The sequence below is a fragment of the Strix uralensis genome, chromosome 3 (assembly GCF_047716275.1).
Source record: "Strix uralensis isolate ZFMK-TIS-50842 chromosome 3, bStrUra1, whole genome shotgun sequence".
NCBI lineage: Eukaryota > Metazoa > Chordata > Aves > Strigiformes > Strigidae > Strix > Strix uralensis.
The window spans coordinates 10,747,881-10,892,059 of NC_133974.1; the positions used below are offsets into that span (position 1 = coordinate 10,747,881).

The 144,179-nt window shown below is 44.1% G+C and overlaps 1 protein-coding gene, 1 long non-coding RNA gene and 1 other non-coding gene across 3 annotated transcripts; all 3 read left to right on the forward strand.

Moving 5' to 3' along the window:
• The first annotated feature begins 6,357 nt into the window (after window positions 1–6,357).
• On the forward strand, window positions 6,358–63,923 carry HS1BP3 (HCLS1 binding protein 3). The gene is given in 8 exon segments (XM_074861491.1): window positions 6,358–8,614; window positions 8,616–8,698; window positions 13,699–13,864; window positions 22,955–23,162; window positions 26,085–26,307; window positions 51,264–51,415; window positions 51,916–52,051; window positions 62,176–63,923. Coding segments are annotated over 8 exon segments (1,602 nt in total). The 5' UTR covers window positions 6,358–8,209; the 3' UTR covers window positions 62,405–63,923.
• TRNAS-AGA (transfer RNA serine (anticodon AGA)) lies at window positions 8,363–8,444 on the forward strand. The gene has a single exon. It is a non-coding gene; the product is annotated as a tRNA-Ser (tRNA).
• A 10,527-nt stretch (window positions 63,924–74,450) lies between the features above and the next one.
• LOC141941714 (uncharacterized) lies at window positions 74,451–98,817 on the forward strand. The gene is made up of 3 exons (XR_012628394.1): window positions 74,451–74,554; window positions 83,320–83,394; window positions 96,726–98,817. It is a non-coding gene; the product is annotated as an uncharacterized LOC141941714 (long non-coding RNA).
• Window positions 98,818–144,179: the final 45,362 nt, after the last annotated feature.

The window sequence follows — 144,179 nt, forward strand, 5'->3', positions numbered from 1 at the left end:
TCCTTTTAACAATGTCACAGTGCTGCCATTGCTCTCTGGCATTGTTTAATTTACTTGTGTAAATGGGGCCCCGGGGACCCTGGAGACCAGGGCAGGGTAGATGATGGGCTTGTGTGTTGGAAACCTAGCTCATTCTCAAGACTATCCATAGCCTCGCCTTCATTACTTCAAAAGCTTATTCCAGCAAGGTTGGGGTGAACCTGAGCTATCCAACAAACAGTGTTTTTTCTTTTGAGGAAAGGTAGGTCCAGACCTTTGTTATTTGTTGCGGAGCTGAGAAGTTGGCAGCAAGAGCGATGAAGAGCACTCCTCTGGAGATGGAATGGACCTAAGCTAGCACTGACCGGGGCGCTGGGACAGCCCCACTCCCTCCCATCTTAGTTTTTCCTTCTTTGTAGTAATGGCTTCTGCCTACTCTTACAGGCAGCTTGGGCAAAGGATTAAGGAAATAGTATAGGTGAATTTCCAAACTTGCACAGGGTCAGTATGGGCATTCCTGATGGAGTCTTGGGAAAGAAGAGCACCTTCCATGCAATCAGCTTTCCACAATTCCTAGGTCTCCTTTTCTGCTCCCCAGCTCAGCACAGCCCAGACCAATTTATTTGACTATGTAATGCCTGGGTAGCATTTATCATTCTGCTTTTGTAATTGTAGCTTTGAACACCTGAGTGACTGATTTCCGCAGAGGCTCCAGTCATATGAAGGAGGAATGAATACAGCTGGTTGTAGGACCAACTAGAACAATGTGGTCTCTCAAGGAGACTTCATCTCCATTCTCCTCAATCTGATTGTTTCTCTCACCATATGGCAGTTGCTTCTCCTTGCATTATGGAAAGCTGAAAACTTGACTCATGAGAAAAATATCCAAAGTGTGTGCTATGGCTACATCTATCTCTAGAGCTGTGTTTTCCTCTGTCTTCCTGAAGGACAATTATCCATTTCTACAAAATCTCTGACACCCATACAAGTATCATTTTAGTAGTTACTGTTTTGGAGGAGTGTGATAAGGAAGCATTTAGGGTGAATTCATTTCACTTCATCTACAATGTAAATGTGAGATTTGCTAGACACGCAACAGCTGTATCACTCTTTTAGCTCCGGAGACAGTTCTGATTTGATTTTCAATTACTGTAATAAGTGCATAAATATTTAATGCACATGAGGGCTCCAACATGGTGACACCTACTTCTAATCATGAATTTCAGCCATCTAGGGTTCATTTCATTGCCTACACATAGACACTGTAAATTGAGATGTACCAGAAGTCCAAGACATCTGCCTGGAGATGCAGACATAGCACAACACCAAGTTATCTTGGCTTGTAAACAGAGCAGCAGAACTAATGTAACTCAGGTTACAAAAACTCTGTATTGTACTTGCGTTATACTTCCCTCCCACATTGGAGGTAGACAAGTGACTGGCCTACTGGCTAGCCAAATCAAACAGGTATCTGCTGAGTTTATGCTTCAGTCTTTCCCTTAGAGGGACGCAAATGCCGGCCTCTCACCTATCGAGCTGCCAGGTCTGTACAATAGTTGGAGGAGCTGAAAGTTGTCCAGCCATCTCCTCTTCTGTGTTTTGATTAAAACTGGCCATTGGGTTATTACAAGGTTATTAGGTGGGGAGCAGACATTTAGACTGGCAGACACATGGAGCAACAGACAGACAGAGCAATAGAATACACCTTTTTTTTAGGAAGAGATGCTGGAGAATAACATACTAACACCCTCTCACCTCCCACCCCTTCTCTTTTTCTTACTAATTCAGAACGTTGAAATTTTTCCATTTGGGATAATTTCAGTCAGGTCTAGAATCACTCATAAAATGGAGTAATTGTTCCAACAATGTCCCTGAAAAGTTTTCTAATTTTAAAAAGAAGTCTAGGAACAGAATCTGGCCAGCTCTAACCTGACTGGCTCGAACTGTGCTGTGATGGGTAGTTCAGCAGAGGAGTCTGGGTCTGCACGAACCTCAGAACCCCCTCAAGAACCCCTTTTCTTATTCCTGCAGGCAGGATCTTCATAAAGGGAATTATCTCCACATTTCACACAGGTAATGAACAATCAGGAATCAGCACCAAAGCCAAGCAGACCACCTTTAATGTGGAAAATGCACATCTTGTTCATCTCTAACCATATAAATTAGCATGGACATAAACACCTCCAGAGCTTATTTGGTGGGAGAGAGGTAAACCAAGGTACAGTCCTTGGGCAACAGCTTAGGTCAGGTGCGTGGTGAAGAAGTACTTGAAAAACTTGCCAACATATTTGGGAGTCTACCTGGAAACTTGTGCAATTACTGACTGTTCCTTCACTTTTCCTTGATCTGGGGAAATACAGTTTTCATTGCACCTATGTAAAAAATCAACTACACAAAAACTATCTTTTCTTTGACAAAAAAAAAAAGTCTACTGTATTTATCTACTGTAGATGTGATTTTTGAATAATATAGATGATTTTCTGTATTTTAAGGCTTGGTTTTACTAAACTGGGGCAAACCAGGAAATCTCATCTTTTCTCCCTCACTGGCTACCATGAAATTTATCCATGATTTACCTAGGACCCCCAAACTTAAGAGAGGTGGAATTTTAATTCCAGGGCTGCAGCAGGTCAAGAGCCAGGTTTATCTTTCCACAGGGATTACCTATGGTTTCTACTAGATTATTCCTGACATGTGGCTCATCATATTACAGGTTAACTGTTTAAAGGCGGCGGGGGGAAGCATGAGGCATAATGAAGAACAGCTATGTAACTCTCTTCCCTTCTCTCCAGAATAAATTTATCCTGAGTTTAGGAGGTGTGTAGATTAAAAGACTGCCTTGACAGGCTATCAACAACCTTACCACATCATATGGACAAGAATGAACTTTAAATCTACCATTTTGGCTACCTTTGAAACTCACAGAGAAGCCCAGTCATAATATAAAATCTCCTAGTGGTTCACATCTGGGTTTTGTAATTGTTATCTGAAAACAAATAGTGGTAGGATTGATAAAGTGACTGGTCATCTAACTGGAATCCTGTTATTCTAGTGCAGACTTTTTCAGTAATTAAATAATATTGTATTTCTCCCAAGATGAATGAAAGCTGAAAAAAAGTTTCATGTTCAGCTTTTAAACTGTGTTTTCATAGCAAATTTATTTTGTTTTTAAATATGTTCCCCTGCCCTTGCTTTTTTTTCTCCCCATTTTATTTACTATACCCTAAGCAGGGCTCTGATTTCTCCTAATCCTGCCATGATTACAGGCAGAGTCCTCTTCCAGGGATTCAAAAATTGGTGGATAATTCCCCCTGGGCTTATAAGCTCACTGTTGTTCGCCTGCTGTCTTGGGGGAGATGAAAAGCAAATCCACGAGCTGCCAAGAATCACACCCAGGCAGGGATGCAGTGCTGCGGGAGCTGGTCCCTGCTCAGAGCACGGGAGACAGACGTGACCCTGGGACAAGTTCATGGGGTCACACCTTGGCCCTGATGGAGACCCCCATCCCCCCGTGCCCTCATGGGGAACAGAGAGGAATTAAACTGTAGGACTGTAGTCCGTTTGCATTGAACTGAATGAACAGACCCCAGCCACAAATTGCTTTATTTTAACAGGCTTTGGGAGGTTTTTCTTCCTTGCTTTAACGCTTTGTGGGAACTCAGGACCTGCAGAGAAGATGGCTGGTGGGCAGGCCTCCAGCACATGAGGCTAAAGGTTACCTGGTGCAAACCTGCTTTTTCCGTGTCCCTTTAGCCAGAGCTGAAGGGATAGGAAGGACCATCCCCTTCACCCCTTAAGTCTGGGATCTCAGCTACAGCTGCCCTCCAATGCACTCATTGCCACTCGTGCTCTCCATTGCCTGCTCACCAAATGGGTCCCCAATTTGGCACCAAGCCATTTCCCAAGGAGGCCAGGCCCTGGTTGTCCGTTATCTCACAGGCACGGGACCATAAGCTCTGCAGAGGACCTGGCTATCTCACAGGTGTCAGATCATAAGCTCTGCAGCCACCTGCTAGCCCTCAAGCCATCTGTGTTGGCCCAAGTCCTTGCAAACTTCTTTCACACATTTTTTAGGTTGCCACAAGGAGGGCCAAGGGGAGAGCTTTTGAGTCACAGTCTGGCAAAGGGGAGCAAATGTGTTTGTGCCCCTTTCTGAGCACTAGGGAGGGGGATGGTTGCTGCATCTCCATCATTTCTCCCTGTATTTCCTTGCCTGTCCTGCTCCAGGCTGGTGGATGGAGAATGATCTATTCTCTGGAAGAAAAGCCCTGTGCTAATGCAGAGAACAAGAGCTGTAGGCCGCTGATTTCTAATCTTTAGCATTTCTTTCTTCTCCGCCTTTTTTATCCTACTCCCACTTGGTCCCCTACAACCCTCTTCATGCTGAGGAAGGTGGCTGCAAAAGCTCCTCTGGGCTATGTCTCAGTGAAAGGCTCTTAGTTTAGCTACTGGGAGTAAAACTGTGTACAAAAAGTAAATACAAACATCAGCCCTAATTTCAGATGCGGTCATATCACTGAGTGGCTTCAGCTCTGTAGAAAATCCCAGCGTAACTGGTTCCAGAGTCAGGTTTTGAGCACGAGCTGAGGGTTAGACTGGAGTCAGTGGGATTGCCTGTGCGAGTGAACGGTGCCAGACAGGAGCTGGGCAGTTGACTCCCAAAGGGTGAGACACAGCTGGGGACTGCAGTTAGCACGAGCAGCCCATCCCTGGTCTATAGGCTGTATTTGAGTGCTCTCTAGCGGACAGAAAAATTAGTCCAGAGGCAAACAGCTGATGCTCACTCCCTGAGCCAAAGTCACCCTCACCTGGGTCTGTAATATCTACACACCATGGGCCTGTGCTGAGTGTCTGGGAGCAGGGTTTTGGAAGGCAGTTCAAAGCAGGGTCTTCTTGATCTGTGACCCTGCAGGGCTGAGGTTTGATGCGGGAGCGATGCAGCGTCACGGGGGATGCAACACCTCATCGGATGCCTCTGATAAGAGCTCAGGCACAGAGCGCAGGGAAACATCCCAACCCCTTCCCCATGACACGGCCTCTCGCTTCCTTATGTTGAAGAAAACACCTGCAGGACCTGCTCCTGCATGTGCGGTCAGCAGGTGGAAGAGCAGCAGATAGGTACTGTGGAAGGACAGTAAGAAACCTTTTTTGGTCCCTAAGAGGTATTTAGTGAAAAGGAGGGGAAAAATTATGTCAACTCACCAGCCACTCCAGACACCCTCTGCTCTGAGAGAGCTCTGCCAGTGCCAGACACTGTTGCTCTGAGGCAAGATAGTGCTTGTTTCATAGCACAAAGTGATAACCCACTAGATACAGTGGAAACTTAAACTACTTCAGAGTGACAAGAAGGGGTTTATGCCATGGAAGTCAGCTCAGGGTGCAGGCCATCAGGTGATGACACAGTGAGTGCTCCCAAACCAGCAGAAGTGTATTACTGAACCCAAATCTTCAAAAGGTGTCCCAAAATGAGATTTATAAGGATACTGTATTGCAGTTGGATTTTACCCACATTACGTGTTTGAGTTTTGAGTCCTAAGAATAACTTACCACATTTTCCTTTTATTTCAGTGAAATAATAACAGCTAAAAGATTTTTGATGATGGTGAAAACTGAAACAGCCACTTGACTCATGAAACAGCTACACCAGTTATAGATGTTTTATGTATCCCTCCTTAAATTCTTTGCTTAAAACCTGTCTTCTCCATTACCCCCGTGTTCTGGGGGCTACTATTTTAGGTTTTAAGGACGATACCATCTGTCAGCAAGAGCTCCTCTTACATGGACACTGCCCAATGCTCAGGCATCTTGAACACAAATTAAGATCCTTCAACCACCTACTGAGCTTAATTACTTGTTTACTCCTGTTCATTCTTCTCCTTCACTTTCTAGAGGCCTTTGAAATCAGACTGGCCTCCTTTTCTTTGAGTATCTTCTTCACTTGGAGCAGTCATCTTTGACCTTGCCTCATCTAGTCAGAAACCACCGAGACTCTAACACAGTACCACACATAACTGCTGTAAAAAAATATGGAATTGTATATGGGCAGTTATTATACAAAAATTCATTAATAGTTTTGTTACAGAGATGCTGCAGCTATGCATAATTTAGGCTACTGAATACTGACTGCATGAAGATGTTGAGTCAGTTTGTTGAGGGTTCAGGAAGAAAGGAAAAAAAGAAAAAAAAATTGATAAAAATAAATCAGGCAATCTACCAAACCAGTCAGCACTGGAGAGTTAAGAGGCAGGAAAAAAGCCAGCAGTCCCAAAGAAAAGAGCCCTGAAACTTCAGAGAGTTTCTTCATCTTTCTTTTGCTCATACACAACTGAACTGAGGCAAGTGAGACCATGAAGGTGAGAGGAGCCGCTGAGGGTAACCCATATATCAGTAGGAAATCATAACTTTAATAGTGATGACTGTTTCTGGTATTGGTTCTCAGATTCACTGCCCATTCTCCCATAGGCCTTCCCCTGCAGGCTTCCAGTTGACAATCAGCAACACTAACGAGTCCCTGTGCCTCTGTGACTGATGACCTGCGTGCAAGGTCTGGCCAACCCTCATTGATGTGCTCTTTTCTGCTAGAAAAAAAGAAAAAAAATTAGTCCAATGGAAGAAATTTTTTATGTGGCATCCAAAGCAACATGGGAATCAAGCTCCAAATATTCTGAGGGGTCACTTCTGAAAAAGGCAAGATTGTTGCTCAGCTCCAGCAGACAGCTCTATTAGCAATCACAGTTTTCTTCAGTCAGGTTTGATTTTTGTGCACCTTTTATGCCGAGATTCACTCTTTGCAGCCACCACCTGATGAAAGACCCTACCCTAACCTCATGGGTAAGTCAGCTGATTCTTTCCACAACTTCAGAGGTTAGCAACACTGAAACACTTGTTCTATTTTCCAACTACATGATGCTTTTGATGATATGGGCTGTGAAGTTATAAAAATGCCACATATAACAAGACTTGCTAAGAAATCTGATACACAGGCAGCGCTTGGATTTCTTCATGAGCATATCAACATGTGCACAGAACCTCTCCAGGTCAAAGACAGAACCCAGCAGCATACTGGGGCTGAGCAGACACTTTTGTTTGGGGAGAAAAGCCTCAGTTTTGAAGCATCTTCACAGGCACTCGGTGATGTTTGGATGGACACAGCTCAGCGAGTGAGACAAGCACTGCCTCAGCAGGGGCTCATAGCCCAGATCCTGCTCTATTTTTGCTGTCTCAGGCGGCAAACTGCCAGCTGCTTACTCCTTGTTACTATCTGCATAAGTTGGATTATCCAGGAAGCCAACTGGGGATAAAAATGCCATTAGAGAAGTAATTCATTTAGACATACAGCTATTTAGGATATGCTTTCAGGAACCCCAGCCCAGAGCTTTTTAACCCTTCAGAGGCCACATGAGAACGATTCACATCTCAAAAGCATTTTCCAGTGGCTTGCAGCACTTCTGGCAACTGCGACTCCTGTGCCAGGCCACTTATGAAGTCTCCCTTTTTTTATTTTTTGTTTTGACTCATGAGTTTCATGCTCCAGCCTTCTCGTTTCACCAGGAAGCAGCAAAAGATCAATCTGCATCTGCCACCTTTGGATCTCTCTTGATTTTTACAGACTTCCATCACATCCCCAACTCCTCCAGCTGTTTCTTTTCGGGATGAAAAGCCCTAATCCACTCACGAGGTACCCTTTTAGGGGCCACTCCTTTCTGGGGGCACTCCTGGACCCTGCTGCGTGCCCACTTGGGGTGCAGAGCATGTTCAGCGGGCAGCTACACTGATGCAGCTGCAGAGTCTGGTTTCTACTGCTTTTCTAATGTTCCCCAGCATCTCCTTAGGTTTCTGCTGTGATTATTGAGACGTGAATAGCAGACAGCAGAAAGCTGTGCCCGGTGCAAAGGTGTTCTTTCTTTTTTTTTTTCTCGGTGCTTCCCTGCAGAAGCTCTGCACACCTGTGTAGAGAAGCACTAAGCAAAAAAAACCACCCAGGTGCACACAGACGCGTGAAAACGAAGCGGGGCTCCCCAGGCCAGCTATGGGTGCCGGCGAGGGGCAGCGGCTGCTTGCTGCTTTCTTTCCAAAATCCAGGCTGGAGCCAGCAGCACCTCCGAGCACCCCCGTGGCCAGGGCACCCCGCGCCCCGCTGGGCCCTTGGCCGCGGCGGAGGCACCGGGCTGCCTTTTATTGAAGCTCACCCCCTCGAGCACAATCCTGCTGGCTGTTTTCAGGCAGATCGATGCGTGCGAGCTGTTCCTACTTCGCAGGAGAGCACACGGGTGCCACCGACCCTTGGGGGAAACGTTCCGGTCCCGCAGAGAACGGAACGGGAACGGGACGAGCGCGGGGGGCGGTTAGTGGAGGGCTCGCGCCCAAACAGCCGCCCGTCGGTGTAGTCGTGGCCGAGTGGTTAAGGCGATGGACTAGAAATCCATTGGGGTCTCCCCGCGCAGGTTCGAATCCTGCCGACTACGGCCTGAAGCGTCCTTTTTCTCCCCCGGCCCAGCCGTTCTCCTCCACCCGCTCTTCCCCCGCGATCGTTTTGCACCAAAGCCGACCTCTGGCCAACATCCGGCAGGGCGGCCGCCGCCCGCCCGAGGGAAGGGAGGCGGGACCCCGTGACAGCCGGACGCGGCCTCTCCTTCCCGGGCCGGCGCCGATCCGGAGCGACGCCGCTTCCCCGCGCCATGCAGCACAGCCCGGCGCCCGCCGTGCTGGTCACCACCAGGTACCGGGGCGGGGAGAAGGAGGCCGAGAGCAGCGACCCCGCCGCCCGCCTCAACTTCGCCAGCCGTTACGGGCGGAGCCGCCCGCCGCGGCCTTCCCTCGGCGGGGCAGGGCCCGCGCAGCCCGCCGCGCTGCGCTGCTGGCGGGCGCCGCCCGGGGCAGGGGACGGGGCGAGCGGCGCCTCACGGGGACCCCGAGGCGGGCGCTGAGGGGAGGCTGAGGCGAGGCCGAGGTGGGCGGCGGGTGCTGGTGCGTGGATTTGCCCCCCGGGGCACCGGATTTATGCGGTTCCTGGAGGTTTTTGGCATTTCAGAGCCGGGAGAGTTCACTGTTGTCTGGCCTGTCCTGTGTAACACCAGCCGTTCGGTCCTTTCCTCCTGCGGTAACTTAGGGTCGTTTCCCTTCCCCATTGACACTGCTGGGGACACAACGTGTGCTCCCACCCTCCGGAAACATCTTTTCCTTGTCAGTAGTTCGAAGTGGGGTCAGAAGGAATTAAAATTTGTCCTGAAGCGTACACTGGTGTCTTTGAGGCGTGGTGTTGTCCGTGCTTTTGGCTCTGCCAGGCCGCAGGGAACCCAATCTGGCTTGAAGACAGGCCAGCGATGGGCAAAATAAATTTATTCTGTTTTCCCACCTGCTTGAAACCATGCCCTAGGTGGGTGTAGAGGTGCTGTTTTCAGTTGCATTACATTTTTAAAACCTGTATTTTCCTAGGTGTGATGAATGAACCCTCAAGAGAAATGCCTCAAGAAGAAAATGCCTGTAGCAATCTTCATAGAGAAATTATAAAGATATATATATAGATATACATATTTTTTACCCCCCTCAAGATATTTGAGACCACATGAAAGCAGTTCCCTATCAGATGTGACATGAGAAACAAGTGTTGATTCAGCAAGGTCCTGACTCTTGCACCTACCTCCGAGGACATAAGTAGCAACTATTTCAATCACATTAACTTCAAAGCCATTATTTTAATCCTTAAATATTTGGCTGTATGAGAGCCTGACTTCCTCTGGAGCAGTGGCCTTGAACCTTCAAACATATCTTAACTTGCATACATGTTTTGTAGGACTGACTTTATATTAGGTTTAGCCTTGGAAATGGAAATCTGAACACCTGGATTTATTTTACAGTCAATAGACTTTACCACTTGCAAATTGTCCCATGGATATTGGAATGCTTTCAGTAATAAAATTGGATATATATGTGTGTGGGATTAAGGCTTTAGCAAGTGAATATATTTTCTAGCTTGTGAGATAGGATAGCTGTGTAGTTGTGACCTTTTTCACTCTTTATACATACTGGTTTTGGGAATAGGATTCCTAGCTGCTATGGTAATATAAATAAATAATAATCTGTATACTTGTAGTTAGACTATACAGAGGAACAAAAACGTTTGGTGGCTAATTGTGTCAAATATTTTGCCTTCACTTAATGAATAAACTAGTTGTACAAGTCTTTTTTCTCCTTTTACTATGGCCTGGGCTGTCACAGTTTGGTCCCATTCGGGCAGAGGTAGTTGGAGCTGCTGACAGGGCTGACTTTATTGAGGTCTGAAGTGCAGAGTCCACTCTCCTTGCCACACAGACACTGGAATAAAGTTTCTCTGGTCACAGCACTTATGTCTCTTTCTTTGCTCTCTTGCTTACAATGGCTACTTTCCTCCCTTTCCCACCTTGGCCTTTCAGTACAGAAAGAAGATTAATTAAAGTACAGAGCCTCTACATTATAGCAAATCAAAAGACAGGAATGAGAAACTGTGGCTGTTCCATGAACTGTGGAAACTGCTCTGTTCGGCTGACCCTTATGTAGTCTCCCCTTCTTCTGTCCAGTGCCAATGCTGCGTGATCTGATTGTGCAGGCACAGTGTTACTGGTATGAATGGTCTCATTGTATTCAGGTGAAGTGATTCATGTTAGGAGAATTAACCGTGTGCCCAAGTCTCCCCTGAACCATCAGTATTGTAGACAAAAGCAGAACTGAGAGATACACAAGCCAGATTTAAATAAGGAGTAGAAGCAATAAACCTGTGTGTCCAATTTAAACAACTAGCCTTCTCCTTTTCCTTCTTTTTTAAAGCTACTACTGTAAAACTGATTGTGTTTGATGTGAAAAATGCAATGAAACTATATTCTGTCTTGGGATTTGTAGGTGCTGCTTCCATTTGAATGACAATAACAGTATCAAATTAAAACACTGAGGCTTCTTATTTTGCAGCTAAGGCATCACAAGAACTAGTGTGCACTTTGGATATTACGCTGTAGCTGTCTCAGCCTCCTGCTGATTTCTGTTCGTTTAGAATCATTTTTATGTTTAAAAAACCCACACAATTCTTTTGCTATGGAGATAATAGGGGTAGGTTTCCTGTAAGAGATGGTAATGAAAGTCGTCACAAGGCCAGAAGCAAACAAAAATGTAGCTATTCCCCCTCCCTCGAATCGCTTTCCAATACAGTCATTTTAGCCCAGACTTTAACAATTTTAAAAGAAAAAAACCCTGGGTATAGATAAGGTGCTTACTAACTTCATGATATTTTTAGAACTTTTTGGTGCAGCAGCTCTTACAGTGAAGTTGTTGTATCATCTCAGAACATCTGTATGTCGTTGGTGTTTTAAGCTAAATAAGGCCATTCAGGAAGGATGGTTTTCTGGTGTTTTTTTCCTTTTATTTACATCAGAGGTGAAAAGCAGGTTAATTTGTCGTTTATACTCTGTGGCTGTGTTAACAGAAGTCAGTCACTCCTGAGTACCATCCGACAGCCCTTTTTCCTGTCAGCTGCAGTCACAACTTTTGAGGGGGTGCACATCTGGAGAGCACTTCCTCTGCTGCAGGTATATTCTAAAAAAATCCAGATCCAGCTGATTTTACTGGCAGGTGTCCTTTGAGTCAGCTTTTTGGCTGCCACTGAAGGAGACAACACTCCAGATAATGACTGTTATGGATTCAACAGAGTGCTGTGTGAAGGCCAGGCACCTATGTATTTATACCTAAGCACTATTGATTCTGTGTTTAGAGCCCATCAACGTGTAAGAACAAAATTTTGTCTCATTGGTGTAAAGTCAAGTCCTTGACTGGCAGAAAATGAGAACGGAATCGGAGCAAACAGAATGGCGTTTAGGTACCTAGTATAAAATCTTGCTGATGGTAGAGCTGTTGTTAAAGCCCTAATGTTTTAAATATGGCTTGCAGAGAGCTTGGGTACAAAATTTGGCCTGTGCCTGTGTTTGTTGCTGTCTGATTTATAGAGAACTCTCAAGATACTCTCTTTAAAAATCTTTTTATTCAGTTTTGCGTTGGAGATTCAGAGGTTGCCTTCTTGGGAAAGCTCAAGTTTCAAAAGAACTGGTCAAGTTTTGACATGATTAGAGGAGTCTTTTGAAACTTTTGTTTGAAAGTAGATTGTTTAAACCTCTTTAAAGTGTATTTTAAGCTTGTACACCTCATCTATCCTTAGGTGAAGGGCACCTGTGTTAATGAATCTAAACTTCCTAAAGAAAGATGCAAGAATTCCTCAGAACACCTCTGCAATCCACAGGAAGTCCAAGGAAGATGGGACTTGGCATTCTCCATGCGACCAAGATTAAAAAAAAAAAGCAGAAAAAATGTTTAATGAGAAGAAAATTAATATTTTTTAAACAGTCCCTTCTGATTTTATTGAAAAGCATTCACTCACACATAGGAAAGACGCACTTGGACATGTGTTTAGAAGTATTCAGTGCTCTGGATGATAGACTTCCTGATTCTGGCAGAGTACTTGGTTCTAGTGACAGCAGTGCTGTGGCTTGGCACAGGGGTAACTGTGGGGAAGGGATCGCTGATCAGTGCTGGTTTCCAGTCTATTGAGACAGCTTATTTCATAAACATACCGTTCTCTTGTGCCCCAACAGCAGCTTCTTGGTGTTACTCTTGATGTGTGAGCACTATAATATGATCCTGGTGTTCCTCTTGCTAAAATGTCATAAATAATTCCTTGGGTGGAAATCCAGGGGGGAGGTGACACCACGGTTCAGTGGATCTGAAGCTAGCAGGAGAAGAAAATGTGTTGAGTAAACTGCAGCAGCAGCTCCCTTGTTGCATTTTCCTCCAAGAGGAGCCATGGGTGGTTCTGACTGTTGTCAGCTCTCAGAGGTTAATGCTGTGATTCTTTAACTGATAATGAAAGGACAGGTAGTTTTGTTTCCAGTGGGATTTTCTGTGGGAAAGCTGAGATGCTTTAGCTACTGTACCCTTTCTGCTATTTGGCAACACAACTGTCAGTCACTCAAAACCAGAAGGCAATCCAAGAGATCATGTACTCCTTTAACTTACTCAGTCCTGGTAGGTGTTTGTCTAATTTTCCTCAAGGACTTCCACAGATGGAAACTGTGTGGTTGGCCCAGCAGTCTGCTCCAGCAACTTCTCTTTTTTATTTCAGGCTTTTAATCTGGTTCCCTGGTTGGCTCTTAACAAACCTCAACTTGTCCCTGTAGTCCAGCAAGCTCCTTCTTCCTTTGGTGGCCCCTTTCAGCTATTGTCTCTGTCATTCCTGGGGATGTCCTAAGGCAAAGGAGAGGTGGATAGGGCTTGGTGTGAATTGTAGTGAACAGACCTTTGCTTCAAAACAAGCAGTGATGAGAGATCATGGGATCTTCCCATCTGCCTTGCTGGGTAGGACAGCACTTCCACCTCCTGTGAGTGAAGTCCTGTTCTGAATGAACAGGATTCTCCCCATCTTCTCTTCCCAGAATTGCTATGTTCCTGGCATTTTGTCTGCAGTAGCCAGTGGCAGGTGCTTTGGGACAGGGCATAGGAAGCAGGCCATGTCCAAATTTGTATTGTTGCAAAGTTGGGGTTGTGCTACCTACCCCAGCAGTGTCGGGGTAGGGTCTGTCTGGTGTCCTGTTGAGATGGAAGTCTTTGCACTGACTTTCTTGAGCTTTGGACTGGATCCTTGGAAAGGGTCAGTTAAAAGTCTTTGTGCCAGTGCCTGAACTCTGCATGTATTTTCTTCCCTAGGCAAATTCAGAATACGCACACGGGCCTGGATTTGTCAGTGCCAGAATACCAGGAAATCCGTGGGAAGATGATGTCTGGCCATGTAGAGTATCACATTGTCGTCGTTACCCGACTGGCTGCCTTCAAATCAGCAAAGCACAAGCCTGAAGATGTAGTTCAATTTATGGTAAATGTTTAATCAGTGCTGTGTTAGTGATCACTTTCCTAATCAGTTTTGATTATTTTGGTCATCACAGCCTCCCTGGGTCAAGGGCCTTGGTAGGACAACACAGTCTGTACCATTTCGGCAATAGGAGTATTATACATATATTAATTGAACTTTTTATTCCAGGAACTGAAAGCAACAGTGACTGTTGTTGCCTTTAAGGCTTTTTGCATTATGGGTCAACAAATAGAAACCAATTAAGCTTTTTATAAGTCCCGCAGCAAAGTTAGTTTCTCTGATATGTGTATCAGCACTAGGACTTGGAACATACACATGAAATAAATATATAATAGTTTACTTGAATGGGGAATGAATCTTGTGGGGCAGTAAGAGGTATTTAACCTTGCAGCAGGTCAGCCTTGAGCTACTAGCTTTGACATGTTTTTTAAAATCTTTAGTAAGAGAGTTTTACAAGGAACTGACCATGTAAAACATTATTGAGTTGGATTGTATTTTGCATGATACCTGTAAAGGTTTGAAAACATAGCAGGTGAGATTCATTTCACCTGTTTTAAGTCATCTATAGCATGGGCATGTCCACTTAAGCTGTCTCACCTGGGACCATCTACTGAGTCAATGGAAAAAGGTCCATTTCGGGTACATTTCATTTGATCTGCCTTAGCTGGCTGCTGAACCACTCCCAAGAAGTGCGTTTCTCTGTCCGTTGACTATAAAGGGACTCTAAGGGGATGCACCCTGTTGCATGCTGTGAACATCTGCTCTTTTCAGATGTTTTGGGGATAACTGTAATGTCAGTGTGTGTGTGGTTACCTGGTAGACCGTTAGCCCTAGTGTAACTCACGCTCCATAGAAGATAGCTGATAAATGGATATTTACACAGTCTGATTTTCAGATAAAGCCACAACGTTGTGAAGATACGCGTGGTGAGGAGATCTTATACATTTATTGCACTCCTTACGCTGTATGTAACTTTATGGCAAAAGCAGTAATGCTGGCATAAGAGTCTGTTTCTTCTCTCTCCATGTCCCTGACTGCTTGTTCTCACTCCTGCAGTGTTTCCTTCTGTGTGCCGGTGTCGTGTGGCTATTCTGTAATGTCAGCTGAGGAATGGGTAAATAGCTAAAAATGGGTATTAGGCATTTTGTTATTTAGTACTAATTTACACCTGTTTCTTGAACCTAAAAGTTGCACAGCCCCATTAAAGTTTGGTTTAGAACAGAGGAAGGGCCAGACATGAGCAGATAAGAGAAGGGGATGTGGAATCGCTCTTTTTCTGCAGCAGTGCCTGCTTATATAATATTGCCATGCAGCTCTGTGCAAGAAAGAACCTGACTAAACCTGAGGCCTTAAACTGGGCTGTTGTCATCTAACATTTTACTTCACTTAAGAAAAAGTAGATAAAATCAACTTGTCTATAAAGAAGAGAAACAGACTTCCTATTGTGCCCCCCCTGCCTGCTGAGGTTGTTCCCGTGTCCACTCTTCTCAAGTGAAATGAACCTTTCTAATTTCTTCTCTGGTCAGACCTGACTTTTCATTCTTCATGAAGAAGAAAACTGGTGTAGTCTGATGGGAATAACACTTTTCTCATCAGATACTTTTTTTTCAGCTGACTAAGTCTGACGTATTATATAGTTTCGTGTGTGAGAGTAATTTAAAACCGAGAGTTGGGAGGTTGAAGGATGGATGCTTTGCATCGATTCATTCCAATGAGTCTTTTCGGTACATATTACTGAAAGGAGCAGAGGGATTACACCTGTCTAAGCTTCTCTCTCTAAATTTGGTGTTTTAATCTAAGTCTGTCCCTGCTTTTATGGTCAATAGGGAGAAGGGAATGAGGTGACTCACCCTCTGGAAATGCCTCTCTTTGACTGTAAAGGGAAAGCATTCTACATTTTAGACAGCTGGGGTGGGGGAGGCTTCAACTCTAAGCTAAAGTGCTTAAGGCTCAATTGAGTTGCACACAACTCACTGTCTATACCACTGGAGGCGCCCTAGGATTTTGCACCTAGCCTTCAGAAGGTTGTGGGTCTCCCATAGATCCCGTGTGATATTTGCCGACTCCGCACAAGCCCCTTGGATGCCCCCAAACATCTCCGATGGCATGAGATGCCTGTCTTTAGGCAGAACAGTCTGCTCTGCCTTTGCTGCGGATTTCTAAGCTCCTATCCCAGTCAGTGCAGTGCTATTGAGAAGAATATAGCTGAGCATCTACAGTGTGGGGGAATCCACTTTGTGTAATGTACTGGTACTATCTGAGAAACCCTGAGTTATCCTAGGTGTCTGCACAGGGCTGGCAGATATGTCGCAGGGCATAAAGGCATCAGCACTGCCCTGGAACAGGGTGAGGTAAGATACAGTACACCATCCAAGGTACCACTAGCTGCCTGTGTTCAGGTGAGATGAGTTTCAGTCACTTCTTGTCAAAATGTAGTGACTCTAGCTGAGTGTCATGAGAGCTGAGACACCTCCTGCACATATGCAGTTGTCTTAGCCTGGAGGCAAGTCCCAACCCTGTTGTACCAGCACAGACCAGAACCATGACCCTTCCCCAAGAACCGCCACCCATCCCCAGAGAGTTTGCAGGTGAGGTGTAAGAGAACCAGGTGGCTGGGGAACGGCAGAGAAGAATGAGGTTACGTTGGTCACAGATCTAACATATCAAATTTTTATCTCAAGGTGGAGTGAGATGAGACATCTGAAGCAGGAAAAAGAAACAGCTGTGTGCCTGTTCTGCCTTCCCAAGTATGGGAGCAGGGTGAGAGAGGGAACATTTTTTTTTTGCTGTTGTTGAAATTGCCAAATTTGAGAGGCTGGAGGAGGGAGCCAATGCCACAGTGCTGAGATGACAAGTAGGTTAGAGAAGATGAGTAGGCATGGTAGGATTTTCATTGGTTCTGGATACATTAATCCAATTTTGGCTACCTCAGGAGCCAGGTCTGTATTTTGAGACTTTCTTTTGAGTCTTTCTTTTTCTTCCTCCTTCATATCCTTCTCCCCATGAAGTAACAGCTGCAATGATTTCCTCGTGTAGCGCTGTTCTTCCACCTGCTTCCGGTTGAACTGACTGCCCTCCATGCTCTCGTGCCCTAGGTGGCAGCAGCGAAACTGGCTTTCTTTGCATTAGGCTGTGAACAACTGCAGGCAGCCATGTGACTGAGCAGCGTTTAGTGCTCAAATAGCTTCTCTGTATCCCCTGGAAAAAGATGCTGAGTAGGACAGACGCATCCTCTAAGCTAGCCGTGATCTCTGAGCTGCGATTTAGACCACAGTGGATCAAGATGTGTTAAGGTCCTATGACCAAAACCAGATGAACAGCAAAAAGATATTTCAGATCTGACCTGTGGAGTTACTGGCCTTTACTCTGGGTCTAAACAATCCAGAGTTCCCTGTTCCCCAGCCTTAATGGGACTGTGCAAAATCAGTATCAGAGCGTTTCTAATTGAAACGTTTGTGAAGCATTAACAGAAGAAGAAATTAACTTCTGTGATGACTTTCAGATCTAAATTATTAAAAACTGGAGGGATTTTTTAATTTAAAAAATGCCATTTGTAAAATAGGGCAAATGGGTTGTAGAACTGCTTAACCTTGAGGTTGTATTTGGTAACTGAAGGAAAAGTCAGCTGCATTTCTTTCAAAGGTCGGAATACTCTTGCCCTGTGAAAGAGTGAAACTGCTTTTATCTTTGGTACTGCTGCAAAGGAGATATTTAATTATTGCCTGTAGATCTGCCATTTTCTGTGAGAAGGAGAAAAGGCTTTGTTTTTCTTAAATGCATTTCTTCTAGCCACACCTTAGCTTTTTTAGCAATTAACTTCTCTCTTCCCAGTCTTATTAAAAATCCACCCAGCCAACAGTGCCTTTTTTCTATCTGCGCCCAGTTTAATTGCTTCTTTTTTATAAGTTATATTAGTTAGTGAAGTTCTTTCTTTTTCAAAGTTGAACAAATAACTACTGGTGTTTGACAGGCACAGCACATTTTTGGGAGGTGTTTGACAGGCACAGCACATTTTTTGGGAGGTATTTACTATAGAACTGTCTTCCTCATAAAATGAGGGAGCATAAGTACGTGGGTGTGTATTCATCTATGTTTTCACCATTGCCTGTTTGCATATGTTGGCCTTCTTTCTGTGGGCCTCAAGATCTGTGCGTTGGAGCTGCTGCTGTTTCCTGACCATACAGGTGTGTTGTAAAGATAAATTCCTTCATATTATAACCTCTGTGATGTGAGAGAGGGAAAAAAAAAAAACCTGTTCAGTGTACAATAGGTTCGGGAGCCGTTAAGAATTCATGTTGATTAAAAAGAAGTGTTAGAGTGCTTGCTCTTCTGCTGGGCAAAACAGATGGGGAGAACAGCATGTGGTCATGTAATTAAAATCTACTATAATGCATACCCATGAGGTCACCAAGCAACATTAATTCTGGTATGGCTTGAATTGGGAGTGTACAAGTGAAAACTTGGTTTGTGCTGTCTGCGAGAAGGGATGGTTTTGGTTCCTGTATCCAAAGTTAGTGGCTGTTTTAAAGGACAATGCTGCTATATCTCCATTTTCTGATGGTGTTAAGAAGTGGGCTTTGTAAAAAGAAAGTCACAGTAGCCATATGTGTTTCACAAAATACTGTCAAATCAAGACTGATCTTCACTAGCATGCATAGGCTGGCCAAAGGGCTTGAGTTAGCTCTGAGAGCTCCATTTCATTGAAATCCTTGCAGTAGATATGAAGCATATGAAGATAAGTTTGAGGTCAGAAATGGGGCATTAAAAGGAGCATTAAAAGGAAAGGAGGCATTAAACCTTATTAATACTGAGTGGGATCAAATTCCCTATGCACATCTGAGCGTCCCAGGCTCATATCCTGCAGGCATTCTGGTGTGTGTACTTTCATGCATGAGATTCTCCTGAAGAAGGGGCAAGGCGCATGCATGAGATTTGAGGGATTAGCAGCAAACTTCAGGCTTTCACTTTGAACTTCCCGGTGGTTTGCTTAACCTTCTAGCCATATTTGATCATATTCAACTTACTTATTTGTTCCTGGTGCAAAAAATACTCAACCCATCCCCATCTCTCTTTAAGTTCTATGTTAGATGTTAATTGTTACAGGCAAATAAGGTCTTGATCTGGCAAATATGCACATGCTTTGCCATATTTGCATGATTATCTCTTTTGAAGTGGATTGAGCCTTTGATATTGTGACTTGACAGAACTCCTTGAAGTGTGTGCACTCAGGCTGACTTACAGGTGGTGGGGTTTTACCTCCACAGCATTCACAGAGTTCAGTTAGAGACGTGGAGGGGGAGAGGATAATTGCAGGATCAAGACCTAGAGGAATTACAGCCAGCAGGAGAAAAATATGTGAATATTAATTAAATGGTACTTTGTTTACTTAATAGGATTAATAAAATGGCTTTTAGAGCAGCATTTATTTTTTATCCTGACATTTTGGGCCATAGGATCCATAAATTATTTTCAAAGGGTTGTGAGTGGTAACCAGAAGAAGGAAGATTTAATTTTGTTACATGCTGATACACCTTTCTCCTGGAAAATTGTCAGAGGGTGTCAAATTGAAAGGGTCCAAAGTTGTCATGGCAGAGCAGTGCTTCCTGACTGGAAAGGTGTAAGAATGCTCTGCATGATGCATGGGTCTCAACCTGAGAAAAGACACTCTGTGAGACCTGGCTGGCTTTTTGTAAGGCCCCTGTGTTGCCTCTGTGCTTCTGCATCCAGCTCTGGGGACCCAAGTGCAAGAAGGACATTAACCTGTCGGAGCAGGTCCAAAGGAGGGGAACAAAAATGGTCACAGGGCTGGAATGCCTCTCCTGTCAAGAAAGGCTGAGAGAGTTGGGGTTGTTCAGCCTGGAGAAGAAAAGGCTCAGGAGAGACCTTGTTGCAGCTTTTCAGTATATAAAAGGAACTTACGAGAAAGATGGAGAGAGTTTTTACCAGGGCCTCTAGCGACAGGACAAGGGGCAACGGTTTTAAACTGAAAGAAGGTAAATACAGGTTAGACATAAGGAAGAAATCTACAATGAGGGTGGTGAGGCACTGGAACAGGTTGCCCAGAGAGATTGTGGCTGTCTCCTCCCTGGAAGTGTTCAAGGCCAGGTTGGACGGGGCTTTGAGCAACCCAGTCTAGTGGAAGGTGTCCCTGCCCATGGCAGGGGGGTTGGATCTTTAAAGGTCCCTTCCAACCCTAACCGTTCTGTGATTCTAAATGCATCACTCTGAGGTTGTTGGATTCAGCCAGTCTTACTGGTGCATTTCCAGCACCAAAACCAAGGTAAAGATGGCAGTAGTGTTGAGCAAAGCTGTAGAGGAGCCAGCAGCAGCCAGGATTTGAGGCAGAGGGACAGCAGGCGAAGAGCCTTAGCTGTCAGGGGCTTGCAAGGGCCAGGCTTGGGTTTAGGTAAGTGGGGAATGGTTCAGGCTGGAGGTTTAACATCTTGCCTGTGTGGTCGGTTATCCCAGCAGAGGGCATCCCCACACTGCTGGATGTTAGTTTGCATGGTGTGCTGCAGGCTTTTAGGTAGCATATTAGTATGCTTTGGGTATGGTGTTATCACACTTTGTATGCTGTGTCGCGTGTTACGGTTGGTGTTGTTGTTCAGAACCCACGCAGATTCACAAAGGCTCAATTAGTGATAGGATGCGAGGGTGTGCATCTACTTTAGGTTCAATGGTGTAATTAGCCATAAATTGAGATTTATGAATAATTTACAGAGTTTGATAGAGGAGGAATGAAAATTAAGTGGGGAAAGAAATAAGCTTGTATGTCTCAGTTCAGTGTTACTTTTTGAGTATTTTAAAGCTGTTTTGGCATAGTCTTGTTCATTGACTGCTGTCTTGTAATGCCTTCAGACATTAATTTGTTATTTATAATTGAAATTAATTAGATGTTAAACATTTTTCACAAGTCGGACTTGATTTTTTTTTTTTTTTTTGTTGTGGGGTGGAAGGTAATACTGTTTATTCTTTTGGAAAAGTACCAGTGAATTCCTCACTGCCCTTGCATTTGTGCTTACATAGTATTTTTGGGAGGGGCTCTGATATCATACCCTGTTCAGAGTGCTACTGGGACCTAGCAAACTAGAAATGTACAGCAACTCAGAAATTCAAGAATTGCTTTCCTCTTTTTGGGGTATCTTTTGGAGGATTGTCTTAATCTGGGAACATCTCTTTATTGCCATCACTTCAGTGCTTGACTGCTGAATTGCATGTCAGATCCTGCATGTGGAGCACAGTGTTGCTCACACTTACCTGTGTTGCTTATAGGAGACAAGTCTAAAATTCTTGGTTTTCATTCCTCTGTCGTCTCGGGTTTGGTTTTGTACTTCAGATCTTTCTTACAGAGCTGCTTGCCATTTGTGACTGGTCACTGAACCCATAGTGAACATCGTACAGCTGAAAAGCAAGTATTTTTCAAATCAGCTAGCTCGGTTGATAATTACTGCAAAAGGCAGGGAAGCATGTATGCTAAGGTTATTGCTCTTTATGCCTGCATCTAATTTAGTAAACGAGTCAAGGTGTGTCTGTTAATGTCAGGACCTGTTCTCTGACCTGGAGGGCAGCTAGCACAACCTGGCTGCATCCATAGTATGAAACTTTCTTACCATCTGCCATGGGCATCGGTACCCAAACTGGCTACTGCGTGATCTCTGCGTCAGGCTAAATCTTGGGCTAAAATTTATCTGGGGAAATGCTAGCTGCCCAGAGTCAAAACTGTGCTGGACATTGTCAGGTTCCAGTAGATGCTCTAAAGTTCCTAACAGACACTTGCAGGTTCCAGTGTCTGGGAAGATGCCCGATACTGTTTAGTTTGCTAGTATGGATGCAGTTTATGGATTCTGGGTTAATCTATGACTTGTTTCCCTTCTACACTTTTTATTGGGTTGACTTTCTTTTGTCACTATGTTGGTGGAAGAACTCTGCCTTCTTCCATCCCAAGATGTGGTTCTTGAGTCTATCTTTTGTGTTGCAGTATTAATTAGGATTCACTCCACTAGAGTTCACCAACATGTGTTACAGGAGGATAAGAGCTGGACCATATTAGAGGATCTGTGCCATATGCACTCCACTAACACTAGTTTTTTGGATTGTTCTTTTAAATCTAACTCTGTATTCATTGAAACACATTCATAGATTATGGGGCCATGGAGGGCCATGATGAATATATTGTCTGTGTAATACCACAGTTGCAGAGCATGAGAGTCACTCTTCATTGTGCCTGTAATGTCACTTTGAGAAAGTGTTTTGTTTGTGTGTGGGTTTTGTGTGCTGATTTTTTAAGATACTAAATTCAAAACTTAATGTGGCATAGAAACCACACCATTTCTAACCAGCATTCCCATGGTTATTGCTTTCCTTGTAATATCTTGGGCCTTATTTTCCCCCAGGCTTCCTGTCTTTGTCTGCAGGAGGAATGACTCCGTTCACTGTTGGCATCTTCTCCCTGTAGTACAACCTGTAGGCCATGGCCAAATTGCTGTTTTTTATTTTCTCATGGATAAACTGAGTAGCGAGGGGTCAGCTGAGGTCTTTGCCCTTTGGTTTCTGTGTTAGATGCTCTGCAGAGCAGAAATGTGCCAGTTTTTTAGGCCTTAACAGCCAGAAGGGCACTGAAGCCCATCAGGGCTGAGAAATGGGTCTTCTGGCTCAGTGGTGAAAAGATTTGGGCTGCTTTCTCCATCAGATGCTTACCTGGCTGGGCTTCTCTTCCCTCCCATCTCTCAGGGCTGGACATCATACAGCTCTTTTTTAGTGGACAAGGATCTTTGCTGTCAGAGAAAAGTATCTGTAGCAGTGACCTTCGCAGTATTTCATTAGTTGACGAGTGGGAGAAATGGACACTGAGTATCTGGCAATGAACTTCAATACCATTAGAGAGTGGATTTTAATAACAGAATTAGAAGACCAGCAACAGTGCTTGGGGATTCACTGTGTAGATAACAGGCTTTTACTATGTAAAGCTCCTTGGTAATACATGTTTTTCCACTTCAGTTTCCAGGGTTAATGTTTCACAGCGCTTAAACTGCTGCTTTGCTGCTCATGTCTCCCCTGTAAAGAAACTGACCCAGGTGGCATGTTTCACTGCAGGTTTCCAAGAAGTACAGCGAGATAGAGGAGCTCTACCAGAGACTGGCAGCACGTTATCCTCAGACTTCTCTTCCGCTCTTGCCTAGAAAAGTTCTCTTTGTGGGGGAATCTGACATCTGTGAACGAAGAGCTATGTTCAATGATATCATGAAATTCATCTCAAAAGATGAGGATCTAGCAACAAGTCCTGAATTACTGGAATTTTTAGGTAACTAAAAGATGTGAGTGTCCCCTCTCCCATGAATGTGCTTGATAAAAGTGTTATTAAGTTCTTGACTCAGGTAGTCAAAAACTAGAGAATGCCAGAATAAAGGCTGTCACTGAAAGTATCCTCTTGTGCATCTACAGTGCTGCATAATCATGTTTGCTAGTGTTCTCTCCTCTTCTGAGTAGACACATGCCTCATTCAGAAGCGTTGATACCACAGTGCTTGCTTTGAACCATCTCTGATTTACCTTAGGCATATACCTAAGCTGTGATTCAGAACATGTAAGTTTAGAAGTCTGAATAATCATACACTGTCAGTGGAGAGATGGACCCTAAAGGGCAGTGCAGGGTCTCCCTTAGTGATCAGCAGTTCCATGTTTTGACTGTTTTTCATTCCTAATAAAATTGTTAGGCCTTGCTGAAGAGGGTCCTAAAGCAAATTATTGACCCTGAGAAAGATTTGAATAAAAGACAGATTCTTTATAAGTTAAACCCATTCTCTGGCCTCTTTTTTTTTTTTAATTTTCCTTAGCATCATGTCCAGTTCTTGTTGCCTCTTGCAGGGGTTCATATAGTTCCTTTCTTATGTTCCTTGGGCATAGCAGGGAGTCACTGAATGAATGGAACAGATGGGCTCTCTGTTCTTAATTCAGCTGAGAGCTGCTGAACAGGGAATACTCCAGCCTGGTGCTGTGCAGGATTCTCAGTGTAGCGTTAGTTTTAAGGAAGTGAAGTTCCAAGGTGCTAGCAAGTCACCATGTGTGAACAGCTGATTTTGCAAAAGTGTCAAGTGTGGCCAGATTAGAAGTTCTGTGAGACTGACAGCTTCCTAAAGTCAAAGGGGACAAAATTGCATAATAATTGGCAAAATCCTTTTACTAATAATGTTTTGGAGTGTTTTGTGGGTTTTTTTCTCTTTTCCCTGGCAGTGTTCTCTTGAAAGTAGACCCCATGCACTGGGAATTGAGAATTCATGTTGATTAACCTTTGCATGCTGATTAACCTAACCATGGTGCACATGTCTACAACTGAATTAGCCTGCACTGTCTTTATACTGTGAACAGGTTGGGTGCAAGTAACGTGACCTGTTCATCTAAATCTGCCTCAGAATAATATAGTTCTCACCCTACCAAACCAGGTGGAATTCAGTACATACACTGCAGATCTTCAAGCTACTTTTGTACACATTCCTTACAGCTGCTGGAGACATAATTAATATATTCAGGGGAGTTTAGGGAGAACCAAATGGTAAAACACAGATGACTGAGGTGGGGTAGGATAAGCAGCATCCTAACATTCACTGCCTACCCCAACCAGGACTTTCTTGCCTGTAAGGGGAGCATATGACCACTTGCTCAGTGTAGACTCCCAGTCGTCAATGAAATCTGTCCTGGGTGATTGGGCAGATGCAAGCATGAAAACCTGGGTGACATGAGTCTTCCATACGATGTAGAGTTTAACGGTCAAAAGGATGAAACCATAAATTTTATCCATCATGGTTTCAGCAGCCTATATTTAGCTATTACCATTATTTTAAATTGCTTTCCTGAACAACCAGAGACTCCACAGCTCTCTCTTCACTCTCTTGGGCTTTGCATATAACAAGTATGGTGAGAAGTTGTGGTCAAAGTGCATGTTTCATTTGCTGAATTTGCTCAGTTGGATGGATCTTGCATACTGAAGGTAGTTACAACTTCAGACTTCATTTCTGATTGTAAATTGAAGAGCTGCTGTGGCACCTTTTTCATTAGTAGCAAAAAGAGGACTTTATCTCAACTAGCTATGTGAAAGTTAGCTACCTATATCTAAGCAGATTATTTACAGCCTCTCTGTAGCCAGTGGAGAGAAACAGGCACTTCAGAGGGAAAATCCCATCTCAGACAACTTTATTTGGATGGGATGAATCACCATGTGGAAATTCTATTGTTTCTCTTGACTATAGAAGGAACATTAATAAGCAGATTAGGCACGTGCTGCTGTGTCTCAGGTAAAGTTCATTTTCTCTGTCTTTCTCAACTGCTTTAAATCAGTAAACAGAGAAGCCACGTGACACATTAATATATAGAAGGGACAGTCAGGAATCAGAATGTTCTGGGTTGGGAGGGACCTTAAAGATCATCCAGTTCCAAGCCCGCTGCCATGGGCAGGGACACCTTCCAGTAGACCAGGTTGCTCAAAGCCCCGTCCAACCTGGCCTTGAACATTTCCAGGGAGGGGGCAGCCACAACTTCTCTGGGCAACCTATGCCAGTGTCTCACCATCCTCACAGTGATGTTCTTCCTTATATCTGATCTAAATCTACCTTCTTTCAGTTTAAAGCTATTACCCCTTGTCCTATCACTACATTGTAAGCAGACCCTCCCCATCTTTCCTGTAGCCCCCTTTAAGTACTGGGAGGCCGTTCTAAGGTCTCCCTGGAGTCATCTCCAGGCTGAACAACCCCAACTCTCTCAGTCTTCATAAGGAAGGTGCTACAGCCCCTTGATCATCTTCGTGGCCTCCTCTGGACTTGCTGCAACAGGTCTGTGTCCTTCTTATGTTGGGGGGCCCAGAGCTGGACACAGTACTGTAGGTGGGGTCTCACGAGAATGAAGTAGAGGGGGAGAATCACCTCCCTCAACATGCTGGTCACGCTTCTTTTGAAGCTTTCTGGGCTGTGAGCGCACATCGCCGTATCATGTTGAGCTTCTTGTCAGCCAGCACCCCGAAGTCCTTCTCAGGGCTGCTCTCAATCCATTCTCCTCCCAGCCTGTATTTGTGCTTGGGATTGCCCCGACCCATCTGCATGCTGAAAGAGTTTCACAAAAGCTGATCATGTCCTTCGTTCCCCAAACAAAACCACCAGGAACAGGTGCAAGGTATCAAATAAAACATAGTTGTTATCCTGTGTACTGAGTTTTGCACCCATTATTGTATTTTGCAGGAACAAAATCTACTAGTACCATTGACTTCAAGGTTAAACACATTCCTGATGACAAGGAGAAAGAAGATGAAGAAAATGAGGCATTAGATTTTTTCAAAGAGGAGAAGGCACCTGACTTAATCTCACAGCTTTCATCAGCAGAAAATGCCAAAAAAGGGGAGAAAAAAGAAGAGCAAGAGGAGGAAGAAGAGGAAGAAGATTTAGACCCTCTTGGTATAATCAGGTATGGCTGGTCGTGCCATTGTTATTTATTTTTTAGTCTAGTTTTCTAAACAAGGCTGGTTTATGTCACTGTCCCCCCATCCCAACATTTTATAACATTGGCCACTTTCAGCTGAATTTCACAGAGAAGGAGAGGCCTCTGCCTCGGTAAAGGGAAGAGACTTTGTAGTGGCTTTTTAGTGCATTCCTCAGGAAATCCAGCTGACAGAGGGACGTTGTGAATGCCTTGATAACAGTCTCAGCCACAGCAGGCACGTTATTAGACGCTGCAGGGTCCCACCACAAAGCATAAAGCCACCGGGGTCCACTGGATGTGCCATTCTGGAGTACACTGGTGTTCACAGTGTCTGGAACTGCTTTTGAGCTCATTTGTGTCTACAAGGAGGTAAAGTTATAGCAGTGTAAAGACCAAAAGAGCCAACATTTCAATCATGATGTTCACAAATAGGCTTTTCTTTCCTTCTTCCCTTATCTGAAGGTGTCACATGCTAAATGCCACTAAGGCATAAGCCATAACTTCTTGAGAAACAATAATTGAATCAAAGCTTGCTGATGTTAGTATCTGGGTTTGCTTACCTGTCCAATAATTTTCAGACAGTTATTTTCTTCACTTCAAGATGGAATTTCTCACTTAGTTCCAAAAAGCATTTCTAACTACTGAAGCCTGGAAACAAATTTAGTTTCTCAGTGGCTGGGATCATGAGTAGTGACTACTTTTTTTAGAGTGTCTCAGGCTTTAGATGCCCAAGTAGAAAAGGCTTAGCTGTTCTTGATCTTCAGTAAGCACTGACTGACTCAACTGAATTGTTTCAGCCACCCACAGTCGCCAGCCACTACTGAATGTTCTTTGTCTTGTACCCAGACAGTGCGTTCAGAATGCTTCTTCATAGCAATGGGCAGTAACTGATAGTAACAAGCCAGAGCCCTCTCTTGGTGTTTCCCGATTACCTTGAATCATTTCCAAGGGGATCATTCACTCCAGGCTCTAAACTGGAGTCTCCCACACTAAGTCGGGTCAACTATGATGATTAATACTGGAAGCGCCATTTGGACTTTGTTCCTGCTATTATAATCATACGTAATTGTTGATGTCCAGATATTGTCCTTTTTACTTGAAGTATATAATCCTTTACATATCAGCAGAAAACTTTAAATATTATTCTTTTGACAAAGCACATGCTTAATTACTCAGCATCAAAATCACTGATTTTAAAAAAGTTAAGTAACTATTTACAATGAGAAGTTAGGTAAAGCAGTACTTCCCACAAAATGGTCCTTAGCTGGTAAGTTTACAAAAGAAGCTCTCCTTTTTTGGATAGGAAAATGATCTATTGGGTTAGCAAATGCAATGTTGTATTTTCCGACTTACAACAAGTAGAAGCTGTAAAGAACTTGCTGTGCCAAAACAAGCAAGAAGTTTGCTTTTCTGCTCTGCACAGTTTGACATAGCATTTGAAAGTCTTGATTATTTTGGTCTTTTAATGCGTTGAAGGATGACAAGATCTGGTATTTAATCCTCACTTAGTTTATTGTTTTCATTCCTTTCGAGAACAGATTTCTTACTGACTCAGAATAACTTAATTTGTATAAGAAGTACGGTCTTTCTTTACTGGTACAGAGCTGCAGCATGACATGTTATGCAGTCACATGTTTTTCACTCTAAACCAATGGTTGTCTGTCTATAAAAATAAATCTCCATATGTATTTATTATTATTCTTGTAAATCTCACATGTACAGTGTCAAGGCAGAAATGTAAAAGTGGAAACGAGAATCCTGAATCTGATTTTATATTGTCTCTGTTCTCCTGTAACTCACCCTGCTTCCATGGAAGATATTTTCAATTCACATGAATGGAGATCAGATCGGACATAAGCATCATATCCCAGCTTTATGACATCTAGTAACAGGTGTCTAGGTCAGAGGCTAAAGGCAGGAGCTTAGCTGTCGGTGGATGGGCATTTCTTCGGTGACCATTTTAGGGTGTCTTCTGTGCCCATTAAAATGTTAGATGCTTGCATGCTTTTAAAGAGGGAGTTTGCAGGCCTCAGCTTTAGTGCTTCAGATATGTTTGAAGTTACTTTGGGATGGGAATGAATAAAAAAGGAGGTGATGCAGGCTGAATAAATATGCTTAGTAGTAAACTGCCCCCTAATGCCTACTAAATTCAGGTTAAAAAAAAAATCCACAATCCTTTCCCCTGTGACAAACCTTTGAAAAGATGTAGAGTCAGCACTGAAACAAGCCAGTCCATTCCAAGCAGTATCAGTGGCCAGGGTGCTTTGAGCAGCAGAGCTCTGACCTAAATTGAATCATGTGTTTGGCATAATCTTACAGGTTTTTTTCTTTCTGGATGAGGATGAAACTGCTCCAGTAGCACAGGCCTCCATATGTTGTCAGCACGCTTCATTTGGTAACAACTTTTCCTCCTGGGCCAAAAGGCTGTGATTTGGATTTGGCCCAGCACTGCTGCTGTGCTGCTGAACAACCAGATATCCAGTTAAATATGCTGGCCTTAGGGGTAAAATGCTAAACTAGGGTCTTTTTTTCTTGGTTTTGTATGGGTGGTGATCATGCAGGTCGAAGCTTGTAATGGTCTGGTTCCTTTTGTCTGGAGGAGACACCCCACTTGTGCTGATTCTCTTCCTTGCATTCAAGGCTGTGTTTGAGTTGCTCTTTCATGTCTGGTGAGAAACTCACTTGCCTATTCTGCTCTTCAGCTTTCATGGGTATAAATGATGGTCTACAAACTTTGTGTTTCTCTGCTGCATGAGTCTCATGCCCAAAAGCTTTCTTTCTGTGTTAACAGGGTGATCTTGGGCCATGTCTGGGATTCTTAACAACAGAAAGACTGGATTTTTTCTTGTACAAATCAGGGACATTTCAAAAACTGTTATACATATTTCTGATTAAGTTTTCAGCTTTTAACACCCCTCCTCCTTTATTTTTTTTCCCAGGCCTGGTTCTTTCTAGAATAAAAGGTGCTCAAAATTAGGTTACATTTGTGCGGTGCAGTGTTGAAATTCTTTTGAAATATGTTTTTAAGGGGTATACTTTGTCCTCTTCATCTACTGCCCTTCTTGATAGTTTGGAGTATTGTTATTACAGTGTATTGTCACCAGTTGCTCTGCGAGTTCTCCTGGACATTTGCAGAAATCTTTTCAGCTTTGAACAGAATATGCAGGTCCTGTAAGAACAGCCACTCTTAATAGAGAGTAAGATAGTCCTTTGACATCAGCGGTGCATCAGGGAATTAATACTCACTTTTTAGTGCTCAGTACTAAATCTGTTAGTACTCACTTTTGTAGCAGTGGCATATTTCTAGCTCTGTTTAATTTTTGGCAGTGTAAGCATACAGTGACTTGTAAGTCACAAGGCTCTCATAGCGGAACTTTTTTTTTTAAAGTTAGCATCTTTTTTATTTTTCTTTTTCTTTTTTTTCTGGTAAGCCATGATCATTAGAATATCCCTTTGTTAAAATGTTTTCATTCCTTTATAAGTGGGAAATCAGATATGTATGTTACTCCACATTGTAGGAACTTTATTAGGTATTTTGACTTATCTTTGTCTCTATTGTTCTTCTTAAAGTGAGAGCAGTACCGCTCTTTATGACTCTTCTCTAAATCCATCTATCTCAACATTTGCAGATACATATTTTTAAGTGCTTAGTAGGCTACCATGGTGCTTTGACAGTATACCTGGGTTTTTAGAGGTGCAGTATCTTTTAACACTGCTGTCTTTTAAAGGATTTTCCTCATAAATTGCAAAATAGTACTGTGTGGCTAGTCATAATTGCAGAGGTTTCTCCAGCTGAAATGCCATCAGGAGTGAAAAATGCAAGAATACTAGATCTGAAAGAGGCTGATCCTCTAAAGGGACAGGCATGGAAGCCAGCCACAAGGTGGAGGAGCTATTCACCCACAGCTAGGATATTCTTGATGATACTGCTGAAAATTCTGCAATGGAAAAAAGGTGTAATTTGCCAGTGGTTTGAAAGATTTGCATGGAGTGAAAAGAGCTGTGTGAAGCAGGAATCGGGAGCAGCATCAATGCTAGTCACCTCAGCTGTGCCAGGGCACATTGACTGAGGCTGACTGGGCAGTGTCTGGCCATGTCTATACCATTACATTCTCCTGTCCTCCAAATTAGGTTTGCTACGTCCAGAATGCCCACCGGAAATGGCTGGTGGCCTGTGCTGCCTCCTGGGCTGCGATTAGGATGGTTTAGGAGAAGGCAGGTTGTCCCATGCCAGGGGAGTACCAGGGACTGTCCTAACAGACGAATTGTTGAACTGATCTCCTGTGCTCAGGCCCGGGGTGTGAAGGAATTACTAAAAAAAGTAGTATGACCCTGAGCTCTCTCTGCCCACAGGGGTTAGCTTTCTGCCTGCTACTGTATTTGCTCCCAGTCTGCCCTGGGGGTTCCCTAAGGGTTTGCTTTCTTTAGGGAACTCAGGCAACCTGTTGTGTATTTTTTCACTTGATCCAAGCAGGACCAAGTTAGGCATTTCTAGCTCTGAATCTTAAAACAATTTAAAAAACACATCACAGTAACTGAATCGGGTTTTGTCTTCTCCCTCTGTGGACGAACTATGTAGTTTTATTGTTTGTAAGTTGAAGCCAAGAGCTTTAGCATCTCTCTTCTTTCACTCTGTAGTTAAAACAACTGAATTTAGTACTTGTGTTCAGTTTACTCCAATAAACCTGAGACAGCAGCTGATTAAAATGACTCAGAACCAGCTCCTCTGAACAAAGCAGCAATGATTTTGCAGAGGGAACATGATTGCTTCATGGGTTAAAGCATGCAGTAGCCCTTTCAGTGCATGCATTTCTTCAGCTGCAATTAACTTCTGAGGTAATATTTGTTTACCAGCTTGGGAAAACCCACCTTTTCCTGTGCTTTCTTTTCTGTCTTCATCAGCTCTCCACAGCCCTTGCAGAAGCCTCTCCTCCACATGCGGTTCCCTCCCTTCCGTCCTTTTTCCTTTGCCTCCCTAAATCTTTCAGTGACAGCATATCTTCCCCAAGCCCTAGGTTTTTCCTGGCAAACTGCAGAGCCCAGAGGTGGGTATTCCCCAGGCAAGAACTCTTTTGTCTCCTCATGTGTTCTGGAGAGTTTCTGTCTCCATTCTCTACCTTTGCTATTGTTTCAGAGGATTTCCCCTTGTGGCTTCTCCTCATCCAAATTTATACCTTTCCAGAGGAATAAAGACACATGGGTAGGTGGAAGCTTTACATTTGTTGTGTTTAAACACGGATACAGCTAAGTCCTGACAATAGTTAGGTGGGGCTTGTGAGGGCTGACCTTTTGGGGGCATGCTGCCAAAAGTTTTTAAAAGCCTTCTTGTCTCTGGGGTCAAGCTCAATCACCCCTGCTGCCAGAGGTTTGCCATTGATGGGTTTAGTTGGTAAGGAGATTATTAAAAGACTCAGGACCTTTTCTGGCTGCAGATGAAATGAGTGATGGCTTTGAGCAACAGCAGCCAGCCCTGGCCTTGCCAGAGCCCTGCAGAGTCAAGCTGGCTGCAGGAGGAGGTAGGTTGGCACACAGGACAACAGTTGTTTCTGGGTTGCATCCTACACCTTCATGTCTCCCAGCCCCCTAATGGCAGCCAGGCTAGAGTTTGACTCCTGAGCTGTTCATCCCAGTGCTCCCTTTCCTTTCCTTTTCTTCCCTGTTGTGGCAGAAGAGCCTAGGATGTCATCAACCTTTTGTCTTTGGGGAAGAAATGAGTGGCAACATTTGTTCTTGCTTCCTCTGCCAGAAACCTTGGCCTGCTGAAAATGGCTGACAAAGAGGCAGAAATTGGCTTAAGGAGAGTGCTGCATTTAGCATCTTTCCAAGTGGTTTTATTGATGGAGGTCCCAGAGCTGTAATAGGTGAGGACAGTGTGCTTGCCAGTGGATTTGCACCTCCAAGAAAGAGAATTTCTGCAGGCTGGAGCAGTGTCATGGCACAGCTGCTGTCTGCTGGACAGATGGTCTGGACCAAACTTGTCAAAATGTGTATTCAGCTGCTGTGCCTTCTGGTCCTTGGTTGGCAGGGTTCTACTCCTGCCACTCCTCAGGATGCTGCTCCTCAGGCATCCTCCTACTCCTCAGCAGCTCATGAATTCACAACTGCCTTTTGGTCTAGCCAGGTACGTGCATAACTTCCCCTCTGAATCCAGTAGGATTCATACACAGCAGTAGAAATACTTGTCTGTCTGTCCTGATCAGCTGCGAGAGAGTCAAGGTGACAAAACATCAAAGAAGAGAGAAGATACAGCTTATTTTTTCTTTAATGCAATTCAGATAGTTAAAACAATGAACAAAAAAAGAAAGAGCAAGCCTTGTTTTCCTAGCAGTGTGTGTATCTGTGCTCACAGCTGTGAAGCCTTCAGAGATTTAAACAGGCAGATCTTTATTTTCTGTCTGTTGTTGAGTCACAAGCTTAGGTTGCAAGGCATGCTCGACCATCGTTTTGCCAAGTGACACAAATATTTGTCGCAATTCCAATCCAGCTGCTGTCAGGTTGGCGACTTGCAGAATCCCTGTAAACAACCCTGTTGGTCTTCTACTGAAACATTTCTGACAGTTGAAATTTTTCTGAAAACCAAGGACATAGTCTGGTACAGTGTTCTTTCTCATCAAAGAGAGGAAAAAGAAGAAAAAGCAGCACAAAGTCTGTCTTACCCATTCAGTTAAAGGATAAGCCTCACTTAATTTTCATAAATTGTCTGCTCTCAACCCTTTTCAGGGGCAACTTTATATCCTCCCTTGGAGGTGTTTTAACTGTGTGGCTAGGAAGTAAAGCAGGATGGCAGGGATGCTGTCCTTGCAGGAATTCAGTCCCTCCAGTTTGTTTGTCCTGAACTTTTTTTATGTTTATAGGTGCTTTGTGAGTGTTGTTTTTCCATGCAACGGGCTTTCCTTTCTCTTCTGCCTCCAATCCCATCTCCTGAGCATAGCTTCTCACATGTTTGTTTACTGCAAATCTTGCTGTCCCCTCACAGATGGAAGGTTGAGGGTGATTGAAAGAAAACAATGTAAAATTGAGTACTGAAATAGCTATTGAATCTTAACAGAATCATCCATATTCATTCTGTGTTGTGTCTTCTGAGTGGAAGGAACATATTCTCTTGGAATATGTTTTCCTTAGGAGAACTCTGCCAAGGCCTGTGTGGCTTCAAGTGGTGGAACTGAGAACCTTTTCTAGCTGTTCCTTCCAACCAAGGGGAATCAAGTTGGATGTGTGAAGGACTCAGCCCTCTTCTGTCATTGCTGTTCTGTGGTAGTGTTAACTGAATGCAAGTGTACTCAGGAAAACTGAGCTTTTTCTGGTACTCCTGGGCTTGTAGTTGGCATGTTACATCGATAAGCACTCCTTCAGGAGAGCATATTTGACAGGTGATTGCAAAAACCCCGCTGCTGTGTCCACTACTTGGCACTCAGAAAGAACTGTACCTTGGGATCAGAGCTAGGGCACTCTGGCTGTCAGATGTTTGCAGAGAAGTGGATGCATAATTTATGGATCTAAAGCTGGCTCTTCTGCGTTTTCTTTTATTCTGGAAATAGTCAATTTCCTGACCTAAGGAAAACTTGTGAGAGTCCTCCCCTGTGCCAGCATTGTCCTTACCTGCATTCATATTTCCTGGTCTAGTGTTGGATTTTTGGTTCCATAAGATTATGCAGTCATTATTTCCCCAGGTTTTATGTTGCATGTTGAAGCAATTGCCTTGGTTAAACTTCAGTGCTGAGTTTCTGTCATGGCTGGCTTGAGTGATTCCAGTACTTACACAGCTGGAACATGAGGATCCTTTGGGAAGGAGTGTAAGTAATTATTCTAATGTGCTTCATTTTCTTTCTGATTAGAACACTGACTGTACTTTAATGGGTTTTATAAATAGTAAATCTGTGTTTATACCACCATCCTAAACCCAGAGGACTGCAAATAACTGTAGTCTGTGCAGTGTTACAGCTGTGTATGCTATCCAGCAGTGTTTTCAAGCAGAACACAAATGTAACTACACCTGGGGTAAAATGCAGCGAGGACCTAATAGCTTAGTGCAACACTTCATTGCAGCATCAGACAGTAAGTGAAGAACATGTAATTCAACTGGAAATGGAGGGGGAGTTGCACTGATGTAAATATAAATACTCAGCTTGAAATTTGACCAGCTTGCTGAAGTAGATATGTCTGCTTTTAAGAAAGATGTCATGGGATTTTTAATGGATCTCATTCATTGTTTACAATGTATTAAAGCAATAAAACTTACCACACACTTTTCTGTATATAGAAGAATTGTAGAGCCAAGTAATGTCAGGGAACTGGAATGAAATACCACTGCCACTAGCTGGCACCAGCTTTCAAATAATTCCCTTAGTCTTTTGAGTGAACTCTCAGCTTTTGCTTTTCCCATCCTGTTTAGCAGCAATGTGCAGTCATTTGTAGCAGTGCAGAACTAAACAGTGATGAACGCATGCAGAAGCTGCCTTGAGCCATTCTGCAGGCATATTAAGCAAGTCCTTACTTAACTGAGACAGGTTCATAGGAGGCAGGAGATCCTTTAGAAGGGGTACAGGATAAATTTACAACTCCACAGAATCAAAAGTGTCTGGTTTTTTACGTCTGCTTTGGAAGAGGATTGAACATGATGTAATTGGGCAGATTTAAACATGTTTTGTTTCATGGACTTTACAATAATAGGATGACTCAAGTCCTTAATTAGAATAAAAAAGCATTACCTCATCGATTAGCCTGCTCCTTTCACCAAGGCACGGGAAATCTTTAATCGACAGATGCGGGGAACTGCTCATAGATGAGACAGACTACTAATAAGGGATGGATTCAGATTACCCTGTTGTGTTTCTGTTCACTAAGTATAACAGAATTGTTTACTCTAGAAGAAGCTGTCTATGGGGTGAATGTGTGCTCAGTTTAAATTGAGATGGGAGACTTGCTTTTCCTTTCATCTGATGCTGTCAAGTTCCTAATTCAGCAGACTTAATAAAACCATTGTTCCCTTCTCCCTGTGGATCTGCTGCAGAAGTTTCTGTCTTGGTTTCAAAGGATCTGGAACTGGCTTTTGGAAAACCATTTATGGAAGCAATCTGTAAAACTTTGCCAAAATTGTATGAATTAGCTATTTTAACTATGTGCTGGTACTAATTAACACACCTGGGGATCACATCTCTTGCTGTTTGCCCCTTGTAGCAGTTGGCCAGATCTGGAATCATCTGAAGTGCCAGTGAAAGGAGGAATGTCCTTAAGGACAGACACACATCTGGGACTCAGCAGCTCTTCATTCTGCACTTGAATTTCTGAGGTTGCATCATCTTAAATGTTAGATCTCTCCATTATCCCTTTGGTAAAAGGAATAAAACTGATTTTATAGGTCTGCCTGGGGAAAAGTTTCCCTTTTGCACAGAAATGTGGCATTTGGATCATTGTTAATGACAATTGTCATTGACGTGAAAGAAATGCTTTCTATTACCTTCCAGAAATTCTGGAAACCTTTCTTTCCATAATGCCCAAAATGCCCAGTCATGTCCACGTCATAAGGTGGAGTAAGATTTATCATCACAGTGAAGTACGCAGCTGTGGTAGGTGATTTGACTGTGGCTAAACCAGTAAATAAAAGCGGACAGGAACTGTAGTCTTGCTCTGTGCCAACTAGGATGAAGTAGTTTCTGTCCAACAGCTAAATCCTTCCACTCCCCAGAGCAAGCTGGCCACGTCCAAAACAGGAAGGGCCCTGAGCTTGTACTGGTCCCAGAACTATGTCCAGGCATCATTTGGGAAAGCAGTAATTAGCCTGGGCCAAATTCATGCCAGGAAGCATGCTAAAAACTCACAAGACAGATACTGTGTACCATTATCTGAGCCCAAGCCCTGACCATGTTTATTCGCTAGTATAGATGTTGGTGTTTGTCAACAGGGCAGCCTGAAGAAGGTGCGCATTTAGGAGTCAGGATTAGAACCATTGAGTTTCTTGGGGCAGGTGGTGCTGAGTGTATGTCTGGCACTTAAGGATGCTCTGTGATCATAAAACACCAAGGACATTTTGCAGCAGGCATGTAGCTGGCTGCTGTGGCTCCTGTCAGCTAGCACTCTCTTGAGTGGTGATGGGCACAGCTCAGGAGCTAGCCCAGGACTGGATGGGTGCAGCCAGCCTGTTTCGGAGTGTAACAGAGTTCAGCTGTGTGGGTGTTAGCCATGGTGTGTCTGTTGGCTAGAAAAGGGTCTTGACTTGGGTTTTTGCTAGTATGGGCTGTTTTCTGAGTTCTGCTCTCTGGACCATGATTTTCCATAATAACTGCTACTTATTTGGCACGGTACACAAACTGGTCAGAGTGGCTTGGATGGAAGATTTCCAAGCTTCTTTCTTCCTTGCTTTATTGCTTTTTGTCCATAATAGCATCCGAGGCATTCTTGAAGGCATCATTAAACACAAAACACGGTGTCATGCCCTCAAAACCACCTTACAGCATTATCTAGACCCATTTGCTAAAGATGTCTCATTTTTCATCTGTGTGATGGGTTATCTGCCAGCATAGGCTGTTGCTGTGTATAACAGTCTTGTCCTGCAAAGTTGTTCCTGAGTCATCCATCTTTCTCATCTTGTCTATGAGTGACAGAGCCATGGCCCCAACTGTTCCTGTAATATGTAAAAAAGCAAATGCGTTCTTAAGAGGCTCCTGAGGGCTAACCCTCATTTCATCCCTCAGGGGCTCTTACAGCAAACCCTGACCTCACTGGAGTTGTTTTTATTTGTTCAGTGGAGCTGCCAAGAGACAAGGGCAGTGCCACACAATGCAGGACACTCAAATGGGAAGGAGAAGCATTTGGTCCAGAGCTGCTGGCCAAGGTCTCAGGGGAGTTAGTTTCAATTCTTCATTTCAGAGACATCCTGTTTAGGCTGCAGACAGCTCACTTCTGGTTTTCAGGACTGCATTTCATTCCCAATCTGTAAAAGAATCATATAATCATGGAATGGAAAAGACCTTAAAGATCATCCAGTTCCAAGCCCGCTGCCATGGGCAGGGACCCTTCTACTAGACCAGGTTGCTCAAAGCCCCGTCCAACCTGGCCTTGAACACTTCCAGGGAGGGGGCAGCCACAACTTCTCTGGGCAACCTGTTCCAGTGTCTCACCACCCTCACAGTGAAGAATTTCATCCTTATATCTGATCTAAATCTACCCTCTTTCAGTTTAAAGCTGTTACCTCTTGTCCTATCCCTACACTCCCTGTGATAAAGAGTCCCTCCCCATCTTTCCTGTAGGCCCCCTTTAGGTACTGGAAGGCCGCTATAAGGTCACCCCGGAGCCTTCTCTTCTCCAGGATGAACAACCCCAACTCTCTGAGATTGTCTTCACAGGAGGGGTGCTTCAGCCCCCTGATCATCCTTGTGGCTCTCCTCTGGATTCCCTCCAACAGGTTCGTGTCCTTCTTATGTTGGGGGCCCCAGAGCTGGACACAGTACTCCAGGTGGGGTCTCACAAGAGCAGAGTAGAAGGGGAGAATCACCTCCCTTGACCTGATGGCCACACTCCTCTTGATGCAGCCCAGGATACAGTTGGCTTTCTGGGCTGCAAGCATACATTGCTGGGTCATAGTCAGTTTTCCATCCACTAATACCCTGAAGTCCTTCTCCTCAGGGCTGCTCTCAATCCACTCATCACCCAGCCTGTATTTGTGCTTGGGATTGCCCTGACCCATGTGCAGGACCTTGCACTTCGCCTTGTTGAACTTCATGAGGTTTGCACAGCCTCACCTCTCCAGCCTGTCCAGGTCCCTCTGGATGACATCCCTTCCCTTCAGCATGTCAACTGCACTACACAGCTTCGTGTTGTCAGCAAACTTGCTGACTCGATCCCACTGTCCATGTCAACGACAAAGATGTTAAACAGCACTGGTCCCAGTACCAACCCCCGGGTAACATTATTTGTCACCGCTCTTCACTTGGACATTGAGCTGTTGACCACAACTCTTTGAGTGTGACCATCCAGCCAATTCCTTATCCACTTCCTTATCCAGCAAATCCATGTCTCTCCAGTTTAGCGACAAGGATGTCGTGTGGAACAGTGTCAGATGCTTTGCACAAATCCAGGTAGAGACATTAGTTGCTCTACCCTTATCTGCCAACACTGTAGCTCCACCATAGAACGCCACCAGATTCGTCAGGCACGATTTGCCCTTAGTGAAGTCATGTTGGCTGTCACCAATCACCTCCTTATTTTCCATGTGCCTTAGCATATTTTCCCAGAGGATCTGCGCCATGATCTTTTCAGGCATAGAGGCAAGACTAACTGACCTGTAGTTCTCCAGTACTTCTTTTTTTCCCTTTTTAAAAATGGGGGTTATGTTTCCTCTTTTCCAGTCAGTGGGAACTTCACTGGACTGCCATGATTTCTGAAATATGATGGATAGTGGTTTAGCTCCTTCATCTGCCAGTTCCCTCAGGACCTGCAGATGCATGTCATCAGGTCCCATGGACTTGTGCACCTTCAGGTTCCTTGGAGGGTCTCGACCTCATCTTCTCTTACAGTGGGTGGTTCTTCATTCTCCCAGTCCCTGTCTTTGCCTTCTGTGACTTTGGTGGTGTGGCTGGAGCACTTGCCAGTGAAAACTGAGGCAAAAAAGTCATTGAGTAGCTCAGCCTTCTCCATATCCCCGGTAACCAGGTCTCCTGTTTCCTTCCAGAGAGGGCCCACATTTTCCCTAGTCTTCCTTTTATCACTGACATACCTGTAAAAGCTTTTCTTGTTGCCCTTGACATCCCCGGACAGTTTTAATTCTACCAGGGCTTTAGCTTTCATAACCTGTTCCCTGGCTGCTTGGACAGGTTCTCTGAATTCCTCCCAGGTTACCTGTCCTTGCTTCCACCCTCTGTAGGCTTCCTTTGTGTGACTGAGCTTATCCAGGAGCTCCTTGTTCATCCCTGCAGGCCTCCTGGCGTTCTTACCTGACTTCCTCTTTGTTGGGATGGATCACTCCTAAGCTTGGAGGAGGTGACCCTTGAACATTAACCAGCTTTCTTGGGCCCCTCTTCCCTCCAGGGCTGCCATGCCCTGCCATGTAGAGGTGCAGAGAGAGTGAATTCTGAAAGGTTGTGAGGTGTTTGGGGGCTATCCAAATGTTGCAGTCTGTTGGGAATAAGCACTGTTTTAGTTGTCTTTGGGAGGTGGTGGGAGATGTAAACCAGCCTGTCATATTCCTTACTCTCATGGAGGAACTTGCTCAGTGTGCCAATCATTTGCCAGCTGTTGGCAGCACAGCACCGTTGCTCACAGGAGGGAGGTGAGCCATCGTGGTGCTGTTGTGCGCTACAGGACAGATGCTACTGATGGATGTTATGAAGGATGCTAAGGTACCTTTAAGCCCTACAGACAAATGGACAACATGGCAAAGGACAGTCTCCTTTCTGCTCCTGCCAGGAGCCTCCTCCAGGGTGGGCTTCCCATGGGGTCACAGCCTCCTTCGGGCATTGTCCTGGTTTAACCAGGCTAGGGTTAAGTTTCCCCAGCAGTGGGGGGGGAGCTCTAGCCGGGTTATTCAGATACCATGCGGACTCACATCCTGGCAGGTCACATTTTTCCTGGCGCGGGAGCGCGGTGCACTTGTGGTTTTGTACATCGTGCTTCAAACTGCTGTATTTGGTAGCTATTTTGCTCTGTTCATTGCTATCACTATTACTGTTACTGTTATTGCTGTTGTTTGTTGTGTTGCTATTGCATTGTTGTATTAAACCTTTCCTTATTTCAGTCTTGGGGCTTTGTATTTCACTCCCTTTGTGGGGGAGGGGCAGCGGCCGCGTGGTCTCAGACCCTGGCAGAGGCTAAACCATTACAGGCATCCACCTGCTCTGGTGTGGGGTCCCCCACGGGCTGCAGGTGGAGATCTGCTGCACCATTAACCTCCCTGGGTGCAGGGCACAGCTGCCTCACCATGGGCTGCACCACGGGCTGCAGGGGAATCTCTGCTCTGGTGCCTGGAGCACCTCCTCCCCCTCCTCCTTCACTGGCCTTGGTGTCTGCAGAGTAGTTTCTCTCACATATCTCACTCCTCTCTCCGGCTGCTATTCCACCACATTTTGGTTTTTTCCCTCCTTCTTAAATACATTGTCACAGAGATGCTACCACCATCACTTATGGGCTCCGCCTTGGGCAGTGGCGGGTCTGTCTGGGAGCCACCTGGCATCGGCTCTGTTGGATATGGGGGAAGCTTCTAGCAGCTTCTCGCAGAAGCCACCCCTGTAGCCCCCTCCCCCTGCTACCAAAACCTTGCCACACACACTCAATACAGCAGGTACTAGTGTCCTCCTTTGGGGTTGCAAGGGAAGATGAACAGAGACAGGAGGCCAGGAGCTGCAGATTGGAACTGGGTGGGCAGCACGGAAGGACTGGGTGGGGGGCACAAGGCAGCCTCCTGGATCAGCACCTGGCATTTTGGCCATGTTTGATGTAATATGTGTTTACAACCATGCTGATCCTGTGGTTTTGCTCCTCTGTCCTAGCTATGTGGCATGTGAAAGGTCTGCTGTAGCATTTCTCCTTATGGATCCAGATCCTGAAATGTCCTGAGTCTGTGTTTTCTATCTGAAATCATCATTCATTCCTCCAATTCCAGCCACTGTAATACCAGGGAGTAGAAGCTTAAAATACCGTGCAGTTATTTGTAATTGCTACTCCCCTGCTGTCATCAGCATAAATCCATCACTTTTTCACTAGTCCCTTCTACTGACACAGATTTAGTGATATAATTTCTGCTCCCCCAGGGTATTCAACAAAAGATCCCCCTACCAAACCTCAGTTAATTTCTCACATCTCTTCAACTTCCTAGATGGCTCAGTTGCACAAGATTCTCCACCAATGTAAAATGGCATAACTTTAATGTACTTTGAGTCCATTTAGGATTTGTGAGTCAGCAAACTAGCCCAAAGGATCAAGTTATTTGTCCAAACTCACACCGTGAGTCAACAGCAGCTAATCCTGAAAAGAGCTCTCCTTGGGCTAATACAGCACTATATGTTTGCCACTTTTTTTCACCGCATGAGCCTAAGTTCTCACGTTGTCTGGGATTTGAGAGCTTGAGACATTTTACCAGCATTTCTACCCACAGTCTGTGTTCCCTGATCCATTTTTCCTGCTGCATCCCTTGCAGCACATGAATCTTCAGCGTTTCTAATCCAGCCAGCCCCAAGGGGGACGGCTGGCAGTAGCAGATCATCAGGTAGCTAAGTAGAAGCAAGGAGCGGGGTCTGCAATGAATCAGTTGGGTGGATCTGCAGGCTCATGTCGCTTGTGTCAAGTCGTAATTCTCTGGGGGAGATACTAGTTGGAGGCCTTGCTGAGATCATCCATCTGCCATCTCTGAAGAGTGCTGAAGGAATAGTAAGCGTAGCTGAGCTCTGAGAGATTTTTTGCCAATAGGAGGGGAATGATTTGGTTATGATTTTACAACATTATCATGGCTGTTAAATAACACCAGCACTGAGCTGGAGCTTGTGCGTGCGTGAGCCAGAATACTTGTAAAGACTACTTCTTTTAGTCACGTGTTTGTGGATTGCTTGCATTAATCGGGTTTCTGTGATTCAAGACCCAGCCTTGCTGTGCTTCTCAAAGGGCTCACAGTGTTTCCCCAGCTGAACCCGTCCCTTCAACACGATAGCCAGCTGTTGTGCGCGCTGAGCTCAGTGCCCAGCCCCTGAAATTACTTATGTTGCAAAAGCTTGTGTGCTGAGAAGTCAGCCCAGTTAGCAATAAAAACATAAATAGGAATCAAATTTAAAAAGTGCAGAACTGCGTCAGCTATTTTTCTGCTTGCAGCAGAAAGAAGCCCCTGGGTAGCTGCCACTGCAGAGCCTCAGTGCCTTGCTTACGAGGGAGAGTTTTGTGACTCTGGTGCTCCCTGGTGTGACTGTTCCTACAGTCTGACCTCCAGCAGTGTCTGCAACATCAGAAGTGGAATTGCTTCATGCAATAGGTATATCCGTGGCCTGGGCAATATTTCAGCTAGTGCAATTTTATTTCACCTCTGTTAAAAAAAAAAAAACAACACAAGAAACCTCTAGGCAGGAAGGCTGCATTTTCTTTTCATGGAAGAGGTTTTGATCTCATGATCAGTGGGAGAGGCAGCAGCTGGAGCACGGGGCTGGGTCTACAACAGCGGTATCATTTAGCTCTGACAATGTCTCACTGTGTCCTTCTCTATTTTATTTCCCATGGAGCCATCTCTCTGTTGCAGTGAGAGGTTTGTTTTACCCACAGCGCAGCAAAGAGGAAAAAGTGACATCTGTGAACAGCAAGATGTGGGGGAGAGAAGGCAGTGGGGAACCAGGCTCAGCCCCACCTTCCCTCCTCAGGCTATATCATGGAGCAGTTGAGACCCTGTGCTTTTGCAGCAGTCTGCCTCAGAGTGCAAATCCTGCTTGGCTACTGCTGGAAGCTGCTCACTGCCTTGGTAACTGGCCCTTCTCTGACTTTTCATAAGCTGTCTAGATGTGGTGTGACAGGTATGTCAGGCAAAATTTTATAATGGAACATCATTTGCAGTTTGCTAGAGTTTTTCTGTGGGTCTGTGCAGGTACCAGGCAAAAAAAAAAAAGAAGGGCACCCTTCAGACAGAATCTTACGTGTAGCCTCTGGGATTAGAGAGGCCAGAGGTTTTTTGATGCAAACATCCTCTCTTGTTGCACTATCTATTTGAGGCTTTTCTGTTCACAGGCAGATAGAAACTGGAGTTGTGCCCACAGTTCTTGTATCTGTTCTGCTTTTGGATGTGGTGAAGAGGGAATTCACGTGAGGCAGCAGCACAGGGGAAATGGTCTCCTGAGGAGCACAATGTGAGGCTGGGAGGCTGTCAAACATAGGTGGCAGGAGATGCTGCTGAATATGATGGCATTCTGTTTGTGAGGAGGTAGAGATTAGGTAACACAAAATTAAACCTTTATAAAGTAGATGTGGAGCAGTCAGGCTGCCTGTCCTTGAGAGGAGGCACCAAGCAGTTGCAGGTCCTGCGTACTTGACTTTACCAAGGGCTGTAGTAACAGCAGAACTTTTATACTTCCGGTTTTAAACTGAAAGAGGGTAGGTTTAGACTGGACATAAAGAATAAATTTTTTATGATAAGGGTGGTGAGACACTGGAACAGGTTGCCCAGAAGAATTGTGGATGGCCCAGCTTTGGAAGTGTTCAAGATCAGGTTGGATGGGGCTTTGAGCAACCTGATCTAGTGAAAGACGTCCCTGCCCATGGCAGGGACGTTAGACTAGGTGATCTTCAAAGGTCCCTTCCAATGCAAACCATTCTGTGACTCTACAGTTCTATGATTTAGAGGTATGAGTGCCCAACACTTCTGGAAATGAGACATCAATTATTCATGTGTTCAGTGCTTTTTCAGAAATTAGTCAAATAGATCTAACAAGAAGCTACAGTGGTATGTTCATATGTGTGTTTAGTTTTTTCAACATTTCAGTATTGAAGAAACCAATCACTTCTGCAAAATGGTTGCTGTTTGCATGTGTCACTTTTACTTGCTAGTAAAATAGTTGCAAGAATTCTTACGACATTGGGTACTTTCAGTAACATCAATTCCCTGTTTGTGAGGCCACTTTTTTTTGTGTTTGCTCCTGAATCTGTTGAGCACATGGCAGATAACGTGCTCACTAGCTAGTTTTTTTCACACCCTGTTTGTTTCAGCTTAGTTGACTTTGATTGTGAAGCTGCTCAGGACATTTTGTGAAGAATGTCTCATAAAGGAACAAAGTTGTCAGGTTGATTTCATGACCATCGTTATATTTATATTCTTGTCATGTCACACATTTTATTGCTGAGTTATACTGCATGTAGACATCACTTCACAGGCATGCAACACAGTACTTGCCCAAGAATTTGTTGTCTTTGGAGCTACAAACCTGTAATGATTATTAATTAGTGTAAGAGAATGGATTTTTTTTCTCAAAGTGTAATTTTTATGCGGTCAGAACATAAAGCTGAAAGTAGTAACTCCTAAAAGTAACTCCATTAGCTTGAATAGTGGCCTTACAGGAAATAGATCAAGGAATAATGTCTGGCAGAGTTTGCTAAGTCCAAACTGTTCATCCTAATTTTTCCCTGATAAAGCTTCCTTTCTCCAGAAAGATCTTATGTTTATTTAAAATTTAACATGAATTTCATGACTGGTAAACATCCTTGTTTATTTTTGGTAGTCAGCAGTTACAACTGATTATTATTTGTGATCAGCTTCAACCTCATCCCTTTCTCTTGGTTTGCTAACTTGCCTGCTGTTACCTCTGCTTAATTTCATCATTTTTTTCCTTACCCTTCCTTCTGCATTTTCCTGCTTTCCCATTGCAGCTTCCCATTTCTCCTTCAGTTACAGTCTGTGGTCTTTTTCAAAAGCATAATTTGAACAACAGTAGTAATCTTTAGACCTAAAGCAGAAAAAGAAGAATCCAGAATAGAAGTCTGGAGGTTAAGAGGAGGTACATGATGCAGTTGTGGGCAGAAGACGGCTGAAGATGACAAGGAGGCCTAATTGTCAGTCGAGAAGATAAGGCAATACTGCAGATTCTGGAAGTGGAGCAAGAAAGTGATACTGGCCAGAAATTTGGGGAAATGGATTGAGGAGAGATGAAAAGGGCAAATAAGATGACATTGGGCAGAAGTTGCAAGGACTAGGTACAAGGAAAACAGAAGGTGCTCCAGAAGAGGGAAGCGGAGCAAAAATCGAAGTTTCACTCCTTTCATCATTTTGAAATCAAGTCCTACCAAACACATAAATAGAGAAAGAGAATTAGGGGCATAATAAAAGCTGGTGTACACCAAGCCCTCATTCTGACACTATCATGCTTGCCTTGAGCTCTTTTACTAATTCATAGACCAAACAGCAAGACATACTATTCTCTCCTCCTCATCATCTCACCAAAGTCATGGAGAAGAATCAAAAAGAGGGCATTCTGGTTTTGTCCCTCCTTGCTTGAGGCATCTGAGTGCCTAAGTTAATGCAGAGATAGCTCAGACTCTCTCTACAGAGAAGCAGATTACCTGCAGTGCTGCAGTGAGAGCCCTGTCTACGGGAGCTGGAGGATAGGAGCTTCCATTGTCCTGGTGCTGCTTTGGAAGAAGACGGTGGGAACTCTCAGGACTGCTATGTCAGTCATTGGATAAGATACCGTTATTAACCCAGCCTGTAGGCTCATAAAAAGAAAACGGCGGCATGATTCTGGCAAGACTTTAGTAATGAATGCTCTTTTAAGTACTGATTATATCTGATTATCTGCCTTTCTTTAACTTTACCAAGCATCAAGGCAATGCTCACTAGTCCATGCTTCTTTGTGTTGTACTTTTCCAACTTTTCTAATTTCTAAAATAGCTTTATTTTTAGCCCTCTGTAACCTCCCTGAAGTTCTAAAATGGGCATCATTAACATGAGTATTAGGATAAGAACTATTTCTCTGTTGTCAGAAACCCTGAAAGTACCATTCTCCTGCTTTCCAGATGAAACCCAAAATACTAGTGAGTACTTTTGGCTTTTTCACATCATTATTAGCAACTTTATTATGCCTGTCTTGTTCTGGATCAGTGTCCTTGCTGAGGTTTAATTTAGTTATGATTATATTTTGAAACTTGTCTTTTATTGTCCTTAACTTGTTTCAGCAAGTCTCACATTCTGGTTTAGACTAGAAAATCAAAAAGGAAAACGATAAAGAAATTTCCTTTATGTTAATTTTCTTTCTTTGCAATCTTCTCTGTAACCCTTGTTTCCTTGTCAGGCATATGAGTGCCTGTGTGCTTTATTAGTTATTTAGTTGAAAACATTTTAGGAAAGGTTTCTGTATTACGAATATTGCTAATGAGCTGTATACAAAACAAAAGTTGTCCGTCTGTGGTCTTGTCACCTGTTTTCAAATTATATTGAAAAAGGGTATAATCAGAAAGTTCAAAGACAGATTATAAAAACAGCTTGTCTTCTTTTAGGAAGAACAGGTACTCCTGAGTGCTGAGCCCTTCAGAAAAATCTCTTCACAAAAGCAGGTCCCTAGATGGGAGCTGAACTCTTGAAAATCTATTCCTTCAGGCTTTCTTTCCATCTGTTGCTCTGCTGGAACAGTAGTCCAAGGCTGTCCTAATCTGGGGCTGCAGCAGGAGAAATTTTGCTTGCAATTGAATGCTCTTCTTCCAAATGATTGCTAATAGATTTATTCCATCTATTATGCATTATCTCATTTTGGGACATGCCAGGGCCTTTTAAAACACTGTAAGTTACTGTGATGTCCACAAGAAAAAGATTACTGTGTGAGGTAAAATATCCCTGCTTCCAGCACTTGTCACAGTTGCTTAATGCTTAGCAGTCAGGCTGTGTTGAGCTGACGGGCTTAGAATTTCTATTTGGCATCCCTTGCCCAAAGTGGATGAGAATGACCCCTTTTGTCCTGTCTGTTATTATCAGGAGGCTTTGGAAAATGAGCACTGTTGAATGAAAAGAAAGCAGCAGATGACATTTTGTTTTTTGCATGAACTAGTGTATAGGTTCTTTGTTTTTCAGAAATGGTTTTCAAGAAGATGTGCTAATATTGCTGCTATTTTAGCAGTAGTTCTTTTGTTCAAGCTTCAACATAGATTTGTGGGAGTTGGGGTGTCCATTTATATTAGTGAGCTCTTTCCTTGTAAGATCCCATGGATACCTAAAATATGAATATGTATAGTCTGAATAAGCCTTTTTTAATATTACTGTAACATTCCTTTCCTGGAGCATAATCTCATTTCTGTAAAAAAGAGATGGTCATATTTTCAGAATAATAAATTCTGAAAATTTTTGTCTGTGTGCTGACATTACACTTATTCTGAATAATGACACACACTTACTCTGAATAATTACACTCACCATTTTAACCCAGTAATGAGCATGAGTTAGGGACTCCTGCCTGCATTGAGCACAACAGACATGCCCTTTGATTTAAGCTGTGTCCCCAAGCATTAGGTCTGGACATCCAATATTTCAAAATAATACAGCTGTCACACATACAGATCTGGAAATCTTCTGACTTTGGAGTGTCTTAGTCATCCTTTGTCGCTGTTTTCTACAGCTGACCAGAAAGCTTTTCTGCATTATTGATGTGCCAGTGAGACATGGAGGCTGCCAAACAAGTGACCTAAATTGTGTCAGTAAACAGTAACATGAGAACTGCACTCACAAAGTGGCTTAGGTTTGAAAGTGAGTGTCTTCTGCATACAGAGTTTTGTTGACGTTTTTATGGGTGATTTGAGAATCATTTGGGAGCCAGGAGTCTCATCTGGATTTTCAAGTGTGCCAGCAGCCTGACTAGATGGATTCATATACCCTAATTTTTGATCATCCAGTTTTGGGCCATGCCAGTTAGGAGGCTAGTCTTTATCTATAGTCACTTATGAGGCAAGCTGGCTCCTTTTGGACTCAGAGCAGAAGATGGTAGTGTTATGTGAGTCATTCTCACAGTGCTTCATGTATAGTAGTGAGTTCAACTGGGTGAGTAGATTCAGCTGAACAAAGGATACATCATCTTTAGGGCTGGTTTCATTTTTGTTAAGATTTTTAAAATTCACTAGAGTGATGTTCCAAGGTTCACTTGTTTCAGTGACAAAGAAATAGCAATGACACAGGTCATCTTCTGCCAGCTGGATGCAGGTAGTTTCAGAATGTCAGATGCCAAGGTTGTGAGTGTGATGTATGAAGAAGGTGCTAATGAAGTGCAGGGTTTGAATGCAGTAACACTTCGGGAGACTACATGTTCCTTTATTTCTGTCTTCCGAAAGCCTCTGCATACCTGCACCAGTTTACTGCACACTGGCACATCACGATCATCGATTTAACTATCCTTGCAGCTTCTCCTCTGCATGTCTACCAGCATGTGGCTTCACAATCAGCTCTGTTCCAGCTCAGTCCTTGGTCCCCTGCTTGTGGGGAGGTAGCAGAAATACACAGAATGGGGATGAGTGGGCAGGCAGACACACACTCAGGCCAGCTGAAGCTGATTGTGAAACCAGAACCTCAGACTTCAAAACTTCTTACACACCCTTTCTCATCCCTTAACCTCTGCTCAGCAGTGCACAGCCTGGACTGGCACAGCTAAATACAGAACCGTGGGAATCCTGTTTCCCAGTTAGAGACTGACCCCAGCATAGTCCCTGTATGGATATGCTGGAATTACTTGGCAGTCCAACTGTGGCTTCCTTAGAAGGGTGGTGAGGGGAAACAACTTGAAGGCAGAAAAACAACTTCCTCATGTTCCTACTGGTAGCAGTCAAGCCCTGTGGGGTTGGCCCTGTGCCCTGCAACAACCAGTGGAGTCCCTTGGCAAAACAGAAAGCGAGCCAGTGTAAGTGGGCTGGTGTGGTGGCCAGACTAAACAGAGGGTTATACCAAGACTTTTCAGTTCAGTTAATTTTGTTTTACATGCTGTTCTTTATGACACTCTTTATGGTTCTCTTCCCTTTCTTCGGCATTTCCCACCTTTCTGGTTCTCTTTGCTGCAAACACTGTAGCTAACTATTAGTAAACTCCTTGTTAACTTTGCTGGGGTCGAGACCTGTTGTTTGGAAATATATTGGCTCATGTATATAATTACCTGTGGCATAACAAGCTTTTAGGCATCAGGAGAGCTGTTGTAACTCTCTGGATGGACAAGGAATCTTTTTTTCTTCTTTTTTTTTTTTTTTTTTTTTTTTTTTAATTCGTCTAGGTTGGAAAAGATCTTGAAGATCATCCAGTCCAACCATCAACCTAACATTGACAGTTCCCAACTACACCAGATCCTTAGCGCTTGTCAAAGACTTTTGGACTTCTGTAGGTTGGCAAACCCTCATCTATATTGTCATTCACTTCTCAAATACTTTGAAAGGCATGAATTATTCAAATAAAGGTTGCTCCTTCCCCAGTAGATGGTATTTCTTTGTGTATACTAATTCTATTTTTAATCAATTTGTCAGCTCTGACTCAGTCTTACTGTTCTTCTGGTTTTGTTGTTAAATGTAATAGCTCTCATTTTTTACCTTTTTCTTTAATACTTAGGTTCATTTGAGTGATAGATTTCTTACCACAGTTAATAAAGCAATGAATTTGAGTTTATGTAGAAATCCTGGGTGAAAGATGTCTGGCTTGTACATATTACAACTGTAGATTTTTGTCAGGTTTTGGAAGAAGGCTCTTTTACAAATGCTTCACTTTGAGGCAGTTCCTTGGAGCTGACCTTTCAAAAAGTAGCTCAAATTCAGCAGTCACTTGAGGCATACTCATAATGAATATAAATGCAAAAAAAAAGGAAGCCATGGAAGTTTCTTCAGCTTTAAAAAGAAAGTTTGTATCATAAATAGTTCAGCAAATTAGTCGCTGACAACTGCAGATACCTTTAGTATATTGAATAGGTTATATTTCCAAGAAAGGCCGTATTTAAGTTCTGCTCTTAGGCCTCTAAAGTGCAGCATTTCCCAGTGCTAAGAGACAAAGTGGTGGTCGCAAGGTAATATCATCTGTGACTTCTATTTTGGTGATAATAAACTCGTGAAAATAACTGGAAGTAACTGGACTCCGTTCTTTTGTGTGCAGCTGTATTCGGAAGAGGATTTTACAAGACTCCTTAATGTAGTTGGAATGTATGTGTAATCTTTTGACCTTGGTCTTAGTTTTTGATGACTATGGCATGTTAAGTGCTGATAATTGGATTTGCTCTAGGCTGAAACCTGATCTGCTCTCTGTGAAGAGGAAGATCAGATCTTCTGTTGTAAGAGGCACTCAAGGGGGCTACCTTAGAAATTGTGAGGCCATGACTGCTAAGAGTAAGGATCTCTGAAATACGGCAATTTCTTAGGAAAGACATGCTGTCCTCTTTCAGCTTAGTTTGAATTGGACTTTTCATGCAAAGATTTTTGCCCTGTTCTCTAAATTTTCTTTTTTATGCCATATGGTTTGCCTCATAACTCAAGCTGCCCTACTGTGAAAGCTGCCTTGTAGCTTCAGCTAGTGGAACGTGACTCCTAGGTATGAAAGCAAGAGGCACATGCTTTTCGTTCTGTTCTTGGAAGGCGATTCAGCTCTCCTTGTTTAAGCCATGTGCAAATGAGGCCTCTAATCCAACCTAGTTTTTAGCTTCCTTCTCCAGCCAGTGGGGAGAGGAAGAGATCTTCAGAGACTTATTGCATCCAAATATCAGTGTTCAAAATAGATGGGATTAATTGTCCACTGAGTAGAGAAGAAGCCTAAAAATTAACTTTGTCTCACTGTCAAATTTTAGAAGACTAAATTTAGAGGAAGTTAATCCTGTCCTTGGTTCAAGAAAGTACTGAGTGACATTTGTAAATTCTGCAAATAGCAGTCTGTCCAACCAAGTATCTTCCAGTCCATGCTTGCTTCAACTTAAAGGTGATGTAGTCTTCATATCATGTCTCCCCTGGGAAGGATGAGGGGAGCGTCTAATACCTTTTTGGAAAGGAGTATGCAGCAGTCAAAAACAACAGCAGGCACTGGCAAGGAAATGCAGCCAAAGAGGTTTTTAAAAACCTGTCCAAAGGGATTAGTGCAATGGTCCAACCTGCACTTTGTTTTTCAAGCCATCCCTTTTCTCTCTGTCTATGACAGTGTTGCTGAAACTGTTTGTCTTTCTTACGTTAAGCTTTCTGTGTGGGAGAGTAAAACTGCTTAAAACAAATGTGATCGAGTGGTAGTTCACACAGTGCAGCATTGTTAGCTCTGCTCTTCCAGTTCCCATTGGGTTCCTTGATAGTTCTTAAGAATACAAAACATGAGTACAGGTAGAGTATGTCAGACCAACAGTCCCTCCAGCTCAATATCCTCTTCCTGCCAGTGACTAACAGATGACTATATACCTTTCTCTAATCCTTTTCAAGCCTCCATCTATTTTCAGCTTATGAGAGTTTCTAGCCATAAATCTTTCTTGTTAAATGAAGAATTGCAGCTGACTTTCTTGTCTCTTATGTCTTAGAACTAAAAAAACAAAGAAGGCATCTGCTCCTCCAACCAAGGAAGAGAAGCCCAAATTAACCATTTTTGAGGAGGAAGTAGATCCAGATGAAGGACTGTTTGGCCCAGAAAAAGATTTCTCATCAATTGGTCCCAGGAAGAAGATGAAAGAGAGTAAATCTGTTCTATATTTTTATGTACACTGATTGTTTTATCTAAAGCATGTGTATAACTGAGCTCTTAAAATGTAGTGATACAGGGTATACAGGCTAAATAATGACTTTGGAATGTTAAGGCAAATCTTCAGCTGGGGCAGAATCATCTAGAATCCTTCAGAAAGAATAAATAAAACTATAGTTCCCATAGCTGTTCACTGTTGAGAGTTTAGACTGGGATATTACGGGTCTGTGGGAGCTGACTGTCCCACAGTCATTCATGCCACACTAACAAGAGTAATGTGACCTACTTTTGAGTGCAGGAGGAAAGCAGATTTACCAAGTCCTGAGAGTGCAGTGTATCACTGCACTTTGTGGGTTGGAAGCCCTTGTAAAACCAGAATTGTATACATGATCTTTTTTTTCAGCCCAGTGGCCAGATTTACTAGCTAGTGTTAATGCAAGTGTTGTGTTATGTAGCATGATTTAACAACAGCAATTTCTGGTTCCCCTTTCTAGATCTGAAATTATTTGAAGATCCAGACCTTGGTGGTGTGGTAAGACTGGGTGACTCCCTACTGCTGCCAGCTGCCTGTAAGAACAGGGAGTATGTGCTCAACACAGGTCCTGAGGAGGACACTGAGGAACTGCTGAGGTACACATCTCATATCTGTTGTGTAGGATGAAGGTGATCTGAGGAGTTATTTAGACCTCAGAGGAGATGAATTTGAGGGCAAAGCTTAAATACTTTGAATGCTAACTGTGAATCAATACTTGTGTAATCTTTTGACCTTGGTCTTAGTTTTTGATGACTATGGCATGTTAAGTGCTGATAATTGTATTTACTTACAAGTAAAAGGTAAGATCTGTATCATGGAGCTTGGAAATCAAACACATTCAAAAGGAAATTAGGAAGACCCTTTGAGAAAGGTAGGGTGCGAGGTATTACTCTGTGACTCCAAAGAAAGGGTCTTGAAGACCCAAGGCATGCCATCTAGCCTTTGTTTTCTAACATGACACTTCTGCTTTTTGCAAGCCATCCACAGGGGGTGAGAGCTGACCTCCATTATGAAAAGTGAGAAACAAATCCCAGAAACAAAGAGGAATTCAGCTTTCAATGAGCTGAAATCAGGGTCTCTTGACACAAGAGGAATGATTTTCTGCTGGTGACTCACAGATCTCATGCACACTTCCTGGAGGAATCCTGTGCAGGTGTAAAGGACTCTCATTAAAATCTCTATCACCCTGTATTTAAGTTTTAAACCAGTGGAAAAGGAGGGCCAGACCTTAGAGTTACAGGAGGGAATAATATACTTGCTCTTACACTTACCTGCCCCCTTGATAGTGTAGCGCTGGAACGTATCATCACATAATGTGTTTTATCCCTGACATCTCTCTCACAAGGCTAGTTTTCCTGCACCTAAAATCCTCAAGAGCTCAAGCAGGGAGCCAGTGCTTAGAGACCAGCATCACCAGGGAATCTGTGCTGCAGTAAAGAGTCAAATTCATGCCTTCTGGATCTCAGACTGGCATCTGAATGATGAGGCCAACTTGCTTCCAGTGCTAATTATTGCCAGCCAGCTCCTGTTAGGATTTATGATTTCTGCAGCAGGTACTAAACCCAGGAGAGAGAATCTGTGTGTGGTTTCAAACCTCTCCTGAAGCAGGTAGTTTTGCAGGTATTGTTTTCTATGCATGCAAAAGTGCTAGCTGTCTTGGCAGTAATACCTTACTTCATTTAAACAAAGGTCAAGTTGGGTTGGGTGCCATCTCACATTATGTTCTGACAGCCCACCTGAAGTTTGTAGAAGGTGATGGGGCAGGACATGACCTGATGTAGTGCTGTGGCATAGTGGGAGCAAACACGTATGTGATTGCAATATTTTCGTGTTTGCTCTCTCCTCTGCTATCAATCTCAGCATACAGCGCTTGATCCAGATTGTTCAAATGGCTAGAAGTGCCTGTTTCAATGCAATCCTTGCGTTATTATCCACTAGTTGAGAGAGCTTCTCTATCTGTCATGCTAATGTCCTTTGGATTATATGTTTTCTCTTCCTCTGTAGCAGGGAAAGGTCTCCGAAATCTGTTCCGAGATCAATAGACCATGCTTTAGATCAGTTTGGGGTCATCTGTGTTAGCAGCACACCCAGATGGTTATAGAAACCCCTGGAAAAAGATTCCTTTTCTTCTAAATTCCAGTAGTTTTCATTTATTCTTGAATTGTCTCAGCACTTTCAGTACTTGACAAGTCAAGATCCAATTGGAAATGAATACACTTCATGAAGCAGAAAATCATGCCAGTGCTCCAGTGGGAAAGTTGCTATGGGAATCCAGAGGCAACTCCTGGCTGTGCAAGAGGTATAGGCAGATAGGCCAGGATCTGTTGCCCTGTTCAGGTGCCTAACACCCTCTGAAGTCCCCCTGATAAATGTAGTTCACATTGTTATCTGCACATCATAGAGAACTGGTGGACTGAATGCAAGGCAATTGGGATAAAGGAGAAGCTGGTAAAGGGGGGGAAGAGGAGTGGCAGCGCTGTTTTAACCTAGTAGAATACTTCACCTCACCTCTATGTAGATTCATTGCAGTCACCTGAAATCCTGTAGCTGGACTTTCTTAAGTGATTATGCTCAATGCACTTTGTTTTCTGTTCAACTGGAAGCCTTAGCAGAACTGTCAGATCTCATAAATGTAGAAGCAGCATTTGAATCATCTCCCACCTTCCTTTGCCACCAGACTGGTGTTACTGGTTCTTGGAGGGCAGTGCCACAGTCTCTTTTCCAGGCAGTGACCCTTTGTGGTAAGAGGAAACATTGAACATGAGCTGAACCCTGCAATTTCTCTGGCATGGGGCTGGAGCATATTTTGAGGCCTAAGAATAAATCCTGCCTTTGCCCTGTAGATGTTGACAATCCCTCTCCTTACCCAAAGGGAACTCTCCAGCCCTCAGATCAGAGTAGGAGCTGTGACAACCCATTCCTTTAGTGGGCTAGAGCTGACTAAGCTACTAGAGGAAAACTGGCAAACATCTTGGTCTGTTGCACATACTCTTGTTATACCATACAGAAAATTTGCCTGGACATAATTTGTCAAGATCTAAGACTGGCCTGAGCTATGATGCACCAGCAGGTGTGTGTTAGGTCCAGAAACCTAGACATGTTCACTGTGCACAGATGGATTAGCTGAATAATGCAGATGTGGTAGCTCCTGACCTACGTAGTGTACATTTTCATGTACCACATGGTCTGCTCACATGCATCTGGTAGATCCGAGAAGTGTCTGACTTACTGGAAGATAGGAGAGCACTGCCTAAGGCAGAGGAAGGCAGAACCTTCTTCTTCCAAAGGGGAGATGGGAGAAAGATGATGTTCAGAGCAGAACCCAGGAGCAACCAAGTCCTTTGTGATCTTTATAGTACCTGAGTGATTGTAGTAGCAGTAGCACCACAGCACTGTGAGCACAGCAGTAAATCCCCAGCAGTGACTTGTAACTCTTGAGGAAGGGACTGATACAGAGACAAATGAGTCTGCAAAATGTGCGTGGGCTGTGCTTGTCACAACATGAGGGAGAAGAGAATATGATAAACGTTCTCATCACAAACTGAAGACTGTGCTCTCTGTGGATACCTGCCCAAATGAAATGAGAATTACTATTTTAAATAGAATCATCTACTTTACATTAACAAGTGTTGAGCTTTGAGAAGAACCAATTTAAGTGTAATGAAAGATTTTTTTTTTTATTGCAAAATACCCATGTCCATTCAAACAAATATCTTCCCTCTTTCTGTCCATTGACCAGCCTTTTACTGGTTACTAATTTCTTAGCCTACCAACAAATATTAAGCGATGGTTATGGAGAAACTAGGTGAGCTACCTCACTCTTCCCACTGGCATTGTAGATGCAGGCACTCTTTCCTACCACCAGGTCTGCCATAATATATCAGTGAGGTGCTGTAGAGCACCGTCTTGCATCTTCTTCCAGAACTTGTGGAAAACAGATAAATTGCTGTGGTAGGAACCAGCAAGGTCAAGTCCTATCATGTTGCCTTCAAGAAAAAAGGAGCACGTCATACTCTTCCTTCAGGGGATGTGCTTTGAGAAAGGGAGGGATAGGTAACCAAGACTTTTTGGCTTGTCTCTTCACCACAGGGATGCAGATGAACCCAGGCTCTTCTAAGAAGTCCTGGGTCCCATTGCTTTGACTCTTTCAAGGTGCAAGGTGACCAGCTGCAGTGAGATGAAAGGGTAGCTGATCAACCCTTTCCCAGATGTTAAAAGAATTATCCTTGGGGATGGATTTAGGACCATGTTTCTCTTTTCTCCTGTCATTTTCCTGGGTCATGTCATACCATATAATGATTCCTTCTGGATGCATTCAGCCATTTACCTCCACTCTCAAAGCTCCTCCTCAGGTCTGATTTCCATTTAAACTAGAGACAGAAATCAGCTGCTGCAGAAATCGGTATCCTGCAAACTCTCCCATCATGGATTCTCATGCCATCTTATTTTCTCATCTCCATCCACCCAGTGGCCACAGATGTGCAAATTAAGTTTTCATGCAGCAGGACTGCAGTCGACCTCTTCTACCTCATTAATCTAAATCATGCCTGCCTGGTGTGATGGATCAGGTTTTTGTGGAAAACCAGTGCTAGAATTGGTACTGTGAATGTTGCAGCAGCTCAGTGGGCCCACAGAATTACATAAATTATCACACATCCTAGCCTGAAATAATTATCACAGTGGTCTGAGCAGCTTTTTAGGGGAGATTTAATTAACTTCACCTTTGATAATGAATAGGGAGTTGAACTGGAAGGAAGCAGCTGTCAGCATAACATTTGTCTTTTTCCAGTGCTGAGAAGTGTCAGCAGCAGGATCCCAGTTTTGCTGCCCTGTGATGGCAGACCTGGTATATTCTCTCTTAGGATTACGCTGATACAAGACTGCTGGTTGTTGAAAGGGACAAACTAGCTCTTACCTTTGTGCTACAGCTACATCATCCTGCCTGTGCCCTTGAAAGACAAATTTTGTCTGTATTTACAGGTTGATCTGTTTTTACAGCTGTGAGCTGTGCCATCAGTGATGGAAATGATGACCCTTTCAAGAGCATTATATTGTTAGAGGCGGAAGCTGTTTGTGAAACCACATCCTAACAGAGGCCATTTCTAAACACCGTTCAGTCCATACAGCTTCTTGAGCAGGTTTGTTAGCTTCAGGTTTGCCAAGGAACTGTTGCCACCCTTGAAGCAGAAAAAGTTTGTATGTTCTTCATTCAGCATGCCATTAACAGATGCTGAATTCATACAGCAACACTTACGTCTTCAGACTAGCCAGGGGTCATATAGGACACCATCTCCAGCACCACGTCGTGAGAAATGCTTTCTTGCTGTCCTGAGGATATGAGAGCAGCAGTTGGGAGAAGAGCTTTAAGAAACTCCAGAGGGTTTAAATCTAGATCATTTGAGCAGAGGGTTGTTTGGGCAGGTGGTGGAGGAGGTTGCAATAACTGAGTCAGAAATTTCCTGACCACTCGAGGGCACTTTCCCTTGCTTGCTGTGACCTGACTGCAGGGAGAGAACCTTGCTTTGGCTGCAGTAGTTTTCAGTAAACAAATACATTCTTCTTTTCCTACCAGTTTTTGGTGGCCTATTCTTTGGCCCTCAGCCAGACAGCACCACCGGCCTGCATCCACGCTATTAGACTCTCTCCAGCTGCAGAAGAAGGTCACTGTATGCACCTGTCTGCTGGGAATGGTCCCTGTCACATGCCAGCTCTGAGTTGTGCCTGGGAATTTTTTGGAGGAGGGCTAATCTGTCCCAGACCAAAGCCATGCCAGTGGTTCTTCTAGCATTGCAACAGTACAGACTCTCACGTTACAGTGTCCAAACATACTTCCTGGCACTGGTTAAAGTACCAGTATGAATTTACCTGTAATGGATTGCAGGGGAAAGCAGGAGCAGGAGGGGAGGTACCTCCTACACAGTACCCTGTGCTTTGCACTCCTGTGGTTAACTCCAGCCTGTTAGACATCACACTGTCTCTACTGACCATAGCAGAAATGATCGTCAACAGATACTTCTAAGCCTCCTGCGTATTTTTGGAAACAAGTCTTTTCCTAAGTCATATATGTGATGCTACACCTCTCCCCAAGGCTTCACTAAGGTATCTCTCATACTTGGAATTAACACCAGACAAAATAAAGACACTGATAATAAGATAGGGAAAGATAAAAGTCTATTCTGCAAGAACCGCTGTTGAGTTGCATGATCTAGCTTCAAGCATGATCTTTTTGGATACTTTAGCAAATTATGGGAGTCTTTGTCTCTTGGTTTCACTACTGATTCTGCTCATTAGAGCATTCCCAGCAAGCAGAGGTCACTGTCCCCATCATGCTAGATGCTGTACATGCACATAATCATTCCCGTCCCAAAGATCTTGTCCAGATAGACAGGACAGCCCTCAGAGAAGTGGCATCTAAAATGTTGATGTTCTGATGGCAGCTGTGTCTGTCTCCAAGTCAGAACTCATTTACTCTCTTGAAGTCCACATGCCAGCAGTCGTATCATAGGGCTTTGTGACAGCCTTTCTTCAGTAAGGGTTTTGATTGCTTTCTGTGTCTGGAAACAAAGAGAATTTCCACCAATGGAGTCTGTGAATCACCACAACAGTATGGTAGGAATTTTAAACAATGTGGTGCTGCTTTTCCATTACAGAAAAAGAGACTAATTAGAGAATGATTAATTACATGGATTCTGTGCCTGATTGTCTATAAAAGATGGGCGTTGGAAGGTTCTTCCTTTAATCTTGTTATTTCAGAATAGTTGCTTGATTTTTTTCTTCCTCCTCCTCCTGGCCTGGAGTTAAATATGGTGGTAGTTATGCACTGTAACAATTCATTTGCTTCTCAAGAAATAGAAGTCCTTGTTTCTATCTCTGCCTGAGGCGTTTTGCATTTTACCTCTTTAGTTTTCCAAAGACAGCTGTGTCTCACATGATCAAACAGCAGTGGATCAAACAGTTTGCCTAGCACTGCAGCACTGAAAAGCAGGTTTTGAGACAAAGACCACATATTATCTGCTGTGTTCTCTGTAAAAGACTTCTGTCTAACCAAGGTCTTGAAAGTCCAGGACAAAAGAAGGAGATTTACATGATCAGCTTCCAGACTTTGAAAAATCATCTCCTGCAGAATTTTTGGCCTAAAAGCACACTACCAAAAAACCCCACCCCACCCCTCTCCAAAAAAACCCCACAACCTACTGAACTGCATCATTTGGGGGTATTTTATATGCTGAGTGGTTTTGTTGCTGTGGTTAGCACAGAAATTAACACAGAGCCACACAGGAGTAGAGAATTCAGGAAGCTGTACCATCTGATCAGGTTAAAGAGCTGTATTTACTGCTGCCCCTTCTGGGTAGTGCACCTAGTTCTCAGGCAGTGCACCTAGTTCAAAATCATGCTTCCTCCATATGATCTGTATGTATATGTATTGTTCATCTGGTTATTAAGGTTTCTGTTATTTATGACCAAAATTTTATGACAAGGACACTGATTCATTCAGTATTTGTTCATGCCAAGAAGGGAGTCATCAGATCAGCTAAAGCTAGGCTTCATAAATACCAGCCCTAACATGTTTTGTTTATTACACAGCAAGGAGAAAAAAAATATGTCTTGGCAATATGATCACAGGTGTGATATCTCTTGGATATCAGTTTGCAGCAAACAAAAATGCCTGGGCTTAAATTAAATTAATTTCTTATATGTAGATGACGAATTCAGGAAGAAGAAATATACTGACAAGGTGTTTTGTAAGTTAGGTGGAATATGTCACCCACAGGGAATCATGGAAACTAAAAGACATGAGAAATCTTATCAAATAGAAGAGAATATAATCTCCAGAATTACTTGGGGGATGAAATTTGAGGATCTGCCTGCTGGAATACAAGTCCACAAGGTAGAGTTCAAGGTGCAGAGCTCTGGGACAGTGGCCCTCCTCTGTGCACCAGTTGGTCTGTTTAGGTATTTCCTAGTTTTAGATATCAGTGTTTAGGCAATTGATTTTACAAGATTAGCCTTGGTTAAAACTGGTCCATTTTAGATTCCCTTTGGGAGTCACAAAAAGATCTGACTTCAAGAGTGATTTTATCTTAAAGGGTTCTGACCATCTATACAGCAGAAAATTCAGGCTAATCCTTGTTCACTTTATGGCCAATTCATGATGAGTGTAGTTTGTCTCAGCCTGGGCAGTACAGTTCCTCACAGCTTTTAATGAGGGCAAACATAAAAAAAAAAACAACCTTGAAATCATGCAGTTTTTCTTAATAGTAGTGGGATCCTTAGCAGAGGGTGCTGGAGCATCCTGTAGTTTTAACATTCAAACAATGTGTACTAGGGATGGAGTAATAAAGCATCTCAGAGATGTTGATTCTTCCGTTGATCATGTTCCCTATGGTTCTGGCCAGTTACCCTGACCTGTTGCTTCCCAAATTATGGAAGAGCTTAGCTTTGCTTCAACTGCCTACTTTAACTGTCTGCAGAAGGCCTCACCAGTTGTTCTGCAGTGTGGTAGAGGCATTTACGGTACTTCTCCTAAGGCTGCTGGTGAACAAAGAGAAGAAAGGGAGAAATCACAGTACCATTTAGACAACAGAAGTTACCCCAGTGGCTTTGCAGGGGTCTGGTTAACCGCCCCCCCAAGAAGGCCTCATTGTCTGGCAGTGAGGAAGATATGAATTACAAAAGACAAATGAGTGGAAGGATGAGAAAATACCTGACATGAAGTGAGGTGAGACTCAAGGTGAGACTCATTCATGCTCCAGGGACTGTCTACCTATGGGGCTTGTAGAAGAAGAAACTAAAAAGGCACCTTTCTTAGACTCCCTGTGTGGTATCCTGTTCCAGTGACTGGAGCTGCTGCAGAGCTGCTCCAACAAACCCCTTCCAGTCACCAGGGGCTCAAATGAGAAGCTTCAGAGAATGCTCCCAGAGAGTAACAGCTGTTTTCTGTTCCCTTAGTCATGTCTCCATTTGCTCCTTGCTGTTTGCCACGAGACAGTGTTGGGTGCTGGGACCAACAGAGAGCATCCATCCCATCCTCCTGGATGGAGGGACTGTGCCACCTCTTGATGTCGTGCTCTAGCAGAGACAGAGGGAGGATGGGCTGCATATGTACTGCCAACTCCTTTTTTGTTTAAGAATCACCTGACCAGCCTTTCTTATCTTCACAAGTCCTCTAAGAGTGAACTAAGTAAAACTATTTGAAGGGAATCTTAGCACCAAAGAAAATTCCAGTCCGTTTGGGATAGATCCTGCACCTTAATTTCGTCTCCTAGTTCATTTGTAGCTTCCCTGTCAGGCTACCCTTTGGCTGAGGCAGAGGGAGTTTTACTGCTGCCACTGTTACAGTCTAATGGGCTCAGCTGGTAACTGAAGTTTGGTAAAAACAGTTTTTGTAACAGTGCTTGTAAACAATTAAACAGGTAAATTGTTTTGCTGCCTAAGACGCTACTGTCATAGAGTAAGTATATCACACTAGAGCTGGGCTCTGGCAAGGAGATACCCACATACTACAAACCTACTGTTCCTCTTGATCTCTGGCTCCTGGTTCCCCATGTAAAAGTTTTTGCTTGCACTCATACTTTATCTTTCTTGATTTTGTACACTACAGTTAGAGGTGGAGCCTTTTGCAAGTCATATATTTTGTAAGCATATATGAGGCATGCATTTTATCAGGGGCTTTGCTCTTGTAGCTGGTCATTACACAACTGATTATCTGCATGGATTGCTGGTTGGGTTTTGACTGCTTAACAATTAGTTATCAATCAAGCCTTCGGGAAATTAACTGTCTTTACTCCTTATGGTATTTTGTTTGACCACTGTGCTCAGAGGACCAAAACAAGGCTTTTTTGATTCAGAGCAGAGATTACCGTGGCCTGTAAAGACTTCTCTAGCTATGCTAATTTTTACTTTGCCATCTCTGCTATATCTTTTAGAGGTGTGATGTGTCACAACCTTCTTTCCCTTTCCTGCACATACATACTCACTTTCCAAAAGCAGGCACCTCTTGGAGTCACAAGACAATCTGTTATAAGGGCTCTCAAAATCTTTAACAGCTCCTATGGGAACAGAGTTGGGCATGCACATCGTGCTGTCTCTTGATAAGGTCAAACAGTGCAGGTAGAAAACATCCGTATCTGTTTCAGGTATTTTGGGTTATTTCACCAGGAAATAGGGGGAAATGGTTACCAAAAAGAGTTGTTGTATACAGTCACAGATTGCAAAATTTCTTCAGTTTCTTAGAAGCAAATGTGAACACAGTATTTTTAAAGCTATTTTTTTTCCAGTTTCTCATGATTGAATATGGGGGATGCTCAATCTCAGTCTTGGGGGATGGGGATGAAGATGAAGCAGAGCTGAATGTGAAAAATTTTACTATCCCATGAAAATTTCTGGGAAGTAAATCATCCTGTCACATATAAAAGCCTTTTTTTCCAAACTAAAATCAAGTTCTTTTTCTTTTGATAATTGCAAATTGCTTTTAGTTTAGACACTTGCAAACATGCTGTAAAATTAATTAACTTGTACAGTGAACTGAAAAACTTATAAAAAGACAGTTCTTATTTTGGTAACACTGAAACTTTTCTGGAAAGCTCTTCCTAAAAGAGAAATTCATCAAAGTTGATCCTTTCCTGCAAAAAATTTTATTTTGCAAGATTGCATTTTCTTACAAAACAAAGAGCAGTTCAGAAATTCCCAAGATGTTACTGATGTTTTCTTTTCATTCCAGAGTTGAAGATGATTTAGAGAAACTCTTGAAAGTAACCTCCAAACCAAAACCTAAGGTGCCATCAAAACCACCACTGCCTCAGAAGCCAGCAGTTACCCCCAGGAACACTAATTCATCTCCACTGGCAACGCCAAAAGAAAACAGGATTCAGACAATGAATGAAGTGGACATTCTCCAGTATATCCAGGAAAATGAATCGATCAACAACCAAGATACAAGTCTTTTCTGAACATACATATTTTTAAAATGTAATGATGCCTTCTTGGCCCAAACTCCTGGTGAGCTCAAGTGACGGTAGCAAGAGTTGACCACATGTCTTTACTGTCACAGTGCTCATTTGTGTTCCATGGTATAGAGAGCAGCAAGTTTGACTAGCAGAGGCTTGACATGATGTTTTCAAAACAGTTGATGTTGCCTTAGATTTTCAGGGTTTTACAGGGAATGTGGACAAGGACATAGCACTACAGATTGTCTACTACTACTTTAGTATCAACATTGTACAGCTTCGGCCAGTTTAGTCCTGACTGACAATGATAAGTGTGTTGCACACATGGCAACTGTGAGTAGTGTCCAACAAATGGTCTGAGGCAGGACAGGATGCTGTTCCTGCCATTTTAGACAGGTATTTCAACTCACTGGAAAGGTCATTTTCCTTTTGTCCTGTGCGTTTTTGTAGCAGCCCTTTCCTCCCTGACTGGTATTTCAGTAATTTATAACCAAGAACTGTTAAGTATAGGTAACAGTTCTTCGGTAGTTCAGAGAAACACTGAAATCCCAGCTAAGCCTGACAATCTGCTGCCTTCTTTGTTGTGCAAATGCCAGCTTGTAAGAGGACTTGTAAGACTGCAAACACTAGACACTATGCATCGCTGGCCCCTGGGGAGAACAGCAAATGACTGAAGAGAAGCCAAGAGTGTAGTTCCAGACATATGAGGAGGTTGCAGTGTGTAGGGGGGGTTGGATGCTGTAGGACTCGTGAACCTACTCAAGATTCACAAGAGCTAATTTTTTCCAGCCAGGTCTTCCTGGGCTTCCACTGTGGTTAGTGAAGAGAAAGAGATTTCTCCAGGAGGTGATTCAGTGCAGGTGTCCTCCTGGAGGAACTCTGAATTGCTCTCTGGAGTCACTCTTTTTCCTTCCCTTCTCCTAGAAGTTAAAGAAGAAGCCATGGTGATTAATTTCACTAAGCTAAAATGAGGTTTTTTGATAAAACTGTGGTCTGTTCATTACTATGGCAATGGTTATAACAAGGGAGGACCAACATGGGATTATCCAGAGTTAAAAATAGGAAGAAAATGTACTGGAGAAATTTTAATAAGCAGGAAAACCACAACATGGTAGAACAGGCATCCCAGACTACCCCGCTTCACGCCTGGCTCAGGCACTCTGATTCAACATGCTGAATTTACATCGAATGTGGGTTGATACCTGCTGTCATGTAGAAAGAGATACCTGAACTCATTCCACGTGTGTTCTACCCAGATGTGAAGACAAGCTCCCCAGAGGGAAAATATTAATATATTCAAGCCATATGACTATCCCCAAGTTTGCCTTTCTAATATAGAACAAAATAAATAGAAAGCATTATATATATATTTTTAATAATGAAATTATTAGTATTTCCTTTTTAAGCCAATGGAAAATATGATAAAGGTATTTTGGTTTGATGGGACAGATAAAAATGTAACCATTGGCCTTTGTCCATGTACAGTATATTTCAGTATAATAAAACATTTTACTAACCTGCAGGTGTTATTGTTACTGTTCTCTAGGTTGTACAGTAGCAGCAAATCGGAGTTAAAGGATGGATTCCATTTAAGATATGAGGAGCCTTACATGATGTTAAAGTGCATGCTCTGCTAAAACCCCGTGTAAATAAGTATGAAACCAAGAGTGTAGCTGTGCTCATATTTGCTTTGAGAGCAGCTAAAGGTAAAACTATATATGGGCAAAGGTAGTACCTGATCCTGTCTGTTCTCGCAGTGTCCTGGTGCAGTTAGGAAGCTTGTTTGTCCAATCCTGTAAAAGGGGAACAAAAGCACTGAGGAGAAAATAAATGACTTGCCAGAGAGCAGGCAGGAGAAATTAATTCAGGGCAGCCTTCCTGTTGGACTACCTGGTGTCATGAACAGTGACTATATATTTAACTGAGGGTTAAGGAATCTTGATCTCCACTTTATTCAGCAAGACTGCTTGCATTTCTGTATTTTTGGCCTACAGCCCATCACGTGGCCTGGACATTGATAAAACTACCGTATCAAGGGCCATGTTATTGATGTGAGGCTGCAACTGGAAGGGTAGGCAGATGCCAGAGCAAGACATGGTGGCTGAACATGGATAGGCTGGAGAGATATCTGAGCTTGGGCATTGAATTATTCTTGCAGTGGCAATAATTATGCCTGTGTTATCTCTCATAGACATTTTTCTAACCTGTCCTTAAAAGTTTGTCTGGCTGGAGAGCCGCACTGGAGATGCCATAGCCTCCTGGGTGTGATATTCCAATTCTTTGCCATCCTATTAGAAAAGTTTTCCTAATGTTTGACATAACTGTTCCTTCCTGTAACTTAAGCTCGTTACTTCTAATTCTCATCAGCACAGAAAGAGAACAAAGTAGATATACTCCTTTCAGTCTTTTCTAGACTGAACAACTCTGCCCAGTGAGGGTGGCAGCAAGACAGGTCAGGACATCACTACGGAACCAGTTTCTCATGACTTGGTGTGCCCTAGATGAGTGTTGTCATCTTGCATTGGATTTCTCCTGTTTTTAGAAGAATTGCTACATATCCACATACCAATTTACCAGGGGCAGTAAAGGATACCAGCATCCCACACCCTTTCATAAACACCACTTGGTGCAGTGACACAGTGTGCAGCCTTTGTTCCAGCTGGGACTATGTTTTTCTTTCACCGTTGTTTATAGCAATGTCATCTGTCTGCCTTCCACCAACTCTAAGAGCTCCACTCAGAAATGGCTCATGTTTTTGCAAAGCAGTGGGAGGGTAGATATTCTATTTTACCATCATAACCATGGGAACATTCCCAGTAACACAGTATAGCTGTATCCATTTTGAATGGCCAAGGAATACTTTGCCCCCCTAAGATTGTCAGATTACCTAAACAACACAGGGAAGGAAGAGCTGTTAATTGTTTCCTGTGCTAGATTTTTAAGATGATTTTAAGATCAATGTTTTACTTCAGAAAAAATCTATCTTTCCTGTCAAGGAACTAACATAAAAGGATCCTTCATAAATCCCAGTATTACGCATTTGTTTTACAATGCAAATGTCTAGCTGCAGTAATATTTATAGGCACTTAGAGGTGAGTTACAGTCCTTGAATAAATTATATATAATGAATCATTATTATAGAAGAGAAGAATGTCAGACAAATGTTGCCCAGAAAAATTGAACGTATTATTTGAAATGACATAGGAAAACCACACAACATACTTTGCATCCCACCAGACCAGAACTTCTTTTTTTTTTTTCCCCTACATCACTTCTAGTAGCAGCTATTTTATTAGCCTGCTCTTGACAACTCTTGAAATTCAATTATGGACTCTAATGTAGTTCTTGGCTGACAGGCATCACCTTCTGACATCAGTAATTGCTAACTCATCAAAAGATTTGAAAAGCAAGAGAGTTGTATTTAAACCCCTACAAAAGGTGTTTTCTTTAGTGATTAGAACTTATAATAGGTGTCTCTATTGCATTAGAAGCTGTTGCTTGTTTTGCATAACCTTCTGCTTGTTATGTAGTACAGCACTAATTAACAAATAACACTGTATACTTTATTATTTCCATCACAGTTAAAATACTGATTTCACCAAGCTGGATGTTTCACAGATGACCTGTGGGTCATCTGTTCAGGTCTGTTCTGTTGCTGAATTTTTAGGAAAGCTAATTCCCATGTAGCATTTAAGGCCTAATTCTGTCAGTGACAATTTGGGTTGAGTCTAAAAAAATACATTAATTGAAACTGATATTTCCGCTAATCTTTGCCCAGATTTTAGATTCTGCAAAGAAGCTGAGCTTGCTACAGCAGAATACACAGGTCAGCCCGTGATTTAAGGTCATGAAAATCCAGCACACTCATGGAGCACTAAGGCATTAGCTAATGAAAGGAGACTGTAAATGACCAATCCCTGTGGCCATTAGATTTAACATAGAGTACAAGAAAGCCTTAAAAATGTGACTGTCACTAATGTCACCACGGATTCTTGAATCTTTGCGTGTGCATCAACCACGTTTCTTATCGATCGATGCGATCACACATTTGTGACAGTTTAAACCTCTCTAAGTCAAGAGAGAGGGGTTTTACTGGGAGGTTTTATCTATATTCTTACTTTTAATCTCAACATCAACAACAGGACTGAATAAAGTCACTCTTTATTGCACCCATTCCTTCCTTGATTCATCTTTAAACGCTTCTGATCCAATTTTTTCAGCCCTCGCCATATCACTGATCCTCCTTTATAGCTTTCCGCATACTACTGGTATTTAATATCATGCACTGAACCTAATGAAGAATTCAAGTGAAAGGAAATCATGTGCCTGTGGTAGTAGAGAACCATCTGTAGGGGACACTGCTTTGAGTAAAAATACTAGCAGTGAAAGGTGATGATGGCGAATTAAATTAATAGTCAAATTAAGTGCTGCTGTGGGAGTTCAGAAGTCAATGAAGCTGCTTAAAGGATTGATTAGTCACAGATATTTAGGGAGTAAGTTTTATTCATACAAGGATGTTATGGACGCTACAAATTTATATGGGGTCAAGGAGACACTGGTTAGACTCATGGAAGAGTAATCTATCAAGGGTTATTAAAGATGCCGCTTAGGGCTTAGGAAGTCCTTGAGCTACAAGTTGCTGGAAATGCGGAGAATATTCAAGAAGCAATTATTTTTGTATTTCCCTATAGTCATCTGCTTTTGGCTGTTGTGAAGAATACTATACTCGGCTAACCCAAAACTCACACTGAATGAGTCACTTAGCGAGGATTTGGCGACTGAAAGAACAGAACACTCTCAGTGCTTTATCATCCTGCTTCCCAGCACCCTCAATAAGATCCGTCCACTGGCCTTATTACAAAGAGATTACTCCTATTTACTCAGGAAAGATTCCTGAAGTCAGTGGAAATTTTGATTTGCAATATATACTTTTTCAAAAGCCACTTTTGACGTGTATGTTTGCAGTGAGCAGTAAAGTCTTACTGGTATCAGAGGAAGAATTCAATCATTCTTGAATGCTCCTCCAGATCCCATCCTTAACGATAAGATTAGTAGATACTATGATTTGCCTAGGAAGTCAAATGTAAGAGATTTCCCAGGGGTAACTAGGCAACAAATGGCAGCATCACAACACCCAGCAAATTTCAGTGGAATAACCCCTAAAAGAGACCATCTGATGTTACGCTCTTTTGCAGTGAGGTGCTTAGAAAACTCTGAGTTTGAAGTCATCACCAAACACAAAAAGACATAACAGCCCATTGGCCCCTGCTGCATTAACAGCCACCATGGTTTGTTACCCTGAGGTATATTGTTTTTATTATCAAGTACCTCGGAATCATAATATCAAATTTGGAGGTCGAGCTGTTAAAGCCATAGGGAAGACATTGTGGTCATCATGCCATCTTACGTGAGCATTTCAGTCACCCAGCCACATCAGGAGGGTGTATGAAAATTATCATTTTGTAGGTTTTTGGTGAAAAGATGCAAACCAGTCTCTCCTTGAACTCATCAAATACTCTCCGAATGCAATTTAGCCATTTTCTGCCAAAGGCAATGTTTCCGTGCCATTTATCTCATCGAAGACTTGCTTCCTGTGACTGCTGGGAGAGTCGTATAGTCAATCTAAACTGTCAAAATCCCATGCAGATCATTAGAATCCTGGTGATGCTGATGCTTGAGAGAGGAGATAAAGGAATACGATGTGACACCACTGTCAAGCCTGATCGACTTGGAGAACACCTCTGAGAATGGGAGACAGGACAGAATGAAAGAAGGCATCTGTCTGATTTATACACAGAGCTCCAGAGCCTTTCACTTCCCTTGAAAGCCTGGGGCTGCAGGGCTGAGATGAACAATTCATTCAATAGTTCTTTGGTGAGATGAGCACCATGGTTTTTCAAATGAACATAAAAGCAGACAAAATAAAATTACAAAATTCCTGGGGTATTTACTGAGCACTTTTCTTACTTCTCTGCTAATTTCTCTGCTTTTTGAGTTCATCCAGGGAGTCTGTGCTAATGATCGCAAACTTCTCAGATTATTTTTTTGGTAATAATAATTTAAGGCCACTGATTTCACCTCAGAGAAGCTTATAGAAATGGTTCAGTTTGATAATGTCCAGGTATGTTAATAAATTCTTACTGTGAACAAAAATAATAATTTCTTTACCTTGAATGCTGAGAATCAAAACTACCTAGTGCTTCCCCCCCACCTTATGCAATCAAATCTGCAGGCTACTATGATTTGTTTTCCCGCTTATGCCTTCCTGTGTCTTGACCTTTAATAGCTTACATATTTAATCTTGTGTACAGTCCCCAGAAGGAATTTTTTGTGTCCAGAACTGCTGTCTAATTATAGTTGCAGTGCCTTACCTAAACAGAAAACCTAATTCTACATGGAATGATGTGGAAAATTCATCTTTTTCATGAGGAATGAAAAAGAAATCTGGGCCTGTCTTCATCAGTGGTTTAGTTTAGCTCAAGGGAGCACTTTCATAGCAAATCTGCTTATTGGCTTCACTTAAAATACACTCGGTCCCATCACAGAGCTGCCATGGAGTGAACGGGACACTTGGGGCCAGAGGACCCAACTAGAAGTAACTTCCCCCAGATACGTACATGTGGGCAGTGGATACTCACCACCAGCTGCTTCACTTTACAAATCCTCTCCTGTTGTGCTTCCTCACTTGCTGATGCCATCAGTGCATGTTTGGTGGTAAATTGAGCCCCAAATCCAGCTGACCTCAGCCTGTTTCTTTCCACCTTCGCAGTAAGGGATTGTACTGAAGGAGCAAAGGGAGGAAGGGACAAAATCACAGAGAGGTTCAGGTGTCCCCTGGTCTGCAGACACTGGAGTGGATTTCTCAATAACCAGTCAGGTACCCTTAACGTAACAGCTTAGTCACTGCTCATCTGTCTCTGCTCTCTAGGCTGCTAACAAGTTTTGCATTAAGCAAACATTGGCTGAACTAAAGGAACAATGTTGTATGGTGTGGGAGTGGCAGGGGGAGAAAACAAACTGCCACATCTCCTGCTCCCAAGTAGATGTCCTTATTACTCACTATAAAATCCCTGTTTCTTCTTCTAGGAGTCCTATTTCTTTCCAGTTTCAGCAGGGAAAGTAATGCATGATTTTGGCACTGTCTTGCTTCATGTTTGCTGGAGAAATGGGAGATGGAGGTTCAAAAGTCCCTGAGGCTGAGAAAGGCAAAAGGCACACATTTCTCCCCTCCTGGGTGAGTATGTCAGGCAGTGTACTAGAAAAAAATTTGGAAGAAATAAAAATTTCCTTAAGCAACAAGACAGGAGACTGTCTGTCCCAAGCCTGGCTCGAAAAACAGTGACTGGGGGACACGATGAGACGCTGTTGCTTCTTCCCATTTCCAAGCTGGCACCACACAGATCCGGCTGGACAGGGTGGCAGGGGTTTGGTATGGCAGTGCTCCACGCTCCCAGGCTGTGCCCGGAGAAGTGCTTTGGGCTAAGGCTGACAAGCAACAAGGCCATTCCAAATGGTGTTGCACTTGCTGAATTTACTAGCTCCAGTTTTCCCATATTTGCAAGTCTGTGCATGACAACTCTGTTTTGTAGAGTAGTCATGAGCTGACCCATTTCCTTTTAATGCAGTAATTACCAGATTGACTGCCTTCCCCTTCAAGGTACTGACCTACAGTGGCTCATCCAGTAATTACTGTAGATGAAATCTGTAATGTCTGCATTTACCACAGCTTTTTTATCCATTTCTGTTGCTGGGCTTTTTTGCCTTTTCCTTTTTTTTCCTTTTTCCTTTTTTTTTTTTTTTCTCCTTTCTTTTCCCACTTCACCTGCAGATTTAGCAGCTTTGTGAAAGAAAATCATGGGGGTTTTTGGCTCAGCCATATGATAAAAAGAGACAGAAAAATTGGGAGTTCAGTGGGAAAATAAAACTTTCCCTAGAGCCATGTTTGAATAACAAATCCCATTTAATTCTACCAGAGAACCACACAGGGAATTACAGAGAGCAGCATTAGAAATCAGTAAGAGATCCCAGGATAGCAGGTATCATTGTTGTCTGCTGTCTTGCCTTGCTGTGAAGACTGTGCTGTTTGGCAAGGACACTTCAAAATGTGCAGGGTAAGAGTGACAAAGTGAGCACGGCACCGTGTCCCTGCCCAGGGGCTGGGATATTCACCTGTGTGCGACTGTCAGAGACCTACTGTCTCCCTTTCCTTTTCCTGTAGCTATTTTAATTCTGTGAAAAAAATATTCAGTTATTTTAGCCACTTCAGTAGAGACTGGGATTTAAGACTTTGGAGTCATTTATAGAATCTGTGTTTCTCTATGTCTGATAATATATATGTATATAGTACATATGAGAACATGGGAAAAACAGAGAGGCTTATTAATATTCCCACAGTTAAACAGGGACTCTGTAGCAGAGCCAGCAAAAGATCTGTCTGGTTTCCTATCTTGGCCATGAACCTCAAGGCTGAACTAAAAATACAAACAAAACAATCTTGTGGGTTAAGGGGGTTTCTGATTTGTTTTTACTTTTTCATGATGTGCATAAGGATGACCTGAAATATTCTCCCTCTGAAAAACTTTTTCCTGCCTTTTCTCTTTTTTGTTAGAAATTCAGGAAGATGCTTTGCTGGACAGTCAGTGAACTGCTGACATTGCAATAGATGAAAAGGGAGGGAAAACTAGCAATAGGACAGGATATTTTGATATTACAAGTTTTAATTTCTTTTCCAGTTGAATTCCTGTTTCATTTTAAAACATCTAATAATGTTTGTGAGAAAAACAATGTTTGTTAGGATCACTAATGAGTTTTCCCAGTACTAAGGGTGTGAGAATCTGTGTTTCCTCCTATTTTTGCCCAGTGAAATATAAGAAGGAAATGAACAGCCTTTAAAAATAAAAGAGGAAAAGCTTAACTGTTTTCTTTATTATGTCAGCAAAATAGGCCCAAACTGCAAATTCCTTTAAGTCACCTTTCTGTTCCACATCCAGTCTCCAGTCCCTGAACCAGTCATTGTTCAGTCACTACAGACTACTCAGAATCGGTGTGAATAAGGCATTTACTGGATTTGTGTCAGAACACTGCAAGACAGAACTTTTTAAAGGGAAACTTTTTTTGAAATCATAGTCAACTTGCCTTCAGAGGCATAAAAACTAGAAAACTGTCAGTGTGGCTTTTCCCAGGATTAAGCACTAGGACTATAGCCTTTGTGGTTTCCTAAAAAAAGTAGGTACTGGATACAGATATGGGATAGGCCCCTTTTTTCTGAGATTTTGCACAGCTTCCCAGAATCAAGGCTGCTCTCTGAACAAAAAAAAAATAACTGCTGCCCCTTTAGCACGGGCAGGGGTGTAACCACGCCTGAAATGGAAATGGTATCAGCCATTGCAGAGACCAAGTTGAGTATTCTCTTGTTGCAGCCTGAAAGCAATGTACTGATGGCAGTCCTGATTCTTAGAAACACAGTTAGGAAAGTACTTAAAGTGTGATGAAATGCTGACTAATGAACAGTTACGTAGGAGTGTGACTATGCACTGCACAAGAAGGGAAAGCAAGGTCAGTGATTTAACAGAGAAGCCTTCAGGTCACCGAAGCACAGCAGGCTGATGGCAACAGGGCTTTCTGCCATCACTGCACCCTGTTACATGTGTGTGTTAGGGCAGGGGACTTGCAGGGAGAGTGAGAAGTCAGATTTTGGAATATGAATAAAAGCATAGTTTGCTGGGATCTGAGTTGTTTCTAATCATTTAAGGCTTCCTGTTATTCTTTCCTTATTGATTACACGTCGCAAATGAGACGATAATCCCATTTGGCACCTAGTTAAACCAAGAGCAACATGATCGTTATTAGTATTAAGTGGCAAGTTATTCCTGTTGCGGATAAATATGTCTAGCCATTTCCTTTATAGGACACTGTTTTTAGTTCCTTAAACTTTGCCAGATTTTAATTGTTCAGGATAATATTTCACATGCTCAGTTATTGGGCTCCAACTGAGATACTAAGAAAGCTTCAGCTCAAACAGTTCAGCAGTCTTCGGATGAAGAAGTTGTAGAAAGTTCTTTTAGTGCATATATTTTTCTTAAAACTGTGTGGATGAAAAGGCTTTATAGTCTTATGTCTTGAAAGAAGGGTTCAGGAATCGGCGTAGAAATCACTTGGATGTCAGAGTTGTGCCTTTTGCCTTATTAATTAGAAGCAGAAAAATAAAGCCTAAACCATCCCAAATTTATCTGTATGATAAAAGGAAAAAGGAAATTTTAAAAAAAGGGCAAAAAATGTATTGCCAGTACTAAAATATTGTGGGCAATTCTGTAAATTTTCCTGTGAATGTGGTCTACAGACAGTGCCCATCTGCAGCTAGTCAGTAGACACAATGTCTCTCCTCCATAAGCCCAGTGTAGGACGACACTGGACCAGACTTGCCCTGCAAGCACGTCTCTCGGCCACCAATGCCCAGCTCCAAAGGTGCTGTGGCACCTAGCAAGTGATCAGCTTGGAGCTGGGGGAGACCTACAAGAAAGACTTTTAGGGGTCAGCAGCTGCAGAACAAGCAGATAGTAAACATCTGTGTTTAGGCAAAGGAACCAAACCTCAAGGGTGGTGTTTCCTATCTCAGAGCTGGCAGCTGAGAACCCTTTTTTAGTCAATGAAAACAACTGGTGTTGCCAGACTGCTTCATCTGACCTTCATCTAACCTGGGGTGAGATGACATACCCTCTGGAAGTGCATGTTTTCCTCTAAAAGGGACCCTGGCCAGCTTGCTTAGTTGTAGACTGTAGGCATCTAAACTGAGGTGAAATGGATCCTGCCCGAGGAGACTTTCTCCCCAAAAGTCATATTGGGTCTCCCCTGAGCTGTAAGTGGAGGAGGTGGCCGCTGCCACCCACCAGCTGCCAGGAGTCTACTCCAGGTGGGTACCCATCGGCTGGAGCCGTGCCACAAGCATTATTTTGGGCCTGTTCCTGCACATGTGCTTTGGGTCATTTGTTAGCAGACAAGCTAGTCAAAAAATGTACTGGCGGCAGGTACACAAGGAGGTTCATGTCAGCCGATGCAGGGAAAATGGAGAGACAGTGGTTTGTCCCAGGTGGGACTTGTCTCCTCTCAAGCCATGATGGCCCATCTCCTGTGGGTAAGCAGAGGTCTGTCCCTCTTGCCGTGTGCTCACCTCGCAGCAAAAGTGCATTTTCTCAGGGAGTCTAAAAAATTGGTTCATACTTGTTAATCCTGGGAGAGCTGTAGCTGGAAGTGTTGGGGTGGTGGATCTATTCGTAGGGAAATCTGAAGGTTTCAGAAAACATCTCCATTTCAAATCACCGCAGAAAGGCGGAATCTCAAACAGACAGACAAAACCTCCTAACCAAAACTGTTAAAGAAAGCACTGACCAGAGACAATGGAAGTAGGTCTTCATTTGGAGTATCACTTTACCCATAAAACTACTAAATTATAATTTAATTTTAAATCTGAACCAAAATCCAGGGATATGTGAACAACTGCAACAGCTTTTTTAAAGAAAAAAAAATGTTGAAAACCAGTTCACTCAGAAAGACACCGCCCTGTTTCAATTCTGTTTCAATAAAGTTTCATTTTTGGGTGTTAGCACTGAGGCACTTTTCTGCCCTCCTACAGACCTCAGCTGTGCTGTGCCACTGTATCCTTGGAGGCATATGACTGCTAACCTGTGAGAGATGCACTCGACCCCTTAACCAAACTAGCAGTAGTTTGGTACAGGCTCCAAAGGAGATAAAGGCCTGAGCCTTAAACAGGCCAAGAACTCCTCTAGTTTCAATCTGTTCTCTGAAAACCCACAAAGGAGCAGAGTAACACAATGAGCATCAATGCATATGAGCTTGGAACACCAATCATGTGATTAACACACGAATAGCATGTGGCTTTTCCATGACTCATTTATCCAAGAACAAAGAACAAGAACGTTGTGTGTACAAGGAGTCTCATGCATACCTTTCCCATCACATGTAATTTGACTACGAGCCAACCACTTTATTCCATAAATATGACAGCCTAAGTGAGCCTTCTTTGAGCTCTCCTGGCTAAGCTGCCTGGCTGCATGGCCATGATCTCCCCTTGAGCTGGGACACCTCTCAAGGTTGCTCCTCGAAGCAGAGAGACCTTTTACCAACAGCAGATCTTTGGTAAGCAACCAGTATCGTGCATAACCTTGTAGTATGGTAACTTTGATTTTGTCTTAGTAACTTTGATTTGTGCCTTGGTAGTTTTAAATCATTGTTCAAATGATTGTGCTGTACAGTAATGGAGTGAACCTGGCCATCGAACATGGTTAAGTCGCACTTTTATGACATCATACTAAAAACACTTTTGGAAATACCTTTGATGGTGATTCTTTAGGCAATCTAAATCACCCATTCACAACACAACCCCATTTCAGCAGGAGGAAGGGAGCCGAGCATCGGCTTCTCCAGACTGACAGCTCATGTGAAGAGCTGCCTCCCTACGCAGAAAAGCAGAGGGCTCTGAGACCTCCTGGCAGGGGGAAAAAAAAAAGTACATTCTCTGGCTGTGAAACCATTGAATATTTATAGCATCAGGTGGTAGACTGCGGCTATGGCGTGATGTCAGTGGATTACTTGCCTGTCATGAAGGTGGTGTGCCAGGGATGAATCCCAACCCAGGCATGTTGCCTCGTGTGCCATTAACCCCACCAGCGTTGACCCAGCAAGGGGATGAGATGCCAGGAGCAGGCGAGGGGAGAGGGTGTCTGCCTGTTGGGAAGTGGAGATGGGATAAGGCAGCAACACAAAGGGGAGGTGCATCCGAGTTGTGCAGTGGAAAGCTCTTCTTGCTCTGCAGTTTTTCAGGCTTGCATGAAGGTGATGGGAAAATATTTGCAGAGGGTTTTCACCCTGCTCTTGCGCAAAGTTCGTATTCACTCCAAGTTCCTTTCAAACCTGAAGTGAAGAATGTTTTAAAACCCACAAGGGGGAACACTTGAGGAGAAAAATACCTTTTGGTCTCCTGCAATCGCTTGGATTAGTGGTGTATTTTGGAAAGCCTGGCTGATAAATATTTCAGGAATAATGAAAGAGGACTGTACCTGCAGCTGGCCTGTGGGATTTTAATGAGACAAGCTCTCTGATTTGCACTGCAGCATTTGCACCCAAAAAATAAGCACCATCCTGACTTCCCTGTGCAGATGGGAAGCTAGAGAGTGGCGCCCCACCTCTTTCATTACCCCAAAAGGCTTTTTTTCCTAAGGCGCATTTGGTGTCAGCCCATCCAGCCAAAGATAAGAGCTGCTTATGTCATGCAATGATGGAACAATATTTCATTGATAAGTTATCCAAAGGGCCATGCACCTACATAAAACCCTGTATGTGTAAAATTAAGATTGTGCCTTTCTTCCTTGTGTCCTGTTACAGAAGCTCCAGGCTCTTTGCAAGCAATAATTAAGCTGCATTTGTGGAAGGGAGCACAAGGCACAAATAGCCCTTCATGCCTCCTGTCACTCACAGCATTCTACCTTGATGTGGGCATGTGCTTCTCTTTAAAATAAAACCTCCAAGTCCTTAGAAAAATGCAAGGAAAGCAGAGAGTGCTCTGGTGTGCTCTGACCTCCTTTGGGTGCTTCATGGATTGCCTCCAAAGTTACCTGGAGATGATCTCTCAGCAGCGGTGCTGGACTGAGGGGCTAAACCAAATCACATGCATGTGCCCGAACCCAGGCTGTGCTAGTCCTGCTCCCCAAACCAGGACAGCAGAAGTTATGCCTGGTGGTGAACACGGAGGGAGCCCTTGGCCCGTTACTTCATTTTTCATGTGCGTGCAAAGAAACCCAGCCCAGCCCTGTCCTGAGACACTGCCTTGAGCAACCAAGTCAAATAAATACAACACACTCTTGGCAAGGGGCTCGGGGGCCCTGCCTTCACAAACAGTCATGGGAGGCTGGAAATCAATTAGCGGGGTTTGTTGACAGCAACTAATGAGGAGCCCTGCTTCTCTTGCCAGCTCCCTCCAGGGCCTCCTCGGGCATCACTGTGAGCCAGCGCACCCAGCCCTGCTGTGTTGTCTCCTGCTGCTGCAGACAGGGTGGGAGAGGTGCTTGGAGATGCAATTCTGCAAATCTGCATTGTGTGATAAGGAAATGTGGGGGGTAGGTGGGAGAAAGAGGAGGCAGTGTGCCGTGAGGGGAGCAGGGTGGGCTGGTGAAAGTCAAGGTCAATGCCCCACTGTTCACTCTGCATGGCTGGGGGCTACCTTGAGCTACTTCTCCCAGGTCCTGTGGAGCAAGTGTCCTTCAGGAGTGCTCTCCAGGTCTGCAACACCCAGCCATTTCACCCAAAAGTTTAGTTATTTTCTCTAGGACCTTTCCTTGATGTGAACTGAAGCAGTAGGTGGGGAGAAGAGGGAGAGTCTCTTCAGAGTTCACACTTGATGCAAGGCAAAACACTCAGGTAGATGCACCCAGGTTTCCTTTGCTGGTACCAGTGGGAAGACTCATATGGGTACAGACTTGCAGGAATGGGTGTTGTCTTCATACATGGGTTGAGATAGGTAATTTTTTGATGATTGAAAGTACCTGTTGCTGTTAACACCAACACAGTGCCACCAAGGGAGAGACAAAGATGGAAAACAGGAGTGCTCAATTTTGCTATAAAAAGGCTGAAATGGTTAGCAAAACCCCAATCACTTTCCTCACTGTCGGAGTGCCCTTGCTTCTCTCCATGGCTTTTAGGACTAGGAAGCTGTAAGTGCTGCTTTGGCAGTTTGCCTGTCTATTGCAGCAATTGCTGGTTCCTTATTTATTTGCCTGTTGTTAATGACTCCCACTGCTGCTACCTGCGTGGGGACAGCCTGCTCGTGATGGTGATGACGGGAGAGGGTTTGTCCTGAGCAAATTTGAAGCCCGGGTACTCTGGCGAGCTCGTAAAAGGAGAGACAAGCCCTTGGAAAAGCCACGGAGTAGCTAAAACATGAGGCTAATCCAGGCAGAGCATTTGAGGGGGCAAGGCAGGGTGTGCAGGGATGGGGCAGAGGGCTGGAGCTGCTGCAAGAATTGCAGCCTGGCACCCAGACACCTCCCTGCTGGGTGTCTGCTCCCATTCTGGAGCATGCATCCCAAGAGGCCTGAATTTTGAAGATAAGTGTTAGCTGCAATGTTGTTGCAGCAGCAGTGATCTAGGGACATGAGCAAGGTAAGATTTGTAGGGAAGATCTATTTTTCAATAGTTTGACTGATTTCACTGGGGAGAAAAAATGGATCTGCTTTGAGCACGTTATCCAGGTCTTACCTCTTGGAGAAAAGTCATACACAAAAGCAGATTCCTCAAGGAACAGATAGACCTAAGCCCTACATCCTCCCCTCTCCTCCTCTTCCCTTCTCTCCCCTTCCACTCACCACAGCAGGGCTGGAAGAGGCACTATCATTTACTGCTTGGCTAGTAAGAAGTCTCCAGACATGGGTGACCATAGTTTGTTTCTCCACTCTCTCTGAATTAATTTTAACTTAATTGACTCTGTTAAACAGTGTTCTGGAGTTTGATGTTCCCCTAAACATAAACATTATTTCATGGTTTTGTATGCATAGGAAAAGTAAATGTTCTTTAGGCCATCAAGTGCATGTAAATAGCTATGCCTCCATAATATAGACATGAGGGTATGTATCTGATTTTAATCCCCCCCTAAGATGAATGGAAGGATTTGTATTTTTACACTACCTATTCCCTGCAGCAGGGGTTGATAGCAGGTCTCCCTACTCCTGGGCAGTACCCAGCATTCACACCCTTTCTGTCCTAATGAACACAAAATAAAACGTCTTTCATAGAAGAACTTACAGAATCCCTGTCCAGAGTCTCCGCTGGCCAGACACTTAAAGCATCTACCTGCTAAGAAGGAGGCATGGGCTTGTCTCCTGTAAGGGAGGCACAGCTATGCACGTTACCCCCAGCAGCTGCCTAACCACTGACCTAGGACATAAAACACAGGTCTTGACACATCCTCCCCAGATGTGTTTTAAACACGGTTTGATCCTACTCAGCAAAGAAGGCAGCTGAGGCATTTCTGGGTATGCCCAGAAACATGCCTGAATCTGTGACATCCAGTTTTGCCAATTTACAAACCTCAGGGTGGGTGTCCACATCTGTGTGATGAGAATAAGCCTGCTGACAGTGGACCTGGCTTTCAGCAGCCTCTCTGAAATTTGTTGTGAACCACAGATGGAAAATCACTGGCCTGAGAGACATAAATGTCAGTGTCTGAGGGGTTTACAGACACTAGATGCACCAGGACTAGGCAGCTCATGAGTTTTCAAAGGTCAAACTCTGAAGCTAGATCCTTCAAATGGCAGTCAGGAAGCCCAAGAGTTACCTGGGTCTTTTTGTGCATCATAGTCAACTAAAAAGAATCTCAAATTTATACATATATACACATTTCATTCTTCAGGGCAGTAGCTCCTAAGGCAATCTGACAAATTTTTGACATCTAGCTGGATGTCTGAGCTCAGAGAAACAAGGACACCCAGCTCCCACTGGCTTCCATCTTTAATGAGGAAAGTGTGACAGTGCCCTGGAACAGACAACGCTGGGGAAAAACGAAAATGGTTTATGCCTTGCCCATCACTTTCTCAGCTCGTTCCCATTTACATCTTTAAGAATGTGGTGCTATAATGCAGCATGCAGATGAACATGAGAGAAAGCTACATGTTCCTAAAGTCCAAAAAGCTGTACAGTCTCCATTTCCCTAGAAACAAATTTCCATCTGCGTAGGGATGAGCCTTTGGGATTGTTCAGTATATTTTCTATACCCAAAGATAATGTATATATTAAATCAGTTTGTTTCTTATCTGATTCTGGATTTTTTTCACTCTTTTCGGTATGTAAATTCCTCCATCCTTTTAAAGGCTGTTCTGCCTATAGTCTGAGCAGCTCAGGATGTCTCCAGCAAATCCCCATGAACTGAGTACAAAGGGTGGCCCCTTTTTCCTTTAATATCACTGCCTTTGATAACATCTCTAATAGTCAATCACCTAATTCCTCCTATAAGAGTGTGAACATAATGACAACCCAGAGGAAGTGCTTACAGGAGCCAAAAGGAAATTGTTCTCCTTGCTCTGCTTTTGCCACACTGGGATTTCCAGTAATGAACCTTGGACTGGCACAGGATGCCAGAGCCCGGTGGCTGGGGCCCAGCGATAAGCAGCTGCTAGAGCAGTCTGTGGGGCAGACGGTGGAGGTGATGCCGTGCTGTGGGCAGCAGGACCTTCTTGCCTTCTCCAGTCCTACACTCGTGAACATGACCTGTCGCACCGAGACTTGGCTACCGCCTTTCTGACACCAGCCTGACACCTCAACAAAATAAATACAGCAAATGGGAGAAGAATCATCAAGAGAACCTAAAACCTGTGACTGCTTTTGAAGAAAATCTCCACAGGTATTTTGATCTTAAAGGGCTTACCATGTGGCTTTTGTATCTCAATCAATTATTTGGCACCGCCTTCACGTAATATAGGAGGGATTGGTATTTCATTTAATTAAAAGGTTTAGTAGTGAATTTAAGAACAAAAAGACAGATCTGTATCTCTGTTCCCAGGATTTCCCCAGTGTTGAGATATTTCTCCTTTATAGGGGCTGGGGGAAAGCCAGAGTCCAGTCCCTGTGCTCCATGTGGACAGACACAATGCTTGTGTGATTTGTAGCATTATGCAATGAAAATGGCCAGGAATGACTTGCTGGGTATTACTATTGTTCATTTGCTGCTATAGCCAACTTCCATTTTCCCATGGAAATAGCTAACGGTAGAGAATCTAATGGGTTTCCAAATGTTTCCCTGTCCTTCAGGATAAAACTGCTGGGTTTAGAGGTTAGATTAAAAGTGAGGAAATTGCTTCAATAAGGTGAAATTTCTGTTGATACTGAAACCTTTCAGAAACCTTTGCTGCATTCTGCCAGTTTTGTCTATAACCTGAGCAACTCCTCTACCACCAGGGTTTAAAATAATAAGGTCAGGTTGAGATGAACACGGTCTTTCCATGCTGACAAAACCCTTGGCTTCACGGCTGGCCTGGGACCACACACTGAGCCTGAACTGGGGAGTGCTGAACAGCTGGGATGCCTCAGCACATCCCTGGGATAGCAAATGCCACTGCTGCTTTGTCCTGAGGACCATGACACTGGGTGTCCCAGCAGAGGTGCTGGCACTGAGGGTGGCACCTCCTAATTGCAGCCTGTGGTGGGGGAGCCAGCACAGAAGAGCTTTCTCCTTCAACATCCTTCCTGTGCCTGCTGCTTCCTGACACATGTCCCCATCCCTCCAGTGGGGTGGGTGGAGTTTTGTGCAGAGCTGTGCTCCAGGCCAGTCCTATTCTCAGAGGTGATTTACCTCTGCCCTATATCCTTCCATCCAGTAGAATTTAATTCTTCCTAAAGTCACATGTCCCATCCTTGGCCAGCCTTCACTCCCCACTGGTATGTAACCAGCGTAAAGGCAGACCCCTCCCATACAGAGAACAATTTTTTTGTCTATTAGTACACCAGAAAGAGAAAGACATCATTGTTTCAACACACAAACATGGGGCTGAGTTTTTATTGGAATGGCCCAGGAGTTTACTCTGGCCTGGGGTTGCAGGTGACCAGCTGGGACAGCCCTGTCCACCTCCCCCATCTCTGCAGCGCAGGAGCAGGGACACCCTCATGTCCCAGCTTCAGAGCATGGGGCTGGACTGCTGCAGGTGGCACTCGTGCATGGAAAGACTTTGCACTTCAATTCTCTTTTCTTATGAAATTATCTGCTATTACCAGTGTCTACAGCAAAGTGCCTTTGCCCCCGTGTTGCCTTTTGTTCCTCCCAGCTGCAGGACACCTGGAGACACAGTACCCTTTGCTAATGGCAAAGAGCTCCTCCCCATAGCCCCAGGATATCTGACCCTTCAGGAGAAGCCTCTCCCAGGTCTGATCCTTGGATTTAGTTGTACATAACCTCAACAGACACTGAGAGCAGAGAGGCACAGCTGAAAAAAACAGAGGATGCCACTGACTCCTGTATGAAAAGTCCTCTCTGCACAGCAGCATCACCCTTGCAGTGACACGGTGTCCTCACCTGAGCTGGGCCAGATTTTTAATTTATGACAGATTAATCAAGCTGGGAGACATCTGGAGCTTTTGCAGACAGTTTGATGAATCCCCTGCAGGGCAGGGTGGCTTCTGAAGACCTGTTTGGTCTTGAATGACTCTAGATCCAAACGCTTAAGTTCTGGGATGGGATCCTTGGTAATAGATCTTAGGTCCATGCAGCTGTGCTCAGCTCTGCACCAGCTGGAGATGCAGAGGTGGGACTGAGGGTTGTGCTGCTGGTTTCCTGAAGCTGAATTTGTTTGGCCATAAGGTGCCTTTGCGCTGGGCATATCTCTTGCTGGTAAGCACTTTGTTCTTGTGCAGCGTGGAATGGTGGCAGTGTCAAGCCCCTCTTGTCCCTTTAGAAATTCTGTGTGAAAAACATTGCCCAGAGAAGACAGGCAGTTAAAAATAACCCTGCGGCAGCGGTGACTAATGTGCTCATACACACAGAGCTGCCTCTCCCTCCCTCTATTGCTGATGGTCACATATGTCTGCTGTGCATGCCTGTGGTCTGCAACCTCAGAGGGGGCTGCAAAGTGAGTGATGGATTTACATTCACTGGGAGAACATCCGTTATCAGTGACGGTCTCAGTTTTAAGGTCTTCATCTCACTACCTTCATAACTGCTATAATCTGGTGGGAAAACTTCCTAGTTTCTAGCAAACACCCTACTCAAAGACTGTGGTAGCCATTGTCTTACTGTGCCACCTGGTCTGAGTTCAGCCCCACAAAGGAGAGATGCATTTGCTAAAAAATGATTTGTACATGCAATAGGAAAGAAAGCTCCATGCCCTTTTTCAGACACACTTTTTCATGGCCATGTGTTTCACCAGGTCTGGTTGTCCTCTCTTGGGGAACATTGTTTCAATAACAAATCCTCCAGGACTCCTGCCTGCGATGGCAAAATGTCAGCTTCTGTTGAGGAAAGTTTGACACAGCATTGTAAGGCTCAGACATGGTGTGAGTGACTCTCTGCCATGAGCGTGATGCTCCCTCTCGGCCCCCGGCAGTGCTGCCCAACCTCTTCTCAATGCAGGCTGTGCTACCCCCATCCTTTCTCAGCTCTCCCGGGATGTGCCCAGGACGGTGAGCTGGGCTCAGGGGCAGGTCTCAGCATGGAAAACCAGCCCTGCCCAATGACACATATGCACCCTGAGGCACTTACTCCAGGTATATACAGCCATGGCTGCCCTCTCCAAAATCATGGTTTATGCTGAAAGTGCAAATGCTTTAGCTCTGGGGTGCTTTGTCCTGCCCCAGGGCACCCCAGACATACAACACAGAGCAGTTTCATGTGCAGCCAATGCAGGGCTCACACAGCAGAGATGTTCCTGTGCTCTTCTGACCAGAGTCTGGTCAGGCGTGGCACAAAGCAGAGCTGCTGCTAGTTCTCTTCCACGTGCACAGCTCAGTGTTTAAAGAAACCATCCAGGACTATTCACACTTAAGAATAAGCTGTAGCATTTGAGCAATTTCTGTTGGCTTGCATCTGCCATACAAAGCAGGCTGTGCTTTTCTCTTGAGGAAAGATTTTCTTTAGGTCAAGTCTTTCAAGGACAGACTGCAGCACTGCTGCTGAGAAAGTGTTTGGCTGAGAGACAAAGGTTTTCTCTTTGCAATGTGGCAAGCAAGTCTGCTGTGCTGGGGTCTTTCTCTCCTGTGCCTGCACCTGGGCACTGAAACACCTGTGTTTTTAGTAAGAAAACCTCCAGCACTGAAACCCAGGACATGGAGAAGATCAGTTTTCAGGACTGCAAAGTTCTTGGAGAGGAAGGGAAACAAGAGGAGATGGATTGACAAATGACCTGATACTAGTCTATTAATATTTGCAGGAGGAGCCCATACCTGATAATGAGCAGCTTCTGAGTCTACCTCTTTGGGGAGCAGATACAGTTCCAGACCGAGAGGTAGGCACAAGAGTATTCAAGTGTTTATTAAAAAGCACCTTGCAACCCTACAAGTAGATGATCCCCTGCAGGATCTCTAGTCTTGAGACCAGTTGGCACAGGGGAACAATGCCATCGTAGGAGTGGTCCATGGTGTGAGCTGGTTCTCACACTGAGGGAGACCATCATGGCCAGTCGTGTGCCAGGGACCACCAACCACCTCAGCATCATAGGCAAAAAGTCCTTCTGGTGCCTGGCCCCCAGGGCAGGTGCAGATTGCCTTTTCCCAAGGGTCCAACGCAAGCACTAGGACTGCAGCTTTGCTAGGACATTTACTGGAAGCTGCAACGTGAAGCAAGAGCACAGTAGTTCTCATAATTGCCTTTTTTCTCTCTATGGTACACGAGCTTTTTACATTGACTCAGTCCCAAGGAAGATGTTTTCAAAATAAAAGAAATTCCCAAGCTAACTATGACTTCCCAAAGGATGTTAATTAAAAAAAAATGTGCTCACCATAACAAAAGATGACTGGCAAGGACATGTGGAAGATGGTAAAACTATTTAGTGGCATGTGAGCTTAGAAGGAAAGCTCTGTTTCCCATTACACAGACCATTTCCTATAAATCTAAGCTTGAAGCAGTTACTTCAATGAGTGTCAGCCAGGTTTTTATTTTTTTCTGTACAGTTTTGAGTAACACATGACTAACAGGCCTAACCTCACTGATAAATGCACACAAGGCTTGTTGCTGATGCTTTGCACCAGTGTAATTGACTTTTATGGAGTTGCTCCTGATTTGCACACGTTAAGAGGCTTCGAAACATGACTGCAGATTGGCAAGTTATCACACAGCACCTCAGCAGCAGCAAGTGCTCAAGCGTGATCTGAGCCTTGGGCAGCAGAGGTTAGGTTTGACATCATTTAGCTTGCAGTGAGAGAGGATGCAGCTACACCGAATTGCCTCATATCTCCCAAAGGCTGAAATGTCAGTCCAGACAGTCGTCACAACTCCCACTACGCATGGGAGTGAACATGTCTGACCCTCTGCCAGGCAGAATATGCCTCCCATTCCTCAGGATGCTCACCATGCCCTTGTCATTGCCCCTGGCTGTTTTAGGATGTTATCTCCACTCCCATCCAGCAGTGCTGGCTCCAGCCAAGCTACACATCCTGCCACAGACACACAACCTGCTGGAGCCTTATACTGGCCAGTGTTCACTGAGGTCTCATGACCATTTAGCTTTGTCAGTAAATCCATGCCTGCTGAGGATGACTGGTCTCCAACCAGCACAGCTGGAAAGAGCTAGATGGCACATGGGGTGGCACGAGGGAGGGATTGCTGTGCACCTTTTGGAGGTGCACCGTTTGGTGGCACTGCCTCCTCAGAGATCTCCACCACCAGAAGTTTCATCCAACCCCAGTTGTGGATAAGGAACAAGATGTCCCTGCTGAAACCCAGGGGGCCCTGAAGTAGTAAATGACAATTTTAGGAGATGAAAACAAAGTCACAGATGGGCAGAAGGAGGAAAGCACTTGTGCCTGCCTGTTTGAAGTCAGTGAGAAATCAGCCTGGCAATGGGCTCTGCTGCCCTATGAGCTTAGCCCATGACTAGGACTCTGTAAAACCTGCTTCCCATTAACTGACCCAGCCCCTAAAGACCTCCACCCAGTGCCTCACCATGCATGTTAGGGTTACAGACCACAAAACTGCACTGGCTGTGTGGTGGCCTGCCAGGGACCTTCCACATTAGGCAAGCACCCTGTCCTGTTTCAAGAAACAGCCCTTCTTTGTTGAGCTGTAACCTAGAGCAAAGGTCTATTTAGTGCTTTTTTCCACATAGATCAGGCAGTGCATGCTGCAAGCTTGGATACAAGGAGGAAACAGGAGAAGCAGCAAGAATGGCATGGGGGGAGTTGGTTAAGCTCCTTGCAAGCCAGGGAGTGGTTGGTAGCAAAACATTGAACTTCCGAATATTACTGGTAATTAATAGTTCAAAACCTCCAACAAAATAAAGTATTTTAAAATATTGTATGTTTCATGAAAATTTTATACGTGGCATTTTTTCCAACAGTCAAACTGTTTAAAAAATTGTATTCATCTCTCCTTTAATCTGCCCTTTTGTTCATGAACTAGCTAAGTGAGGTCAGAGAGAAAGAGTGAAACAGCATTTTTGGCAAAGGGAAGCTTTTGATATGTCACATTTAATAGAAGTAATAAGTACACAAAATCCCAGGATCTATAAAGGGCTTTGTTAATTTGCATCTCTATTGGATATCTTTCCCTAATTATCTTTTTGTTGTTGTTGTTCTTACTTCATTTACTGTGTGGATGAGTATCAAGGCATTTCCTCTGCCAACTGGGGAATGGTTGACACAGTTCACTGGAGAGCTGGGACCCTTGAGCATAGACCAGTCATCGAGACTGCCGCAAGCTCCCTGTCACAGAGGTGAACCATTAGGGAGAGATGCCCACAGGGACTTCAACTTCTATGTTCCTGTCTCTGTAGTCAGAATGTTTTATAGCCCGTGAGGTTGACTGAGCAGAGGCGTGGCATGCCAGATGTTATTTGTGAATCCATGAACGGAGTCAAAACACAGAAGGCTGGAGTCAAAATTCTGGTTTCTGAGGGACCCTTTATCTCTGAAATGTTTACAAATATTGAAGTCTGTTCTGTGGCAGCAAGGCCAGGCCAGAAAAACCCTCTCTTACATGCAGTCTTTTCAGCAATGATGCTGTTTTACCACATCTTTTAAAGACTGACATATTCTCCCATAAAACAGGAGTAAGTGCCTGAAGCCTACAGGAAAGCAAACATCACTCCTATCTTCAGAAAGGACTAGAAGGAGGACCCAAGGAACTACAGGCTGATCAGCCTTAACTTCATCCCTGGAAACCATTTCCAGGTACATGAATGACAAGAACATCATCAGGAGTAGTTAGCATGGTTTCACTAAGGGGAAGTCGTGCTTGACCAACTTGACAAACTTGTATGATGAAATGACTGGCCTGGTAGATGAAGGGAGAGGAGTGGATAGTGTCTGCTTGGACTTCTGTGAGGATTTTGACACTGTCTCACATTAGATCCTCATAGACAAGCTGTTAGTTGAGCAGACAGTGAGGTGGACTGAAAACTGGCGGAATGGCCAGGCCCAGAGGGTGGTAATTGGTGGCACAGACTCTAGCTGGAGGCCAGTGACTAGCAGTGTACCCCAGGGGTCTATAACTAGGTCCAGTCCTGTTTGACATCATTAATGATCTGGATGAGGGGAAAGAGGGTAGCCTCATCAAGTTTGCAGGTGACACAAAATTGTGAGGAGTGCCTGATATGCCAGAGGGTCATGGTGCCCTCCAGAGACCTCAGCAGGCTGGAGAAATTGGCCAACCTCATGAAGTTCAACAAGGCAAAGTACTGCACCTGGGAAGGAACAACCCCATGCACCAGTATATGCTGGGGGCCACCCAGCTGGAAAGCAGTTTGGCAGAAAAGGATCCGGGTATCCTGGTGGACACCAAGTTGAACACAAGCCAGCAACGTGTCCCTGTGGCAAAGGCAGCAAATGATAGCCTGGGCTGCATCAGACAAAGTATTGCCATCAGGTCAAGGGAGGTGATCCTTCCCCTCTACTCACCACTGGTGAGGTCACAGCTGGAGTTCTGGGTCCAGTTCTGGGCTTACCAGTAAAAGAGAGTCATGGACATACTGGAGACAGTACAACAAAGGGTCACGAAGATGATTAAGGGTCTGGAGCATCTATCCTTTGAGAAAAGGCTGAGAGAGCTGGGACTTTTCAGTGTGGAGAAGAGAAGGCTCAGGGGGAATCTCATCAATGTATATAAATACCTTAAGGGAGGGTGGAAAGAAGTCAGAGCCAGGCTCTTTTCAGTGGTGCCCAGTGACAGGACAAGAGGCAGTGGGCACAAACTGAAACATGGGAGGTTCTCTCTGAACATTAGAAAACACTTTTTCACTGTGAGGGTGACCAAGCTCTGGAACAGGTTACCGAAGGAGGTTATGCTGTCTCCACCCTTGGAGATACTAAAAGACTGTCTGGACACAGTCCTGGACAACCAGCTTTAGGTGGCCCCAATTGAGCAGGGTGCTTGGACCAGATGACCTCCAGACATCCCTTCCTTCATCAACCATCCTGTGATTCTGTGATGACCCACAACAGCAGGAAAGTCATATCACATATTGAGGTATTTAGGTGGCCTCTGTTGAAGGTGTTCGCTCTGGAGATCACTAGCTCTTAACCCAGCTTCAGAGCTGGAAGAAGAGCAAATTGCCACAAGACTCAGTGCCTACCAGCCACCCAGGGACAGCCCTCCCTTGACTTTTCAGCTCAGATCACTGGTTTCACCCACTCCTGTGTTCTGGCGGGTGTCCCTTGTCTGCTGCCCCTGTTGCAGCAGCTATGACAGCACCCTGCCTGCTCCCCACAGAGCATTTCTGTGGAAGTCAAAGAGGACTGAGGGCAGGGGTTTACACATCATTTTGGCCATTGTGGCTCCCCACCTCTTGTGTTACTTAAACCTTCATTCTAGATGGAGAGGCTCCTTGTTCTCACAGGCCTCTTCACTTAAGCTACCATGTTTTGCCTGCCAACTTGCACTCAAATCCCATGCTGTTTATCAGTGTACTTATTTTCTCTGGAGGAAGGTGAGCAATTTAATTAACACTGAATTTTAGCTTGTAAGAAAGCAGGCTTTCTCACTAACAGATGAAGATTAATGTAGATCCTTTCCCTTTCTCAAGACTTTATGCTTGGTTGGCCTAACTCCTCACATGGATGCAGCCTGCATGTTTGAACAAGGAGCAACTGTTTTTCAGGCATCTTTGGCTCCTGCTATGCTGAGATCTCCTTTGTTTTCTGCAGCACAGTGGTGATTGATGTATCTTGCACCCATGTCAGTGCCTGAAGCTCAAAAGCTGAGGATGCTGGGCAGGCTGGAGCTGGTGAACTGCAGGGACTCCAATGAGCTCTTTAGCACCCTCCAGCCATCTAAATTAGGAAAAGGAAGAAGCACAAAAATGGACTTTTTCTAAAATACTGAGACAAACAGTTTAAATGCTAGCTATTTCTCAGCAGCAGAGTCCACACTGTAGTTTGAACAAACTCACAAACCCCCTCTGGCTCCTAATTAACTCCTTAAGTACTGTAAGGTCTCCCTTCTCTTCTCCAGGCTGAACAACCTCAACTCTCTCAGCCTTTCCTCCTAGGACAGGTGTTCCATCCCTCTAATCATTTTTGTGACCTCCTCTGGACCCACTCCAACAGTTCCATGTCTTTCTTGTACTGAGGACCCCAGAGCTGGACACAGGATTCCAGGTGAGGTCTCACCAGAGCAGAGTAGGGGGCGAGAATCACCTCCCTTGACCTGCTGGCCATGCTTCTTTTGATGTATCCCAGGATACAGTTGGCTTTCTGGACTGCAAACACACATAGATGGCTCATGTCCAGTTTTTCATCCACCAGTACCCCCAAGTCCTTCTCTGCAGGGCTGCTGTCAATTCCTTCATCCCCCAGCCTACATTCATCACCCAGATACTGGGGGTTGCCCGACCCAGGTGCAGGACCTCATGAAGTTCACATGGGCCCACTTCTCGAGCTTGTCCATGTCCCTCTGGATGGCATCCTGTCCCTCAGGCATGTCAACTGCACCACTCAGCTTGGTGTCATCTGCAGACTTGCTGAGGGTGTACTCGATCCCACTGTCTATGTCACTGATTAAGATATTAAACAGTACTGGTCTCAATACGGACCCCTGAGGGACACCACTTGTCACTGACCTCCATCTGGACATTGAGCCATTGACCACTATTGTCTGGATGCGACCATCTAGCCAATTCCTTATCCACAGAACAGTCCACCCATCAAATCCATGTTTCTCCGATTTAGAGAGAAGGACACTGGGAGCAGACTGTGTCAAAGGCCTTACAGAAGTCCAGATAGATAACATCGGTAGCTCTTCCCTGGTCTGCTGTTTTAGTGACTCCAACATAGAAGGCCACTAGGTTGGCCAGGCAAGACTTGCCCTTGGTGAAGATGGGCTGGCTGTCTTGAATCACCTCCCAGTCCTCCATGTGCCTTAGTGTACCTTCTAGGAGGATCTGTTCCATGATCTTCCCAGACACAGAGGTGAGGCTGACAGGTCAATAGTTCCGAGTTCTCCTTTCTACCCTTTTTAAAAATAGGTGCAGTATTTCTCTTTTTCCAGTCACCAGGGACTTCACCTGACTGCCATGACTTTTCAAATACCATGGAGAGTGGCTTGGCAACTACATCAGCCAATTCCCTCAGGACTCTCGGATGCATCTCATCGGGTCCCACAGACTTATGTATGTTCATGTTCCTCAGGTGGTCACCATCTAGAGGAGGAGCTGTGATCAGTGTGAACATTGTGTCCCTTGAATTAGAGGTCTCCACCACTCCTCCCAGGGATGCTCTCCTCCATCTGTGCCTGCTGCCTCTCCCTTCAGACCTTTTGAGAAGAAGCTCTGGTAGAGGCAGATATTGCTCTGCAGGACAGGTGCACTTGTGATCCTCCTGCAGATGTCAATGGAGCCAAACTGGAATGGTACTGCAGGTTTTACCCTTCCCTTTGAGCCATCTGTGCCCCTGAGGCCCCTGCTTATCCAGGCTCATTGTTGAGTGTCATAGTGCAAAGTCATCCCTCCCTCATTGCAACTGCAAGTCCCTCAGACCGTGATAACCCCTTATGGGAAAGCTCAAAACCTGATCATCAGAAGAGCCAGAGATAAGGAAACTCTTGCAATTCTCATGTGTCTGCTCTATGAAAAGAAGGCAGCCCTCATTCCACTTGCTCCAGTAATGAAGAATTAGAGGTGGGTTGGGGAAAGATGTGGAAACTGAAAGGAGAGTAAGAGGAAGCTTGTGGAAACCCACCAAGGCTGCTCTCACTCAGAGCATCAGCAAGGACCTCTGTTGACTATCAGGCCAGAGGAGAAGCTATTAGAACACAGCCCCTGCAAGACATCTGACATTATTGCTGCTGCTGGCCCTTTGCCTGCTATTTTATTCCTCCAACCCTGGAAGGAGGAGACCAGTGGAAAAATATTTGCAACTTATTTAGCATGTATCCATGCAAAATTTGCATGTCCAGAACAGTTTTCTGGCTCTGCAGAGTCCCAGAGTGGTGCCAGCAGCAGTTTGCTGCAGGTTTTGCCCTTGCACATTTCTTTCTGTTTCCCTCTTCACATGTTTTTGCTTCTGCTCCTCCCTCCCTTTCAGCTTTCCACTGGAACTTGAAGTCAGCAACCCTGCAGTGAAGGGGGAAAGTTTGATACAGCTGGCTACTGGAGAGATCCCAGACCAAAAAAAAGACCTACAGCAATGAGGTCTGATACTGTACTGACACTGGAGATATCTCAGTGATCTCCCTATCATTACCACCACCTCACCTGCCAGTCTGACTGGGGTATCACTCCTGGTAGAGGCAGCGGAGGAGGAGGGTGCTGGAGCCTTCCTCCCCCCCTGTAGCATCGCATCCTTCTCAGGGAATTGCTGAGGCCAGGGAGAGAGTTGGGCTTCCCCAGCATTTGCAGAGCTGTGCAGAGCCAGGCCCAGGAGCTGAAGGATCGGGTCCGATCACCCAGTACTGGTAGCTCTTCACATTGTGTTGCAGATGTGTGGAAACACAATGCTACTGTGACACTGGGGTATCACTGTCTGAAGATAATGTGCAGCAGACCTGTAGCAGGCATGCATCCACAGTTCCCCCAGTGCTTTGTGGCCTGAGAGGCTCAGCAAAGCTGCAGTCCCCCCTTTCCTCTGCTCCATCCCTCCTGCTTCTCCGCAGGAGTCAAGCCAAGTCCCATTCCTACCTGAAAGCAAGAGCTTACTTTGCAACCAACTCAAAATGCAGTGACAGAAATAACCTTTCTTTAATCCTTCTTCCCTAAGAGGGACTCAACCTCCTCTTTTCAGCAGGGAGACTGCAGTTTGACTGCCCCTGCCTTGCCTAACCCTCTATTTCAACATGCTTTATGCTCTATTTTTATTCCTTTTCCTCTTCACCTCCTAGAAGTTTCTGCTGTTGCTATGACTTTTCAAATAAGCCTTGCTGCCTTCAAATGGGCCTCATTTCTACTTCCTGAACCGTTTAAACTTTCAGTAGTGACCTGTTAAGCCAAGCCTTTATTAACATCACACAGTGACAGAACTAAGAGACAGTCTTGTGCTCAGTACATCACCATCACACCCTCTGTGTTCAAGAGGGTGATAAGCAATTGACACATGCTCAGAAGTAGTCCTGACACACCGGGTGCTAAAAATAAGTATATAGTCATAGCTGGTTACCTGAGCACTGTCAGGCTCTCTGTATAATCCACGGGGAGACATGAGAACCTCCAGAGGATAATTCAACCTCCTTAAGATACGTACCGTTTTCTGTTTGTCTACATTTTCTTAATCTCATTTTATCTACCTTCCTAAACATTTTTGCAGAATTTAAATTTTGTTCAAGGTAGCATTTAAGGTAAAATATCCATGCAAATTAGATTAGTTCTGGATCATTAGATGACTTCCCAATTTCTGAGCAAACATTGCCAACCATTTTCAGAAGTGCCAACACCCAATGAATAAACCACTATTATCCTTGTGGTTGCAGACTTGTCATCTCCTGAGATGTAAGCAAACAGCTGGCATTATTCTACACCAGTTAAATAACATAATTTCACAGATATTTTACACTAAGAGAAAGCATATCAACAGGCACTTTAATACCTGGGAATATAATTTCCAATTTGGGAAACCAAGAACTCTGGGAAGTGCCATAAGCAAAACGCCATTAATATAGCTAAAGTGCGAGTTTTGGGCTTAAATTCATAGAATAATCGAATTTGAGCACCAGACTACTTTTCCAGGTGCCACATTACACACAGGCTGTTGACACTATTCTGTGTCCTCCTGCATCCAAGGCCTCAGCAGCTACTACCTGGGCATGCCTGGCACAAATCAAGTGTATTGCTGTCAGCAGCGTTTTAATGTAGCACAATGTCTACCTTCAGGAACATACTAGAAAAGCTTCTATTCATCTTCTGCGTGACAGTGGTCAGAGCTTTCACCTGGAGGAAAATCTTATTTTCTTGACTACCTTTGCCCCCTCCTCTCCAAAACCTGTACCCACAGGTCTTGTATGCAGGAATGCTTTAACCCACTACAGTATGAGGATATTTCAGGTGAAAAACCTTCCCATGACTCCCCTGAGGGCTATAAGGTTGGGAGACAAGGCTCAAGGCTTGGGATTGTGGAGAGTGGAGGCCTTCAACCCCCTGAGTTTGGGGAGAAATGGATGAGAAAATGCCTGCCTCATCAAGGCTGAGGGGGTACGAGCCTTTCCCTGTCACCTTAGTGGGTTGTGCTGTCCCTCTGTGGACCATGGGGATAAGGATGGGGTGGTCGACAGCAGGGAAGCCTCTCCTGGTAAGGCAATTTGCATTATATTCTCAGTTATCTTGGGTGAAAATGAAACGTGTCCCAGGAGTGCACAGCCTTGCCTACCTCATTAATTTCTGCTTCAGGCAGCTTCATATAACGTACAACAGGCAGTTTCATATAGCATTGAAGCTAAATCGGTGACCAAAATCCCACTGTCAGAGACTGCAAAGAGCCAGCTGCCACATCCATACACAGAGAGTCATTGCGGTATTGCCTTTCAGTGTCCCAGGGGACATGCAAACATTGGCCACAGATAGAAGATCTCAGGACACAAGGTCATATAAATCTGAGTGGCACAAAGAAAGCCCGTCAGCTGAGCCAGACTGCTGCAACGAACCTACAGTTCCTGACATTTACTATTCTGGGACAAAGCAGCCCTAAATGCTCCATTTAAACTCTGGTTTTGAAAGGCTCCTATTTAAATCCAGACAGACGCTGCCGAAGCCAACACAAGTGACACAAAGGCACATGGGTGCCTGGCATTTTCCCATGTGGCGCTCTGGTTACCCCCTCAGAATATGTGAAACCCAGCGTCCTGTTTACCAGAAATGGTCTGGAAGGGCTGAATTGCTTGTGACTATTTGTGGAACCGGCCTCACAACTCAAAGCATCCTCCCAGAACCCAGCACACAGAAATCCACTCGTCCCCAAAACGGGGTGCACCAGCCACAGTGATAATGAATGCAGCTGGTAGTTGCCTCTCACCCTGATAAGTTGCCAGTGAACACAGATATTTTACTTTCTGGACTCAGGGAGGCACAGGAGGAAGGTGTGACACCTCACATGTGGAGGAGGACCCCGTGTACCCCCTTGCTTGGAGAGCACATGCAGGGAGTGGAGCTTGCGGTGCTGGGAAGCTGCTGCATTAACCCTCATTGTGGGGACTGGACTGGATCCCACAACAGCAACACAGTTCCAGCCTCGAGGTTTGCAGAACAATAGCCCTTTCAATCAGTGATTAAACCGGTATCTTTGCAAACTCCGGTTATTTCTGGTTTGCAATTGGCACAGATAACAGTTTGTTGCCCTTTTTCTTATAAGCCGGTTTTAGAGTGTTTTCATCTTACTGAGCTTTTTTAATGAAATACTTTGTTCTTTCTGAACTAATGCCCTAGCTTGTCTGAAAGCAGTTTGATTTCTATTCAGTTATTAATGTGCTTAAGTAAGTATTGCAAGCAAAGGGAAGATAGGTAAAGGCACTTCCAAATCGGTGAATTGGTTGTGATCTCCTTCGACCTTCAATCTTCAGCTGTTGCAGCACAAAATGTAATCTTCCCTGTGAAACTGAAACACAAGAATCTAATGTTGTTTATGAGATTGTTATCCTCAAAAGCGAGGAGGTGATGACCAAAGTTGAAGGAAGCATAGGCTCTCTGTCTTATCCCAGCAGGACACAACTCAGACATGAGGAGGAGGAAAGTATCACTGCTGAACTTTAAAGCCTAAAAATAACTAAATCAGAAAAAAAGCCTGGAAATCTTTTGGCCCTTAAAGAGCTCAAGCCTTGTAGTATGAGATAGCAAAATTAAAGGGTAGTAGGGACTGGACAAACCCTGCTGAGCATGGTTGGAGTAGAGAGGTAGAGGTATTCCTGCTGCTGATGCTGGGAGCAGTGGGGATTTTCAGCCTCCCCAAGGTGGCCGTGCTTGCAGGGACAGGGACACAAGGGATGGCTGGGATAGGGAGAGCACCGGGCTCTCTCCTGTGTGGGCTCTCCCTTCTCCCTTTGCACTGCAGCACTGAGCAAGAGCAAGATCCCAGTAACATCCCGGAGGCTGATGTTAGGGAGTGCCACATAGCTGCATATCTGCAGTGGTAGCTGATGCCTCAGCAGCCAGCTGACTTTTAAAAATAGTGTGGAGGGGAAGAGAGAGGCAGGTGCTCTCTGGCTTTCATGCTGATCCTTCAGCTGCAGGCTCAGGAGAGGCTGATTCAGCCTGAATTTGGTCTTCTGTCCAGTGAAAGAGCAGGCTATCAAGGCTAGATCCAGGGCTTTGTGATGTAGAAGTAAATCAAATGAAGGTAAAGTCATTGCTGACATCCAAAAGATGAGCCTGGGCTGAAGTAGGCTCTTTTTATTTAATGAAAATGGGAAGAAAAGGAAGATGTGCTTTTAAGATGCTTGGTATCACTATTTTCTGTTCCTGTAAGGCTCTTGTCTGTGAGTGCTGTTTCCCAGGAGTGGAGGTGTGCAGAAAGGCACAGAAAGGCACAGGAAGGCTTTCAGGGCCATTCAGTGCAACACTGTAGATCTCACAGACCCCTGTGCACAGGAGAGCCCATAGCTATTGACTGCTAAAGGTAAATGCATAGGAGAAAAATACTGAGGAAAGGGCTTTTCACGAGATGAGCAACCTCAAGCAGTAGGCTGGGGTGGCAAGTGTCCCACCAGCTGGGAAGTGCCAGGTCCTGTCACCAAAACCCACCAATGCCTCTGGTCTCTGAGCAATGCCTGGACCTCCACCAGCAAACATCCCAGTGCCTGTGTGTCCCAGCGGTACACACCCACCGCTCCCCAGAAGCCCCTTTTTGAATACCTAGCATCCTTAGCCAAGAAGACAACTGGGTAAGAAGTCATGTTTCTGAGCAGCCCAGCTTGGGAGGTGTCCTGTCCCCCAGGCTGCTGGCACCATGGGGTGTCCCTAATGCCTCCATGTGGGAAGGAGTAGCGTACACTGACCCAGAGTAGGCAGCAGCCAGGACAGCAATGTCCCTCCAGAAGGTTGCTTTAGTGCTTTTAAAGCCATTGAGCTTTGGTCGAACTCAGCCAGTACTAAACTTTGATGGGACCAGAACTGCATCCTGCTGGAGAGGGCAATTAATCTATAAATAGTTTTTCAGAACCTTGAAAAGCACAAAATAATGTATGAACACAAGGTCTTGTTATTAAAACTGATCTGGTCCACATTTCTCCCACATAACCAACATTTTTTCCCAAAAGTATTTAGACCTCAACTTGCTATTACCACAAAACAGGAAAGTTTAACAGTGGTTAGAATAAGCTTCCCTGCTTCACTTACAGCCATCCTGGTTATAACCTCCTTGTAATGGACCACATGATTTAAATTAGTGAGAAGACGACATAAACACAAGTCTGATTTTCTTCTGAAAGGCTGTGTGCATTCCAAGTGACTTTTAAGAGCACTTCCAATGCTAGCTTTTAAGAGAAACATTACACACTGAGATTAAAGGATTAGAATTTAAAAAGATTTCCTAGACATGCCTGAAAATTTACAAAAAAGGAAGAAACATGTTAGAAGGAGAAGAAAAGATCCATTGTGAACATGGCAATGTCCATTTCTAAAAATTGTAGAAGAGAGTGATGTTCTCCACAACCTGATAAGACGCTTCTTCCTTTATCCATTATGATTTGAGCAACGGAAACCATCTGAAATGAATTTCATCTGTCTGGATTAAATGGGCTCCACAGGAAGTTCTGTTTTCAGTCGCTTAACGGTAGGGATTACACAGCGTGCGTGTTCCCAGCAAATCCTTTTGCATAAGCCTTGATTACCTTACAACGGGAAAGCCTGCTCACCCCAGCAGTCGCTCTGCCCAAGGGGCATGGTGCACTTATAAAAATGCATACTAATAAGCAATTACAGCGTCATGGTACAGGATTCTTGATAGTTAAATCTGTAGTTTATTGATGAGATCAGATTAGAGGCTTAGAGCCTGCCTAGGTGAAGGAGGTTTTTTGGCTAATGAAACTCCAGGTAAATCCTGCAAGTGCCTCAGGAAGCCTTCAGGCAAATTTGACTCTGCTCCTGGCACTACTCTTCTCCCTCTGGGCCCTGTTCAGCAAAGTATGTAAGTACATAAATATATACCCAAGGCTAATCAGGTAGGTAATGACAGGTCTGAAAATGAACAGGTTTTTTTGTTCTTTTCTGAGGTATCAGTCCTGTTTGTGCTTGGGATAGATGGTGTCCTGCGAGTGTAGGAGCTGAGCTCTGAAGAGGTGTGAGAGGCACAGATGCTCTTCAACAGTGCAGCCAAGGAGTTTACATCAAGAGGACTTCACTAGGGCAAGCCTGTGAAACTGGGGGGGTTAAAACATGATCCTGGTGCCTCTCCTGCTTCCAGATCTCTTCCACTGACATCTGAGTGATGGTGAAGAAAGCCTCTATTGAATATGAAGAAAACTTTGAAACAGGAGAGGAGAACATCATCCAGCTACATCTTCCCACAGTCTACATATTGGTGACCTTCCATGCGTGTACCATCCAATACAGGTGACAGTAACAGCACTTACCTCCTCTCAGCCAAGTTCAAGACAGGAATAAGCATATCTAGACCATCCCTGATGAAGATTTGCCTAACCTGCTTTCCAAGATCACCATTGGAAGAGGTTCAGGAACTCCCCAGGCAGCTCCTTCCACTGCTTCAGCACTTTACGGTTAAAAATATTTTCCTCGTCTCTCATCCAAATGTTGTTTGTGGCAGCTTCAATCAAATATGTTTTGCCTAGTGCTACCAGAAAGACAGAAAAAGCTGCTTGCTGTCCTCCCTACCACATTCAAAGACACTGCTGCCTGCTCCTCTCCCCTCAGTGATCTTTTCCACTGTAACTTGTCTGCCATTCCTCCTGACTCTAATTTCTTAAACCTCTGTCACAGCTGCCTGTCCTGGACAGTAGCTAGACTTTCTTAAACTGGATTTAGCACACAAGCCCAAGACTCATCAACAAAGAGCAGAGCAAAATCACATCCTGTGACATTCTTACTGATACAGCTGAGAATACATTTCCCCTTTTATTTAACATTTCATCTATTAATATAAACTCATGCTTGGGGATGGGTTTGATGGTCTTTTTTGGGGGGATGCTGTTTCCTGCCTCCTTTGTATTTGCACATTTGATCCCCCCTTCCCAAATTCAACATTTTACTGCATTTGATTTTGTTGTTTGTGCTTTTCCCCTGACTTATAGATCGCTCTGAGTCCTGCTGCATCTCTCAAGTAGGCTTGCAAACTTCCCTCCAGGGGCTTCATCCCTTCACAAATGAAAGTGCATCCTCTATTCCATTATCTGAACTCAAAGTGAAAAACAAATTGACTAAAATCTCTGCAAACTTTTGTAAAGAAAAATTTGTTAGAGAGTGAACTATTGACAGCTTGCCTTTGGGTGCCATAGTCAAGGAGTTCAGTACCTACCTCGTTGTGATTTAATCTCTTTCACATTCTCTTAGATTGTATTTAAGAAATATATATATATATTTATAAATATATATATATCATCTGGCCATGACAAAATCATTTCTGAAGTCATGATGCAACATATCAGCTACTTTTCTCCTGTTCATGGGACCAGTTATCCTGTCAAAGAAAGGAATCAGACTGACTTATGTGACTTGTTTTTGAAAAATCTACTTTTGATGTATTTGCATTTTGTCCTGCTGGTGATTATAAAGTTGTGAATAATTCACGGAGAACCCTTCTGGGTACCAAAGCGAGTCTGACTGGTCTGTCTTCTCTCCATCCACATCCTTCTCCCTTTCCTTCTGTTGTTTGCTCTTCTCCAGCCTGCTGGGATCTCCTCTTCCACCCTCATTGTGCACTTAAAGATAATTGCTAATGTTTCAAGGAGTGCTTCAGCTGGTCCCTCACTTACCCTAGGGTGATTGTCATCTGTCCCTCGCGGCTCATCTAGTTTCTCTAAGTTATGCCTCATATTTAAAACATTTAACTGATCTAAACATTTCAACACTGAGGAAATTACAGGGAAATACCAAATAATGGTTATTATTCATTGATTTATCAGTCTGCTGACTCAGGAGAAGTAATGGATCTTTTATGTCCCATTACTTTCAAAGATACTTTCAAATATAAACATTAATGATAATAGTATGTTTATAACCCTCTTTTGAAAATAACATTTTTGCTACAAAGAAATAATGAAAGATCAAGTTTGAATTTCCTCTTTATATAGCTGTGACTCCTTTAAAGGCTATTCTTTATCTTTTATAAAGTCAAAATCTGCTGTAAAATCAAAATCTGCTTTAAAATCGAACTAGTTTTTTAACCCAATGGTAATGGAAGTTCATAATTTTGTTTCTTTCTCAAATCACTCAAACCGTTGCCATGGAAATAATTCTATATGGAGATGGGTCAAGAGAAAATAATCTCTCAGAAAAGATTGTTACTTGAAAAGCACATAAATTATAATAATTCAATCAAAAGCATAAAGTAGTCAATCTAAAAACCTATGCAAGTATAATAATTCAATTCAACTGCCTGATCTTTCTCTCCTGTGCATATCTTCTACACTATTGTTAAAAATCCATTACTAATTAATCTGCTAATACGGTTTTCCAGGACACAGCCCAGTTGGCCACTGAAAGTATTCTGCAAAGGAGATGAGAAAGGTTTGCTGTTTGATAAAATAAAGAACATTGTTCTTGCACTTGCTTGTCACTTCGAGATAAATGTGATTTCTCCTGGATATAGAATCCTTTATCTTCCCCCTTTTTGCCCTGCCTTATTGCTGTGGAAAGGCTTGCGACACTTAATCCCTGTCTCAGATGTGGCTCCACATCCATTGTGAGTATTTTATCTCCAGGAAGCTGGTCCCAAGCTCAGTGAAAAAAAACCAAGAATCTTTGGAAAGAAAACATTACTTTTTGAAATTAGAAGTGGTTGTAGATTTGTACACTGAATTGTAAACAATTTTGCTCTTGAAACTGTTTTTTGTTTTTGTGGTAAAGTAAGGAAATCCCATATTAATATCATCAAGGAAAGATGTGATTATTTTGGGGTAAAATGAATGCATTCCAGAAGTTCCAATTTACTTTTGTTCTCCTCATTAATTCTCCTGTGAGCACTTGTGGTGTATCTGCCACATCCGTGCTGCCTGTGAGCTGTATTAACAGAGATTTCCCCTGGGCTTTCTGCTGAGAGGTCACATTGTCCTTCTCATTGTCCACCTCACTATCTGTTCTCGGCATAATGTTTTACCTGGGCCCAGCTATCTCATGCCCTTCACCCAAGGCTGTCCAAGGTGTTATGTCTGAAATGAGCTGCAATAAGATTGGCAAAAATTCTTCACATTTCAAAGACAGCTGAAACAGGATGGATTTGTTGAGAGATTTGCTCCTGGCTATTGGTCTCACTCTGTCAGAAGAGGGTAAAAATCCAAAGCACTCAACTCCAATGTTATTCTCCAATTCAGCTTCTAATGTCATGTCATTTCAGTTTCAAGGGTGACCTATGAATGTGCTATATCTATTTTTGCCTAAAAACTTTGGAGAAAGGTGGAAGGAGAATAAAACTTGAACAAAATTACAAAATATAGAAGAAGAAAAATGACAAAAATAAGACCAAGTGTCCCAGGACAGCAAGATTAACCAGAAAGACCTGAAGATTTATGATTAATGTCACTACCAGGGGGAAAGTGATTTCTCCTTGCAGGAATGACATGGGGGAAAGTATAAAGTAAAAATAATGGAATAGCAGAGTTATTAGGCCATTGTTTATCTGGTTTTAAAGCAGAGAAGGACAGACTTTTACCTAAACTGGTGATAAGATTTTGAGAGAGAGAGAACAGGAAAATAAGGAAGTCTGTAAGATAAATCCTAAAATAGCTCGTGAAGGCTTTGAGCCTCTTGGTATTGACAAGGCATTAAGTGCAGAATATATCCAGCTGAGGGTGCAAAGGGAAGTGGGGGTGGGATGGGGAGAGGTCCAGCAGATTTTTTTCCAAGGTTGCATGTCCCCCTGTGCCAGGGGCGGACCAAGTAAACACGGACAAGTGAAAGGCGCCAGCAGCTGCCAAGGCTGTTCAATAGCAGCAGTGGAGAAAATCCCAAAGTTTTCAGGAATACATTGGGATGGGCTAGAGAAGGGATGTTTTTTGGTACCAGAAGGCAGATCTAGGCTTTCTGCTCTCCCCATTAAAGGTGTGGGGAACACCAGAAAATTGCTTCTAGCAGAGGTACCTAAACTTTGGCAGTATGAATATGCTTCTCTTTTCTTTTCCTTCCTGCACCTAACAGAGGGTGACCTGAGAGAATGACAGTTCACAAATATACACTTCAGCTCAGGAAAGTATTCAAATTTAGGAAAAATCCATGGCATTTCTTTCAATCTCACTGAAGCTAAAGGAAGCAGACACGTGTGGTAAGAGTTTTATATAAATTCCCAAATGAGAGTCAGATTAATTTAGCTGCTGACTTTTTAACGAAACAAAGCATTTCCAAACTAAGCAAAAAAGAGTTTTATTACTAATATGAATTTACCAGACAGTTTCACTTTTTTTGTGGATGATTACTCATTCTGACAAGTCTTAATATTGATGGTCAGGTTTAAAAACAGGTTACCTGAAGGATGTCTTAGTGTTCTTATTCACCAACTGGTTTTGACTTTTGAGCAGAATAATACAATATAACAGTATAAGAAGTGCTATAAGAAATTCAGACCAGTAATGCTCTTGTGCTAAAATTCTGAAATACTAAACCACCTCTGACCTTCAAATAATTAATTGTTACCAACAATCAATTTAATAACTATAAAGAACAAATGTCATGACACGAGTGATGTGGTGGTGCCACACCCTCCAAATTATTTATACGTTCACATATCTTACTGAACTTAGTGACATGAAATTCATCATTTCAGGTAAGAAGGTAGCCTTGTCCCTGGAGGTTTTGCGTTTCTCTTCCTTATTGACCTACCATTGTAAAGATATATCGTTGTAAAAGAGCACTATTGATTTTCAGAAACTCTTTGGAAAAGCAGCATCTTGGCTTCATTAAAAATTGAACATCTTAGTATAGAAATACGTCTGGAAGAGAGCTGAGATGGTCTGCATTTAGCCTCCAACTGACTAAAGAAATAAGGCAAAGCCCCAGTAAAAGGTGTAGAAATACAGTCAGGACTTGGGGTTTCAGCCTTAGTCAAGCTTAGACCTGCAGGACTGAAGGTATCTCCACAGCTGCTGCCTCTCTGTGGAGGTACCTGAACTGTATGGGCAACTCAGGATTTAACCTCAGATTTTCTGAAAAATCAGAACTACTTCATGGAGTGCCTAGATACATGAGTTTAGCTGAGCTAAGTCCACCTTACACCTAAACCTGCTTGTGATCCAGATCGCAGATGTGCCCTTGCCCTCCCTGTCTGGCTTGGGGTACTCAGGGTTGCTGCCATAGCAGACACTTGCCTCCATGGTCACGCTGCTCATCTTTGATACCTAAAAGACAGTTCCTGACAATGCCTTGGTTCAGTGTCTCTTGGGCATGCAAGCTACTTCAACTCCCTAATTAGGACTCAACTTTCCCACGTGTGTGTAAGGTCCCTAGACCTCCTCTAGAACTCAATGTCAGATGTTGTAGTATGTGGCAGCAGTGATGAGCAGCCCATCATCAAGGTCTGCTGTTGGATGCTCACTCTAGTCATCCCTACTGGTTTTTGGCACCTTCATGAGTCAGGCACAGCCTGAGATATAAGTTCTCCATGGCTTTCCAGAACTCTGGTGTTTAAACTGCTCTGGTGCAGCATCTGGGACTTATGAGATCAGCTGAGCTCTGGGTTGGCAACTTGGTCCCTGTGTGACCTGGAGGTTCTTGATGTTTATTGTCCTGTCTGATGGATAAGGCCATACAAATGCTACATATACCTCAGAAGTAAAGAACAAAGTAAAAGTCTCGTACGGGATTTCTGAAAGTTATAAACTTTTTCCATCAGGCCGTTCCCAGCAGGGAGAAAAATCCTGGCTGAAGAGTTAAGGATCCTGAAATGAATAGTACAAAAAGATGTCTTTTATTATCTTGCTTCAAAGTACAGATCATGACCATTAAGTTACCCAGGGCTACAAGTTCCAGACCTCCTTTTCCCCCCACTTTCATCTGACCAGCAGAGGAAATGGCTGTAACAACTTCAGCATTTAGCACAAGCTAATGTGTCTTTCTCTAGAACAAAACATAATCCCTCCAAAAAACCCCCAACCAACCCCCAGCCCCCAGTCAGCCTTATTTCAACATCTGTGTAATGTGCACAGTGACAGACCAGAGACAGAAGTATTTGTCAACCATCTTCTCACTGACACTTAGATAAGAGCAGCCTTCCCCACTTCTGGCCACCAGAGAGGAAAAGGTCTGCACTCCAGACGTGCCTGAGCCGGGGAGCAAGCTGCAGCTTATGGCTTCGCTTTCCCAGTGTTCTGGGCTTTTTCACCAGCTGTGGTTTGGAGGCTGGGAGTGAGCCCCCCTCCTGTGTGCACAAGCCATACTGATGTCATCACTCGGGCATCTGATGCATAAAGCTAAAAATGTGAGTGTCCGCTGTCCCTGGGCTCCCTGGGGAGGCTCTGCCAAGAGGTGCCAGGCTGCTGGAAACCCTCCTATCTGCCAGGAAGAGGAGGGAAACTCATCTGGTCACTCAAAAAGCATCACGTAAGTGTCCCTCTGCCATCCCACCAGGCACCTGGGGCAATCCTTGTGGACATCCCTGCTGGCATCCCCAGGGACTAGACACTTGGGATGAGGACACATACCCTGCTCCATGTGGCATGGCTGTAGGATCCCGCTGGGGACCAGCCACCCCAGATGCACACAAACACATCTACACTATGGGTGTCAGTGTTCCGGACCCTATCCTGCCTTCTGGTATGCCTTCAACATCAAACTCCCATGGTCTTTTTCTCCAGGGGGTTGCTCTCCCCCTCTTCTGCTGCTTTGCTCTCATGGAGTTTGTTGGACGTTAGCACCTTTAGTGCCTCTGCGCCAAATTTGACTAAAGCTGCTGGGCAAAGGTCTCAAAAAGGTGAGTTCTAGTCCCACAGGGAGCAAGAGAAAAAACATAACAGGTATGTCTCTGATGCCCAGAAAAAAGATCTTCGTCTGTATGGCAGGCAGGAATGTGCCTGAGGCAAAGCAGTAAGTGAGGACCCGGGAGAGGTCATCTCAGTGCTTATCCTCAGCCCCTCTCATAAACCGCAAATGGGTTCATGGCAGCCTGAGTGAGTCTCAGGGGTGTCCTGCTCCCTCCCCTGCCTCCTCTCCCTGCCTTCACCCCAGCTCTGGGGGGTGTCAGACTTCTCAGCACCCTCATCCAACAAAACAAGCAAATAGTTTGCAATGGCATTAACACTTCGAGATGTTTCAGGCAGCCTGTGGTGAAAGATCTCTAGAGTATGGGTCTATGGGAGAAGATAGTGGTGATTTAGTGGGGTAAGGCAGAGGGCAGGCCCCTGGGAGACGGTAATTAAAGGGTTTGGGGCCACCACAGCAACTGTGAGAAGCAGGAGGGGAGCCCGGGAACCAACAGGTCTCACATGAGTGCACACAATGAGCATCCTCACTGATATCAAAACAGGTGCTGCTAGTCAAGCTGCACAAAACAGAGTGTTAGTTTCATGCTTTTTGCAGCAGTGGACTTTCCACTTTAAATTAGAGTTAATTTGATTTCTTACTTCAGCTAAGACTACAGCCTGTTTGGCTCAATAGCAGAAGGTTACATATGGAAATGCAGAGGAGCATAGATGAAATATAAAGTATCCAATCTAATATATTAGAATATTTTTGAGTGATGAATGGCCATTGCCTTGTGAACAGCTTGCTGCTACATCAGCCTTCTGCAGCAGCAAATATATAATATGAGCCATTTGTTAGCATCATATTCAGGCTTTTTTTGAGCCTCCTGCATTCATGCGTGGTTCCCCAGTAATCTGGAGCAAGTCATATATCACCTTCACACCCTCACAAGGCTGAGTTGAACTGGTGGCCTTGTGAGATGATGGCCATCTTCTGAATGCCTCCAGCGCTCCTTCAAGTGAGCAGAGAGGGTTTTGCACGCCCTGGATGTGCTGAGGCTCAGTGCATGGATGGAATCGGCAAAGGCTGGTTGCCAGCTGGCGCTGCCCACCTCAGCGGGGCATGGCGGCTCCCTGCCTCCCTGCCTTGTGCTTCCAGCCTCCGGCTGGGCCGGGGCACAAGGGAGGCCAGGCTCATCCAGCAGCACGGCCAGTTCCCACCCCTCAGGGCTTGTGATTAACATGTGTGAGCAGGTGGAGGCACCAAGCGGGCAGAGTGCCCGAGGACATCAGCGTGGTGACCGCTGCGCACCAGCTGGCTTGCTGCTCTCGAGATACTTGTCACCAGGAGGTGACGGGCCGGTAACACCAGACAGATGGCCCTGCATTGGGGCTGGTGGCTCTGCAGCCTCTGTGCTTTTAAGGAAACTAATGAGTGAGGAAAGTGCCTGCATGTATTGGCAGTGATACCACAACTGCTAATGCCATCGGCCAGCACTGGCCAGCACACAGCTTATTAAGACAGTGAGATGGTCAAAGAGGCAGCACATCCTGGCTCTGCCACTGCTATGAAACACTTCAGGGCAGGATGGAGCAGGAGATTCCCCGAACAATGCATGGGATTGCTTGAGGCACAGGCTGGATGGCACCAGGGCCATGAGGCACTGCAGGACATGTGCCACAGCTGTGCCCACATGCTGCACAGCCTGGGCAGCTTCATAGTCCAGGGTGCAGCAGGATTTTGGAGGGAGGAATGCTGACAGCAGCATGAAGGAGAAAGAAAGAGATGCTTGATGGCTTAGTCCTCTGCATCCAACACAGCATGGCAGGCATCTGCACCACCCTTTGCTTTTGGTCTTCATGAGTGGTGTGTTTTGGGATAGCTTCAGCCAGAGCTATGGCAAAAGCAGAGAGAGCTCTGGTGAACTCTGTGCTACCACTACCCAGAGGTCAAAACAATGTCTGATTTTGTCAGGGTCATCCCCAAAAATGCTGTAGAAGTTAGAGATAGGAGAGGAGAGAAAATGTCATGGGGGGTTAATGCAGGAGTGGAGCTTTATGTTGGGACACAGAAGTGCAGCTCCTTTGCAGCAGTGCCGGTGCTCCCCAGCAGACCTCCCTGGTGCAGCGCAACGTACGAGGCATTTATAAGTCATTTTTTCAAAAAGCTTTCCCAAATGTGCTTCTGATAAGCTCCAAGGCCAGTGCTGGCCACACGTGCAGGCTGGTAGGTAAGAGACAGAGAGTTTTGCTGGGGCTGCACATTCGCTTTTATGGCACAAAGGAGGGAAACAGCCCTTGCACGAAAAAAAGGCATGATTTCCATTTAAAGGCAGGCCGAAAGGATGTGAGACAATTCGTGTGTGGCCACAAGGCAGCTCATTCGAGACAAAAAGGAAAGCTGTATCAGTGCAATTTTCCCAGACAAACAAGCCATGGCTCAGAGCACCCTTTAGCTATCTCCTGAAACGAGCTTCCCTTTAGCTGCTGCAATCTCCGCTCATTCATTTTCTCCCCTCCCTCTCTGCTGCTTCTTTCATTAACCATTACAAGACCTATTCTTGGACAACCCCTGAATGTCCCATTTGTCGAGGGGGCTGCAGCGCTTGCTTTCACTTCCAGCTACTGGACATTTTGAGCCAGGAGCCCAGTCCTAGGTAATGAACATCGCCTTTGTCAAAACGAAGCAGAGTTTAAGTACCAGCGAATAGTGTGTCTGCTAGATAGGGGGCTGGTCTGGCCTTAGCCAGCTATTGAGATGTCTTTGTGCCATGTTGCCATAGCTACCCTCCAGCTAAATAGGGAAAGAGCTCCTTTGTCCCAGATTAAGACCAGCAGACTTTTGGAGTGCAGCCTGCAGGAGACTGTGGGGAAGGAGTTGGTCTGCAGCTGCCAGGACTTTTGCATTGCTGTTGCGTGTGCATTGGGCTGGGCGGAAAAGGAGACAGAGGATTGTTTGAAATAAATTGTTTTTATATACATACATATGTATGCATATGTACATATATTTTATCTATATATATCCACATAAGGAAGGCTGTGGAATGGTGGTTGTTGAGGGACAGGTTTGCCAGCAAAGGAGGTGAAACCTGAAGTAAAGAGGACTTGAAATAAAACAAGCAGGAGCCCTTGCAGCACTTGACAAAGCCCCTGGGAACAACCACCAAATCCCTTGAAAGGGGACCACAGGTCCTGAGCAAATAGGGTATTTCCAGATGAGGCTCCCAGAAAACTCACATCAAACTAGCAGGCACTGTCCTTTCTCCTGCCTTGTGCTGAGCAGTGTCAGTTCTGGCCCTGCATGTCCTCACACATTCATCTTTGCAAACCCATTGGTGCCTGGGTTGGGAGGATGCATGTCTTTGCAGCCACTGCTGCATGGGCAGCAAAGCACAGACAGACCAGGTCAGCGGGGCAGGCACAGCAGCTGAGGACTCAGGATGGACTTCAAAACCCTCACAAAGAAACAAGGAGGCATTTGCCTAAATGCTAAATATGAAGGGGATTAGCAAACAACTGCCTTGGCTGGACCTTTAGCTCACTACAAGTGAGGCTGAACGTTCCCACAGCACAGTAGTGCCGTAGACTGACACAGGCAGGCTAAAATCATGGTGAATGGTGAATGCCTGCGTCTTGTGCTTGCCATTTTGCATGTGCACTGCAATGCCACGTGTAGCCATTACCTTCTTCCTGAGAGCACTGAACAGCAGATGAGCAGATGAGGGAACGTTCCACAGCTCATTTGCTCCCATTAAAAGGTGGGGGTTTCCAGAGAGGTAATGAACATCCACAGGATCAACAGGCCTGATCTAGCTCCAGCTCTGAGTTTTGTTTCTGCCCACCATAGACTTTGTAAAACATCCCCATTTCTTGAGGGTGCTCAAGCAGCAGGGAGAATGTCAGATCTCCTGAGGCTGGGATATGCAAGTAACACAGATTACTTGGAGACTGAATTCATGTGAATTAAGAGAAAAAGGGCTGGATATGTTCAACACAAATTTTGGATGACATGTAAACTAATTCTGAAGGAAGGACTGAAGACATGGATGTAAAGGAAAAAATATGATAAAAATATAACAGGGCTTTACCAAGGTCACTTGAGTCAGGCTAACTTGATAGCTTTTGGTGATAAAAAAGTAAAAAAAAAAAAAAAAAGACCAAACAAAGTACTCCATGGGCTTTTTTAGACATGGGAAATGCTTTAGATCTAATCTGTCTGGACTTCAGCAACACTTTTGATAAAAGAGCCACATGGGAAATTATTGTTTGTGTTGGAAGAAACAGGGACTGGTATTTGAGCTGAAGGTCTGTCAGGAAATAGCCAAGAACAAACACAACAGGTTCTTCTGAAAGGAGAATGATAGGAGTGGGGGGACATAATAGGTGAAATTCCTTGGAGCCAGTTTTAGTTAGTTTTCTTCTGGAACAAAAAATAAGCAAGGGCTAATGATATTTGCAGACAATACACAGTTGGGAGGCATCAGTGAATTTGGACTATCATAAAGGAAAAACATGCTACGTTTGAGAGCTGGAACAGTGGACCTGGAGTGAAGAGTTCAAAGTGCTTGTCATGCACTAAGGCTCCCTCTACCCTAATTAATTAAACTGAGCCAGGGCAGGTTTATGAACTGCCTTGTAACCATCGGTGAGGATAAATGTTTATGTGCCTCCTGGCACTGTTTGACTGGGGCCGCCCAGTTCCCTGCTAGACAATGCCCAGGCACAGTTTGGGGATTAACGCCGGCTGGGGCCTGCTTCCAACAGGCTGTTTGGATGAGGTCACTCTGGTTTAGAGATTATGAGAGTCAAGCTGTGTGGATGCAAGCCATGCCATGCCGTCAGGCCCTGGCTCACTTTACTGGCCTGCTGTAGGTGCGGCCTAAGAAATTACATCAGTTTGCTGTGGAGTGCACTGATCAACCACAAAATGGATGTGAGCACCTATGCAACACGCTTGCACAAGACAGCAAATACAGTCACAGCTTGCATGAGGACAGAGACTTCTGAAAGAGCAAAGGCATAGTATTGCTCCTTACAACCTTTTCTGGAGAAAATGTGTGTAATCACAGCCTCTCTTATCCCTGAGTCATTCCAACTGAGGCAGGCTGGCACGCAAAGGAGAAGTGTTGGAGGAAGCAGCAAACATGTCCAATGAGAAGGAATTGAATGCATTTGGCCAGTTTAGTATGGCAAAACAAAAGCTGAGAAGCAATTCACTTGTGCTGTCTATTAATACATCAAGGAGGTAAACACAAAAGAAAGAAAAAAACCATGTAAGCTAAAGGCAACTGTTGGCACCAGTATAAATGTGTACCAGCCAGCCACAAATAACTTTAGGCTGGAAATTAAAAGTAGTTTTCTAATCACTGGAGGAGAGTGCTTCAGCTGCAACCTTGTAGGAGGAGCACTGGAGACAGAAATGAAACTTGGTTTAGGAGGTGATAGCTGCATACCTGGGAATACATGTGACATGATGGCTTGTGACAGCAGAGACTGGCCCCACTGACACACAGGGGCCCCCAGTCCAGCTTCTTCTCTTCCTAAATAATTCATAGGAAAGCCTGCCAATAATGACCACAAGAAGCGATACTGAGTCTAATTGTTCCCACTGTCCATCAAGCTCTCATTGACCACAGCCCTCATCTACATTAGATGAGGCAGGGCTGCTAATGGAAACTGGTGCTACGATATGCACAAGTGCCAAAAGCTGTGCTTGCCCCTGGATTGCTGCTTGAACATATTGCTTCCTAAAAGACTTGCCCTCTCATGCACTATTAGAAATGAAAGCACGTGAAGAAAAGAAATAAAAGTTTTAAAAAAGGGGTTCCACAGCATGTGTAATAAACTGCAACCTGAAGATGGTTTAGAAGGCAAGAAATTGTGATAATTGCCCTGGCTAATAATTCTGCACATCCAATTTACTGCTTTTTGTCTTTTCCATGCTTGCTTGTCTCAGCTATTAGCAGTGTTTTGTTTATTAAACCAGTACTTGTCAACATGTGGTCTACAGATCCTGAAAGGTGTATGGGCTACATGTAAGCAGTTGTGCAAAAACTAATTAAGAAAGGAAAATCTGTTGTAGGAGCCCTACATTTGTTATACAGAAATCTCTGCTGCAGAGCAGTTCAAATCCCTAACTAGAAGAGTTCATCTGTCCTCCAAAATGTGGGTGAGCAGGACTGGGTTTACACAGTGTCCTAGACAGTCAGACTTTAACTCATCCAGTCTCTACGGACACATCCATGGACATATCCTCTCTCTAATGTAGCCCAGAGGTATAGGACCTGTCCTCAGTGTTTCCATAATATAAAATATATATACAGCACACAAGGGCTGCAGCTGGATAGGAAATGCATATCCATGTGAAAGAAGTCAAGAGAAGGGTCTTTACATGTCAAAGGGCAGCAAAACCAAATTATTTTGCCCTTCAGTACCTCCTGTGCTCTCACAGTGGGAGATGTCTTGTAGGGATTTGGGGAGCAGTTGAGAAGCCCCAACTGTTGCGGAGGAGGAGGAAAGGCGGCAGTAAAGCAGCTGCTCTGTTTCAGTGCTTCTTTGGACACTTGCCTTTTAGCCAAGTCATTCAGACCCCGTATGCAATAGTCATAACATTGCATAGTTTAGTTTTTATCTGTTATTTAGTCATGACATAATTACCCAAAAGGCAAAATCATCAATACCATTCAAATCCTCCAGTAGGGGTGTCAGTAGCTCTGAGATGTCTCCTGAGACACAATTTCCAAATCCCTCCTGCTTTTTAGGCATCAGCTGCAAAGTTTGCGTACAGATCCAAGGTTATTTGGATCCAAGAGCCTGAATCTATTTCTAATATTTGCAATTTGAAGCCAGGTGCATGTGCTAACTTCCCTTTCTTTAAAGCTGCCAACTGGTTACAGGTAATACTGGAATAGAGAGGGAAAGTGAAGGTCTGGGGCTCAGGTGAAGCAAGTTGATGTTCCTGCTGTGTCTCAGACAGGGACAAATCATGTAAACTCTTTTTTTCCTATATCCTGGGCCACTATGAGGAAAAATATACTTAAGGACATGGGAAGTTCAAACTACAATAATGTGACCTTACAAACAGGTTCCACATCTACAAAGGTCTTTTAGGCATGATTAATTTCACAGAATCACAGAATCACAGAATCATCTAGGTTGGAAAATACCTTGAAGATCATCCAGTCCAACCATTAACCTAACACTGACCATCCCAACTACACCATATCCCCCAGCACTACGTCAACCCTACTCTTAAACACCTCCAGGGATGGGGACTCCACCACTGCCCTGGGCAGCCCATTCCAATGCCTAACAACCTGTTCTGTATAGAAATGCTTCCTAATATCTAGTCTAAACCTTCCCTGGAGCAACTTGAGGCCATTACTTCAGCAGCTCCATGCGTGCATGCATGTTGAGTAGATTTCTTCAGCAAGTGTATCTACACCACAAAAGACAGCAGAGAGGCAGAGGCATTGCCCTGGCCATCTACCTGGGATCAGCTTGCAGGTGCTTGCAAGTGCTGCTTTGCCACCACAGTTAGTTGCCCAGAGAAGCTGTGGAACCTCAATCTTTGGAGACATTCAAAACCTGACTGGAGATGGCAGTGAATGACCTGCTGTAGCAGACCCTGCTCTGAGCAGGGGTTTGGACTAGATGATCCCCAGAGATCCCTTCCAACCTCAGCCCTTCTGTGACTTTGTGATATATACATACATACACACACACACACACACACACACACACATATATAAAAATATACATATACACACACACCCTCAGGGCTCAGGCACACAGCTGAATTGCAGAAACTCAATAAATTAGCATTCATCAGCTAATACCAGTAGAGCTCATGCACACATCTGCATGTGCAACATAATGTGAACCTCTTTTACTGAGATTTAAAATCAGTCACATTACTTCTCTCCAGAGACCAGCTGAAGGGCACAGCTGGATTACAGCAGCACAGTCATTGTGGCTCAGCTGGCACACAGTAACCTGTGACGTTGTCATAAGTTGAGTGGGTTTCTGAGCCCTGCAGGTAAGCAGGTTCAACTACAGTGATCTGTGTTCACTGGAGCAATGAGAGGTGGTGAAGGGTTGGTTAACAATCTGATACAGATTCAAACCCATTTAAGAAAACAAGATATAGACATGTTCTGCCACTTGCTGGAGCGTATTTCACTAGTAATTCCAGTGGGACCTCTCCCTAGGCCTTTATGGGAAAAAATGATCTATAAAACTCTGATGAATAAAAAAAACTTTTTTAAGATATTAAAAAAAATGTTTGAATAATAATGCAGTAATGCACAAAGCACTATTGCCAATAGTAAAAGCTCCTAATCTGGGTCAAATACTAATTTAAAGCAAAAAGAAAAAGGCTCTTCAAGAAGATTGCTCTTTAACAGTTGAGTATCAGGAGCCAGACTCACCACTGAGCTCCATCTGCTTTGTATCACACTGTGACGCAAGCCCAGATCTGAGCATCACCAGGATCATGTGGAGCAGTTGGAGTAGATGGGGAAGGCTGGGCCAACAACCCTTCATCAATTCTTAAGAGTTTTACACATTCAGGGAGGGGGGGTGTTCCTGTTTCCTTATGGCTGCTCTTCAGTTACCACAATGACAGCCTTCCAAAAGCCAAATCTACTGCCCTGTGGGGTGGTACAATGGCTGGCCTGACCTCTCAGAAGAGGAAGTTTTCTGCTTACAGGACAGTAAAGGGAGACTCTATTATGGGGTTTCCATCCTCAACAAGGAGCCATATGCCCTCTCCTACTGCCTGGCTTCCCATGCAGGAAAAATTCACATCACTTCTTCATCCCTGGCCACATTTCGTCTGTCTTGGAGACCAGAAGATCTCTGAGGACAGAATCTCTCTTGCCAGGCTCATACAGTGCCCAGACCCCACAGGGCTTGTACGGCAAAGGTAAAGGAAGATGCTTGCTAGGAATTTGAGCAGTATTGCCTGCCTCTAACAAGAAACTTTGCTGGTGCTGTCTGCAGAAAGCCTGTATACATAACCTTGTGGGAAGAGACATTTAGTCAATACACTTGGTGTGGAAAGTAAAATGTAGGTAGGAGAAAGGAATGAGAGCTCTCTTAATCATTGTCATTGATTTTCTGAAATGGCTCCATGTCTGTTCATAAGAAGGATGCTGTGACATCCCATGTTTATTCAGTGTCTGCTCTGGGTAGGAGGAGATAGCCATGCCAATTAAGAAGTTTAATTAAAGCAGCAACCTTTCTGTTCCAGAGGTGGGGGCCTGTCATCTGCCAATTTATTTGCATGAATAAGTCATTAAAGCAGGAGCTACTGAGGACTTATTCAAACAGCTCAGGTTTGTAGTGCATCTTCCCTGGGTGCTGGAAATCATTGCAGATCCGATATCAAGACCTTGAGGTGAAACTCAAGAATATGAGTCTAAACAGATCAGAATTATGTCTGTGGTGTTTTATTGCAGTATTGAAATCTCCCTACATCAGGGACATGCTGTTACAATCTATAGCAAGATTAATACAACCGAGTTTCATATACATGTCACACCCAATAAATCTTCAGGAGCACCCAATTCCCATTTTTTGTCCTGTTGCTCACTGTGGTGCTTACCTCTGTTGATCATGTTGCTGCATCAGAGAGAAGAGGTGCTTATCATCTCCGAGCCACAGCTGGCTGACTGTCCATCTGCCTGTGATGCAATAAATTCCTCAATGAACAGATGTGACCAAACTCAGGTGGTACTATGAAAGAGGAATCAGAAATGGTAACTTATGACCTTGCTTATGACTACCTGATAAATTAGTTCTGCGTTCAGATGAACAAGCTCATCTCTGAGTTCAAGCTGCTTTGAACTACCTGTGGAGGTTACTTCATTCCACCTGATTCACTGCCTTGACACTAGTAACTCCTGTCATAATTGGTAGAGGAACACTGGTCTGCAAATTAAAGTATTACTGTTTTGGTGCAGGGAGGTCACCTCATGAGCCATATGAGCCATAAACCCCCCTATCTGTTAGAGATTTGTTAGCACTTTGTGACTATTCTGCTGCTTTCCAAAGTAACTGAGTCATCTGTACTGAAGGACAAAACTCATCCCCCCTGACCAGGTGAGACCTGAGTCAGCATTTGGGTGCTGCTCATCATCTCTGTAGACTCCCCCAACCAACCTGTTTCTTTCACTATTAGGATAGTCATGGCTCTTCCAAACCAGCCTACAGATGAGGATAGACTGGCCTTAAAGGAAACCAACTACATGAGAAGCAAAGCCTGGCTTTGTGAGCATTTATCGTAAGCAAAACAGGCAGAAAGGCCATCACCATTTCAGTGTTGTTGGCCTACACATCCTGATGCCTCATCATAGTCTGTTGAATGTCTACTACACTCTGCAGAGGAAAAAAACAGTCATTTTGTGGAACTGAAGAGATCCTACCCATAGAATGTCAGTCCAAAGAAATTTAACATGCCTGTAGACAGTTAAGACAAACGCCATGGGTTCATGCTGGTACATGTATGGATTTGTGAAGGTAGACATATATGTTTGTACATACAAGTACTCCTGCACACTGCACAATACATTAAGAGTCAAATTTAAGTAATTTGGAAGCTGGCCTAGTCATTGAATTGACAGTGATGTTAAGAAAATATTTAAACATTGCAGGGGACTGAAAAAACCTTAGGAAAATCAAGTTGGAGCCTGGGACTGATGTCCACTCTGTGGAATGACAGGAAGAACCAAACATCTGAGGTTTCCAAAGCTAATTCGGGGTGGCAACTACATGACTCTCATGAAAACAAATGAAAAATTATATGGCTGAATCTTCTGGTCTGTTCCTGTTTTTCTCCATTACAGCTGTGGCTGAATCCCTGAGCCTGCTTTGAAAAACTGATCCAAGTGTCCAGGCTAGTCAGACAACCACAGAAAGGCTCTGTGTTGGAGGTTGTGTAATAACAGGGGTGGAGAGCCAAAATTCAAGCTGATTCAAGCAGGTATAGCTGGAAGCAGTGAGGTGAAACTGAAAAAAAGAAGCTGCAGATTAAATGTCAGAACTGCTTTTTCCAAAGCCAAGGTCTATTAGCCTGGGGGACATCGTCCAAAGAGAGTTATGGAATCCCCATTAGCCAGCCCTTTTGAAAGCTTAGCTATACCAGTAACACTCAATAATACATTTTTTGGAACAAACCTATGTTGGCAGAGAAACAGGAGGTGAATTAATAGATCCTTTCTGGCTCTGATTTTTATAACTCTTCACATTGAATCCTAATACAAGAGGTTATCTTTATAGCAGGCAATGAAAGATTTTCCCTGTAGATTACCACTTGAAAAGTACATGCTGCACGTCTTTAAAGTACAGGACATTTTATACTTTCATTTGATTTCAAGTGACTGGAGTACTCTCTAGCCAGCTTCAAGTTAATATTTTAGCAAGAATCAATGGCATAATTAAACTTTATGGATGTCCCTCATCAACAGTTCCACGTGACCAAGTTTACAACATGGTGGTACTTGGATAAATCATTTTGTATTTATGGATGGCTCATAAAAAGGCGAGATGAGGACTTAGCCACAAGGGATGATGGAGTAATTACACTGAGTGGTATGGTTTTAAGCATAAATGCAATTTGTTATTACTGCTATGAACTGAAATGTGTTTGACTTAAACGGACAGTGCTATGTCTCTTAAAAAAGCCTCATGATAGGGCCTGATGTTTAGATTAGCCAGTCTTACCCTTCTCCTCCAGAAGGATGTTCCCTCCTAGCTTTCTATCTCCATTGGCTTGAAATGTCAACATGTGAAAAATGGTCTAATTGTTAGAACCATTCTGGGATGGTTTCTTTGTCCCAGTGGAAAATGTGACTGGACATGGATATCAGATTTAAGTGCCCAAGTCAGGCATTGTAACAGATGGCTATTTCCCCCTCTGAAAGGCTGATTGCCTCTGAGCAATCCCAACTCCTCACATGCAAGGCCAAGGCTGTTTGGCCCGAGCAGCTTGTTCTTCCTTTGCCAGTCACCCCTCTTCAATGCCACAGCTACCTTCAGGCCCTTTTCTGAGCCCATCAGATGAAAAGGATTTATTTTGTCACACCTTTCCCAACAGGTTGGGCACTACTTTCCCCAGCTCATTTCCTGGCATTGTGTAGCACAGACAGAGCCCAGCTTTAACATGGCTTAGCCCAACGGGAGCTACCCAGGATGGAGAAAATCCTCACTAAAACTACCCACACCAAAGAACGTTGTCAAAGGAGAGACAGCCTTCCTTGCAGCTAACCCTGACAGTGCCTGGAAAAGCAGGTGGATTTGAAGTACCACAGTTCCTCTGCCAGGGTTGGGATTTGGGTCAGAGTGGGACATGATCCCCAAGAGGAAGCAATGCCCAGTGAGTGTGTAGGCTGATTTCCCACTCCCTCCGGTCTCCCTCTCTGAATGGGGAGACTTGTGTCCCAACTGAAATGCAGACTTGGTGTAGCTGGACATTGTACCTCCTCTTCCAGACCAGCTTCCCAGGTATTTTACCAAGGACTAGCCTGCTGTGCAGGCAGAGCCAGCCTTTGATTCCCAAGAGAAATAGTCATCCTGCCATTTAATTGTAGAGCAACAGCTTATTCCTGATTAATGGCAGTATAAATTAATTCTGATAAATAGATGAGGGGAAATTAAAAATGAACAAGTTGAACATCACTGGCACAACTCAGTGCCTTCTACTGTGACAAGTGTTGTACAATCCCTGCAAGGTTTTTCTCCAGGTTACTCCTACTGCTTCATCATTGCTTCCCTTAAAAAAAAATGTAACAGTTCTGATGTCTTCCTATCTTCTGATGAGCATCTTTCTTAAGATACAAGTAAATGAAAATATTTCTCTCTGCCTAATATACAGCCCTGCTATCACTGACTCCTTTTGCTCACAGTGCAAGGATTTTCATGGGGTCATGCTGGCAAAACTGTCATTACAATGGATTGCAAAATGGGGCAGATCACGTTGCTGAACTTAAAGCAAGTGAGGAGATAGAAGATGGAGGGAAAACCAGGTTGAAAGGGAAAAGCAGGGAGGAGGGAGGGAAAGGATGAATAATTAATGTCATAATTTTCTACACTGGAGTAGCCATCTCAATTAATAAAACCTAGCGTGCAGAACCGTGATTTAACAAATTCCTTGTAAACCTGATGTGCTCCTTGCATGTGTACATGTCTCTAGGAGGTTGCTGGCCAAAGCATAAAAACCTCTAATCTGAACACTTGCCTGTGTGGTTCTACTGAAAGAGCACAGCTCTATCAGGGAGCAGGTTTAGTGCATCGAGTCCTTCCATTTTTTGAATGAAAAGCATGAAAACCACTGAGCTGTGCAGCTGGAGCCCTGTGTATAGTCTTTGAAGAGGCAGAGCACCTCAGTGATCAGCAGGAGCGGGCACTGGGTGGTGGGGCTGAGCAGGTTTGGCCACCATCTTCCAGGGCTGAGCAGAGTGCCATCTCCTCCGCAGGCACCACCAGCCACTGACAGAAGCAAATTTGAGAAAATATGGTCATATTTGGCCTCCTTTGGATATAATCTGGAAGCATTAGCAGGCCCAACATTACAAGTGTAAATAATATCAATATTCCAGCATTTTTCCTTATGGGGAGCCTTCATCCCTTTGGGAAAGATATTAATTTCAGATACTCGTACTCTGATAAGATAGCTGTGTCCTGGGCCATTCTGACCACTGTTTACACCAGCTGACTGCAGCCTTGCTATGGTGCATGTCAGTCTTTTGAAAGCTACAGATAAACTCATTGTAAAATTTATCTGAATTTATTTAAGCACAAAATAACCTGTCAGGAGTCTGAGTTTTCTCTGACCTTCACCTGATACACAGCTACAAGCCTGGCTATGTGTTAGTGTATTTAAATCTGGAGTGTAAACACAGACAGCCTTGCTGTGCTCTCCTTTTAAAGGACTGTTTAGGTTTCAGAAACCAGCCATAGACTGAAATAAATTTGTTCAACCAGTTCATTGTGTTTCCTTCCTAGCTAACTGCTGCTAATCTGCTCAGAGGAAAGGTGCCCCTTTTTCTGTTTGCTGGAGGTTGCTGTTATCAAGGCTCAAAGCTGCCTGTAGGGAAAATAATCACTTATGAGCTGAGATACACTTAAAGTGGCATTTTGCCAAAAAAAATGCATCGCTACTGTCATGCCAGGGACCCTCTCACTTTGCACATCTTTAAGCATCCAGAAAGGACTTAATTACAGAGCAGCTCATATTCTGTTGGGGAGGTTGCAAATGTTCTTGGCTGGGGTTTTTTTCTTTCATGAAACAAGCTTTTTCCTTAGCCTCCTTATGAAACTGAATCTTCCTTGGTAGCTTTAAACACAGGGTTAGTGGCTTTTCTTTCTGTCCCACAAATTCTTCAGTTCCATCTCCAAATATTCCTTGGTCATTTGAAAACATGTTGAGATTGCAATCTGTTGCCAAGGACAACCAGGTCCCCAGTGACAGTTTTACAGGCTCCTCAAAACAATGATACTCAGTGTCACACAACACTGAGTGTAGAAAGAAAATAGAAGCCCATAAGGAACCTAAAATCCCCAAATTTGAATTGTTCTGGCTGGTTTCAGAAAAGCCAGGGACTGAGTAGATACGTAGCTGGAGCTTCCTTCTTATCTCTGAGATTGTGCTCTCTGTCCAGGTGCTTGAGTGCTTCCTTGCTTGGGTGATGGCACAGGGACCACTGTTCTCTCCTGACACAGCAGCTCTTGTTCAGGATCCCCAAAACAAGGACACCATTTGCCATAATGTTATTAGGACGGTGTATCCCATCAGAAGCATGTTGCTCATGAAGCTGGAAAGGACAGTGGTTGCTGCACCTCACCCACACAGTGGTACCTCACCCAAGTTCTGACCACAGGGGAATGTTAACTATCACTTAGCTGATAGCTTGGTGGCCTGAACTGGAGGGCTGATGTTGGTAGTCACTGATGAACAAAGCAAATTATTTTCCTACAGACAGGGTGATCTCACTCCAGACTGTTTCTCTGCTGATTCAGTAATTAGGCCTTCCTCTTCATCCATCCTCTTCAACACTACCCAGACAGCGTGGAGGAGAAGATAGCCCTGTGAGAGCAGCCTGCTGAACCACCTTCCTGTCAGTGAGAACTTGGTCTTGCGTGACTTCCTGGGTGAAAAAGGGAATCCTTTGGCTTGTCTGGTGTCCAGATGGAGGGCAGGTGTAAGGAGAAGAGGATCATTTCTAGTTTGGTGGGGTTTTTGGGGTTTCAAAAAGAGAAAGGCAGATCAAAATAGCCTGTAGTAGTAGTTAGTGAAACAGTTGCCTGAGATGTGGCATTTCCAGAATAATCTTTGCTCTGAGTAAAGGAAACAGAGACCTGAAACCAATCTCTAATTTTCTGAGTGAACAGCGTATTAATTCAGGAGTGACTGACTACCAAGCCTACTGTGGAGCTACAAATCTTTATTTGACCAAAACTAATATACTGCCAATAAAAACTTCTATTTTGAAAAGCTGATATACAACAGTTAAAAAACAAGAGTTGAAAAATTCTCAAACAGCTCCATTTTGGATATTCTTTCTTCCAAATATCAGGATACCGTGATAAACTGGAAGCTTCTTGGTGTAATTTGTAACGTTTTAGACGCCTCTGGTTTAGAACAGAAAGCATTCCTCGAGATTAAATAGCAGCACTTTGTCAACATTTTGGAGTTTCCTCTCAGTGAATACAAGGATTAGTTCAATGATCCAGCCAGCTCAGCTCATTGCCAATAAGAACTTTACAAATACAATACTAAGAAGATGGGGGTTTTTTTCAGCTTTTGACCTCAAGGTAGCAACTGCAGTAAAGCATGAATACAGATGGACATGGCTTGCAATGAAGGCCTGAGTTATAATACCAGCTGATATGTGTATGTTTGTGATATCTCTTGTGGGGATGCATTAAGCAGAAGAGTTAACTAGTGTCAACTGATGATAATGCTCAGTGCTTCCTCTGGGGAGAGCCCTAGAAATAGGTTGGGTAAACACCACGCAGACTGCAGCCAATATGGCATGTTTGCTGAGGGGACCTTAAACTGGTGATGCACAATCAGTCTGGATAAACTGGTCTCTGAAACAACAGGCTCTTACTCCAGCTGAATGTGGAACTGTTTCTTCTGGATGAGTTAAAGGCACTGGTAAAAATGATGTTTTATTAGGTTAGTCTTTAGCAATAACTTTGCAAATGCTGCTGAATTGCAGCTGACCCCTGTTAGCCTGGGGAGGCTGCAAACAGCAGGTAATGATACCAATAGTTGATGAGTCAGGAAAGTATTTTTCATATGGTTTTGAAGAGGTCAAATACCCAGTTTTCCCAGGTGGGTCATTCCATTGTACTTTGCCTTGTGCCAAACACTTTCATCAGTTTATTTTTACCTGACTTTTTTTTTTTTTTTTTTTTTTTTTTTTTTTTAATATTGAAAGGTGTTAGGTCTTAGTCCCAGCATGTTAACCCTTTGCTGTCAGGAGAGCATGGGAACAAGCCAGAGAAGCTGTTTGTGGGTGAGCAGGATGGATATTTTCACACATCTCCATGGGATTCCTGGTTTGCAGAACCATTATTGGTGCTTAGAGTAGGTCTCAGCTAAGACCAAGATTCACAAAGTTTTGTACACCTGTATGTAGTAAGAAACCACTCGGTCTGAAAAGGGCTCGTTCTTTGGAAACTCTGTTCTTGAGTTACATACTTGACAAATTTAAGGACCTGCCCTGCAGCCTAAGTAGATGATGCACAGTTTGACGCAGGGATTATGACTCAGTTTTATGGCTTACAAACTGATACAAAGAAATTCAGTGGCTTAGGCAAGGTCAAGCAAGAAGTCTCTCAAGCCCTGATCCACACATCCAAAAGATCATCCAAAAGATCAATTACTGAGTGTGAGTAATGGATAGGGAAGGGAGATGTCTGGAGGCCAGTGTAGGGGAATAGGACAAATGAGGAGCTGAGCTGATGAGACTGAGGGTGGCTGGAGAAATGGGTTGGGAACAGTGGGATACAGGGGGTGGCTTGAACAGGACTGGAGCTCCTCAGAGGTGATAGAAAGGGTCTGTCTCCAGTTCTGAGCCTGCCCACCTCAGAGTGCCTTGTACATACCCCAGAGCAGTGCAGACTTTGACTAAAGCCAGGCACATCAAAGTGCAGGGAGTCAAATGAGAGCCTCATCCCTAGATAATTGCCCCAAGCCTCATCAGTCACTTAGCTGTAGCCTCCCAGTAAAGGACAATACCTGACTATCACTGTGTTTTAAATGCACTCCTTTATGGTTATAAGTTTATTTAAACTTTTTTAATGTACATAAATGCATTTATTTATAAATTATTTATTACTAATATTATATTTTATCATTTTTTATTTATAAATTATTTATAAATGTATTTATTTACATAAATTCTTTTTTAAGGCAGAGGCAATTTTTTAAGGAGAGGAAATTTACTGCTCCCTGCCTTGACACTGGGTGCCTACTGACCCTTCAAACAGATGGGGTAAACCCACCCTGAAGGGCACGTAGATGGAGCTGCTTTTTTCCTGCACAGGCCTGCGATATGTGTAATCAACTGGGGTTGACACTGCTTAATCTGGACTGGCAGGAAAGCCATTTAGCAGTGTGTCCTTGACACAAGTATCTCTCTTCCATGGTAATCACTGAGTCCAGACTCACCGGGTTTCAGGGTGTGCAATACAGCTCAGACATGGAATTTGATTCTTTGGGGCTTTCCCTACGGGAATATGTGTGTGCTGAAGGGGGAAGCTGGATCTCAGCCTGCTCAGTACATATATTATCGATCTTGAGCAGGGAGGTTTTATGTGCTAGATGGGGGGATGTGAAGCTAAGGAAAACGGATTTCTTTTACTGTGGTTGCTGCTTTCGCATGGATGTTGATCCAGCAAAAATATTGCTGTCAGTTTATAAATTATGGTGTCCAAAAGGAAGGACTGGTAAAACCTCCCTTTGTCCTCGTGGCAGTGTTTCTTACATGAAGATGGATTGGTTGCTCCTTTTGACATGAGTGATGAGGCCAGAATTTTCTCTCGTTATAATTGATCATGTAAACGGACAATAGGAGCAGACACTTCTCCAGCAGATCTGTATTCCTCCTCTGCAGCACTGTAATTTGTAACTACCTATAAGTACAAGCTCTGAGCTGCATGCCTGAAGCTGGCTCTGCAGCCTGTGCACCCCTATCAGCCTGCTCCCTGGGCTACCCAGACCTCTGGCATGCGAAGGTTAACCTCACCATTGTATCTCAGTGGTTATTTTTGTGCAGCCTGTTTATCTTCAGTCCCCAGGTCATTAATAAACATCCTCTTTCAAATACTTTAGACATCTGGAATATGGCTTGCTTGTCTTCTGAGACAATGATATCCTTTTAGGCTGGTAAGGGAAGGATGAAGACTAAAGCTTCCCTTCTTTGGAAAAACACAGTCTAAATTGTTTTCTCTTTTACTCCAATGAATTCACCCATCAGTTGGGATTGCAGTCCGCAGGAGCATTTAAGCAGGTATCTAACTTTCATGCACATATATAGACCCACTGGTATCACCTCCCTGTCACCATCACTGCAAAACCTTATATTTGAACCCTGAGCACAGGCAGTGTAATTTGGGAAAAAAAGGAACATCTGCTGCATTTATCCAAGACTAATTATTAATATACTTATAGCAGGACAATGACTCTGGCAATTTTCAGCTCTTCCTTTAATACTTGCTTAAACAAGAACCCAAAAAAAGTATTTTTCCTTTTTTTTTTTTTCCTAAGAAAAATAGCCAACACAAGAAATTCTTCAGATGAGAGCTAGGAGATATACAGAATGGTTTTATGGGCCTGTTCTGCTCATGGGGATCAGCTGCAGGGCTCTGAGAGGGGAATTTGTCTGACCTATTTTACACTTCTACTTGAAAATGAACCAAATCCTAAAAGTGTCTTTTTCTGTGTAACGACCAGAGAGGGAATTTACAGTTCCAAGTTCAGACAGAGCTGGCATCAAGAATTACAGTGAAATAAATCCCTCCCCTCCCAGCTTCAGTGATCAGATCCCTTCCGTCCCTTTTGTGCTTTGAATGAAGCTGATCTTTTATGTTGCTGTGCTGTGGCATCTTCTGCCGGTAGTGGGGTGGTGGGACAAGGCTCCAGGTGCTCTAAACCCTAACTCATCCCTGGAAGGTATGGGTCTGTCCGCTGGCTGTCAAGCAAACCCTACACAGCTCAGTTATATATGACTTCTTAGACCAGCTCGTCCTGACAGGCTTTACTTTGCAGGGGAGGTCACAACATTTAACTTAGGTGGAAGATACCAAAAAATAGCCCCAGGATTTGCAGCCAGAAACTGGGTCTTGGCCTTTTCTCCAGCACCTTCTTGAGGCTGGCAGCTCCTGTGCATGCGTGCACCCTCTCTCTGCAACCTTGGCTGACCACCAGATGTAGGAACTGAGCAGGTTGCCACCTTCAACACCACAGCTCATTTTCTACCTATAGTAGCTTTTGCTAGAAACATTTTAACAAGACCTTCTTAGGCTTGTAGCTGCCTCCAATATACCAAACTGTCTGTGTAAGACTAGCAGCTAGCAGAGCATCTGGCTAATCATCTATTGATCATTCATTAGCCCCTGATAAACTATGAAGATTGAAACCTCTCACTGCATGCTCTACAAATGTCTGGCATCTCTAGGGAAATGTTCTGCAAAATTAACATGCTTTTTGGGCCACCCTCTACCCCTCAGGCCATGGGGGAGAGGAGAAAAGCCCCTTTGTGAGCCAACTCCCACCAAGCCCTCCCGGCACAGTGTTGCCTTAGAGTGGTGTTTTATAGACTTTAGTGGTTGCTTTTCATCACTCCTCTTTGAGAAGACCCTCTCTCCCACAGAAGCAAGGCAGGAAAATTGTGCCTGGAGCTGGAATGGGGTTAGGGGTCAGCAGACAGCCTCGGGTGACTCAGGGCTGAGGAATGTGCAACTAGACCCCGCTCCTGTGGCGGGCAAATTCTTCCCATGGTGCCCGCTCCCTGCCCAGCATCCAGCGATCTCCTTTCAGGATGATTACCCTGATATCACCTTTGCTAACTGGAGCAGCTCCTGTGGCAAGCTGCACACCAGAAATGGCTCCTAAGGCTTTCCCGGTGTTATTTCCCAATGTGTGGTGCAAATGGAAGAAGCACTGGGCTTGGGTAGCCTCTTGGTCAGGCACATACCTCCACCCCAGAGTGAGTGACAGGGGACAGAGGCTGCAGACGTCTTTGTTGGAAAAGACACAATCAGACCAGCTATTTCAGCCGAGGGCAGCCTGTTAGCGGCTGTTTGTAGCTCCAGACAGTCATCCTGGCCCCTCATCCCTTCCAGTCTCACTGCCAGAGCTTACTGCCACCTCAGTTTTTGCCAGATTCTTTTGCCCAGCTGTGTAAAATGACCCAAGTTTAAATAACCCTGTTAACCTTCCAGAGAGGGGCTGCTCTGTGCTCCCCACGTAGGAGAAGTTCCTGGAGATGATGATGTAAGTCTTGGCTGGATCAGAAATATGGTCTTTCTTCCCACAGCTTTTTGCCAGAGCACATCTTTGTTTACTGCCTCTAAACCAGAGAAACATTAGTGAAAATTATTTGCTGATAATGCCACTGGGGCTTGGCTAATCCCCTACCTTGTAGGAACTGTTTGTGGCAAATGCACATAGCAAATGCTAACATTAACTCATGCGGCAGGACAGATGATGTAAAAGAAAGTTTTATTGCCTTTGATTCTCAGAGGTACCCCGAAATACCCAGGCTCACCCAGGGCCTCTTTAAAACAGCACTGTGAAGCAAGGGCTCATTGAAAGATGGAGCCTGCAGCAGCAGCTATTTGTGCAGGACCAGCTGTGGCTCTCAAGGTGAGAATGGAATGGGGGCTGGTGGTGCATCACTGAACACCGAAAGGAGCTGGTGTGATTTTGAGCCATAGGACTGTCCTTGAAAAATGTGAATATAAAGCCAGATCATGTTTGCTCTGGGGAGTCAGCTGACACCAACCTAAAATAGTCTATATATGGTCAGAAAGGTTTTTGTGTCAAAATGCCCACACAACCAAAATATGCCTGGCTGGTGCTCCTCACAGCCTCAAAGATGTTGCAAGATGCTGAAGCAAATTAGCGAAGGGCAGCATCGCCCCCCATGAAACACTGCCTGGTCCATCCTGGGCTTGGTGTTCACATGAGAGGCAGGTATGTGGGTGCAGCACAGACTCCTCCTCTCCCACCTTATGCTCTGGTCCTGCACCCTTCCTTCAGAAGCAATCTCTTCTGTCGGGTCTGCTTCTGGTTTTAGCTCTCCCTGCAGAGGCACATGCAAGAGGTGCAATGTCAGCCCTGCTGCAGTACATGCGAAATGCACACGCTTAGCGGTGGAAAAAGAATTACCAGGAGAAACACTCATTTTCTGTGCATGCCTGTACAGATGCGTATACCCTCATACATTTGAATAGAAGAGTCATCTCCACCACCTCTATAGGACTAGAAAACTTTGCACTGTTTCCACTAATGTTTCATCTGCTGTGAGCTTGGCTTGTCCAGGATTTATCTCAACTCCTAATGTGTTTACAATGAGATAACTCTTGGCATGCTCTTTTCCAATTACCTAGACAGGATCTATCACTGTAGACATGGCAAATGAAATGCAGGACCCCAATAAAGAGTATGCATTTCCATGGCATTCATATAAAAGGCATTTGGCAGATGAAGCATTTGTTTTCAGTGTTCCAAACTATTGAAGACATCATGGATCAAGGTTTACTGACCAAAACTACATTTGCTGGTGACTGCTTGGGTACATTTGAGATAGATAAGTTTTCACTGGCTTGCTAGGGAGCAAGTCTTTGTACAGAAATGTATCATCAAGGCACACAATTTATGGTCTTTTGGGAGTCTGCAAAGGTTTTGAGACTTAGGGGAAATGCATAACTTCCATGTAACCTGATTCCCTGCAGAAATTAATAACCCCCCTCTATCAGACCAGGCACTTAAAGTGAGGTCTTGACCATGTGCTGTCTTTAAGGATTGCAGGACACCCCTCTCGAGCTACACCATTAATTAAAGGCTCTCAGACAAATTCCAGCTTTGCATTCCTGTGCTGTGTCAGTGGACTCTGCACTTCTTGCTTTGAGCAGCTCGGCAGTGCTGCCATGCCCTGCGAAGGTGCTACAGCACTCTCAGAAATACCACATGGCTGCGTCTCACTCATCAGGGAGAGATGACTTTCTGTGACGAATTTCCATGGGATAATAGCATCAGAGAAAATCAGCCTGAAAGCGTATTCGAGAGGTTACAGTGCAGACACCTCACCCCAAGACAGGATCAACACTATTGAAGCTAATCCTGACAGGTGCTTCTCTAATCCATCCTTAAAAAAAGCTAGTGATGTGAAGACTACACAGCTTCCCTTGGGCATCCAACTCAGTGCTTCATTATTTTTAGGTTGAGAAAGTTTTTCGTAATTTCTAACTGAAATCCTTTTGCTGCAGTTAAAGTCCATAATCTTTGACCCCTTTCCAGGCACAAAGACAGATTATTCCCTTTCTTTCTGAGGGCACTTTTGCCTTGTTTGAAACATTTATCTTTCCCTGGCAGTCATCTGTCCCTCTGACTGATGTTCCCCAAGTCTTTTGACTCCACAAGCCTTATCTTCTAGTCCTTAAAACATGCATGCTTCTCCCTTCTGAAGCCCCTCCAGCTGCTTTACATCCTTCTTCAGGTGCAGTGAGCAAACTGCATATGAGGCCCCAGCAAAGTCCTGACAAATGCCAATGCTCCAGCTGTCATTGTGATCAGTCCTTGAAGAACAAGGTGACCAAGGGATGAAACTGTTCAAAGTTGTCACCATCATCAAGAAGGACCACACTGCCTGCACACTCTCAGGTGCCGCAGGCATGAATATATACCCTCAGCATGTGAGTCACAAATACAGTTTTTGCATGGATCAATTGGCTGTTGTTGCTGATACATCCCTCACCTTGCTCGTTAGCTGTTCAGATTTCATAAAAATGAGCAGACACATCTGAGATTGTGACTCAGCCATGGGAAGCCAGGTTTCAGGAAACTTTTATAGTTTTTGGAGATGTTACATTGGACTGAGACTGTTTGGGCAAGGAAGATTCTTAACATCTCACTTTTACAAAGTCTTTGTATGTCCCTTAAGAATGAGCCATGCTCTCATATCCAGCACTAGACTGAGAAACACAGACTGGTCCTTGAGGACCCTGGAATGTCTCTGCCTGTCTGCCTTGGTACTCTCCTGCTGAAAAATGAAAGGAAGAATTATTTGCTGGACATACTAGCAGTGACTAATGAAGAGAAACCCATGTAACATTGACTACTGAAGAGAAATCCATGACACCAGAAGGTGATTCATGCCAGGGGAATATAAAAGCAAAAAAATGTGCGCTAGGTCAGTTCAGAGAACTGATCCACCAGAAGACAACTTTTTTTTCTTCTCCCCTGAGATAGTTTTGAGCCAGATCTGTTCCCTGATGGTACAACTGCATGAACCCTAAAATGTCACAAGTAGCCTGGTGGGAATGAGTGGCCAGAGCCAGGGGAAGGAAGGAATCCCCGCCCCTTTTAATAATGATTGTAACTTAATGCTGACTAAGTTTTTGTGATTTGGGTGACTCCCACCCAAACTGCCTGCTATGTCCTCTGAACCTGTTGACACGTCATGCTGTATTGGAAAATGGGGAACACATTTCTACAAAGAATACAAATGTCTTCTTTACTCCTTTAAGGTGTGGTGAACACCTGCAAAAGCCCTGCTTTTCCAGCACACAGAGGCAGAGCAAAGCAGCAGATTTCCTTTTCTGTTTACAGAGGATGAGAGGATATAAAGGTCCAGGTAATTTCATTTATATTTTAAAAAAATCAGTCCAATTTTGTGAGGCATATGCAAAGCAAAAAAAAAAAAAATCATACCTGAAAAAATCATATTTTTGTAGGTGACTTTTTTCAATTATGCAGCAGCCAAGGCCTCAGAATAAGTAAAATTTCCCTTTAAGAATCTGAATGCTAGTATGTTTAAACACAAAAGAACTCTCATTATTGTGCTTGTTAAACTTCAGTCTTGACTATGCCAGTGTAATGAATTTATTAAGCCATGACAGAATTAATTGCATTAAAAGCACAGGCTCCATGCTGTCTGACTATACAATAATCACCATTTCATTCTGCCGGGCTAGTCTGTCCATGGAGTTTTTCTTTCTAAATTGTTACCTTCTTACATAGCCTACAAAAAAAAGCCCATTTTGATGGAGCTCATCAGGTAGCTATCATCAGGGACAATTAATTATCTTACTTTAAACAGTGACTGCCAATAATTTAAGTGCTGAAGTCTTTTAAGTGCTGACTCTGTGCTTACGTTTCACATGACACCCTTGGCCCTGCTTTGGAAGGTTGGATGAGAGCCAGTGAGAGATGCTCCTCCTTCCAGTGCTTGGGCATGTGCCCCAGCCAGGATCTCCATCCATAGGCAGACAGGATCCAGCCAGCAACCTTCCCGTCACCACAAGGCAAAGGATGAAAACTCAGCCACAGGCTCAGGTGAGGACTTTGGCATGATGAGGTGCTGTGACATTAGCTGAGGGACACTCAGTGGTGCTCTGACCCTAAGAAGAGCAGGTGCAACCCAAAGTTACCCGAAAGTGGGGAATTTTTAGATTCAGAACGGCAGCCTGCAACTCACGCTTCACCCTGGGCCATATAAACTCCACCAGTGTCTTGTGTTTAACTCTGAGTTATTGCAGCATCTAAAAGGGAGCTGGCCCAGGATGTGCTCTGGTCTTGACAGAGTCAAGTGGATGGATATTTAACTCCTGTCTTAGCCTCTGGAGGGCTTCTGGACCCTGGGGCTAAGGCAGGACTTACACATCCATCTGCTTGATTCTGTCAACACTTGGATCCCATGAGATTTCTCAGGCACCCTGAGCACTTGGCAACCAAACCCAAGCACAGTTGCACTCTCACCTTGATGAGCTGGCAGAGCTCAGCTTGAGGCCAGCTCAGATGAGAGTGTATGCAGAAGCACTTGTAGACTCAGGCTCTGTGCGCCAAGGACTTAAGTCCACACTGCAGCTCCCCAGGGGAGTGCTCTGCGCACAAAATGAGTGCTGGTGATTAAGGATCAGGACCAAAGCATGCTCCACATCTTGAGTGAAACCAGCGAGGTATCAGAGGTATCACCACCACTAAAATGTGGTGAGATGTCACCACCCACTTTCCTGCCACCTGTCACTGTCACCTGTCCCTCCATCCCCTGTGAAGCCAGGGCCAGGAGAACATCTTTTGCTGACCAGGGGCTATTTCAATTTCCAGAGACACTCCAGAAATTACGATGAAGTATTAAAATCCTAGTGTAGACAACACTGTTTTAAATAGTTAATCAGCTTAGGGGAAGCCTATGAGGGAGAAGGGAGTTGCAGGTAACACCTGCTAACACAATGACAGGCCTTGCTGACACCTTAAAACCACACATATTTCCTCAGGGCTTTGACTGACAAACTTTTGTGAGTCTCATTCGTGCTGTGCAGTCATCACAGCTTCATCTAAAGAGCAGACAAAACACTGCCAGAGCATGTCTTCTGTTCCAGAGGGCAGCGGCACGGTCTGGTTGGGTCCAGACCACCAAGCCCTGCTGGTCTTCAAGACAGAAGGGGATGGTCCTAGGGTCATGGTGACCCTGAGGTGCTGGGATTTGTTTGGAAAGGACAATTTAACCTCAAACAAACCTGAACTAGGGCTTTTTAGCAGTTTAAGAGTGCAGCTGGTGCAGTTGCAATGCCCAGGTCAAAGGCCTGATACTCCAATTTACTAGCAGACACTACAGTGCATCTTTCCCATGCCTCTGGCATGAACTTTGGGATCTTACCCAAACCCATCATCACTACCACTTCAAGAGGAGAGGCCATGACATGGCCCAGACAGCGGCCCAGTTTCCTTTGGGGACAATAGGGATGTCTTGGCCTGTGGCTCCAGCACTTGTCAGTCAATTTAATGTGATAATCTGCTTGTCCTAAAAGACCCACTTGTGACTGATTCAGATATTGCCTTTTCTTTATGCCCACCCTCTGGAGCCTAACCAGCACCTACAGCAGGTAAACACACCTTTAAAGGTATTGTGCGTTTCCTAGCAGAAACCACCCCCAAACAAAAATGTTTTCTCAGTGACTCAGGAAAGAAGGCCGTTAATTTTAGGTCTCTAAAAATAATCTTGACCTCTGCATGCCTCTGCTCGTTTGCAGCTCTAACTCCTCCAGCAGCTGTGTTTGCAGGGTGTGGTACAACAGGCCGCTCCTACAGCGCCTGCTGTGCACTGGGGCAAAGTACTGCCCTGCCTGCATCTGGCTGGCTTCAGTGTCCTGCTCCTCTACCAGCCTCGGTCATGACATTGCCTTTGCTGCCACTTCCCTGCACTTTCCTTCATGATTCAGCCCTAGGCTATGAAATTAATCTTGTGCAGGAGTGGTAAAAAGCGTAGTCATTAAAAGGGGACAATGGTCTACTATGGCTGGAGAGACAAATGTTGCCATCGCTACAGCAGCAGCATGATGTCAAAGGCAACTGGAGCAAACAATCTTCTGACCTTTCCCTTACTTTGGGCTGGTTTATTTCTTCCTTTTCTTTCCTGGTTGCTTCACTATGTATTGCTTAGCAACTTTCAGAGTCCTATGCTTGGACATTGCACAACTACATACATGTTGGCATGGGATTGTTATCTAACTTCTGGGAATCTATATTCAAGCGAAGAGATTTCTGGGGAGTAGCAAGAAGTCTGCTCACACATCAGTGGCTATGTATCAATCAAACTTCACAAGTTGGCCTGGGATGTTTCTGAGAGAGAAATGAACGTTTCTAATTTCGGTGGGTGTATGGTTTTTTTCACTGAGACCACTAGAATGACTTTTGTAGTCTAGCTTATTTGTTTAGTTTGGCTTAAAGGAAAACATGGAATTTCTGGCCTTTGGTTGTTTATTACTGTTGAAAATTCAGATTGAAAACTGAAAATCTTGCAACTTAGTCTCCAAGAAAATATCTAAAAACATTGCTATGGTAGTGGAACTTTTCATTTAATCACTGAGCGGTGGATTCATCTCAGTTAGTGTTAGATACCTACAGTGAGATATCAACATCTGAGCCAATTTCCCTGCTCTCTTTTTGTAATGTGGGGAAACAAATAGGTGTTTTCATGTTATGGCTGATCAGATTTATTTCAGACTCCCATTTATGGACAGCCTACTTAATCTCTTCACTGCCTGTAAGGGGATTCTAGACAACCAGGACTACATCCAGCCACCTCTTTATCGTAGTCTAGCACCCTTGCAGATTTGCTAATGTATCCTTCCTAGTTTCTACCTTCTACTCCAAAAGGATCATCTGTAGGTCTTGTGTCATGTCTGGGTAGTCCTGTGTGGATATCTCAGACCACCCAGAACTCCTCAGATGGTACCAGGCACCTCTTAATATGCAACTGAAGCCCTAGCTTGGACTGTGGTTGCTCAGACTATGCATTGGCCAGTTGAGCACCCTTTGAGTCTGACCACAACATTCAGATACTCCCAATACTTAAATGTTTGTTGCAGTTGGTACCACAGCTGTCACCTCCCAACAATGATCTGCTTTGAGTCAGGATCAACATTAAACCTCTTTTTCCCTTGGTGGCACAGTGCTTTATGGGAGTTATAGTTTATGAGACTGCACTTGAATTTGTCCGGCTTCAGTTTCCAGCCACGGCTTCTTGTCATGTCCTTCTCCATTAGACTAAAAAAACTCTTTAACATTTTAACCTTTTTATTGACTGTAACGGATTTGCCACTAAATCTCTTCCTATATAAATCAAACTGATCATTTTAACTCTTAACATATTTTTCCAGGTCTCCAAAGTTTGGGGGTTTTTTTGTTTGTTTCTTCTAAATATTGGCTCCATTTTGCCAACTCTCTCTAGAAATGCACATGCTAAGATGCAGGTCTCCTTCTATTAGGCATCTGAAAGGTACAGATTTAAGTCTGACCACACCATTCAAAGCAGCTTTCAGCCAGTGGAGGGAAACAGGCCTCTCCGGAGGGTGATGCATCTGGCTTGAACCTTTATTTTTTGAATGAAATAAACCACTGTCTGGAGAAGGCTGTATCAGTCATGAAGGCAGCTGAGAGCACAGTGAGGCAGATGAGAAAAACATGGGAAACAAAGTCTGTCAAGAAAGTGTCTCTGGGTGCAGATCCCCCTATCAGTCAGCCTTCACCAGGGAAATAACAGGAAACCCCAGCAAAGGTCGGACCCTGATTTTCTTATGTGGTCAGGGTAAACTAAGATAGATCATTTCCTCTGTGGTGTGAGTCAGTGTGTCTAAAAGTGAAGTTCAATGGGACAGTAAACATGGATTTAGGTAGTGTTAATATTGGACAAAACATGTGATGGAGACACATTCTTTGCAAATTAAAAAAAAAAAATGCAAAAGATTTGCAAGAATGCAAAGTGCCAACAAAGCCCAAAGGCATTCTGCCAGCTTTCCCTCACCCAAAGCTTGTTGATATTTTGCTTCAGGAGCCCATTTAAAGCTGCCTTGGGCACTCCAGTTAACACGATCATGTGCTCACAGGTGCAGCAGAGCCAGATGTGCACACGCTAATACTACCAGTCAGGAAACCAAGCCAAGGTTTCAGGAGGACAGGATTGAATGGCAGGGGAGTCAGGAGGCGGTGAGCAGGGGGAAGCTGACCAACAAGTCATTTATACTGCTTTGTGCCTGTGTTTCATATACAGAAATGAACAGAAACTGTGCCATTGCAGACAGCACGCCTGGTACGAAGTAATGACAGGTCCTAGAAAGTGGTTAGGGAGGTTCACCTCCCTTCCTCTCCCCAGCTTTTCCTTCCACGTGAACATTACTGATAAGGAGAGTGATGTCAGCGGCCGGAGTACCAGGGTATCCTGCTGATACTGCCTGTGTTCGGTGTCTGGACACTGTGCTGGCAAGGGCACATAGCATCAGCACTTTGGGGGCTGAAAATAATAAAATGGCTGATGCTGGTGATACAATGACAGGATGATAATTTTGCTTTATGCCTGTTTTAGCTACAGTCTCTCTGTTTGCTATCATGGAGGAAAATACCAATTACCCCCTGTAGGGAGGATAGATTACTTGATGCTACATCAGTCACTCTATCACTGGTAGCAGGATAACACAAGCTCATTTCCCAGAGGTCTCCAAACAGCTGGCAGAGAAAAATGACTTTAGGTTGCTGCTAGCCCATACCAACTCTGAAACAGTGACCTAGAGGCAAAAAGACTGAGTCACATTACAAATCCCTTCAGCTTTCAGATGTGCCTCCATTTGTTCTCTAACACCAAAAGATTTAATTAATAGGGATTATCATTTTTCATGGCACCTCTCATTTGTGCAAAAATTGGTCTGGAGACCAATTTCCAAGAACTCCTTCTCTGTAGGAATCTTTCCTCTAATATATATTAACACGCTCCCTATCAATATATTTTTCTTCTGTTTTAAAGCTTCAGGAATAAAATCTAACCATTCACTACAAAAGTAAGCTTCCTTAATTTAAAACCGGTATTTTTACATAGAAGAAAAGGCATATAGATAAAAATACTCAGTAAGGCATCTCCAAAGAGCAAGACTTCAAAGATAAAAGGAAGCAGTTGTAATGCCATGTCCGGACTTCTAGATTCCCCTTGTATTCTCACATCCCATTTTTGTTATTTTTTATGTTACAGTTAAACTGAAACATCCATTCCTTGTTTCTCAGTTTTATTTTCATTTCTGTCCATCCTCAGTTGTTGTTGTATCAAGAAGTCTCACTGAAACTGCTGAGATAAAGGCAAAAAATGCAAAGAATTATGTGCCTCAGCTATATGAAATTATTTTCGGTGTTATTTCCCTAGCAGACAGACCCTGGTCATGGTGATGCTATACTTGCACCACTAAAACTGTGATCAGAATCTGCCTTTGATAGGTTTAACATGCATGGTACATACTCAGAGCAGTAGCTCTTGGTGACAGTGACACATCTTGCAGGCACAAGAGAGGGCCCCTGAAAGATGAAAAATGAGAAATTTTACATCTAAACAACGAAGCAGTTTACAAATAAGCATTTTTACTGAGTAAAAAGTGAACGTAATACAGTGTGTTTCTACTATGCAAATCTAGATGAAAAAAAGGATTGGCTTTTTTTCGTTACATTGACAGCTAATGTTCTAACCAGAATGAAGGTTTATGAAGGGATGTTGCTGCTTTGGTGGGTGCAGTTGGAATTTGGCTCTGGTATGGATGGAAAGAGCCATGTGTTGACATCAAAGAAGCAGCAAAAGTTCACTCAGAAAGCTCTTTGGATTTAGCAAAGGCATTGCTTGATCTTGCAATCCTATCCCCAGTGATTTTAATAATCACCAAATAGCAAGTGAAAAGCTTAATCCTTCCATCAGCACAAATCCACTAGAGGGAAATCATTTCAGGAAAACCTCTACAGAGGCAAATGAGCCATCCTCTTCCTGCATGGCTTGTGAAAAGAGCTAGAGACACTGTCAAAAAATACCTTCATGTTTCAGAAAGGATAAGAAGAAAGGTCAGAGAAGCAAAATATGAACCAGCAACCATAGTCCCTGCAGAAGAAACAGCAACAACATCCAAGTAGTAAACAAATCATTCACATTTATAGGCAGTAAAGGCTGCAGAAGAGGACCTGAGCACCTCCAAGATATTTGGTAGGATTCACTTCTCTTACTTGGCATGTCTACAACATAAATGTCCGTTCCTGGGCCAGCTGCCATGGTTTCCTTCTGTAGCTTGGCCATCCACAGTGCTAGACCATCCCAGCTGCTAGAACAGTCCCCAGCATTATTTTGACCTGGGCCATCCTAGTGGGCTCAGGTCAGGCCAGTCACTTTGGGGCAACTTCACTACTTTTGAGGGTAAGAGCATTTAGTGCCATTCCTTGCCCCTCATCTTCAGTGCCAGAGAATGATCCCTGGTATTTTAGTTTTCTAGTGCAGACATAGCCTGGACATCAGTGATAGCATCAGTGCTAGTCACTTCAGGTTTCCTTTACAGCCAGTGGAAAGAAACAGGCACTTCCAGGGTGCAATATCAGAGCCGTTGTAGACATTAGGATAAGGAAAAATGCATCCTGAAGTGCCTGTTATTCTCTGTTGACTATAAAAACAGTCTAGACACTTAGCTCATAGGCAGAAGTTTACAGTGTGAACATCTGGAGTTGATCGGACAAATCCCACCTCTCCTGTCAAACATTTACAAACTTCTTCCATAAAGACACCATTAGTGAGGACTGCATCTGTAGCACACTTGCAGACAAAGATATTTTCCCTTATTTGTTTACCAAATATTTCAAGTAGAAATTTACTTCTCTAATCTAATGAATAAAAAAAAGGACTGGTTATGAAAGTGCATAGTTAAATACAATGCTTAATTTAGAGATAATGCAAAGCTTAGGCAAATGAATGGAAATGTTTTTTGAGGTTAGCATGATCTGCTATAGAAAATGGTTGCAAGTGTTATCCACTAGGAAACAGACCAAGTTCTCAAAAACTGTATTGGTCTTTGCCTGACAGACTTGGTAACCTACTACGTCTTTTCCATCTGACATGAAGCTGGAGTGACACAGATAAAAACTGTCTGATCCAATATGAAACCTGCCCATAAAAAGTTAATTTATCAAAATTATGTGAGCGTGATTGAATCAGTGCACTGAATTTGTAGCAGATCAGCATTTTGCATGTTTGACTGCAGTGTTTCTGGTAAGGCATGTACTTAGTGCTTTTCTGTGCTCTCTGGGATACTTCCACTGAAACACTCAATGGTTCAATGAGGGGAAAATTAGACACCCAAAAATTTGAAAATCTCATTCTTAATCCCATTTTAAATGTACAAAATGACATGAAGTTTAGCCTCAAGCACACATGAAAAAATTGAGTGTTGTTGATAACTGGGCTTAAATAGTTGTAGCTGAGCTAATGCTGCCCTATATTTTATCATCTTCACACCTTTATTCATTGCAGTAAGCACTTTAAGCATTCCTGTGGCTGAAATCTTCCTTGCGGGCTGAGTATGGACATGATTCAGTGTTGATTCAGTGAATTACAGTGTTTTGTAACTTGAAGCTTCTTCCCCCTGATGAATAATTTGCAGTAGAAGTCCTTTTATGAGGTGAGGAGAAAGTAAAATACTTGTGCAGTTTGTGAATGAGTGCAGGGATGGACTTGATTGCTTTGACCACAGTCTGCCTTTGTGAGCGGTGGAGTTGGGATGGGAGCGTACCTTTGCTTCCAGTGGCTGGGGAGGACATGGTGCTGGTGACCATGACACACCTCCTCCCACTGGTACAACCTGGCTGTAGCTGGCCTTTGTGGTGGGGCAACCTGCATCTGTTTTGTGGACCTACTCCAGCATAACATACCCATCAGTGAGAGAGCCCGTGGTCCTTGTTTTTCCAAGTGTGAGGAATTAATGGCAGATGAGCATTACATCTGGGTTCCCAGATGACCTCATCAAGGTCCCTGTTAGATGGTGTTGGGTTCCCCTCTGGCACCAGCAGGGACCGTGTGTCTTGTTTTCTTTCTGAATGCAGGAAATCTCCCACCTCGGGATTCTCTCAGACAGGATGGATGATTCACTCGGTGCTCCGCTGCCCCTTCCTCAGGCTACAGCTGGGGACTTTAAATAGAAAATTCTCTCAGACAGATTGCGCACTAGGGAAACCCTTTTATGATCCAGAATATACTCTTTGCACAGTATCTGTTTCATTGTCAGGGGCACAGACTTCCTGAGCTCCATCCCCTCTCCCTGGCCTCCAGCTGCCTGACGTCAACAGTATTTCCTTGCATGCCTGGGATGCTTGAAATTGTTGGGGCTTAGCTGGGACACAGAGGATTTGGGGAAACAAGGGTAAGACTCAGTTTTCTTTCCTATAGGAGGAATTTGCTACCGGACACCACTTTATTATGCACCGGCCTTGTTTACTCCCCATTTTGCCACAGCTCATTTGACCGCTCAGGCTGCTGCAGTCTCTGAGGCAGATGTTTCCTGCCCAGATCCTGCTCTGTAAGAACTGGTGAGGTAGGAGATGCCCCAGTAAAAATGTAATTGCTTAGTTTTGAGCTGAAGTGTCTGTGAAATATCTGGGAACAAGAGACCACAGAGGTAGCAGCACAAGCGCTGCCCGGTGGGTGCAAGCACCTATGGCGTGGCACAGAACTGTGCAGGGTATGTAGCCCGTTGTCTTCCCTCCACTACCAAGAGCCCTCAGGCTTTGTGTGGAGCCTTAGGTAAGATCTGCAGTACTCCCAGGGTGAGGGTCCATCTTCTAGAGAGAATTAGACTGATATTTTATTTATTTATATATTTATTAATAAATGATAGAACAAGAGGTAATGGCCTCAAGTTGCGCCAGGGAAGGTTTAGACTAGCTATTAGGAAGCATTTCTTTACAGAATGGGTTGTTAGGTGTTGGAATGGGCTGCCCAGGGAGGTGGTGGGGTCCCCATCCCTGGAGATGTTTAAGAGTCAGGTTGACTTAGCGCTGAGGGATATGGTGTAGTTGGGAGCTATAAATGTTGGGTTGATGGTTGGACTGGATGATCTTCAAGGTCTTTTCCAACTTAGACAATTCTGTGATTTTCCCTACATAGCTTATTGAAGTTAAGTAATTTCGGTCATGTCTGATCTAGGAAATTTAATAGGACAAGGGCACAGGCCTGGAGCCTTCCATATCAATAGGATATTAGCTCCATTGATGGCATGGTTTTGTCCTCAGGCCATTTAACATGCTCACAAACAACTGCTGGACAGGGCATGAACTATGGACTATTCCCACCAGGCAGTTTCTCTGTGTCTACCCTGGTTTTGGGACAAGAGCATAGCTGTGAGCCATTCCAGGGCAGGTGGCCTCATGATATCCCACTCTGCACAATGGAGTTGAATACATACCTGACTGGAGAGAGGAGTGGGGGTTGTGAACCTCTGACTACATAGAGCAGCCGTGACGGCATGCACCCAAGACCTGGGGAGGTACTAGTGGCAACTGAGTTATCTCAGAGATGGAAAAGGCCTAATTCAGACCACAGGCCTGGGGTCAAAATCAGATTTGAATTGCCACTCAGATGGCTATCATATCCTGGGAGCAATGTGTCTGGCCAGCAGCGGGTAGTCAGAACACAGCCAGACAAGAGGTCTCAGTTGCTCTCCTATTAAGAATATCTTCCATGAATGCAGATTTCTAACACAATAGCATGCAGATGAAAACCAATTTCAGGACTAAGGCTGGGGAAACAGCCTGGCCTGTCTCTAACTCTGCATCCTCTGCAGCTTTAATCACTCTTATAACTGCAACAATGAAAGCCCAGTTACGGCCCTGGCAGCGACAGTGCTGAGGGAAGACTGAAGGACAAATGCATCTACAAGAAGCAGGCACTGATCCAGACCAGCGAATCACCTGCAATAATAATTCCATAAGGAGGTTTTTCAGTGATAACTGGGCAGAGCGACGTCTGGGGTGACACAGATGTAGGTGTAGCAAAGGCTCTGTCCCTGGGGAGCGGTTTCTTGGAACCTGGTGGACCTCAGCCCCAGAGAAACACACTTCAGGATGACAGTGTGTAAAAAGAGCTACCATTTTCCTTTTCCAGCCAGGTTTGTAAAGAGCTCTAATCTCTTAGATTAATTGAACAAAATCCTCAGACCATCACAGGTGCAGCAATGCTATTGCTACCACACAGGCACCACTGACAACTGCCTACACATCTCTGAGGAGAGTGAAACCAGTCTAAACAGCAGGTTATGCTTCTAGCAGTCTGAGAGACTTTTCTTCCTCTCCTTACATTTCCTGCTTTGCTCGTAGTGTCAGACCCTGGCAGTAACACAGCATCAACCGTTTGGTCAAATCTGCCACCTCCTAGATGTTTACTGTCTTGCTGGCTTTACCTCACCTCCCAGTAAGGATGCCCTGGAGCCCCAGTCCCTTGCCTCCATCATGTTGCTCCCCCAAGAAGGGAAGAGCAAGCAACAGGTTGAGCCCAATAGTGAGAAGGAGCAACACGCTGAAAGAGCCTCGCTCTCTTACACTGTCATCAGTAACTAAAAGAAAGAGATGTGTGGGAAGCCTGCAGCACTTCTGCTAAATAAGCAGGACAAAGCAGATCAGTGGGAGCCACTTTTCTCTACTTTCAAAACGTTTTTTTTCTGTGTCCTGGCTGTTTGCTCCTATCCATACCCTGCTTTTCCTCTTATTGCCTGTTTCCTTCTTGTATCTCCCTTCTCCACTTTCCTCCTCCACCACTGATGAAAGTATTGTGGAATAAGCTGATACATGTGGCGCTCTCATGGTTTGTGCTGCCTAAAGTGTCATCCTCCTTTTATCAGTCCATCACAGACATTTCAGCTGTGACTCATCAGCTCAGACCCGTGCAAACAGTCGGCAACAGTGCCATGGGGACTCACACTCAGGTAGTGCCAAGGAAGTATGAGTATTAGCTTGGTTCGTCAGAATTAGGAAATAAACCATTAGGCATGAGACAACCAAGACAATATTTTCCATGCAAGCGAGGTTTTCCACCATCGGTTTCTCAGATAAAAGGCAGGAATTCCTTTCAAACAGATTGTAGGGCACAGGTCAACAAAAATGATCTGTTTATAATTTCTGCTGTCAAAACAGTATGCATACATAGATCTCAAACAGCCTTGTAATCTGTGGTTATCTTTTCTATGTTTGTTTTCCAGCTGAGACCTTAAATGGCTTCTCCGATCATACCACTGTGCAGTGGACATGTTCCAGCTCCTGAGCACTCTGTTTGGTGATTAAACCCATGTCCCTCCATGCCACCACTTGTAACCACTCTGTGACCCCAGGCAGGGTGTGGAGCAGCACCCCTCTGCTTCTCTCTCTGCTTAAGCCAGGAGAAACACACAGCTTGGAGTCTCTGCCTTTCACTGGCAAGACAGGATAATTTTGGGAAACCAAGTGTAATTTTGGGAGTAAGGGAAGGGAGCCCCTCTCTGACTAGCTAAGCTGATGACACCATGGTATTAAAATGCCTACTAATGACATGCTAAACAAGAAGTCATGGTGCAGGATGGTTGTTCAAGGACAGCAGCAAGATGAATTTCAAAGGTGACCTGCTGTGGGAATTCTGACCTCCTGACTGGTGCCAGACATGTACACAACACTACGCTCCTGTTTGTAGGAGCACCTATCACCAACCCCTGTAGTCATGTTACCGCACAGCCATTGACGCCGTCTGGTACGGCAGCATAACACAAGATGACATTAATGCACTGAGATACATCAGGGAAGCAAGAAGGAAGAGGACAACATGCTGTTTACATGTCATAGATAACATCTGACAATACAAGGACAACAGTTTGGGCATCACATTACACAGTGAGGTGTTTACAGGCCCAGGGAACAGTCCAGCACCTAGTCTTGACCGTGGCAATACTCACTAGCAGCTGCCTTCAGAGCATCATCAGTAATACTGTTACTAATATTATTAGAGGTAGACATTAGTAGTTATTACTAGAGTTCAGGACTGTACAAAATAGAGGGAAAGTCATTAGAACATATATGTCCATGAACCGGTGTTGAGATCGACCTGCTAACATCATGTCTGGAAAGTGTTAGCAGACTGTGCTTTTCTAGCATTGCTGGCTGCTGTGCACACAGAAAAGATGGCTCTGAGATGGGGGCAGGCTGTAGCAGTGCTACGAGCTGCCTGTCAGCTCTGTTCCATTGTAAATAACTAAGTGCGTGGTCTTAGCTGGGATGTGTAATGAGGTTTATTGCCCTTTCACTGGCCTATTCTGGAATCAGGGCAAGTCCCATCTGGGGAGATGGTTTGTGTTCACTCTCCTGGATGTGGAGATGGTTTGTGGTTCTCCTGGCTTGGTGGTACGGGAAGGGCATTTCACCCTATTTCTTCTCCTCAGGCACCGTTGGGGATGGAGATTGGTCCAGCTCTGCTGGCTCCCAAAAATATATCTATTTGCAAAATACATCCCTGTTTTGGAAAGGTGCTCTTGCAGAGCTAGTTGGCATGCCTCAAATTTCGTTTCTCCAAGTGAGATAAGGGTGTTCTCAGGGCAGAGGTGTTTGTACAAGGAGGACACTAACCAGGGTCTTAGGAGATCAGTCTTTAACTGCTCCGTCTGCCACAGGCATGTCCCGTAACCTCCTTCCTTTAATCCTCCCAGCCCATCAATAGGTATAACAATAATATTATCTCCCATTTTCTACTTACCTTGTCTATGTAGAGTGTAGGCTGTCTAATGCTATGTATTTCCTCATGGCAAATACAAAAGGAGTGATGCATTAGTGCTCCTAGCAGAGACTATAATGTAAACAAATATAAATAATCTTGTGACCTGAGAAACTTGAGATATGTAGGTTCAGGCAGTCAGGCAAGGGGATAGCAGTAACCTAGTCTGTACCCACACTCCCCTCCCTTAAAATGAATCTAGCCTCCACCCCTCCAGGTGCCCATGCTGATTCCTGTTTGATATCATGCAGTTAATTTTCCATTCATCATTTCTTTTCTATCTTGATTGTAACTTTATTTTTGAAACAGAATTTGGTACAACTATGAAAAATATAAGGAAACTTCTCTGCTGGAATAAACTGACTCTGCTGAACTGAAGCACAGTATTCCTACATATACCAGCCAAATTGCAGGTCCCTAACATCAATGTTTATTAATTTCTGTACCAGGAATGTTAACAGCAAGTTTCGATGCAGTGAAGAGCAAATATTGATCTGTTTGCTTAAAAGTGAGATTAGGCTGTGTCCATTGGTAAATATTCCTGCTAGCAAGTAGAGGAGAGGTTGTTTCCCCTTTCCCCTTCCTGAAGGCAGCCAAACCAAATAAAAATAAAAATCTATTTGATATCTAGTGAGCTTTTAATTAAGGAGGTACCAAACCTGAGGGAAACAGAAGCCCTGGGGAGCTGTCAAGTCACTGTTTTAGTAGTTTTGTGGCAGGAAGCATGGCTCATAAGGACAACCACCCATTAGTGCCTTCGCTCCTTCTGAGCAGGGAGAAAATGCTCCTGGGGGAAACAAGATCAAACCTCTTCATGAGCAGGGGCAAAGGTACTCAAAAAAATCTGGCTGAGCACAAGCATTTCACATTTTAGTCTTCAGTTTGCCCCTCCGCTCTGCTGCTTCAGGGTGATCACTCCCAGCACTGACATGTCCTCCTCTTCCTCCCAGGATGTCTCACATGGAGATAAAGACACAAGCCCAGATTCAGCCTGGAAGAAGCCCTGCACTTAGCATCACCGGCATTTCTGTCTGTGTGGTAGTCCCCTGCCAGCACCCAGAAACCCATGCCAAGGCCACCCCAAATCTGTCACAAGATGGGTTGCAGGGATTGCTGCAGGGTGGTGGGAGAGCTGTGGGCTGACAACACACTCAGGCACTTGTCTCTGCAATTAATCCCTCATGTCTGCACAGGGAAAGCTCAACTCGGTATGAGCCAACCTGCCTGACAAGCTTTTGGAGTTCTCCAAGGGTTACTGAAGGAAAAGTTGCTCAGGAATTTGTCAAACAATAAATCTGGCCAGGGGATAGCTACCTACTTTTTGTACTTTGTGTTGATATTGCATTGCTTCCCGTTTTGAGCCCAGCATAAGGTGTCTTCAGACCTGATGCCACACACCACTATTTCCACCTCCATAGGGCTGGGGAGATATCAGCCTCTTGGCTTCCTGAGGAGGTGTTTCCCAGTTCCCAGTGGCTCCAGGAAACCTCTACATCAAGCCCCTTGGTCACAGAGAAGACTCTGTCTCCACCTCTGTCCCTCATCACGGCAGTCTAGTAGTAGATGGGCAGGCAGGACATACCCACACTTCGAAACCTCCTCATGCAGCGGATGGTTACCCATCAGGAGTGGTTTCATTCTACTTGAGAGGGATGAAAGGCTCAATGAGGGTCCAAACATGCAGTTTCAAGGAGTGCAATTAGTTCAAATAGGCTGATAAATATCTCAGCAGCCTTCAGCTATCAACAGCAGGTAGCAAGTCACTCTTGTGAACGTCTTCCCTGCAAATAAAACAAACCTCTTGTTTTTATTCTGCTTATTTTCCTTTCCAGTACAGAGGAAATCTACCAAAATTGGAGGAAAATTCACAGGGTCAGTTTAGTTATGCCAAGGGACTAAATTCAGCTTTAAGTCATCTTCTCACTCCAGAAACCAAGATGGAAGTATAGTCAGAGGTTTGCTCTTCAGAGCCACCCCAGGGCTGGTCTACAACCACCTGGCTGGTTCCAGAGGGACTGGTTCCCTTGCTGGGAGAGGGGATGGAGATGTCTCTCTCAAAGGGCAGGGGCACTCGCAGAACAGGGTAGCCCAAATTGTGAGCACTGAACACTCTCCGCAGCTGGAAATTGCTCTGTGCTGGTGCATCTTGCATGCGTTGTTGGTGGGAACTGAGTTACTCAGTGTTCAGATGTTTCAAACCTATGCACAGCAAACACAAGAGCAGCAATATCCTATGTACTGGGTGGTACGGCCACATCGACTCCCTCTGCTTCTCTCCCTGCTTCTGCTCCTCATAGGGAAAGGCTGCACAGCACCAACAGTCTGACTCACTTCTGCCTCTGTCCCCAAGACTAAAAGCTAGTTAAAAGGCAAGCAATGCTTTTGTAATTCTTGAGAAAGCAACTGAAGAATGTTTCATCTTCATCTCATCTCTGAGAAAGGTCTGTGGTGTCTTGTTTTAGCCTATGAATGCTCTAGTGGGGATTGGGTTTTGCTTCGTACAGCACCTAGCACACTGGGTATCTCATCTGAGACAGAAACAATTAGGGCATGACCCAAATAAGCAGCATCTTTAATCATGTGTTTTCCCTGGTTGCTCCATCCCTGCCTGTAGAGAGCGGCACTTAACCTAGGAGTAGGCTGGATAAGCAAAGGGTTATTTCTTTCACCGTCACATCAGGAAAGATGCTAATTTCTCCTGTGTAGGCCATCTCAATGAGTAGTCACTTGTTCCTCATCTCCCAGACCACATATTATTTTACAAGTTCACATTCAAAAAGGTTAATGGGGGAAGCAAGCACTGACAGTCATTTTCACTCCCTCAGAATGACTCACTGCATTGCCATAATTCAGCTCTGTGTAAAGCTCCATATAACAGTAATACCTACACAAACTAACTGTTCTCAAAATCTTTTTTTTTTGTTTTGTTTTCAGCAAATATTTTTTTTCTTGACCCTTCTTTGGATGAACTTTGTCTTGAATAAACAGCAACATCTGGAATTCAGCAAAACACACCATAAAGGGAACGATATGTCCACAGCAGTTTTGCTGAAAAGAACAAACCCATTTATTACTCAAATGAAAAGTTACGATTGCTAAATGTCAGATGAAATTAGAAAAAAAAAAAATTGAATCCTCTGTGTGTGTCCTTTGTGCCCTTGCCAGCTCTGTGTGTGCAGAAAGCTGTCCCTGTGTTATCACTGTTCTGTCTTTCTTCTTTCTGGCTTTGTTGAAAGTCTGTGAGGACTTGCTAATTGCAGACACACAGATCAATTTGGTTACCTTTACACTGGGGCAGAGT